This window comes from Miniopterus schreibersii (assembly GCF_964146895.1).
Source record: "Miniopterus schreibersii genome assembly, chromosome: 9".
Lineage (NCBI taxonomy): Eukaryota > Metazoa > Chordata > Mammalia > Chiroptera > Miniopteridae > Miniopterus > Miniopterus schreibersii.
The window spans coordinates 16,431,736-16,562,491 of NC_138118.1; the positions used below are offsets into that span (position 1 = coordinate 16,431,736).

The window sequence follows — 130,756 nt, forward strand, 5'->3', positions numbered from 1 at the left end:
TGGCTTCCTGGACTGTTTGCTTACAAAGGCTGTGGGTCAGAGCTCTATTGTCATATGTGGTCTCGCCATTGTCTGTATTTTCAGTCTCTTAGCATTGTATGTGATTTCACTTAAGCCCCATCACAGCCCCATGATATTGTTACTATTACCTCAGCTTTATGAATGAGAAATGGAGAGGCAGAGATGTTAGGTAACTTGTTCAAACAGCTATGAACAGGTAGAGCTGGGTCTTGAACCTAGGCCGACTGACCTCTGAGCCCTGGATTTTTCATTAATATGTTGTATTTCTGTCTTTTTCCTACAGGAAAAAGAATTGGTAGAAATTGACAAGCTGTCTAAAATTCACACAAAAAGGCAAAAGACCTAGAATAGCCAAAGCAACTTTGAAAGAAAATGCCAAAGTTGGAGGACTAACATTACTAAATTTCAAGGTTTCCTTATAAAACAATAGTAATCGAGATGGGCAGTGTGCTATTGACATCAGGATAGAAAATGGAACAGAATAGAGAGTCCAGGAATATATAGGTATAGATGTATAGATATTAAAAAAAATTGATCTTTGAAAAAGATCCAAAAACAATTAAATGAAGTAAGGATCAGTTGTTTCAATAATGAGGCCGAAACAATTGAGTATCTGTATGCAAAAAATACACTTCAATTCATAGTTCATGCCATACACAAAAATTAAGTAAAAATGGATAGAACTAAATGTAAAATCTAAAGCTAAGAAAACATAGGAGAAAATCTTTATGAACTTTGATTAGACAACAGTTTCACAGATATGACACCAAAAGCACAAGCAATAAAAAAATTGATAAATTGGGTAAATTAGGACTTCATCAAAATTTAAAACTTCTGTTCTTGACAAGATACTGTGATGGGAGGGGTGGCTGAGTGAAAAAAGGTGAAGGGAGTAAGAGGTACAAATTGGCAGTTACAAAACAGTCACTGGGATGTAAAGTACAGCATAGGGAATATAGCCAATAATACTGTAATAACTATATATGGTGTCAGGTGGGTACTAGGTTTATCAGGGGGATTACTTTGTAAGTTATATAAGTGTCTAACTGCTACCTTTTACACCTAAAACTAATCTTGAATGTCAACTGTAATTGAAAAAATTTTAATTAAAAATAAAGAAAATTAAAAAGAAAGATATTGTGAGAAGAATGAAGAGACAAGTTACAAACTGGGAGAAAATATTAGCAAAACACATCTGATAAAAGATTTGTGTCAAAAAATCTCAATAATAAAACAGACTACTCAATTTTTTAAAGATCTGAACAGATATTTCACCAAAGAAGATATATGGATGGCAAATAAGCATTTGGAAAGATGTTAAACATCATTAATCATTAAGAAAGTGAAAATGAAAATCAGAATGAGATATTGCTACTTACCAATTAGAATGTCTGATTAAATAATTGATCATACTAAGAGTTGACAAGGGTGTGGAGAGACTAGAACTCTCATACACTGTTGGTGGAAATGTCAAATGGTATAAACACTTCAGAGAACAGTTTGACAGTTTCTTAAAAAATTAAACACACTTACCATATGATCCAACCATTCCACTCCTGTGTATTTGTCTAAGAGACAAGAAAGCATATGTTTCATACAAGGACTTACATATGAATGTTCATAACAGCTTTATTTTTAATAGCCCCAAACTGGAAAACAAACCAAATGTTCATCAACAGGCGATTGGATAAACAAATTATAGTATATTCATATAATGGAATACTAACTACTCATCAACAAAAAGGAATAAACTATTTTTTGGTAATAGTTTTAGTGAGCTATAATTCCCATGCCATAATAGTCACCCACTTAAAGTGTACAAGTCAATGGTTTTGAGCATATTCACAGAGTTGTGCAAGTGTTACAACAATCAATTTGAGGACATTTCCATCACCCCACAAAGAAACCCTGCAGCAGTCACCTTCAGCTTCATTGCCTTTTCAATTTGCATTTCATTGCCTACTAGTGAAGCCAAATCTCATATATTTAGTCAGTTTGTTTTTCTTCAAGTCATTCCATGCCCCTTATAAGAGTTGCTTTTTTTTTTTTTTAAATTCTCACCCAAGGATATGTTTAGAGAAAAGAAGGGAAAGACAGAGAGAAACATGGATGTGAGAGAGAAACACCGATCTGTTGCTTTCCATACTCTCCAAACCTGAAACCTAGGTATGTGCCCTGATCAGGAATCAGACCTGAAACCCTATGGCGCATGGGAGGATGCTCCAACCCACTGAGCCACCAGGCCAGGGCTAGAAGAGTTGCTTTTAGCTCTGGCCGGTGTGGCTCAGTGGGTTGGAGCGTTGTCCTGTACATTGAAAAGTTGCGGGTTCAATTCCCAGTCGGGCACATACCCAGGTTGCAGGTTTGATCCCCAGTCCAGGCTCACACGAGAGGCAACCGATCGATGTTTCTCACTCATGTCGCTGTATTGCTCTCTTTCCCTTCCTCTCTCTCTAAAATCGATAAACATATCCTGAGATGAGAATTTTTTTAAAAAGAGTTGCTTTAAAAAGTAAGATAAGACATGGGCAACTATCTTAAGCAAATTATTAAGTTGAAAGAGGCAGAGTCATAGGAAAAAAATAACATCAGATAGCATAAATGTGTTATTTATTTATTTATTTATTTATTTATTTTTTATTATTTATTTTCGAATTCAGAAACTGTGGTGCAATAAACAGAACTGCCTGGAATTAGCCCTGGAAGCTCACTCAGGGTTACCTGGACTATGAGCCGGGTGAAACTGGGCCTTCTCCTAGTCGAAGAGCTGTACCGAGCTCAGCTCCTGCAGGGTGGGGAGGACCCCTTCTCCAGCAGGATGACTATCGCAGGGCCAAGGTCTCTAAGTGCTGGGCTAACTCCTCTGAACACCTGGTACCCCATATCCAGACCACCCAGCACCCAAGCAATCCATGTGTTCCCCACTCCAGGCTGCTCTCTTATATTTGCTCCATAACAAGGTAGAACACACATGGGGCAACGTCCCCTCAGCAGAACAGAGATGAAATCTCCCTTTAATGAAGGAATGTACTCATAATCACAGTCAAGATCCTTTGAATTAATCCAGATTCAGGAATTTCTAAAGCTGCATTTTCTGTACACTGTGCATTTTCTCTGTTATGCATACTGGTAAAATTGAAGGATTTAACTTGGGGGGGAAAAAGATTTCCCTTTCTCCTGTAAAGCCTAATCCTTAACCTATGCAGAGTGATATATTGCAATGCACCCTAAATCCTGGAAGCCAATAGGCAGTGACCCAGGAAGGTCCACCGGACACGACTGAAACACACTGAACGTCATACAGTCTATCCCTTTGTCTCAGTTCCCGTTTATTGTTGGCTTGGGTATTAGGAAGGTTCTCTGAGCAGAGAAATCCCTGGAGGATAATTAAATGTGACTATATAAACATTTCCATGAATTAACCCAAGGAGGTGTACTCAGCTCTGGCTGAATCTGGATACTAACTGCTTCCTTTGACCAAACCATAAGGCTGTGTGTCTAAAATATTTTTTAATTTCTTAATTATTTATTATTGTCATAAAATGCATGATATAAAGTTGCCCTCTTAACCATTTTTTTACGGTAACTTATGTTTAATTTTAAAGAAACTACAAAAGTGGTTTCCTATTTTTTATTTCCATCACAACTGTATGAACATTTCAGTTGCTCCCATCATAAGCATTTTTAAGTGTACAGTTCTGTAGCATTAAGAACATTCACATTGATATGTAACCCGTCTCCAGAACTTTTTCATCTTGCAAAACTGAAACTATGCCCGTTAAACAACCCCCAATTCCTCTCGGCTCCTGGCAACCAACATTCTACTTTCTGTTTTCATGAATTTGACTATCCTAGATATCTCATATAAGCAGAGCCATGCAGCATTTGTTTTTCGTGTGACTTGGCTTATTGCATTTAGCGTAATGTCCTGAAGGTTCATCCATGTTGTAGTATGTTTCAGAATTTTATATCTTTTTTTTTTCCCCCAAAGAGAGTGGAAGGGAAAGAGAGAGAAAAACATTGATATGAGAGACACACATCCATTGGTTGCCTGCTGCACGTGCCCCGACCTGGGCTGGGATCGAGCCAGCAACTGAGGTGCATGCCCTTGACCGGAATCGATCCCAGGACCCTTCAGTCCACAGGTTGACACTCTAACAACTGAGCCAAACTGGCTAGGGCTATACCTTTTTAAAATCCTTACTAGAGGATATGTTTTTATTGATTTTCAGAGAAGGAGGAAGGGAGAGAGAGAAACAGAGGCAAAAACACTGATGTTAGAGAGAAACGTTTCACTCTTGCACGAGGCCCAACTGGGGATCAAACTGATAACATAGGTATGTGCCCTGACTGGTGTATGGGACGACACTCCAACTGAGTCACTTGGCCAGGGCTGGAGTTTTATTCCTTTTCAAGGCTGAATAATATTCAATTGTGTATATATACCACATTTTGTTTATCCATTCATCTATTAATTGACATTTGGCCTGCTTTCAACTCTTGGATATTATGAAAAATGTTGCCATGAGTAGGATGTACAAATACCTTTTCAAGTTCCTGCTCTCAATTATTTTAGATATATATCCAGAAATGGAATTACTGGATCATATGGTAAAAAGCCTCCCTTCTTATATTCAAAACCCATTATTTTAATATTAAAATGAACATGACTCTGTCTTGGAGTATAAAATAAAATTTGCATGGCCAGGCCGGTATGGCTCAGCGGTTAAGCATCGACCTATGAACCAGGATGTCCCTGTTCGATTCCCATTGAGGGCACATGCCCTGGTTGGGGGCTCAGTCCCCAGCAGGGGGCGTGCAGGTATCAAATATCATTGACATTTCTCTCTCTCTCTCTCCCTTCCTCTCTCTGAAATCAATAAAGACATATTTAAAATTTTTTTGCATGAATTTTTGCGATAAAACATAACACTTCAAAATTATTTCGTGTTATCATAGACTGCATAAAACTACTCAAATAGCCCCTTTTCTCTGTCTGTAGGGCAGCTTTGGTAGAAAGTTTGAAAAGCACTATTTCAAGATAAGTGGAGTAAAAGGAAGCTTTCCCCAATATCAGAAATGTAAATTTAGTACTTGCATTAATGCTAAGTTTCCCTAAAAAAACTGAATTAAATTGTAACACAAACTTTGAAAGAACCACATACTATTTATGCACCCAATCCCTAACTAAACTCTTTTGGTTTTTCCTAAACAATACATATATCCAGTGCTGGCCCTTTCCTTCTTTCATTCATATGGGAAATGGGCTCTCCTAGATCCTTACCATTCATTCATTTACATTTGCAGAGGCACCAGAAAAAGAAATAAAAGCATCCAGAATGTAAACGAAGAGGTAAAACTATCTCTATTTGCAGATGACATGATCTTGTACACAGAAAATCCTGAAGAATACACTAAAAATACTATTAGAACCAGTAAATGAGTTCAGCAAGGTTGCAGGACACAAGGCCGATATACAAAATCAATTGTTTTTCTGTACACGTGCAATGAACAATCCAAAAATAGAATTAAGAAAACAATTCCATTTACAATTACATCTAAGGGAATAAAATACTTAGGAATATACAAGTGCAAAACTCATATTCTGAAAGCTATGAAATGTTGAAAGAAAATAGGATTTAAATAACCGGAAGAGCCCTGGCTGGTTTGGCTCAGTGGTTAGATCGTTGGCCCTTGGACTGAAGGGTCACAGGTTCGGTTCTGGCAAAGGGCAGTACCTTGGTTGCAGGCTCCATCCCTGGCCCTGGTCAGGGCACGTGTGGGAGGCAACCAGTCCATGTGTCTCTCTCACATCTTCCCCCACATCCCACAGTAGTCTTCATGGTAGAAAATGGCCACTAACAATTTCCAACTTTAAATCTCTTTTGGAGACCAGGATTGGGAAGGGCCAGATTCCAAAAAAGAGGTGGGAAAGGCAGAAAAACAATGGGAGGCAATGGAAGAAAATCTATAACCATCGCAGTTTGCCTGGGACTTTCCTAGTGTTAACACTGCAAGTCTCACATGCTGGAAAACACCTTGGGCCTGAGCAAACTAGAACTTGAGTCACCTGAGAACTGAAGGGTGGGGTGGGAAGGGAGAGGCTTTCCCTTTGGTGGGTGGTGCACAAAAGGAAGAGAAGGAGTTGGTGAGATTTTCAAGCAGGAGCATTTGGAGATGTTTGGTGCATTTTGGGTTGTCACCATGGCTGGGGTGTGAAAGTGACATTCCACAATGTTTGGGTCAGGTCAAATAAGGAAAAGTTGTCCTGCCCCAAATGCCAGTGGCTCTGCTGCTGAGAAACTCTTCTGTAACAACATGAAGGCATGGCCAATATTCTAGTTGCACATTAGAATCAGCTGGAAGCTTTAAAGTACTTAGATTGAGCTCCAAATCAACCCTAGGGCTTTTGTTTAACTGATCTAGGGAGGTACCCAGGCATTGATATTTTATAAAGTTCCTCCCCAAGTGGTTTTGTTTTATTTTTATTATTATTATTTTTAATCCTCACCTGAGGATATTTTTTCCATTGCTTTTCAGAGAGAGTGGAAGGAAGAGAGAGAGAGAGAAACATTGATGTGAGAGAGATACATCAATTGGTTGCCTCTTGCACGTGCCCCGACCAACACGTTTTCCTGGTTCTCCACCTTCCCCTCAGGCTACTTATTCCTGGCCTCTGCTTCCTCTGCCAGTCCTTTAAATAAATAACGTTTATCTGGAGGAACCTGCCTTGGTCTCTCTTCTCCCTGGCTCATCCCAACCACCCCCTTGTCTTCACCCACCACCTATATATACACTGATGACTCTCAAATCTGTATGTTCAACCCCATCCCTGGCTCCAGTCTCACACACGCCACTGGCCTTGGCTGCCCCGTGAGTGCCTCAGTACTGAACACGTCTAAGATTAAACACATCCTCTTGGCCTCTGTGCCCCTACCCACTAACATAAAAGCTGTTTCTCCTGGGTTTTATACTCAGAAGCCTGTTTTCTCTTCCCTCTCCTTGTATCCACAGCTCAAACAATCGCTATATCAAAAGTCTTCCTAAATTCACCTTAAATATTCTTATCTCTATCTGCACTACCTACGGCTCACTCTAGGCCACCATCACTCCTCACCAGGATTATTATAACAGTTTATTCCTGTTCCTGCCACCTGCCCCCCTGCCTAAGCCATTTTGTGTTGCAGCTGGAATGATGTTTCTAAGACTAAAGAGCTAAGAGGCAGGTCACTTAAAACATGTACTATGCACCCACACACAGACAATGGCTTGAGGATATAAAGGTGAGTGAGACACAATGTCATTTAAAAATTTTTTATTGATTGACTTATTTTAGAGATAAGGGAGGGAGGGGGAGAGAAAGAGAGAGAGATCAATTTGTTTGTTCCACTTATACCAGGGATCGAATCAGAAACCTTGGCATATTGGGATGATGCTCTAACCAACTGAGCTAACTGGCCAGGGCTTACTATGTGTGTGTGTTTTTATCGTTGTGTTTTTTGTTTTGTAATTATTGGTCAAATATCCATGTCGTATTTCAAAAATTCCTAATCACAGAACTTTTTAAAAACAATGGTTTTATTGAAATATAATCCACATACTATAAATCTCATCCTTCTAACCCTTTGTGGTCGTATTAAATTTGGACATGGGTGTCGTACTGGTCGGAATTAATTTCCATTGAAAGAGCAGTGATACATAACATGCAAGATTATGAAGGATAAACAAGATTTATGAACTGATACATGAATGGAGTTAAGATTCGTACGGTTCCTTGCTGTGGTGGCTGAGAGCAGACATACGACCGGAACGGTAAAAAAGCTTTGGTGGCTGAGAGTAGACAAACGACCGCAAAGGGCTAAAGCACACATTAAATGGTTTTTAGTATATTCACAAAGTTGTGCAATCATCACCACTATCTAATTCCAGAACATTTCATCTCTCCCCTCTTCCCCACTCCCCGGCAACCACTAATCTACTTTCTGTCTCTAGAGATTTGCCTATTCTGGACATTTTTGCCTGGCTGCTTTCACTTGCATAATTTTTTCAAGGTTTATTGCAGCGTGTATCAGTACTTCATTCTTTAATACTTAACATTCCATTGTATGGGCAGACCACATTTTGTTTTCCATTCACCAGTTGATGGACTTGAGGTTGTTTTCACTTTTTATATATTACAAACTGCTGCTATAGGCATTCATGTACAAGTGTTTCTATGGACTTATGTTTTCACTTCTTGCAGGTATATACCTGGGAGTGGAATTGCTGGGTCATATGGTAAATGTTTAAACTTCTGAGGAATTTCCAGACTGTTTTCTAAGGCAGTTTTACCAATTTACAATTCTACTGGCAGTGTGTGAGGGTTCCAATGTTTCCACATCCTTACCAACACTTGTCTTTCTTATTTTAGTCATTCTAGTGAGTGTGAAATGATATTTCATTATGGTTTGATTTGTATTTCCTTGATGACTAATGATGTTGAGCACATTTTCATATATATTTGTAAATGTTCTTTGGAGAAATATCTGTTCAAACCCTCTGTCTATTTAAAAAGTTGAATTTTTGTTTTTATTCTTGGATTTTAAGTGTTCTTTATATATTCTGGATACCAATATTTTATCAGATATATGACTTGAAAATATTTTCTGTTGCTCGGCTTGGCATGGCTCAGTGGTTGAGCACTGACCTAGGATCCAGGAGATCGAGGTTCGATTCCCAGTCAGGGCACATGCCCAGGGTTGTGGGCTTAATCCCCAGTTGGGGGCATGCAGGAGGCAGCCGATCAGCGACTCTCTCATTCATCGATGTTTCTCTCTCTCTCTCTCCCTCTCCCTTCCTCTCTCTGAAATCAATAAAGATATATTTTTTTAAAAATTTTCTCTCGTTTTGTGGGTTGTCATTTCACTTGCTCAAGTGTTCTTAGACACACACAAGTTTTTAGTTTTGATGAAGTCCAACTTATCTATTTTTCCTTTTATTGTTGTGCTTTTGGTGCCATACCTAAGAAAAACATTGCCTAATCCAAGGTCATGAAGATACAGTCCTGTTTTCTTCCAAGAGTTTTAGCATTTACATTTAGGTTCTAGGATTTTTTGTTTTGTTTTGTATATGGTACAAGGTAAGTCCAACATCATTCTTTTGCTTGTGGATATTCACAGAACTTTTAAACTGTATTGAATTGCTTGTCTTTCCTTGCAACTAGATTGCAGACTCTGTGAGGGCAGACAGCAAAGTGGTCCTACTAAATCTTTTTTTAATGAATAGGTGAATTAACCAAAATATCGTTTCTTTCCTTTTCTGGGATTGTGTCAACTCTGTTCAGTAACACTTTTCATTGTGATGTTGGCAGTGAAACTCCCTTGAGTGTAACAATTCAGAAACAAACTAAATCACAGTGATAGGGGCTGATCTGGAGTTAAACGCTGCCTCTCATTGAAGAACTCTGTAACCTTGGGCACTTTACCTCTGTCTTATTCATTAAAATGGGGATTTAACTGGTATAGTGTTAAAGGAATAATTATCTTGTAACTAACGTGCTTCACACATTTGTAAACGCTCATCAACTAGTAGCATTTATTATTGCAAAGGAGTAGAACAATATTGGGAAATCCTTTGACATACTACTGCCTTTTGTCCCAGATTTCTTCGTAGTACAGATTTCAAGATTTTTATTTTCTTTTGTGAATTGAGTATTGGTTTTTTTATTCCGAAAGGAAGTCATACACATAAATACCATTCGATGTGTGAATGGCCTTAAGATACATGCAAATACTCTGGAGTTCGGAGCGTCCTGAGCAATAGAAATACCCTTTTGGGTGTAAGAGCTTAGAGGAAAAGGGGTCTGAACAGGGAGTCTAGGCCTTTTGGATTTATTTCGATGCGGCACATACTTCAGGTTTGCACAGCAGTTAATTTGATTACGTGCCTGTCTCCTGCACTAGTTAGCATAGGAAACCTGTCTTAAGTCATTGGATTTCCAGTGCAGTGGGCACGACTCTGGTGGCTGAATTGGCGTGTTTTGGCCACTTGGGTCAGAAATGATTCCCTGGAGAGGGGTTGAGAAGTTGGAAGGCAGAGGAAACACCTCGGACCCACCGCCAAGAAGCGGAGAGCGGCGCAGGCGCGGGACGCAAGTCAGCCCTCGGGCTCCAGCTGGTAGCAAGGAACCGAGGGAACCGCCTGCGAGCGCTTCTTTCCGGCTCCCGGCCCAGCAGGGCCACTTCCGGGAGAGGGCGGGGAGACAAGAAGAGGCGTGAGGGGAAGGAGGCCGTTTGCCCAGCACCAGGCGGAAGTGTGCCAAAGGTATCCGTGCCGCTTCCGGTCCGGGTTAACGTGGTTTAGATACACTGCGTGGTTTGTGCGGTGCTGGGACAGACTTCTGAGGGCCGGTCAGCGGGTGAAGAGGCGAGCACCGACTTCAGGACTCAGAAGTCTGGAGTCTGACAGGAGGATCGGAAAAAAGACCAGGAACCTGAATACGATCTAACTTCTGTTTCCGAGGGGGCAACTTCCACAGGGAACCCCTCTGCCCTGGTAACGGCCAAAGAAGAGATGGCGCCAGTTGGGGAGCGGCCGTGGCCGACACAGTAAGGAAGCGCGAAGGCGGAGCAACCGGAGGAGCTTCGGAGAAGAGAGCCAGAGCCGTCACTGCCGCTAACACCGCCAACACCATGGAAGGAGGAAAGCCGACATTGCAGCTCGTGTACCAGGCAGTGCAGGCGCTTTACCACGACCCAGATCCCAGCGGAAAGGAGCGTGCTTCGTTTTGGCTTGGGGAGCTGCAGCGTTCGGTGAGGGGCCCAGAGAGGCCGTTCTGCTCCGCGGGGCAAGGGCGGGATGGGAACTAGGCTCGAGCTGGAGCCCGAACCCGGCGGTTGGCCTCGTGAGGTCCTTCTCGGGGAGGAGCTGCTCCCGCGGGGTGGGGCTGCGAAGCTACTGCTAGCTACGCGGCTTTTTGGAAACTAGTCGCTGCTGGCCGGTCGCTAACTGGCCCTTTCCCCACTCCGTAGAATCTGATTAGTAGGTCCTACACTGGACTGTGGCATCGATGTGGTCCTCTTTTAAGTTTTACTCTTGTAACTTGCTTCTTAGGCCCGCTTCTCCTTTTTGTCTTCCTTCAACCAAATCCAGCCCCAGTCTTTCTCCATCTTCCACTTCAGGATGTTTTTATCCGCCTCCCCTCGGTATCCAAGTGTTGCATCTGGCAGTTCCTTCCCAGTCGTAGCCCTACACCTCACTGTTCTTGCTGATGTTTCACTCCAGTTTGAGTTCATTATTCTCGAATCTTCTCAGGTTTCTAGATTCTTGTACACGTGAATTTTGCCTGTATTTTAGAGTGCAAGGTAATGTAAAGATAAACATCAATTCTGATTTCAAAAAAACCTTTGCAGTTTTCATTTTGCTGCATATTGGTTCTCCAATCTTGTCTTTTTGGTTCTTTATAAGATATAGGTATTGAAGCTGCCTTGATTATTCCATGTAACTGTGTGACTCTCCAGTGAGGGGTTTAATTGCAATCTTTTATGCCTATTGTATTTCTGCATTCTGTGATTCAAGTGTCTTATGTTTCCTTATATAATTTTTGTACTCATCTTTGCTGTGCTTTTGTGTGTGTATATACTTGATCTTGCTGACTTTACCATTCTTATTTTTGCATTTTATAAAAAAAAATTTGCTCCCTCCTCTTTTATTTTAATTTTTTAAAACTAGTAACTGATACTTAAAGGTGCTTTGCTCTTTTAAATCAGTCCCTAGGCTGCAAGTGCATGTTATTTAAAAATTTATAACTTTTAGTATTACACTTAAAGCAACTGGGAACCCAGGTGCTGGATAACCTCATGGGAAGATAAAGAAATTGGACTCGCTGTAGGATACACAAGAAAATCATTCACATATGGTCTTATTTAGTGTTTAGTTTTTGTGATACGGGGACTAAGTCCCTGATCATCGTGTAGTTTTCAAAGTAAATAGGAGAAATGCTACACCATGCCAAAAGTCAGCTCTTTCCTACTAAGCCTGCTTATTGTTGTGTATATTTTAAATCAGTGTTTCAGTGCTCACCACGTACCAGCAACTGTGCAAGGCATTGGTATGTGGAGATGAAACAGACAAAAATCTCTGCTTGCCACATAGGATACTTATGATAATTAAATGAGTTAATACCTATGAAGAGCTTAAAGTTATTGGAACCTAAGGCTTAAAATATATTAGTAATCATTATTTAAATTGTAGTCACTTTTATTACTTTACAATACTCTGTTACAACCTTACATTATCATCCTCATCCTCATCCTCATGACTTCATCACACAGGGTCCCAACAGTAACAATTGGCACACTTGAAATAGGATAATTTGAGGAGGGTTTTTTTTTATAAAGGTACTGTTTATGAAGATGTGGTACCTAAAGAGGTAGTTTCATAACCTGTAGCCAGATTGTTAACATCCGTAGGCTGGAAGGGATAGGAGAGAGAGAAGAGTTTGGAGTTGGCTGCCTTGAGAGGAGTGGTAGTTTTAGATTTTTTGTGTGTTTTTTTAATGAGATATTCTTTTTTTAAAAAAATATATTTTTATTGATTTCAGAGAGAGACAGGGAGAGGGAGAGATAGAAACATCAATGATGAGAGTCATTGTTTGACTGCCTCCTGCATGCCCCCTGCTGGGTATCAAGCCCGAAACCCAGGGATGTGCCCTGACCTGGAATCGAACCATGATTTCCTGGATCCTAGGTCAGTGCTCAACTGCTAAGCCACGCTGACTGGGCAGAAGAGGTAGTTTTCGATTGAAGGTACACAGCCAGCATGAGGTAACTTTGTAGGGAGGAAGCTGGAGGAGTAAATGTCTTGATCTTATTCTCCTAACCTCCCCCTGGGATTCCCTAGTGGGCAAACCTAACCAGAAGCTAGGAGACATGGGAACCTGTTGATAGAGTCTGTACAGGTCTACATATTGGGGTAGAAAACATGATAGAAAGGGTGGAAAAATGGACCAGGAAAATACCTAGCACAGCTACACATCATCATTTTTAAGCAGCTTTAGCATCTGGATTGACAGTTCAGCTAACTTTGGCCTCTTAATTCCTTTACCTCGTTTTTTCAACCACTGGTCACACACTCACACCCTGGATCTTGTCATTATTAAAAAGTCAACAGGTCCTCAGATCACTAACTCAGACATCCTGCTATGATAGTAACGCACTCTTCCGTTTTGTTGGCTGAAGAATCTTAAGTAACCTCATATAATAGTTTTCATTTTTGAAGTCTTATATAATTTTAATTTTTATCAAAATTAAAGTTTTATTCTTTTGTAACTTAAAAAATTCAAAACTAAACTGGAAAAACTTTTAAAAACAGTTTTAAACGGGAAATTTTACAAGAAAACTGCCTAGGATGAAAAAGCAGTTATGTATAGACTTTCTCCTACGAAAGATGAGAATTTAGGCTCCCTCCAGTTCCTTTCATTCAATCTCTCTAACAATAATTATATCACATTTTTTGTTAAATCAATACTCAATGTGAATTGAATGGTGTAGCATATATACCATGGTGATATTTCCCATTTTGAGCAACTTTTTTTCCCCTCATGATAAGCATTACCGTTTTATTTTTTTTCACTTTTGCTTCCTTTTCTATATGTCTGTGATAATTCATCACAAACTTCTGTAAGTGTAAATATCTTCTCAGTATGTTTAAACTAGTGATGTTTCCTATTGATGGAAAGAAACTTCTCCTGAGAGCCTTCCATCTTCTTGTTCAAATCTGGCCTGGTTGTTCTCCATGTATGTTGCATAATTATTGTCCTGGGATCGCTATTTAACACTCTCCTAGGGTATTCCCTTCACTTCTTCCTTGTGTTGGATGCACTGAGTTCTGGATCCCATGGTCTTTTCTTGGATTACGCCCCTTATTTGATGAGCAGTTGAGAAGGGAACCTTTATGCCTTCTCTTTCACTTTCTTTTGGCCTCTTTTAGCCTAAGAGAAGTGCTCTGATCTGCCTGGGGATTATAAACGAGTTTGCTGGTGGGAGAATGAGCCAGGGGATGGATCTCACCACTCAGTATTTGGCTTTAATTTAATCTCCCATTTTCAGTATGATAGTCCTGTCTGTAAGTGAGTCTATTGTCCAGGAGTCCAGAGACCCACTACTTCAGTCTCCCCAAAATAAACCTTGAGTCATCTGTGATGGTGGGAGAATAGTAGCCTGGCTGCTCAGAGTCAGGAGGAAAATCTGTGAATCTAACTACTTAAACAGATTTTTGAACCCATTCATTCCTTTGTTTTTATGGTACTTTTGATTTCCAAATAACAGCTTGTAGGTACCTCCAAAGGGTGATTTCTTTACGATTTCATTTAATTTTGCTGCTACTCTCTACCATATCCCTGGGTAATTGAAAATAAACAATATTATTCAGCCTCCTGTGTTGATGTTTTCAGACTTCCATACTTTTTTTTCTCCCCATACTTCTGCGGTACATAGTACTCCTAATTTCTGAGCCTAATTTTGGATTTTGCTTATGATTCAGTTTTCCCCTTAGTGGCATTCTCATCCCATCCTCCCTCTCTGCCCCGAGACTTATTTCAGGGTTCTCAGACCTGCTAAGACAGTTAACACTCATCCATTATCTTTCTAGTTTCAACAGCAGTTTTGTTAATATCAGTCTTGTTTCCATTCTCTGTGTTCTTGTGGGTTTCCCCCACGCCCCCTTAACCTGCCTTTAAAAAACAAAAATCTCTTTACTCTGATTTTAGTGGATTTTTGAAAGGCACCTGAGGGCAAACCAATGTGTTCAGTCAGTTCAATCGTATTAAACAGAAGTCCCTGCGTTCTTGAATTTCATCAAAACCTTATTCCATTGACCAGGCCCCTACTTTCTTTATTCAGTCTTGTCTTTATCCAGTTTTCGATTCCAGGGTCTGTCATTCTAGTCACTTTCTTAAATATACCATTAACCCTTTACCTCTGATTTGGTAAAATTTCAGCGTGGGTATTTTTTTTTTTTTTTTTAAGAAAGTGGAAAGATCCTTTTTTTAAAATATATATATATCTTTTTATTGATTTCAGAGAGAGGAAAGGAGGGAGAGAGAGAGAGAGATAGAAACATCGATGATGAGAGAGTCATTGATCGGCTGCCTAGCCCGCAACCTGGGCATATGCCCTGACCAGGAATTGAACCCCGATTGCCTGGATCCTAGGTCAATGCTCAACTGCTGAGCCACGCCCGTCCGGGCCAGTGTGGGTATTTTCTTTTTTTTTTTTAATTTATCTTTATTGTTGAAAGTATTCCAGGTGTCCCATTCCCCCCCCCCAATTGACCCTCTCCACCTCGCTCCTACCCCCTCCCCAGGCCTTTACCCTGTTATTGACTGTGTCCATGGGTTATGCATATGTGCATATAATTTCTTTGGTTAATCTGTTCCCACCCTCTACCCCCCTTCCCTCTTTCCTCTGAAATATGATCATCTGTTACATGTGTCAGTGTCTCTGGATCCATTTAGTTCCTCAGATTCTTTTGTTCTTGAGCTTCCTCTTAAAGAAGACCCTTCAACATTTCCTGTAGTGCTGGTCTGGTGGTGATGAACTCCTTTAGTTTTTTCTTATCTGTGAAGCTCTTTATCTGACCTCAGTTCTAAATAATAGCTTTGCTAGGTAGAGCAATCTTGGTTGTAGTTCCTTGTTTTTCATCACTTTGAATATTTCTTGCCACTTCCTTCTGGCCTGCAAAGTTTCTGTTAAGAAATCAGCTGACAGTCTTATGGGTGCTCCCTTGTAGGTAACTAATTGCTTTTCTCTTGCAGCTTTTAAGATTCTCTCTTTGTCTTTAGCCTTTGGCATTTTAATTATGATGTGTCTTGCTGTGAGCCTCTTTGGGTTCCTCTTGTTTGGAACCCTCTGTGCTTCCTGGACTTGTAAGTCTATTTCTTTCCCCAGTAGGGGAAATGTTCTGTAATTATTTTTCAAATAGGTTTTCAATTTCTTGCTCTCTTTCTTCCACTTCTGGTACACCAGTAATACGAATGTTGGGCCTCTTGAAGTTTTCCCATAGGCGCCTCATACTATTTTCATATTTCTGGATTCTTTTTTTTTTCTTTCTCTTCTGGTTGGGTGTTTTTTGTTTCCTCATGTTCCAAATTGCTGATTTGATTCTCCTTCCTCTACTGTTGATTCCCTGTAAATTATTCTTCATTTCAGATCGTGTAGCCTTCATTTCAAATTGGTACTTTATTATGTCATTGATTTTCTCAATTATTTTCATCATACTCTTACTAATATCCTTGAGCATCCTTATAACCATTATTCTGAACTCTGTATCTGTTAGCTTGCTTGATTCTATTTCATTTAGTTCTTCTTATAGAGATTTCTTCTGTTCTTTCCTTTGTGACATGTTTCTTTGCCTCCACATTTTGGCTGCTTCCAGGTGTTTGTTTCTATGTAGGTGGAGCTGCTATGTCTTCTGGAATTTGTAGAGTGGCTTTGTGTAGTAGGTGTCCTGTAGGGTCCAGTGGCTCAGCCTCCCCAGTTACCTGAGCTGGGCCTTCTAGGTGCTCCCTTGTGTGGGCTGTGTGCTCTGGCCTGTTGTAGTTGAGCTGTGGTTGCTGTTGGCATCACTGGGAGGAATTGACCCCCAGGCCAGTTGGCTGTGAGGAGCAGCTGCAACTACAGCCAAAGAGCTGCTGTGCTGGAGACACTCCTATGGAGCAGGATTTACTTCAGTGGGGCTTTGGTGTTCACCACGTGCACCCCTTGAGTGTGTCACTTATGCATGTGGTAGGGTTGTAATCCAGCGTGGTCGAGTCTGACCACCAGGTACACTGTCTCTGGGGCCTCCCGGGAGGTGCAGAGTCAGCCTTTGCCAGTGCCTTGCCCAGGGCCACCCAGCATGAGCTACATAGCAAACCATAATTGGCTGCTACTTGTGCTGGGCTTAGCGTTGTCCAAGAGAGGCCAAGCTATGAGCCAATGCAGGCTGCCACTAGTGCAAGGCCTGGGGCTATTTATCAAGACGTATAGGCCACACTGCTGCTTGTTTGAGAGATTTTAGGAAAGTCCTGAGCATAAGGCTCGAGAGGCCACTTGCATAGAAAAACCCCTGGAAATTGCCTGTATGAGCCTGCAGGTAGGGAGGGGCGGGGCCTCTAGGAATCCCAGGATGGGGCCAGAGGTGTGGGTCAGATGCTGGAGATTCAAATATGGCGCCCACCAAAGGAGCAGCGGCCTCCGCCAGCTCTTCTCTCTGGGAGAATGCTACCCCTCCAGCTTTTGCCCTAATTTCAGGCAGGTTAGTTCCTCCCCAAGTGTCCCAGGTTCCTTTCAATCTGCTGCTTGGCGCTGGAGCTCAGAGGGAGTATTTCTGAGTGATTCCGTGCGCGGGCCCTGCAAGGAGAAAGTCTGGGGCTCTTGCAGCCTCTGTGACAGTCCCGGTTGAGTTTTACAGCCCATAGTTGTGGGGATTTCTCTTCCCAGCCCTGAAGCCCTGGGCTGGGGGCCTGCTGTGGGGCTGGGACCCCCTCACTCCATGAAACCTCCACTGCTGGAGATAGGCCTCCCGGGTTTAAACCTCTGCGTTGGGTGTGGGCCTGCGGCCTCCTCTCTGGGATTCAGCTCAGATGTGCCTGCGTCTCTGTCCCTCCTACCGGTCTCGATGCCTTTTCAGTTCCCTAGTTGTAGGGTTTCTGTTCAGCCAGATTTCAGGAGATTCTGAGTGACGGTGGTTCTGTATTTTACTTGTAATTTTGATGTGGTTGTAGGAGGCGGCGGGTACAGCTGTTACCTACACTGCCATCTTGTTTCCTCCCATGGGTATTTTCAACTGCTTCTCCCTTTTCCTCCTATGTAATATAGGTGCGCTGCATCTCATTTTCTGAATTCTCAGGAACCTTGATGTCTTAGTTATCCTATGTCTCACTTGCATTTCAGACTTTCTGTTTCTTTACAGGGTCCCTCCCACCAGCATTCAAATAGCTGTAGTATCTCCCATAGTAATAAAATGATTTTGGGGTGGGGGCAATGTGCCACCTTTGCCAATATTGTGATCTCTTTGATTCTTTTTTACTTACCTCTGTGCTTTTACTATTATTCTTTCCCAATGCTTTCTTCAAATGAAGAAACTAACTCATCTTTTCAAAGCCTAGCCAAATTCCACTTTCTCCTTGAAGTATTAACTGATTCTTTTAAACTAAAAGTCATTTCTGCCTACACTGAACATCTAGAGGACTTTATTTAATTGCTTTTTTTTTTTTTTTTACTTTTTTGAAATTTGTTTCTTTTGTCTCCCCTAGTAGACTTTAGGATTATTTATTTATTTATTCTTAGAGAGAGAGAGAAAGGGGGAGAGGGAAAAACATTGATTTGCTTCACTTATTTATACATTCGTTGGTTGATTCTTGTATGTGTCCTGACCAGGGAGTGAACCCACAACCTGGCAGATCAGGACTGCACTCTAACCAACTGAGCTACCCAGCCAGGGCAACTAGGATCCTTTTATTTGTTTATATAATCTGATGTTCATAATTGAAGTCATAAACCATGGTTATTAAGAAAGAAACAATCAAGATGCCTGACCCACAGGTTCTCAAAAATATGGGGTGGGCAAATGTAAGTTTACAGTTCATATGGAAAAAGATACGCAGATTATAATTATAATACAGGAATAAACTCTGTTTTGCATACTTACAACTATAAACTTACTTTTGCCCACCCCATTTATTGAATGAATAGTAGCTTGTAGGCACCTCCAAAGGGTGATTTCTTTCTTTATGATTTCATTTAATTTTGCTGCTACTCTCTACCATATCCCTGGGTAATTGAAAATAAATAATATTATTCAGCCTCCTGTATTGATGTTTTCAGTCTTCCATCCTTTTTTTAAAAAAAACCAAACAACCTTTATGTCGGGTAGGGAACCTTTTTTTTGCCAAGGGCCATTTGGATATTTTTAACATTCTCTCGCCATACAAAATTATCAGCTTAAAAATTAGCTATGAAAAACACTCCTAGATTTATTGAATTTCGAGCCCTGCCTGTGGTTGCTTTGGCAGGGCCAGACCAAATAATTTTGATGGCCATAAATGGCCCGAGGGCTGGACATTCCCCACGCCTGCTTTATGAGATAAGTTTTATATTGCCTTCTTTTTATATTTTGAAAGAATTGGGTACAGAAAGGGAGAGGAACCTTTTGACTTAATAAGGCTTCCTTGAAGTAGTCATTAAGTGACATTTTTAACCAAAAGTCTGTTTTAGTGTAGTAACAAGAATAGTGTTTGAATTTTGAATTTGAAATTGGTACGGAACAGATTTTGCCTGGTTTGTTTAAAAACCATTTGAGCCCTAGCAGCTTTTGCTTAGTGGTTAGAGCGTCAGCCTACGGACTGAAGGGCCCAGGCTCGATTTAGGCCAAGGACATGTGCGGGAGACAACCAGTCATATCGATGTGTTTCTTTCACATTAACGTTTCTCTCTCTCTCTCCCCCTCTCCCTTCCGCTCTCTGAAAAGCAATGGAAAATATATCCTTTGATGAGGATCTAAAAAAAAAAAAAATTTACCACTTTGAGGAATACACATTTTGAAAAACTATAATCCTTTGTTCCCTTTACCCTGCACTTTACTAACCTTAGCGTCAACTTAGTGTAGTTCTGATGACCTGGTGACAGTAGATATGATATAAAGGTGTAATTTGGATATAGGCTAGCCCATGCTGTGAATTAGCTTCTTTTCTCTTTCACTAATATTTATATAAAACAGCCATCTTCTAAAGAATCTGTATTCATTACTCTGGACTTTTTTTCCACCAAAATTCTTATAGACTTCCTACAGCCGTGGTTTTGCGTGATAGGCAGATATCACCAATATCTTCAAAGTATTTTAAAAGAAAGGAATTACTTTGAGACAGATCTTAAAGGAAGCCTATCTAATAGTGGACTGTTCTGAACACCTAATAGTTTCCTTTGTCCACCTTCAGTAGCCAAAATTAGTAGACAATGTAGGAAGCCATGGAAGGAAGGACCATCTTTTTTTTTTTTTTGGTAAAGAATAGTTTATTGCTTTTTTTAGAGAGAAAGGAAGAGGAAGAGGGGAGAGAGAGAGATAGAGAGAGGGAGGCAGAGAGAAACATTGATGTGAGAGTGCAATATCGATAGACTGCCTTCTTGCGTGCCCCTTACCCGGATTGAGCCTGAAATTGCAGCATGTGCCCTGACCAGGAGTGAAACGGCAACTTTTTGGTGCATGGGACCATGCCCAACCAACGGAGCCACACCAGCCAGGGCAGGACCACCTTTTTATAGGCTGATGATTATGCTACTCATTTTTTCTAAGTTTGTAATTTAGATTTATGGAGGAGACTATGAGACTACTTTTACAGAGATAAATCTCTGGGTTATAGGTAACCTCAAAAGTTTAATAGTTCAGTCTGGAAACCAAAAAGGAATGATAAAAAGCATAAATCAAATGAAATCATATCATGCTTTGACAGACTAAGTATTGTCAAGTTTGGTTAATCATATCCTTGGAAATTTGCTTCTAAACATCAGGAAGGTCATGGGTCGTGGAGTATCAGCTTTAGACTTCTTTCCTAGTAATTTTCCTCTTTGGAATTTCATGATTCTTTAGCCTAGCTCTAAAACATAGGGTCTTTGATATTTTTCTAGCAGTTGCAGTCATCGATTTGATTTATTTGAAAATCTAGGATTTTTTTATGCTTATACTCCTCATCCTCCAGTCAAGTGACCCTTAAAACATAACATGTTTTTGGAAGCATAGACTTCTAGAAAATAGAAAATGTTCCAAAACAGCTTCTGTGGATCACTTAGTTTATTGAACATAGGAATACAGTTGACCCTTGAACAGAGCCAGGTGTTGGGGTGTAGTTAAATCTTCATATAACTTGATTCCCCCAAAAACTTAACTAGTAATAGCCTACTGAACAGCGATTAACATATTTTGTTTGTCATATGTCTCATATACTGTATTAAGTAAAGCAAGCTGGGGAAGAAAATGTATTAAAATTATAAAGAAAAAATAAATTTACAATATTTATTGAAAAAAATTTGTGTATAAGTGAACCTGTGCAGTTAAAACCCATGTTGTTAAAGGGTCACCTGTACTGTATGCCTTGCACTGCTGGAAAGTAGGAATATATGAGTAAATGATAAAAACCAAAGACCTTTTTCCCAAAGAGTTTACCAGTCTGGCTGTGTCATCTAATATGATAGCCATTAACCAGATGAATATGGTGGCTATTTAAATTAAAGTTAAGTTAAAATCAGGTTTGGATAGTGCAGATAAAAACATTTTATGTCTTTGTTGTATTGGAGCTTGTGAATGAGAATTTGTGGCGGTATTTCTGTTGGTATGGTAGTGTACTCTCTGGTGGCATCCATTTATATTTGGATTAGTTCATTTCTTGTCTTTCCAGGTCTTGGATAAGAGTTGATGGTTTGATCCTGGATATAAAATTATCAGAGCACTGCTACATTTAGCAGTTATAACACAGTTTTCTTACAAAGCCTTCTAGATATTTCTTAACATTTCTTCCTGTTAATTGTACTGATCTTTATTAGGGAAATGGAAAATAGATTTTATAGACTTTATTGTGGTAAAATATTTATAACAGAATTTACCATTTTAACCATTTTTAGGTATACAGTTTAGTGGCATTAAGTACATTCATATTGTTCTGCAACCATCACCCCCATCCATCTCTAGAATTTTTTTATATCCCTGAACTAAAACTCGACCTATTAAACAATAACTCTTCATTCCCTCCTCTCTTCAGCTTCTGGAAATCACCATTTTACTTTTTTGTCTCTATGAATTTGACTACTGCAGGTACCTTATATAAGTAGAATCAGTCATATAATTTTTGTCCTTTTGTATCTGGCTTATTTCACTTAGCATAATGTTTTCAAGATTCTTCCACATTGCAGCATGCGTGAGAATTCATTCTTTTTAAAAATTGTGGTAAAATATACATAACATAAACCTTATTATTTTAAACCATTTTAAGTGTATAGTTCAATGTTTTTGTTTTGTTTTTTAAATATATCTTTATTGATTTCAGAGAGAGGAAGGGAGAGGGAGAGAGAGAGAGAGAAACATCAATGATGAAAGAGTCATTGATCGGCTGCAGCCCGCAACCCGGGCATGTGCCCTGACCAGGAATCGAACCCTGATCTCCTGGATCCCAGGTCGATGCTTAACCGCTGAGCCATGCCCAGCTGGGCTGTATAGTTCAATGTCTTTAAGTACATTCACATTGTTGTGCAACTATCACCACCAACCATTTCCAGAACTTCTTTCATCTTGTAAAACTGAAACTCCGTACCCTTTATACACAGTTAACTCCCCATTTCTCCCTTTGCCTCCCCCCAGCACAGCAACTACCACCATTATGTTTTCTGTCTTTATGAATTTGACTAGGTACCTCATATAAGTGGAATCATACATTATTTGTTCTTTTGTGATTCCAGGGTTCATCCATGGTGTATCATGTGTCAGAATTTTATTCCTTTTTAAGGCTGAATAGTAATGTACGTACCACATTTTGTATATTTGTTCATCTCTCAAGGAACACTTGGGTTGCTTCCACCTTTTGATTGTTTTGAATAATACTACTATGAACACAGGTTCACAAAAATATGTTGGAGTCCTTGCTTTCAATTCTTTTGAGGATATATCCAGAAGGGGAATTGATGGATCATATGGTAATTATGGTAATTATTGCTTGTTTTTGAGGAACTGCCATTCTGTTTTCAAGATTTTATAGATTTTTTAAGCTCTGTTGAGCTTAAAAACATTTAGTTCATAGGAAGTTGAGATTGCTTAGATTACCTGTATTTCCCTAGCTTGTACCTTGGCACTGAAATATTACCAGGGAGTCTTTTAATGCTGTTTAAGTGAAGCCCAGAGAGTTTTATTTCTCAATTGAAAGTTTACAGTCCTGCTAAAGGGGATAATTTTGTAGTGTTTGGTATGCAGAACCTTTTTTTTGTTAATCCTCACCCAAGGATATTTTTTCCACTGGCTTTTAGAGAGAGTGGGAAGGGGTGGGGGGGAGAGAGAAACATTGATGTGAGAGACCCATATGGATTGGTTGCTTCCTGCACATGGCCCAACCAGGGCCAGGTATTGAACCTACAACTAAGGTATGTGCCCTTGACCAGGAATCAAACCCAAGACCTTTCCATGTGTGGGCCGGTGCTCTAACCACTGAGCAACACCAGCCAGGATCGCAGAACCTTTTAAATGTACTGATATAATTTTCTTCTGGTAGAGTTCCCAAAATAAAAATATTGTGAAACGTAATTTTTTTTCTCTTGGTAAGAAATTTTCTAACAAAGTTTACATTGTGGTTTTTACTTATTTTATTTTCAAGCCCAAAGCACAGTTCTTTTCAATTTCTTTCTGTTTATTGTTTCCTTGTTTTCTATCTCAGCCATAATGTAATACCATTTAGACAGCCCCAAAGCAGAATATATCTACCTGAACTAGATTTGAAAATATACATGTTCGTACATAAGCATTCAGAGTTTTCTAACACTTCAGTGCATTTTTTACAATACATTAAGCTAGACATTTCACATTTTTATAAGATTGAAAAACTTGGATCTTCAGCGTAGTGTTAACATATGCTCAGTAGGCCTTAATAATATTCTCATTCCTCTGGTTTATATGAATTGTTATAAAACTTGTTCAGTTAGTCAGCAATAGAGACTAGCAATGAAAGGAAATACATTTTCTATATTTTTGGCTTTCAAGAAGCCCTCACATGGGCTGCTCATTTGCTTTAAATGAAATTATTTTAAGCTTGGCATTTTCTGCTTTTAAAGCAGGACTGCCTAGTATTATTTTAAGGCCCACAGTGAAACTATTACCAAAGAATGCGTGCTTCAGTCATCCCAGCCCAAGTTGATTTTATAGACCCAAATTTATTTCTTTTTTTCTAGGGGCATTCTTGAGGTTAATATTCACATACAAAGGTGACTAAGTTTGGATGCAAACTCTTTATGCTTGTTATGAAAAAATTTTGGCAAGATAGAGTTCTCAGTACCATATTATGTGTGACTGACAGGTGCAGATTTGAGCCAAAATTCATTTGACATTGTTTGAAAACTCTTGTCCCAGAAACACTGGGATTTCATCATTGTGCAGTGCTGTCATTTGGTCTTGATTCCTTTTTTTGAGCTTAAGATAGAACAGTGTATATGGACACTGGTTTTCTAAAGTTAACTTGAAAAGTGTTTGAGTACTTCTCCTGGAATTTCAATAGCTTATGGTGTTTTAAGAATTGTTTTTAGCCAGGAATCTCTTCCTTCTCATACGGGAAATAATATCTTCCTTTTAATTTTTCAGCTATTGAGATGGCTGTGAAAATGTAAGTTGTCTGAGCTTGTCTCTATAAATGAGCTTTTTTTTTGCTTCTAGAAAAGTTATTTATGTATACACAAGGATATTCTGAGAGTCTTGAAGCTTGCTAGTGGCTTGATGATAATTTTTGTTTATACTCTGCTTTGGGAGGTGGGAGCTGTTTACTCATCACTGCGGTGGTGAAGGTATTAGCTAAGTTTCATTTCATCATGCTTTCTGAATTTCAGACCGTCTTGCAAAACAAGTTATTTTGAAAAATACAATTTTTAGGTAGTGATGGTTATCTTTTGAGCCCCATAACTTTCATTTTTCTTAACATTTCTTCAAACTATTTTCTCTCCCTGCTAAGAAAACCATGAGAGTAATTTGTGACAGATCTAGCAATTTGTAAAACTCTCATAAAAGATTAGATACAAAAACTTAAGATAGTTGACTGACTTAAAAAAATCACTTTCTCTATTTCAAGTAAATTAAGCTTATTCTTTCTTTACCTGTCTCATGAAAATGATTTTTTTTCTTGATTTGAGAAATTTTGATTTTCTAGGTCTGTACCACATTGTTACAGGGCATATGTCTAAAATGTTTTACTGATAATTTTTTAAAAAATGTTTTTAAATAATTTTTTATTTTTCAGTTGCAGTTGACATACAATATTATATTAGTTTCAGGTGAACACCCCAGTGATTAGACATTACATAACTTATTAAATGATCATCCTGATTATTTCTTGCACCCATATGATACCATACATAGTTATTAGAATATTAACCATATTCCCTATGTTGTACTTTACATCCCCGTGACTATTCTCTGACAACCAATTTGTATTTCATCTATCTCACCTCCCATCTGGCAACTGTTAAGATGTTCTCTGTATCTGTGAATCTGTTTCTGTTCTGCTTGTTTGTTTATTTTGATTTTAGATTCACTTGTTGATAGATACATATTTATTGCCATTTTATTCACATTTTTAATCTTTTTTCTCTCTCCTTCTTAAAGAAGATTCTTTAACATTTTATGTAATACTGGTTTGATGGTGATGAACTCCTTTAAGTTTTTCTTGTCTGGGAAGTTCTTTATATGTCTTTCAATTCTAAATGATAGCTTAACTGGGTAGAGTAATCGTGGTAGTAGGTCCTTGCTTTTCATCACTTTGAATATTTCTTGCCACTCTGGCGTGCAAAAGTGTCTGTTGAGAAATCAACTGATTGTCTTATGGGAGCTCCCTTGTAGGTAACTAATTGCTTTTCTCTTGATGCCTTTAAGATTCTCTCTTTGTCTTTAATATTTTGCATTTTACTTATGTGTCTTGGTGGGGGCTTTGGATTCATCTTGTTTGGAACTCTGCACTTCCTGGGCTTGTATGTCTATGTCATTCATCAGATTGGGGGAAGTTTTCTGTCATTTTTTCAAATAGGTTTTCAATTTCTTGCTGTTTCTCTTCTCCTTTCAGCACCCCCATGATGAAAATGTTGGTAAGCTTGAAGTTGTCCCAGAGGCTCCTTACGCTGTATTCTTTTTTATTTTTTGGATTCTTTTTTCTTTTTGCTCTTCTGGTTGGGTGTTTGTTGCTTCCTTATATTCCAAATTGCTGATTTGATTCTCAGTGTCCTCTACTTTACTATTGATTCCCTGTAAATTATTCTTCACTTCAATTAGTATATCCTTTATTCCCGACTGGTTATTTTTTATGGTTTTCTTTTTTCATGCTGTTGAAGTTCTCAGTTTCCTGAGCATCCTTATAACCATTGATTTGAATTCTGTATCTGGTAGTTTGGTTGCCTCCATTTCATTTAGTTCTTCTGGAGATTTCTCCTGTTTTTTCATTTGGGACCTGTTTCTTTGTGTCCTCATTTTGCCTGCTTTCCTGTGTTTGTTTCTATGTATTAGGTAGAGCTGCTATGTCTCCTGGACTTTGTAGCGTGGCCTTGTATAGTAGGTGTCCTGTAGGGCCCAGTGGCACAGCCTCCCAGTCACCTGAGCTGGGTGCTCCAGGTCCACCCCTCTGTGGGCTGTGTGCATGTCCTGTTGTAGTTGAGCCTTGATTGCTGTTGGCATCACTGGAAGGGATTAAACCCCAGGCCAGTGGGCTGTGAGGACTGGCTGCGACTACAGTGGAAGAGCTGCTGTGTAGGAGTGGCCCCTTTGGAGTAGGACTTGCTTCAGTGGGGCTTTGGTGCTCACCGAGCCCACCCCTTGTGTTTGTTGCTTAAGGAGGTTTTAGAGTTGTAATCCAGCATGGTCTGAGGCTGTCTACTGGGTGCACTGGCTCTGAGGCCTTCTGGGAAGTGCAAGGTCAGCCACTGCCTGTGCCCTCTCTGGGGCCACTGGCACAAGCTACAGAGCGATCTGCAGGTGGCTGCTACTTGTGCTGGAGGTGCCCAGGAAAGGCCAAACTCTGAACCAAGGCCAGCTGCCTCCAGTGCCAGGCCTGGGCCACTTAGCAAGAGATATGGGATATGCAGGGGCCAGGTGCTGCTGCTTTGAGAGATTTTAGGAAAGTCCTAAGCATGAAGCAAGAGAGGCCAGTTGTATTTTTTAGGAATTCTTTTCATTCTGTGCTCTAACCTAGTTCCTTCTCCCCCCTATATATTATAAATCTTTGAAAATCTTTATTTAATAAGTATATTATATACTAATTGAAATGCTTTAAAAAGTACAATAACCTGGCACTTTTATGTTACTTTTCAATTCTTATTGAAATATTTGTATTTTCAGAGCCTCATTTTCTGTTTGCCAGAGCTCTTCTGTCCTTAGTGAAGTATTTTAAGTAATTCTGCTTAATTTGAGGAGTTTTTGTGTAGGATTAACTAGCAGCCCTAATTTGCTTCTAATTCTTGGCAGCTATGAATCGTTAGGGGCTCCTATCTGGGTGTGTGCTTGCATTGTTGAGGGTCTGCTCAATGATTTCGTTTGATTCTGCAGTTTTAGAACTGTTGGTGTAGAAGTGAATCTTGGAGCAACAGTGCACCCACCATTAAACGAAAAAGGGCAGCTACTTTTAGGATTTGCTGTGAAGTATAATAAAAGACTTAGAATAAGTTAGTGAAAGGATTACTGGGCTATAAGCCTGCTTAATATTCATAACATAGTCGTGGAAATATCTTTTGAAAAAAAAATTGATATAACGGCCTGTTCTGCTACTGCTTTGTGAAATGGAAGATTGGAATTAGATACTTAAATGGAAAATGTTCTCTTGTTGCAGCCTCATTGAAATGTGCTGTTAGTGGGAGCTGCAGCTTCCTCCTGCTGACTCTGAGCCCCAGGCTTCGGTTGAGATGGTCCTTTCAGAAATGTGGAGCTTAGTCCAAGCCTGGATTTCAGTGGGTAGCACCTGGCATCTGTGGCTAGAAAGTCCTATGAAGTGTAAGTGCTTTATTCTCTCCTTGTAAAGAAACCCCTTTCCTTCCTGCCTTCTCTTCCTTCTTTCTGCAGCTTAGCAGAGGGGAAGAACAGTGAGCACTGTATATAGTGCCTGGGGTATCAGGATTTGGTTACATTTTCTTTATGATTCAGTGACCAAAACAAGATTACTTGTTGTGGGATGCCAACAATTCTTAAACCCTCCTAGAATTTAAAGTAATAAATTATGACCCCTTAATATGTAATACTGGCAGTATCATCCCATGTAATTTTTTATTGACAGTTTACTTAGTAGTTTGTGATATTCAAGTTTGCCGGGTTTCTTTAGAGGTCACTCTTATCTTTTGTTCTAATTCCAAAAGACAAATATTTGAAAAGAGAGGCACATTTGACCATTGGGTATGGTAGCATCAAGACAAATAGGGGTGCTTGAAATGAGAAGACAGCTCTTCTTTCACTTTGATTTTACTTGATACATATGCACAAGGAGCAATTGGGGATGTTTTTCTAAGACCAGTTCCTCATAGAATTGTCCTTGGAAATTCATATAGCTGCCATCTGTATTTTAATTTATTAAAAAATTAAAAAGCTAGATACTGATATAATTAACATTAGAAAATGCAAGTTTTATATTTGATTTAGTTGCCTAGAGCTAAGCGCTGTTTTCTTTTTTCCTTTTTCAGAAATACTGGTAATCTTTTAAAGTAAGCTCATTCCAGAAGAGACTCTTCCTTCACTGAACCTAAAATTTTTCTGAGATTTTTAAATCTTAAGATTTTAGCTAGGAAAATACTGGGCTGCTTCTCATTGCTAAAACAAGATGTATATTTAAAACAAAACAAAACCACGTCTTCACCTGGGCAAGGCAAGTGAAGTTCTACAAATGAGGATTCTGAATGAAAAATGTCTCATCCTCTCAAAGCCTTTTTTTTTTAATCTTAAAGAACTGATTTTCTTGTTCTCTGTTGCCTTTTCTCTCTAAACATTTTGGATTCTGTTCTTACAGCTAACTCCAACCATTAAGTATCTGAGCTACCTAGTAAAAGAATGGGCTTCACGTGTGGGAAAATAAAGATGTTACAGACTTAGGAGATGATATCTTGTCGCCTTGTTTCATATTTAATAATTTAATATATACTTTATTTTAAAAAATATATACTTTAAGTGCCTCTATGGCCAAAGAATTTGAGAGCTGCAGAGGTAATTAAGCTTTTTCTTTACTTTTGAAGAGCTTACAGTCTATTAGAAAAGATGAACAAAGGCCTAAGTAATTATAATACAAAATTCAAAATGTAAAAGGATTCCTGCCTCCAATATTTTCTCATCTCTAGCATTCAGAAGTTTGAGTATGCTATGTTAATATGTTTGTTTGTTTGTTTGTTTGTTAGTATGGGAGTATGGGGGACAGGAATGTTCTATGTCCTGTTCTCATTGGTGGGACTTTCTCAGTGATCCTGTTCTCTACTATGGCATTCATGCACTGCTCTGCATCTGGCAGGTCTTTGGCAGGATACATTTTTTTGTCCTTCCCTCTTGGTAGAAGACTTCTGTTGGCACTGGTATAGATAACTAGCAATATCATGGGCTTAAGACTGTTTTATGGGGGAAGAGTTTTTTCTCTTTTTTTTGTTTTGATTTTAGAGAGAGAAGAAGGGAAGGGGGAGAGAGAGAGAGAGAGAAACATAGATGTGAAAGAGACACATTGATTGGTTGCCCCCTGTATGTGCCCTGACTGGGGCCAGGATTGAACCTGTAACCGAGGTACGTGTTCTTGGCTGGGATCAAACCTGGGACCTGTCAGTCTGCAGGCTGATGCTCTAACCACTGAGGTAAACTGGCTAGGGCGCCTACTGATCTTTTTAAATTGCAGTCTACTTTTTTGTCCATTTAAGTAAAGTTATTTTGTAGTTTATTTGCTTTTGTTTATTGTTAACTTGAAAGCAGTGTTCTTTTCAACTTTCCACATCTTTGGTAGATGTAGAACTCCTCTCAGGTTTTTCGTTCATTTATATATATATATATATTTTTTTTTTTTTTCAATCCTCACCCAAGGATATTTTTTCCATTGCTTTTCAGAGAGAGTGGAAGGGGGAAAGAGAGAGAGAGATAGAAACATCAATGTGAGAGAGACACATTGATTGGTTGCCTCCCGCATGCACCCCAGCTGGGGCCAGGGATTGAGCCTTCATCTGAGAATCAAGACTGGGACCCTCTCATCCACACGCTGATGCTATAACCACTGAGCCAAACTGTCTAGGGCTTGTTCATATATTTTAAACTCCATAATATCTTTTATTGTTTTATATAGTCAGTGTTCATAAGAGATTTACTTACATACTTAGCCTTTCCATTACTCTTTATTTATTCCTGATATCCACATTTCCATCCAGAATTATTTTCCTTCTTCATGAAGAATATCCTTTAGTATTTTTTTTCTTTGTGGGTCTATTGTTAATGAACTCTTTCCTTCTCTTTTATTTTTTTCTTTTTGGTCTTAAAACATCTTAATTTTATTGCTTTTTCACAGGATTTTTTGTTGGGTATAAAATAACTCATTGGCAGTTATTTTCTTTCAGCACTTCGAAGATGCTTGGTTCCTATTGTTTATGTCAGCAAGTCAGCTATCAGTTTAACTGTTGTTTCTTTAAAGATAATACATCTTTTTTCCTCTGGTCTTTAAGATTTCCCTTTTTGTCTTTGGGATTTTTAGTAGTTTATTATAATGTGCCTGGGTCTGTTTTTTCTGTCTTTAGGGTTTGTAGTGCTTCTTATCTGTGACTTGGTGTCTTTTCCCAGTTTGGAGATTTCTCAGCCATTATCTTTAAATAGTCCTTCTGCCCCATTTTTTCTTCTGGTATTTCAGTTATATGTATGTTAGACTTTTTCACTATGTTCTACATCATGTCACTTGTATTATTCCCATCTTTTTTTTTTTTTTAAATCCTCACTTGAGGATATGCTTATTAATTTTTAGGGGGGGGAGATAAACATCACTGTGAGAGAGAACATCGATTGTTTGCCTTCCTTCCATATATACCCGACCTGAGATTGAACCCACAACCTAAGTATGTGCCCTAACCAGAAATTGAACCCACAGCTTTTTAGAATATGGGATGACACTCCAACCACCTGAGCTACACCTGCCAGGGCCTAGATTCTTCCCATCTTTATCTTCTATCCGTTTTTTGACTTTGTGCTTTGGTTTTGTTATTTTCTGTTGATCTGTTTTCTAGCCATTGTAGTAAAAATCTAGCAGTAATCTTTTCTTCAGTTGTCTGATTTGCTATTTAAACCTTCCATTTGGTTCTTAATTTAAGCTACTGTGTTTTCCAGTTGTAGATTTTCATTTGATTCTTTTTTATAGATTCCATTTCTTTATGGAAAGTACCCATTTGTCTTCTAATTCATTGACTATATCAATCAACTATTTATTTTTCCCCCAAATGTTCATTTTGAGAAATTTGTAACTTGAAAGAATAGTATAGTGAACACTGATACATCCTTCGCAATTTGACCTTGCCCCATTTGCTTTTTTTCTGTTTTTCTTTTTCTGTCCCTCTTTGTTCTCTGATTGTGTATTTTTTAACCTTTTGGAATAAATTTCAGGCCTAATAATGCTGTATGCCAAACTTTTTCTTTTGTTAATCCTCACCTGAGGATATTTTTTCCACTGAGTTTTAGAGAGAGTGGAAGGGAGGGAGGGGGAGAGAGAGAAAAAAAAGTAGATATGAGAGGCACATTGATTGGTTGCCTTCCGCACAAGCCTGGACCAGGGCTGGAGATCAAAACTGTAGCCCAGGTTCATGCCCTTGACTAGGAATCGAACTTGAGACCCTTCGGTGCACAGGCTGACACTCCAGCGATTGAGCCACACTGGCCAGGGCTGTGTGCCAAACATTTTGACATCTTGTAAGAACAAGGAAATTTTTCTAAAAACTAAACTAAACTAAACTAAACTAAACTAAACTAAACTAAACTAACTAACTAAACTAAACTAAACTAAACTAAACTAAACTACTAAACTAAAACTATTGGCACTCAAGAACTTTAAAATTGATATAATGGTATTATCTAAAATACAGTCCATTTCCAATTTCCTAATTGTTCCAGTTATAGATTTCTAGTTTAAAAATTTTTTATTTTCCCTGATCTCAGATTCAGTCAAGAATAATACCTTGCTTGTAGTTGTTATGTCTCTTTAGTTCCAGGGGTATTTTTTTCTTTTTATGATGGTGACATTAAAAAACAGTTTCAGGCCCATTTTTTCTTTGTTTTTAATATGTCCCACTGCTTGGATTTGTCTGGTTGTTTTCTTCTGATTGCATTCAGTTTAAACATTGTTTGGAAGAATACTATAAGAATGATAACTTATCATTTTCAGTAAATCACATCAGGAGTCACGTAAAATGTGTTTGTCCCATTATTAGTGATGTTAAGACAGCACAGTTATTTTAGTCCTCATCTAATAATTCCATTATTTAGATAGATTATTTTCTGTTGTCTGCTCCCCTCACCCCCACTCCTCCTTTTTTTGTTGTTATTGTTATCATTTAGTCTTGATTTTGTTTGATGGATACTGAGTATACTGTTTATGAAAAGTTAAAGAGAGTATAAAAGATTTATCTTTTCCTGAGATATTATTTTGCTTCACTCAGGTATTTATGATAGGACCAGATTTAATCTAAGAAGGGATTTGAACAGATTCTAAACTATGTTTTTCTCTCTATCTCTCTCCCTTTTTTGGTGATAAAATATACATAACATAAAATTTACCATTTTAAAGTGTACAATTCAGTGGCATTAAGTATATTCACATTGCTGTACCACCATCACTACAATTTTATCTCCAGAACCTTTTCTGGAACTGTGTACCCATTAAACAGGTGAAACTGTATACCCATTAAACAGTAACTCCCATTATCCCCTCTCCTCAACCTTTGGCAACCAAAATTCTAACTTTGTCTCTATGAATTTGACTACTCTAGGTACCTCATATAGTTGGGATCATACAGTATTCGTTTCTGTGTGTGTCTGGCTTATTTTACTTAGCATTAATGTCCTCAAGGTTTATTGATGTTGCAGCATTTAATGGTACTTCCTTACTTTTTAAGGCTGAATAACTATCCATTGTATGTATATACCGCATTTTGTTTATCCATTCACCTGTTAATGTGTATTTGAGTTGTTTTCAACTTTTGGTTATTGTGAATAATGCTGCTATGAATAAGGTGTGCAAATATTTTTTCAAGGTCCTGTTTTCAATTATTTTGAGTATAGACCCAGAAGTGGAGTTGCTGCATCATATGGTAATTCTATTTATAATTTTTTGAGGAAACTTCATACTGTTTTTCATAGTGGCTGTACTGTTTTACATTTCCACCAACAGTGCAAAAGGGTTCCAATGTCTCCTCATCCTCACCAGTACTTATTTTCTGGTGGTGGTTTTTTTTTTAGTGGCCATCATAATAGGCGTGACTTGATACCTCACTGTGGTTTTTGACTTATATTTCCCTGATGACTAGTGATGTTGCGTGCCTTTAGTTGGCCATTTTTGTATTATCTTTAGAGAAATGTCTTTTCAAGTCCTTTGCCCATTTTAAAAATGAGTGACTTGATTTTTTTGTTGCTGAGTTGTAGGAGTTCTTTATATATTCCGGATATTCACCCCTTATCAGATAGATGATTTGCAAATATTTTCTCCCATTCTATAGGTTGCTTTCTACTCTATTGGTTGTTTCCTTTGTCGTGTACAAGTTGTAAAGTTTGATGTAGTCCCATTTGTCTATTACTGCTTTTGTTTCCTGTGCTTTTGGTGTCTGTCATATCTATGAAATCATTATCAAATCTAATGTCATGAATTCCCCCCCACTTATGTTTTCTTTTGGGAGTTATAGTTTCAGGTCTTAAATTTAGGTCTTTAATCCATTTTGAGTTAATTTTTGTATGTGGTCCAACTTCTTTCTTCTGCATAGGGCTATGCACTTTTCCCAACACTGTGTTGAAGAGACTCTCCCCATTGTGTAGTTTTGGCACCCTTGTTGAAGATCATTTGACTATATTTGTGAGAGTTTTCTTGGTTTTGTCCCAGTGGTCTACATAGCTGTCTGTATGCCAGTACCATACTATTTTGATTACTGTGGTTTTATAATACATTTTGAATTTGGGAATGTGAAGCCTCCAAATTTGTTCTTTTTCAAGATTGTTTTGGCTATTTGGGGTTCTTTGAGATTACACAAGGATTTTCTGATTCTGCAAAAAAATGTCATTGGGGTTTTGATAAGGGTTGCATTGAATCTATAGATCACTTTAGGTAGTATTGACAACAATAGTAAGTCTTCCTTCCAGCCCTTGAACACAGGATCTTTCCATTTATTGGTGTCTTTAATTTCTTTCACCAGTGTTTCATAGTTTTCAGTGTAGGACAGTCTTTTTGCCTCCTTGCTTTATCCCTGAGTATTTTGTTCTTTTTGATACTATTATAAATGCAATTGTTTTCTTAGTTTTCTTTTCAAGTTGTTCATTGTTAGTGTATAAAAACAACTGGCTTTGGGGTATTGCTTTTGTATTTTGCAACTTCACTGAATTCATTTATTAGTTCTAACAGGTTTTGGGGGTATCTTTAGGGTTTTCTTGACATAGTATCATGTCATATGTGAGCAGACATCACTTACCTCTTCCAGTCCAATTTGGATGCCTTATATTTTTTTTCTTACTTCATTGGTCTGGGTAGATCTTCCAATACTATGTTGAATAGAAGTGGCAAAATTGGGCATCCCTGCCTTGTTCCTGATCTAACAGTTTTGAAAAGCTGTCAGTCTTTGACCATTGAGTGTGATGGGTTTTTTTTCTTTTTTTGGTTTGTTTCTTTTTGATATATTTTTATTGATTTCAGAGAGAGAGAGAGAGAGAAACGTCAATGATGAAGGTCATTGATCTGCTGCCTCCTGCATGCCCCCTACTATGAATCGAACCAGGATCTCCTGGATCATAGGTCAGTGCTCAACTGCTGAGCCATGCCGGCAGGGCGAGTATGATGTTTATTGTGGTTTTCATATAAAGTCATGCGCCACTTAACAATGGTGATATGGTCTGAGAAATTCGTTGTTAGGTGATTTTGTTGCTGTGCAAACATCATAGAGTGCACTTACACAAACCTAGATGATATAGCCTACTACACCTAGGCTGTATGGGATAGCTTATTGCTCCTAGGCTACAAATCTGTACAGCCTGTTACTATACTGAATGCTGTGTAGGCAGTTGTAACACATGATAAGTATTTGTATATCTAAACAGATCTAAACATATAAAAGGTCACTGAATTGTACACCTGAAACTAATATAATATTGTATGCCAACTATACTTTAATAAAAAAGTAATAAAAACAGATCTGACTGGTTTGGCCCAGTTGGTTGGGCATTCTCCTGTGTACTGAAAACTTGCTGGTTTGATTCCTGGTCAGGGCACATGCCTGGGTTTTTTGCTCGATCCCCTAGTAGGGGGCGTGCAGGAGGCAGCCAGTCGATGTATCTGTCTCTCTGTCCCTCTCCCTCTCTCTCTCTCTTTCTAAAAATCAATTTTAAAAAAAATCTTAAAACAAGAGAAAAAAACCATAGAAAATGTCCAGCAAAAATATGGTATAAAAGATTTAAAAAATGGTGCACCTCTATAGGGCATTTACCGTGAATGGAGCTTGCAGGACTAAAAGATGCTCTGAGTGAGTCAGTGAGTGAGTAGTGAGTGAATACAAAGGCCTAGGACAGTACTGTACCCTATTGTGGACTTTATAAATGCTAGAATAGGCTATACTAAATTTTTAGTAGTAGGCTATACAAATTTTTTAAACAAAATATTTTTGTTAATCCTCACCTGAGGATATTTTTTCCATTGCTTTTTTAGAGAGAGAGTTGAAGGGGTGGGGGAGAAAGAAAGAAACATTGATGCGAGAGAGACACATTGATTGGTTGCCTTCCAAATGTGCCCTGACTGGGGGCCGGGAGTGAACCCTCAACCCAGGTATGTGCCCTTGACTGGGAATCAAACCCGAGACCCTTCAGTGCGCAGGCCAACGCTCTAACCACTGAGCAACACTGGCCAGGGCAGGCTACACTAAATGTATGAAGCAACATGGTATTAACACAAGCACAAGAGAAAATGGTACAATTAAGAGGCATAGTAAACACAAGATGTATGAGGCTGGTCCCTGTGTAACAGCATACTATTTTACAGCAAGCATTTTATTTATAAGTTGAAATGATAGTGTGGTAAATACATAAACCAGTATCATAGTAGTTTATTATCATTATCAGGTATTATGTACTGTAACTAATTGTGCTATACTTTTATACAACTGGCAGTGCAGTAGGTTTGTTTACACTAGCATCACTAGATATTGTACTGTGTTATGACAGCTACAGCATCACTAGGCAGTAAGAATTTTTGAGCTCCATTATAATTTTATGGGACCACCATTTATATGCTGTCTGTCGTTGAAATGTCATTATGCAGTTGGTCCGTGACTGAATGGTCTTTATTATGTTGGAACAACTTTCTTCTTTTTTTAATTCATTGAGTGTCTTTATCATGAAAGAAATTTTGTCAAATGACTTTTCAGCATCAGTTGAAATGTTTATGCTTTTTTCATTCTGTTAATGTGGTGTATTATGTTGTTTGATTTTCATATGTTGAACCACCCTTGCATTTCGTGAATAAATTCCACTTAGGGAGAGATTCCAAGATGGCGGCAGATTGAGTGGAAGCTACACTGACATTCTCCCAGGACCAAACTGGAGTTACAACTAAAATATAGAAAAACCATCCTCAATAATCAACTGCAACTGAAGACTAGCTGGAGAGCACCCTCATAACCAAGGACGTAAAGTGGAGACTACATTGAGACTGGTAGGAAGTGCGGAGGCATGAGAGGGCTGGCTGGGATGCCACAGGCAGTAGCTGAAGTTCCAGAGGGTATCTCAGCTGTGAGAGGCTCCCACTGAGAATTCTGGGGCCGGAACCCCAAGCAGCGCTCCCCAGCCCAGAACACCAGAACTGAGAAAGGTGCCCACATAATATCTGGCTGTGAAAAAGAGTTGGGTTTCTGTCTGCCAGGGACAGATGGTTGGAAATGCAGGCACCTTCTTAAAGGGCCAACACACAAAGTTTCATGTGCAGCCACTCACCTTGGGCTCTGGGGGAGGGAGGGCAGAGTGGACTAGAGCTGTGTGAAGAGAATCTAGAGATGCTGGATTAGGGGATAGAGCTCAGAGGGCAGCCATCTGGATTCCTGTGCTGCCATTCCCCCATACGGCAGAGGACATCTTTCTCAGGCAGACATTTACCTTCCAAACAGCTATTACCTGGGGCAGGGGATGGAGTTGCCCCACCCTGTGGAGTTGCTACAGCCTGAGCCTCATTTAGAGACTGAATAACAATCAGCGTCTGGGTGCTTTGAGTCTTTGCCTGATTTGCTTCCAGGGCTTGGAAAAGCAGGCCTTGGTGCACATCTTGGTCCTGTCCAAATACACCCAGCCCCAGCAGAGGGAACCACAAGTATGGAGTGCGGAAAGCTTCAAACAGGGTACTTAATGCCAGTCACAAACAGCACCTGATGTTGGCCTGCACCAGAGGCTATCCAAAAAGACAGAGTCCTAGCAGATCTATCTAATACATAGAAATAAATCCAAACAGGCAGCCAAAAGGGGGAGACAAAACAAGCCCCAAATGATAGAACTAGAATTCTCCAGAACTGCTACATGAAATGGAGATAAGCAGTCTATCAGATATAGAGTTCAGAATAGTGATCATAAGGATGCTCAACAGCATGAGAAAAGAAATGGAAACTATAAAGGAAATTAAGAATTACATCGTGGAAATTTAAAAAAAAAACCAAAAACATTGGAAGGGAAAAACAATAGCAGATTAGGGGAAGCTGAGGACTGGATCAGTGAATTAGAAGACAGGTAAAAAAAAAAAATCAACAGAGAACGAAAAAGAAAACAAAAAGCAGGACAGTATAAGGGAGCTGTGGGACAACTTGAAATGTAACAATATTCACATTATAGAGTGCCAGGAGGTGTTGAAAGTAAGCAAGGGTTAGAGAACCTATTTGAAGAAATAATGGCAGAAAACTTCCCTAACCTGCTCAAGGAAAAAGTCACACAAGTTCAGGAGGCACAGAGTCCCAAGCAAGAAGAACCCAAAGAAGCCCACATCCAGACACATCATAATTAAAATGTCAAGAATTCAAGACAAAGAGAATCTCAAAGGCAGCAAGAGAAAAGCAATCTGTTACCTACAAAGGAGCTCACATAAGTCTGCCAGCTGATTTCTCCATAGAAACTACAAGCCAGAAGGGAATGGCATGAAGTATTCAAGGTAATGCAAAACAAGGATCTGAAACCAACAAGGCTATCATTCAAAATAGATGGTGAAGTAAAGAGCTTTCCAGACAAAAAAATGCTAAAGGAGTTTATCACCACCAAATCAGCATTGTAAGAAATGTTAAAGGGACTGCTGAAATAAGTTGAAATAGAATGAGAAACATAGGCATAAAGAAATACAATGGCAGTAGATCAATAATAACCTTAAATGTAACTGGATTAAATACTCCAATCAAAATACATAGGGTAGCTGAATGAAAGAGAAAACATGACCGAAATATATGCTGTCTACAGTAGACCCACCTTAGAACAAAAGGCTCACACAGGCTAAAAAACAAAACAAAAAAACTTCTGGAGAACTTTAAAGGAGAGATTGACAGCCATACAGTCATAGTAGGAGACAACACCCCCACTGACTTTTCTGGATAGATCTTCCAGACAGAAAATCAACAAGGAAACAGTGACTAAACAACACACTAGATCAGATAGATTTCACACAGAACATTTCACCCCAAAGCTGCAGAATATGCATTCTCCTCAAGTGCACATGGGACATTCTCAAAGATAAACCACACGTTAGGACACAGAAGTCTTTACAAGTTCAAGAAGATTGAAATCCTATCAAGCATCGTCTCGGACATTTATATCATAGAATTGCTATGCAGCTGTAAAAAAGAAGGATCCCTTACCCTATGAGACAGCATGGTGGGACCTGGAGAGTATTATGCTAAGCAAAGTAAGCCAGTCAGAGAAAGACACTCATATGTGGAATCTAATGAACAAAATAAACAGATGAACAAAATAGATCCAGAGACATAGAAGCTTGGAACAGACTGAGGGATCAGAGGGAAGGCAGGGGTAGATGGGTGGGTGGGGAGAGATTGACCTTAGAACTTACGTGCATAAATATGTAACTCATGGACACCGACAGTAGTGTGGTGAAGGGTGCAGGGAGGATGGCTTCAATGGGGGGAAAAGGGTGACATCTGTAATATTTCCAGCAATAAAGATAAATTTTTTTAAATTCCGCTTTGTCGTGGTGCATAATACTGAATTCGGTTTGCTGGTATTAGGTTTTTTTGTTTGTTTTTTTTTTGCATCTACAGTCATGAGGGATACTGGTCTGTAGCTCTTACGGTATCTTTGTGCTTTGGTATCACAGTAATGCTGGCCTCAAAATGAATTAGGAAGTGTTCCCACCCCTTCAATTTTTTTGAAAGAGTGAGGATTGGTGTTAAGTCTTCTTTAAATGTTTGGTAAAATTCACCAGTAAATCCATCTGGTCCTGAGCTTTAATTTGTTGGGAAGTTTTTGATTACTGATTTAATCTCTTGACTAGTTATAATAATATAGTCTATTCAAATTTTTATTTCTTCTTGATTCAGTCTTGGTATGTTTCTAAGAATTTGTACATTTCATCCAGGTTATCTAATTTCTTGGTGTGTATAGCTGTTCATAGTATTTCTTAATATCTTTTTTATTTCTATAAAATTGGTAGTAATATCCTCACTGTCATTTCATTTGTCTTTTTTCTTAGTTAATCTAGCTAAAGGTTTGTCAAGTTTGTTGATCTTTTTGAATAATCAAATATTGGATTTTCTCTATCTTTGCTCTAATCTTTATTATTTCCTTCCTTACGCTAGCTTTGGGTTTGTGTGTTCTTTTTCTAGATCCTTAAGGTATAAAGTTAGGTGTTGGTTTGAGATGTGTTTTTTTTAATGTAATTGTAAATAGCTATAAATTTCTCTCTTAGAACTGTTTCACTGCATCTGATAAGTTTTGGTATATTGTATTTTCATTTAAGATATTTTCTAATTTATTAGAAAGATATTAAGATATTTTCTAATTTATTTTTTAACCCATTGGTTGCTTTAGAATATATTTAATTTTTACATATTTTGCAGTTTTTCTTCAGTTATTTTCATTGTGATTCAAAAAGATAACTTTCTGTTATTTCAGACATTTTATATTTATTAAGACTTGTTTTATGGCCTGGCATCTGGTCTGTCCTGAGATGTTTCAGTCTTTGAGGTATAGTTCCTATTTCCTTCACTGAATCACAACTGAAAGTCTGGAGTATTACCAGGGTTCCTCTTCCTTGGTAAGTCCTGAATTCATTTTCATCTCCTCAGTCTTATGAGACTGTGCAAGGCTCTTTAACTTCTTAGCTTCTTGTCTTCCACTTTCAAATAGGCAAATGCCTTGAGAGGAAAAGTGGAGCTAAATATTGGGCAGAACTCGCTGCTCTTCTATTCGGTCTCTGGCATTTGGGGCGTCACGTTCTAGCTGTCTTGGTAGTTTTGATGTCTTCAAACAAGTTCTTTTTCATTCATCTTTTGTACTTGTTTTAGGCTGGAAAATTGTTGTAATGCCAGCTAGTATATTATAACCAAAGTTGAAACAGCCAATAAATGCTATCAGAGTGATAGCTTCAGGTTGTTTAGGGAGCAGAACTAATTACTGTGTGTTAAAAAGCTTCACTACACTTTCTATACCCTGGCTGGGTAGTTTGGTTAGAGTGTAGTCTGGATATGCCAAGGTTGTGGGTTCGATCCCCGGTCAGGACACATACAAGCATAAATAAGTGGAACAACAAATTGATGTTTCTTTGTCTCTCTCTAAAAATAATTTTAAAAAAACTTTGCTACACTTTCTCAAAAAATTAGTGTAATTTAATTTTTACAAAAAGGATCTTACAAAATCTCTACCTGTGTCTGTTTTTTAATTGTATATCTTAGAGATCTTTCCATATTAGGAATACAAATCCATCTTTATTTTTAAAGACAATTCCAAAGGATATGTTTAAAAAAATATTCAAACGTTTTAAAGGTGCTTGGAAAATAAATTATTGCATACCTACCCCCAAGTTTACCAGTTCTCCAGAAGGAAGTAGTATTTTTGTTTTGTTTTGACTTGTTTCTTCCTTTTATTTTTGAGATCTCTCCTTTTAAGGAAATAGAAATGTTTAAGTCAGAAATGTATATAACCCAGGATGATACAGTTGATATATTTTGCTAGTTTCTGCCAGTCAGATTAAAGCACAAAATAGCACTGCACAATCTATAAACTTTTTCACAAGGGTCTTGATCTGGTGGGTTGACAGATTTCACTTGGGAGAAGGACTTCATACTTCATACTTCAATTTAATAGGCAATATTGGGAGTTTTTTGTTTGCTTTGTTCTTTTGTGTTTTTAAACAGGTATAGAAAACAAATGTATAACTTGGTGAATTATTGTATACAGTGTCCTTACAGCCGCCATCAAGTCAAGAAATAGAACTTCATTGGCCACTCCAGAAGTCTTCCTTGTGCCCTGTTTGAAATAACTGCTTCCTCTCCCTAAAAGTAACCACTATCCTTCCATAGTAATCCCTTCTTTGTTTATCTTTATGGTTTTATCACCCAAGTGGGTATTCTTCCACACTGTTTTCGGTTGGTCTTGCTGTTTGTTTTTAAAATGTCGTTTGAGTGTCTTTTAATCTGCAGGTTCTTTCTGTGTAGATTATTTATCTGTTGAGGAATCTGGGCCATTTGACATGTTGAGTTTCCCTATGTTTGGATTTTGCTGATTGCATAGTTATGATGCAGTTCTACTCCCTTCTGTAATTCCTGCAAATTGCCAGCTGGATCCAGAGGCTTGATGAGACGCAGATTGATTTGAACCTATGTCATTGTATCCTGTTCTTTCATCAGGATGCACATACTATCTGATTGTCTTTGTTCTCATGATCTACTGCTGTGAAACAAATTACCTCAAAACATACTGACTCAAAACAAAAACCATTTCATTGTGTCTCATAACTTTGTAGGCCACGAATTCAAGCAGGGCTCTGAGGAAGATTATTCTGCTCCATGAGGCATCCATTTGGTGGAAGGGCTGGTCTGGAGGTTCTGAGATGGCTTTATTTACATGCTTGACATTCTGGTAGGAATGGCTGGAAGGCTGAACTTAGCTGGGCTCCTCTTGCTTTCCATGACTTTCCAGAGACTCCCTGGTCTTTTGACATTGTCTCTCCAGCAGAGTAGTCTGAGTTCTTACATGGTAAGTGTCAAAGAATTTGTGGATACAGAGTAAAACCACCACAGTAACAAATAAATATTTGGGGGAGATACTTTGATATATCATGTTTCTCTTTAAAGTTTTACCCACTAATTTTATCATTTATAGGTGAATCTTGCTAGTATCAGATTATTGCCAGTTATCACCTGTAGTGTTTAACTTTCTATTTTTCTCATTCCTTCTACATTTATTACCTAGCATAGGATATAAGCTGTCTTATATCCTATAAATAACTTCTCAACAGTTATTTATTTATTCATTTGTTATTCACATCAGTATATGATGTGAATTTGGACTCATGGATGTTTGTTTTATTTTTGAATTATAATCTAATACTGTCATAATTAATTTTGTTACTCTAGATTTTCTAGCTGTGGCCATTGGGAGCTCTTTCAGATTGACTCATGTCCTTTGGATTTCAGGCTAGTTTTAAAAATGTTTTTCTGGCCTACTTTTCTTGTAGGGATATTATTCTGTTCATTCTTTTCTCCTTCCCCTCACCCCCCATATATGGCATTTGACTTCATTTGCTTAATTTTTTATGAAATTAGTTTTTCTGAACTTTTAGAAGGCATGGTTAAGGATAGTATTTCCAAATTTAAAGAGCTTCCTTTTCTGTTGTTTTCAGGTAGTAGTTACAAATGTGGTGGCTTATTTCTAAGATTTCCTAGCTTTGTTTACCTTCTCCTTTTTCCCCTTTGTATCTATTATATTTGTCCTGTATAATTTTGATTCTCTTTATACCACTTTCTCTTCAGTTTGGAGTCCTGTCCTAGCTCTTCGGTTTCAAGAGTTTATAGAGGCTAGACTTCATCTCCATAGCTCTCATATAGGCCTCTTCCACTAACCTTTTCTACCCCCCAAAACCTCTTCCATTTTCAAATAACAGTCCTCGTATTGGCTCCCTGTGCTTTCTAGTGAATACCTATTGGGTCTTTTGTTGTTTGTGTGCACTTAGATCCATTAACTACCCTGTTGTTTCCTTCTACTTGTACTTTTATTGAAGCCGAAACTATACAAGTCTTATAGATGTCACTGGTTTGTCCCCAGCCACTCATAATTTGGGATTATTGGAGATAACTAAGCAACACCTAGTTTTGTTATTAATGTCCACAGTGCTTTGGATTTCCTGCATAATTGCTTTGTTTTTATGAGGGCATTTATGGAGATTCCAAGGCTTCATAGAACATTTTTGCTATTATTTTTTTAAATATCATTTTCAGCAAAATATATTTTGTTTGCATATTAAGAAACAGATGTGGTTGGGTTACTGGTTGGATAATGAATCACTAAAAACTATGTGGCCCAGCCGGCATGGCTCAGCAGTTGAGCATCACCCTATGATCCAGGAGATTGCAGTTCAATTCTGCAGCAGGGCACATACCCGGGTTGTAGGCTAGATCTCCAGTAGGGGACGTGCGGGAGGCAGACAATCAATGACTCTCATCATTGATGTTTCTCTCCCTCTCCCTTCTCTCTGAAATCAATAAAGACATATTTTAAAATGAAATAATAAACTATGTGGCTGGAAGATTTTTTGCAGCAGGCTGGGGTACAAATTCCCAAAAAAGTAATAAAACATTTTTTCTAGAAGGAAGTTGTTTCATGCTTATAGTCCACCAGCTTACTGATTAAAAGCTAAGTTTTATTTCAGTAAACCTGTGGTGAATTTCTAGTTTATTTTGGAAACTTGTACAGGGCATTTATTCTACCTTTTTCTCTTCCTTGACTTCCTTTGGAAAGATCTTGAATAATCACTGTGTGTTACTCGTGAAGTGCTCTATCTTCATTAAAAAATGTCTTGGTAAATCTGTGTGATCTCTCTTCACAGTTGGCTCTGTTTCTGAATTGAGATTGAAAGTTTTTTTCAGTTCATCATTGCCAGTCCATTTTAGCCTCCCATAAAGAGGCAGTTTGGTGTAGAGTTGCTTTAGAATTTATCAGTTGTTAATTAGTTGCCTATTGTGTACTAACCAATTTTATTCTCAAAGTTATCTTTCAAAATAGGATTCCTTTTGTCACTATGATTGTTAGAGACCAAATTCTGTGTTTTTGTTCTATTTATTACTTCTATAGATACATTTATTTTCTCCTATGAAAATTATTTTAATAGCATGTATAGCACTTTGCCGAATATAAATACATAGAAAATAATTGAATTATGTGAGATACTCACTTGGGGTGAGTTTTTCTGAGGTTTTATTCAGGAACTAAAGATTGAAATGTCTCCTGTTTATTGATATATTAAAATAGCTTCCAGACTCAATTCTCAGAGTGAACAAAGCTTTTATATTTTCAATGGAGAAGAGAAGAAAAATTAGGGTTGGAAAGTTACACAGTGACATTTTAGTTTTAGTAGAAACTTTTGGGACATTTTTCTTCATACTCTCCTCCCTACACAATTAATGATCTAACAGCAGGTTTAGATTTATTGATTCAGTTGATAACTCTCATGCCTTCCTAGAATAAGTCAGAAGATTTTAGGTAATATTTTTGTTGAATAGGGCCTATAAATATAAAATTTGAAGTACTGGCTGAATTAGTGAATAATTTAGCTTGTCAGGTTTTTCTTTCATTATACTTTGGTCTGAATGTTTATATGTATTGAGGTTGTATGATATTAAAGTTATTTAGAAAAGTAATCCTTAAGACATTTTGTTTGATCTGCTTTCAGGTTCATGCATGGGAGATTTCAGACCAATTGTTACAGATTCGGCAGGATGTAGAATCATGCTATTTTGCTGCACAGACCATGAAAATGAAGATTCAGACCTCATTTTATGAGCTCCCCACAGACTCTCATGCCTCTTTACGGGACTCATTACTAACTCATATCCAGAACTTGAAAGACTTGTCACCTGTCATTGTAACACAGGTAAATCCAATGCTTCTCATTAGGGAAATTCTTTCAGACCATTTGGATATCAAGTTAATTTTGATTGACATTGCTAGATCATGTGAAGTAATGGTAACAACTTTATTATACATCACTTGCTATATTCTTTTCTTTTGTTTTTTAATCTTCACCCAAGGATATTTTTTCTATTGCTTTTCAGAGGGAGTGGAAGGGAGAGAGAGAGAGAAACATCAATGTGAGAGACACATTGACTAGTTGCCTCCTAAACCTTCCCCGACCAGGGCCGGGGATCGAGCCTGGAACCGAGGTACATGCCGTTGGTCGGAACTGAACCCAGGACCCTTCAGTCCACATGCTGACGCTGTAACCACTGAGCCAAACTGGTTAGGGTGCTATATTCTTATAAGTGGATAAAAAGTGAAATTTTAAATTTTTTGTATTAATCTTAGAATTCATTTGATTTTAAACTAATAAATACTGGAACTGGGGGAGATGAGTATAGCTTTTCAGAGGCAGCCACATGTGCCACTTCCCCGCCCCCTGGTTAAAATTGCAGATGATAAAAACACTGCACCATTCTGGGCCAGAGGTCTACATAGTTGCCTTTAAAAAAAATCTTTTCTGGACTGATTGGCTAATAAAAGTGTCACGAATGAAATGATGAAGTAGAGCATTTGGCCTTTTCCCCTTAGACAGGGAAATAACCTTAGGCAGGAAAACTGGAAGCTTCAGTGAATACATACTCACATGTGTTCTCTGCCTGGCATAGAAGTGCCCTTGAAGAGGAAGGAGGCTTTTGCATAAGGCTTCAAGATGAGAAATGGAAAGAGAAGGGAAATGACAATCCATTACTTGAGGAGTGAGTCAATGGGCTGACTTTGTCAGTAGCTTTGGCCTATTGACAAAGTATAATTTATCTGTCCATGAAGTTCAGTGGTATTGCCAAATAAAAGTAAGTATTGATATGTCCTGAGGAAAATCTATAGTCTGTTCTTTCTTCTGTTTTTGTTGGTTTTTGTTTTGTTTTTTTGTTTTTTACCTTTTAAATCCCAGTAATTTGTAGCTAGCCTAGAAGAGTTTATATAATATAGATAGTTGTGGAGATGGGAGGGAGGGGGTGTCAGCCTTGTCATTGTTTGGAAGAAATTTAGCTTTTCTTTTCAATTAATACAGATGGTAACCCTGTTTCTGTTCATCTGTTCTATTCATTTAATTTCTCTTCTTATTCAGCTGGCTTTAGCAATAGCAGACCTTGCCCTACAGATGCCTTCCTGGAAGGGATGTGTACAAACATTGGTGGAAAAGTAAGTAACTTGTATTGACTGCTAGCATTTGAGATTACTATTAACTTACACAGAGAAATTTATTAGCAATAGTTAGACATTTGTACTATTTCCCCAAACCTTTACCATAGAATTTTTTATTATTAACATTTGTTAGGTTAAAAGAAAATCATTTAAAATTTAAATACTACAAAAATATGTCATATGGAACATAAAAGACCCTCATGATTTACACGCACACACATCACTTGAATTAACTGTAGCAAAGTCTTTCATTGCCTCGTGGATCACTCCCACTGATATATCAGCAATTGTATAAAAATATTTCAGAATATTTAAGATGATATTAAATTATAAGTTGTTATGAGTATATGTTCTTACTGATTGGAGTGGGTTTTATGTCTATATAAGGAACAGTATAATTTTTAGGCACAAGGAGCCTGCTACTTTGAATAAAGCGTTTCCTCATGGTCTTAGCAAGATAATCTTGATATTTGTTTGTATTCCGGCATTTGGTTAGGAGATTATTTTTGAACAAAGTGGATGTCCTTTTTACCTCCAACCATAGTGTGTCATTAAAGACTAAATGGATAGTTTACTTTTTGTTTTATTTCAAAGTAAACACTTTTTTCCCCTCCTTATTCCTATATTTCATAGTAACCATTTTTGATGATTGGCTATATAGCCCTCTACATTTTCCTTTAAGCATTTTATAATAAATAAGTGTATACATATTTTAGTATACATATGTCTATATATGTATTTGTTCACTCATATGTAACAAGTTTCATATACTTTTTTCACTTAATACATTGTGGAACATCTTTTCCTGTTGTGACATAGATAGGTATCTCATTATAATGGCTGTGTATGTTCCATTGTATAACTTGGAACCTTTTTTATCCTGTTTAATTATAAGTATTTTTCAATATTTTTGCTATTATAAAAAAGCACTGCAGTGCACATCTTTGTATGTACCTATGGGATTTTTCTGAGAAATACATTTCTGGAAGTGGAATTGTAGGGTCAAAGATTATGCAAGTTGAGATAGTGAGAATGCTGCTCTTGTTTTCATAGGTTATTCTGATTGCTATTGTTACCTTATGTGATTGTGTTTTTTCTGACTCTAAGTAACTTATGTCTCTCCTTTTCTTTTCTAGATATAGCAATGATGTAACTTCTCTGCCTTTTCTACTGGAGATCCTTACAGTGTTACCTGAAGAAGTACATAGTCGTTCCTTACGAATTGGAGCTAACCGGCGCACAGAAATTATAGAAGATTTGGCCTTCTACTCTAGTACAGTGGTATCTCTATTGGTGAGTAGGTTTGAAATACTAAGTTGCTGCCTAGGGGCAAAAAGCTATGGCAGTTATTTTGTACTTCAGTTTCATTACAGTAAAACCTTGATATAATGGACTAATTTGGGTGACGGGGTATCCGTTAAAGCCAAAAGTCCATTATATAATAAAGTAGGTTTCTGAATGCATATGTTAAAAAATTGACAAATTAGTTTACCTGGTTTTACTTATGTAGAGACATTTGTGTAATTAAAGTTAAGTATGTATGAAAAGTTTAATTTCACAGAAAAATGTTCTATATGTATTACTATAATTTTAAATTTGTACTGAATAAGTATTAAATTCGTGCACTCACCAGTCACCTTGAGTAAACAAATGCACATGGCTGGGGCATGGCTTACCGCATGTCAGAATGTTGGCATTAAAACTGCTGCAGAGCTTGGCTGGCATGGCTCAGTGCTTAAGCATCAGTCTATGAACTAGTATGTCACTGTTTGATTCATGGTCAGGACACATGCCCGGGTTGTGGGCTCTATCCCCAGCAGGGGGCATGCAGGAGGCAGCCGATCAGTGACTCTCTCTCATCATTGATGTTTCTATCTCTCTCTCCCTCTCCCTTTCTCTCTCTGAAATCAATAAAGATATATTTTTTTAAAAAAAGGAAACATCAAAACTGTAATTATTTTTGTGTTTTCTGGTAGACGTACTACTTCCTTGGGGACCAAGACCTCCTAATCAACAGAGCTCAGAGTTGCCCATTACTGTACTTTCTTTATTCTGATATGGGGTACTTGATTAGATGATGCCTTGATTCATGGGTATGGTATTCTGTGAGTCCATGAATGATAGTACTTATAGAAGCATTGTAATCATGGAAGGCACATTCATATCCGGAATATGTGTCTCTTCCTGTAAACACAAATCTCTGCTTCCTGCTGATAGAAGTCCAGTGCATTCATCAACCTAGTTTCCATGGGGAATAGTGCCATAGTAGGGACTCAGTGTTGGTCTCTGCTGTTGTTAGATTTGACACACGTTAGTAGTATTAACTAGTTAAGTGTTGGTAACTGGATATCCATGTTAATCCCATGCATAGCCCTAATCCCTGATACTTTGGCTACTTTGTGAGCCCATTGAGCAAGCACTAGGTGACTGGGGAAAGGGGCTGACATCATAGTTTATCATTTTGTCCACCTGTCATTGAAAGAATCCTTTCTAGTGGATACTCTGGTGGGTGTTCACATAGAACAGAAATACCTCCACAGTCTGCGCATTCATATTCTATTCATATACCTTGGTCTCAGACTTCCTTGTCACTGAACTTTCAATACTGTTTCTTCCAAATCCCTGATTATTCATCCAAACCATTGAAAATTGTTCATAAATAAGTATAGATTCATAGATCTAGTCATCTCTCACTCCAGACATGGTGAACATCCAAATACACTGCTTAAAGTTCTGTCTGCTAGGAGGGTTTTCTTTGAACCACTGTCCTTCACTAAGGCCCCTGTGTGGGCCTGTAATGCAGCAGCTGTCCACCTTCAGGTGGTGTGAGCATTTTGTGCAGACCCGTCTATAATCAGGTTTGAGTTTTCTTCTTCAGTTATCTGGTTGTAAGGAACACTTCAGGATGCCATAGGCATGGATTGAGGGTAATGAACCAATGCAAGAAGAGCTGGTGTCAAGGGAATCTGAGCCACTTGCTCATACAGCTTGTACCTTCCAGACCTTTCTGAACTTAGTCTCTTATATGCCATTTCCATTTGATGACAGGCTGCTGCTACTCATGCCCAACCTTATGGCTAGGTAGTTCAGACAGTACTCCCAGGCTCCATGATCACCTGATGTCCCATCATTAGATACTCAGTCTCTACCAAGGCTCAGTAGCAAGCTAGAAATTGCTTCTCAAAAGGAAAATAGTTACCTGCAGAAGAGGGCATACATAGACTTGCTCCAAAATCTTAGATATTTATACTATGATTTTCCTATTGTTGTTTCCCAGAGGTTCCATATACTCATTAAATCTATAATCTCTAGGAAGTACACTCATATGAATGAGTTTGGTTTAGTCTGGTGTTATATTCCAGCCTCTCTTGGTCTAATACCCTTAGAGTTCACTCCCACATATGTTCTTCAGATTTCCTCAGATACATATTAGCAAAGTTTTAGAATTCTCTTGTTACGTGTTATTTCCTCCTGTGCGTTCCTGTACCCCTGGGACATGTTGAGATATGACTTTAGTTATGGGTGATACGGGATGGTTGTGGTAGGTCTTGAAGAGAATGGGCATCCCCTTTCAAGATATCCATTATTAGGGGGCTTTCAAGCTGAGGAAGGCTAGTCTTCTTGGAGATGGGAAGGCAGGCTTCTTCCACTGGTAAGGGAGAGTCAGTGATCTGGGGTTTCAAGATGATCAGTTTCCTTAGGGCCAACCAGATGTCTACATTCCACGCTTCAGAATCCCATTCTTTTTCAATTGCCTAACTTTCATATGAGAAACTTGGAGCGATTGTAAATTCAGCTGTTGTTTGTAATTCACCAAGCCACAAAATTAAATTTTGTGTATGAGTTTCAGCAATGTCAGCCCTATAACTACAACAAATAAGAGCTGTCAGAGAAATTCTCTGGTTCTCAGACTGTGACTTGAGCTGAGGGTTAATGGACCTATGCTTGTTATTTTCTTTTTCTAAGTGCTCAAGTGAAGTCAAAGAATCCAGTCGACACTGCTGTCCTTAGAGCCATCATTATTGCCACAAGTGGTCAAGTGAAGCAGCCACTTGGGCTCTCAAGGCATGTACTTTATTTAGTTAGCACTTCCTCATAATTGGCACAGGTGATAAATTGATTTGTTGTGATGGAATCTGAAAAATATATCCCTGTGGTACCTAATAAGTTCTATAATTCTGTTATGTAGCTTGTCATGTTACAGAACCCAGAGGATGAAATTAGTACAAAATTGCCAAGGAAAACAAATGTTTGGCGATAATACCAGGTACCAAAGGCCTCTTAAAAACTTTTCATTCAGTTTCCCCCAAATTGTCTTTAATGGTTCTATTCCAGCCCAGCCGGGCGTTGCTCAGCGGTTGAGCATTGACCTAGGATCCAGGCGATCGGGGTTCGATTCCCGGTCAGGGCACATGCCTGGGTTGCGGGCTAGGCAGCCGATCAATGACTCTCTCATCATTGATGTTTCTATCTCTCTCTCTCCCCCTCCTTTCCTCTCTCTGAAATCAATAAAGATATGTTTTGGGGAAAAAAAGAGTGGTGTGTGTGTGTGTGTGTGGTTGCCATGAATTTATTTGAATCATTTCTTTTTTTCTTCCTTCATTTCATTTCAGTTCAGTGCAGTTCAGACTAACTAATAAATATGTAATCATTATTGCCTGATACTGCAAGCATAGGGGGAGCATGGCTACCTAGAAGTATAAGTGTCAGCACTTAGATCACTATGGGATTGTGTATCCCCCATGCCTCCCAAACTCCATGGCAGTAATGATGTATCTAACCCATTGCCTGTAAGAGTTATTTTTAAACACCTTTTTTTGGGGTTATTAAATTGTTTATTGTATTGCATTTACAAAGAAAACAGGCAGTACATCCAGTAGAAAGAATAAAAATGTACTCAGGATTTTATTTTTAACTGATAGCATATAGAAATTCTTTAGTGAGATCATGACAATTTGACAGTGTTATGGTTAAGTTCAGTAATGGTACATGGCGAACTTGGAAGATCAGATTCTACAGCTGCCTCTTTCTACAGCTTCTAATTCATCTGGATCCTTAAATGATGGGGAAAGCCCTTATTTTATAAGAAACAGTTTCAAAATGAAGTTATAGGTTTTTCTACTAAAAGTTCATGTCAGTTGTTAAAATGGGGTCTTCTATTTTGTGTTTTGGTTATTTCACCTTAATATCATCACCAGAATTCCTGTAATTCCACTGTTATGATTTAAACGCTTTCCAGAAAAAGTTACATTATACTTCACTTTGGAAAATTATACATCACACACACAGTTTGCAAAGAGAAACAGTGATGAGTTTTAGTCTAATTTTTTAATCTCTTTTATAAACTATCACATTTATAGTGCTGTCACATGCTGTGTAATGGCATATTTGCTTGAGTATTCAAGTGCTGAAGCTGAAACATCAGCTTTTCATGTGGGAATATACAGAAGTAGTATGACTAGCTTATTTTTCTATTCTATAAAATCAGCCATACATGAGTATTACTTTAAGGAGAGTTCTGTTAAGAATGCATTAATGCAGAAGTGGGATCTAAGAAACGGTTGTTTCTGAAACATATCTATCTTTGGGCAAGTGTATAACCTCTTTGTATCTCAGCTTCTCAAATGAGATAATAATAGTACATACCTATAGAGTTTTAGTGGAGATTAAATGAAGTAAAAGTGTTGAGAACAAAGTCTTCTACTTACAAAGCTTCTGTTAGCTGTTACTATTTTCATCCTTTTCATTATTACATCTGTAAGGTGATTGTAATAATGGCGTAAATATAAAGATTCACATTAATTTTTTTTTTCCTTCTTTTCAGATGACCTGTGTAGAAAAAGCAGGAACAGATGAGAAAATGCTTATGAAGGTCTTTCGCTGTTTGGGAAGTTGGTTTAACCTAGGTGTTTTGGACAGTAACTTCATGGCTAACAATAAGTTGCTAGCACTCCTTTTTGAAGTTTTGGTAAGTAATGGCTTTGTTTATGAAAGTATTTCTGCCATATAGCCACAGTAACTAACCTTTTGGGACATAACAGTGTTTTCATATTTCTGAACAGTGATTGGAAGATGTATAGCAGGAGAACAGCAGTGTCCCTGTGTTGCCATGTACCAAATTTAGGTTAGTTTTAATATTCAGAACAGAATATAGTTAGGTTTAATAGGAAAGAAGTCTTATGTGTAGATCAGTCATTTACATATTAAAATTCAAGTAACAGAAAACCATTGGTCTCAGGATAAAGTTGTATGTTTCTAATAATGTTCACGGGGTCTTGAGACACTAATAGAATATTATCTTTGTAGTTGAGATAGTTAAACATCAGAGTATGTATAGTAAAGCTTTTGAGTTTTTGAGATTAGTAGAATAAGAAGTAATGTATTTTTATGTGCTTGTGTGTTTCTTCCTTAAACTTTGAAAGCAATAGTGCCTAGTAATACATTCTTCTATCTTGGTAGATAGGAGTAAGTGAAGAGCAAGAAATATCGCAATATTTCAAGCACAAATATTGAACAGGTCTTTGCAGATGGGAGTGACTGTCTCCTTTTACTGATGGTTTTCTTCCATGAAGACATATTAGTATGGAAGCTCTGTGTTTTAATGGTTGTGAGCTGGTGCACTATCCTTTAGAAGATGGTAACATGATAATAGATTGATATCACCAAATTAAAGAAGAAAAGCACATTCTTTAAGGAGATATTTTTGGTGTTTCGTCGTTATTAGTGTATTTCTGTGGTCATGCTTGCATCAGAAGCTAAGACTCGGGATGCCAGTAATTGGTTTGCTAGTCATTGTCTTTGTTTCCATGTCTGTTGATGACCTACCTCAATAGTGGTAATTTTGATTTTCCTCTCACCAAATTGTGTGAAGAATAATTAGCATAAATAAGTATAAATCCCACGTTTGCTTAAAATTTTATAAACCTGGTAATACATGAATGGAGAACAGTCTAGAATATACTTTAAACTTAAAATGGTGACTTCTGGGAATTGAGATTGGGGTGAGGAACAAGCTATGTAGTGTGCCAGGATTATATTACCTTCTCTACTGATCCAGTTTGAGACCCCTCTGTTACTTACAAGAAGAGTTTTTCTAGAATCAGGGTCGAATATATTTTTGTTCTTACTATATTTTAGTTTGCTTTGTTTTTGGACCACAACTTTCTTACATAGCTTTTTCTCCTATAGGTCTTATTTTTAAAACTTTAAAAAAATATGCTTGATATATATATAAAAGACTAAATCTGAACATTTATATTTAACTTTTAAAACATAGTAATACAATGAATATTTTTGAATCCACCACTCAATCTAAGAATAACCTAAGAATAATTTGCGTCTGTGTGCTCTCCTACTTGGATAGTTCTCCCCATCCCCCTTGGGTATTCTAAATGTCTTTGTGTTTTATTATTTACAAAAGACTAATCTGCTTTTACTAAATTTATCCCACCTCTCAATTGTACTCTCCTAGTAGAAACCCAGAGGCCTCCCTCCTAGAACTTTCTAATCTGCTCTAATTTGTATCAATGCTCTTTAGATCGGCTCCCCAGCTGCCACCCTGGGCCTTCTCTTTACTATGCTTCTGGATTGGATTAACTGTTTTGGGGGCCTCCTCAAATGTCTTCTTCAGAAGGATATGTGGGAATTAAACATTTTCTTGCATGCCTGAGAATTTTTATTTTGCTTTCATTCTTAATTGATGGTTTAGCTGGGCATAGAGTTCAGTATTTTTTTCCTTCAAATTTTTCAAGGCCTCTTGTATACTGGCAGACATCATTGCTAATGAGAAGCTGGATAACTGTCTGATTTTTGCTCCTTTCTAAGTTACCTTCTCCTCTCCTCCCCAGAAGCTTTGAGAACCTCTTTAACCTTGAAATTCTGAAATGTCCCATTGATGTGTTGTGTATGGGTCCGTGATACTTGTTGGACCCTTTCATTTTAGATAGTACTTGAATGTCAGGAAAAGGTTGGAAAATTTTTTGAGGCTAAAATAGGGCAGAGGCCCGGCCTGGCATGGCTCGGCGGTTGAGCATCAACCTGGGATCCAGGCAATCGGGGTTCGATTCCCAGTCAGGGCACATGCCCGGGAATTGTGGGCTCGATCAGTGACTCTCTCATCATTGATGTTTCTATCTCTCTCTCTCCCTCTCCTTTCCTCTCTCTGAAATCAATAAAGATATATTTAAAAAAATAATAAAAATAAAATAAAATAGGGCAGAGAACACATGGTATTCCAGTCAGAGGTACTGGTATGGAAAAACATGGATTTTAGAAGTCATGTGATCGTGATTGAGTTACAGAAAGGCTGATTTGGTTGGCATATAGGGAAATAGAAATAGCACTGGGAAGATTGATAAATATTGTCTCATTGAAGGCCATGGCTATTAGGCTTTAGGCGTGTAAATTACATGTTCAGAAACAGGCTATAATTGTTTACATATTACTTGGATTGCAGCTTAATGATAATACTTCTCTATTCCTCCTATTTCCCAGCAACAGGATAAGACCTCATCCAACCTACATGAAGCTGCTTCAGACTGTGTGTGCTCAGCTCTCTATGCCATTGAGAATGTGGAGACTAACTTGCCATTAGCCATGCAACTGTTTCAAGGAGTCCTGACATTGGAGACTGCCTATCATATGGCTGTGGCCCGTGAAGATTTAGACAAGTGAGTATTTAAGGCAGTAGCACTGGGTTCAGACACAGTCTGGTGTTCTTTTAGTTACTTTTTATTATTTATCTATTCTTTGTGACTATAAATATACATACTGCATCCTAAAGATGCTCTGCTATTCTCATCTAAACCTGGTGTGGCAAATTGGATGCAGAAGGAAAGGTAATCATGGAAAATAGTAATTTTTTTACATTTAAAAGTGGTAAGGCTCTAAGGATTAGGGATGAACTTTGAAGTATCAAGTGTGATTTGATGGAATTTTATTCAGATGTTTAGTAATTGAGAATTTGAACTGACTTGTGAGTCATTTGCTTATATGTATAAAAGTATATGATGTAAGGAATGGTGGATGTCATAGAGATTGGAGTACAGCATAGGAAATAATCACTGCATGTCCCTTGGGCTGAGGATCTTTTTCTTTACTTGATTAACTGTTGGTGAATATGTATATAAAATACTGAGATTTCTGACTTGGTGCTCTCATTCCTCTTTCATCTACAGAGTTCTGAATTACTGCCGGATTTTCACTGAACTATGTGAAACTTTTCTTGAAAAAATTGTTTGTACTCCAGGCCAAGGCCTTGGGGACCTGCGAACTCTAGAACTGCTCCTTATCTGTGCAGGGCATCCTCAATATGAGGTACTATTTATACTTTGCTAAAGCCATTATTCTCCCAGTTTTATGTTGCATATTATTTATATTCATGGGAAATTATAGTCTTATTTTTTATTGATCTGATGTGGGGGTTGCCCCTGTATTGGATTTAAAAAAAAAAATTATACCTGGGCTTCTGCTTTGAATCCTTTTCTATTTTTTACCTGGTTAGCTGGGCTGACTGGTATATATACCTCAATGAGTCAGTTAAAAAGAAAGCCTACTACCTTTCTACTGAGCCCCCTATTTATCTCTAGTTATTCTTTAGAGCTTTACAGCTAAAAAGAGCCCCATACCAAATCTTAACAGCACCTCCACAAATCTTAACATCCAAAATATGTCTCCCAGTTATGGGTGGGAATGAGAAACGGATTAAAAGGACTTAAAGAGTCTCCTTCTCTCCAAAATTTGGTGTAAGATACCCTGCCTCTTTTAAGTTTGCTAGACTTTTTTTTAAATTTCTTCATTTATTCAAGTAGCTTTATCTTCCCTTAATAGTATAAGAAGTGACAAAGAACTCCCAAGTTGAGTATTGTTTTAAATAGCTTTATTTTGGATCCTTGATGGGAAAGGATGATATAGGGCCCCTCTCAGGGAGGGCACAATAGTCCTGTGGTTCTCAACCCCTTTTCTATTATCATATAAAAGATAATGTTTATTTGCTTGATATAACCTCATGACGATATCTAGATTTGGATGAAACTCAAAACATGTTGACCTGGCTGGGTAGCTCAGTTGGTTGGAGTGTTGTCCCAATACACCAAGGTTGCCAGTTCAATCCCCAGTCAGGGCATGTACAGGAAACAACCAATGAATGCATACATATATAAGTGGAACAACAAGTCGATGTTTCTTTCTCCCTTCCCCTCCCTCTCTTTCTCTAAAAATCAGTTTTATAAAAACCACTTAAAACATTTTTGGAAGGAAGTATAGCACTACTTAATTATCACTCCTTTAAACAGTGCTGTAAGTAAGATAAGCTGTGGATAAAGTCTGTTTTCCTTTCTCTCCCATTCAAGAAGTCAAGTGAATAAAAGTGACATGAGGTTGGTATGTTCAGGAACTTAAAGATGGTTTGTCTGGTTAGAGGTGCTCTAATCTCAAAACGTAAAATGAAATGATTACAGAATTTGAGAAAAAATACTTGAAGAGACTTTTATTTTTCTGTCTGCTTCTCTAAATTCAGAATCTAATATACTGTTGGAGAAGTTATCTCAGGGTAAATAGGGAATGTAAAGCCAGTCATCCTAAATGGAGTTTTGGACCTAACATGGGAAGATAATTTGGGAGGAGAATAATAAACCTACTAGAAAAAAGGTGATTTCTTGATTGGTTCCACTCATATTACTTAAACATATATCTTGTTTTCTACACCGTCCTAATAGTAATAAAACTCATTCCGTTCCATTTTCCCTTTCTCTCTCTTATTTAACAGGTAGTAGAAATTTCCTTTAACTTTTGGTATCGACTAGGGGAGCATTTGTACAAAACTAACGATGAAGTTATTCATGGCATCTTCAAAGCTTACATTCAGAGGCTACTTCATGCCTTGGCTCGACACTGCCAGCTGGAACCAGACCATGTAAGTTCTCTTCTCTACTTCTTTAAATCTTAATTTCCTCCTCTTTTCAGTGCTGTTTTGAAGAAGAACTTTTGAGAATAAAGCTAATGGAAACTGCAGGTTTCCTGTCACTGTAGCTTAAACGGAAGAAGTCAATACCAGTGTAATGAAGAATATTAGGTCTGTGTACAAAGAAATTAAGTCTGCTGAACCAGTAATTCTCCTGGGAATTTACCTTAAATAATTTTGCAGAAGAAAAAAGTAGCTACTTTATATACAAAGTATTATCTATAAAAATTTTTAAAAATGGTAAACCCATGTATAACAGTGTAAGAAGAGTTATATCAGTTATGATGTAACACCTTGATGTACTGTTATGCAGCAGTTAAAAATAATGACTATTGAAATTGATGGTTGTATGCTAAATGAGAAATCAGAATGTGTGGTTGGATTAAAACTAACACAAAAGTTAAATATTTATGTGAGGATGTGGAGAATAACGTGATTTCCCTCCCACATAAATAGACGTTTTTCTTTATATTATTTATATGACTTTAAAAGAAAATACAGAAGTAATTTATTTGCTTAGAAGAAAATATACTAGGAATATTAGGAAATTGGCTGTTCAAAAGCACTTCAACTTCCATTCTTTGCATAGTCTCTTCAAATTTTGCAGCATTTATTTCATCCTTTTGGTTGGTTGGTTTAATCCTTGTCCTTTAACTTAGGACCTAGAGTGAGGGTTTTTTTCTATTGCTTACAGTTAAATCTGACATGAAAACTGTCTGTTCTATTCATTTTAATTTTAACGTTGTTTGAGTCATGGTATTTTGTGTCTTTGCAGAACCTTAGTGATGATCTAGTCCAGTGGTTTTCAATGCTTTTTTAAACTGATGAATCCTATATTTAACTATGTCTTACTTAGAAGCCTGATGGTGTAAATAAAAGCAGTCCACTCTGGTTTAAATAGCTCTACTTGCTTTATTCCTTTCTTCCCTTTGCTGGTTCCTTGGCACCCTTTCCCTTGTGGGTAATTTCCTATACTTGCTGGTGTATAGTGCTTTATCATTCATTATCTCATCTGAGACAACCATTTCCTTTCTTCCTTACTCCTTCACTTTAATTTCTTCATCTTAAAGTAAGGAGGCTGAACTAAATCAGCAATTCTCAGTAGTACTAAGGGCTTTTTTCAGATTTCATGGTCCAAGATTCTTATACATGCCCTTAATCATCTCACAATTGGTAAGCCTGTGTTTACTCATAGGGGTGTGTTGGAATAATAAATATTTAAGAAGCATTGAAATGTAAATAATCTCTATTTAATGAAAAATTTCAAATATGCAGCAAAGGTAAAATGATTTTATTAGTGAATATCTGTATACTTACTACCCAAATTCTACCATTAATATTTTACTCTTATTTGTTTTATTATGTCTGTTCACCTATATGCAATTCTTTTTAAATAATTTTATTGTGCATCTAGTTATTGTGATAATGGTTGATTTTAACATTTTTTTTAACATATTTTTATTGATTTCAGAGAGAGGAAAGGAGAGGGGGAGAGAGCGATAGAAACATCAATGATGAGAGAGTCATTGATCGGCTGCCTCCTGCATATCCCCCACTGGGGATCGAGCCCAAAACTTGGGCATGTGCCCTGACCCGGAATTGAACCCCGATTGCCTGGATCCTAGGTCAATGCTCAACCACTGAGCCACACCCGCCTGGCCGGGCGATTAATGGTTGATTTTAGTAGATCTTGAACCATAAAGCTTCATAGGTTTAAGTACTAAAAAGCTAGATTTTATCTAAATGAACTTATAAACTCTTAAATGACCACCTCTTCCAGGTCACTTCCCAACTCCACCACTTCAAAATTTTCTAACAATAGAGCAAGATGTAGCTTGGAAACAAAAAAATAAAGCAGTAGAAGAAGAAGTTTCTCACAGTAAATATGGTAGAGGATAGGTTTTATTGACTTGAAATACCTAAAATTTGGGGGACACTCCATAGTAAAACATCCTTGTGACTGAGGTGATTTATCTTTTGTCCAATGAGAATGGACTACTTAAGGGCCTTTTTTTTCTTGATTTTGTAGTGGTCATGAAAGCCTTAGTGAGTTTTAAAAAAATGTTACCTGACTTGATATTTCAGGAGGGGGTTCCTGAGGAGACTGATGATTTTGGGGAGTTTCGAATGAGGGTATCAGACCTGGTGAAAGACTTGATTTTCCTGATTGGGTCTATGGAATGTTTTGCTCAGGTAAGCTCATTCAGAGATTCTTGCCAGTTTTAATGATCACTTTAATTGTATTCACTTCTGTGTCTTCTATAAATGTTCCAGTTTTTTCTTCAATCTCAATGGCTGAGTAGGACAATAGATAAACAGGTGCCTAGCACACTGCCTGGCATATAGTAGCTATGGTTATTTACTATCTTACATGCCAATTACAGTCTGTGGATGGTTCAGTTATAGTTTGCTCTATGACTTGCTAATGAGAGCTGTTCCACTTGTCTAGCTAGAGTGAAAGATTAGATAAACCATAAAGCCCCCAAGATGCTTATGGGGAATTTGGACCTACCAAGGAAAAATAGCAAGTTTGTTTGCTTTAATAATTATGTACCAACTCCTGGCAACTCTTAGTTATTTGGCATTGTCTTTGTCCACACGTATGGTTAGATTCCTGTGCAGTTTCATCCCAGAGGTGACTATACTAGAGTAGAAGAATCATAGTCCTGTGGTTTTCCTGACAATCAGTAACACTTTACCTTATAAGGTTGCTTTCATCACCATTCCCTATCACTTAACATTAGCATAATTTCAGGTGGTTTTCATGTTGCTCGATCATACTCTAAGCTCTGAAATACTGGTTTTGATGCTTTGTCAACAATACTGAAACTAACCTAATATTTTTGTAGCCCAGACATTTTGTGTATTTACCTGCATAATCTGATCTAGGAAGTGTTAATAAAACTATTTTTCTTTATATTAAGCAAAGTGTGTTTATTGACCTAACTACAAAGGGTTGAGAGTTCTTAGGAAAGAGTGAGATCCCCATTATCAACAGGCAGATGACCTGTGTTCAGATTTCAGTTCTCTCACTGGTTCCATGGCTTTGAGCAAGTTACTTATTCTTTTTTTTAATCCTCACTCGAGGACATGTTCATTGATTTGGGAGAAGGGAGGGGGGCAGAGAGAGAGAACATTGATTGGTTGCCTCCCATACACGCCCTGACCAGAGATTGAACCTGAAACCAAGCTAAAACCTTTTGTTGTACAGGTCCATGCTCCAACTGAGCCACTTGGCTGGGACAGCCAGTTACTTACTCTTCTCTAGACCTCAGTTCACAGATTTACATAAATCATCAGTGTGGTTCAAGATATGTTCTGTGGAACACCAGTCCCATGAGATAAATGATATTAAAGGCCCTGTGAAGTCCTGTAACAGAATTATTTAATTTTCTCTTACCTAGCAGTGTCTATTATTGGACTACAGAAATCTTATTTAGACTAACACCTAGTCACATTCTACAGATGGATATTCCCTGGGAAATTTCAGGACATCTCTGAATTCTTCTTGGTCTCCCCCACCACCCCTGTGTTTGGCTATGGTATTGTGATAGGTGCTTTTAAACAGCCACTTTTTAGGAATTTAATCTGTACTACTAGTTTGATGCAGACACTAGAAATGTAAAGCCAATGCATATATAGAGAATTTACATTGTATCTCAATTTTAAGTGTGTTTGTGTATTTGTCAGTTGTTACCAGGACCAGGAAAAGACCACTCATGTAATATGTTGGGTTTTTTTTCCATAATACTCATTTTGTAGGGGCAGACAGTAATCTTGGTAATACCTTTGGGGACCTAAATGGGGTTTATTTCAAATATTAAATTAGTAGTTACTTATAGATTAATAATTTGTGAGGTTGTGAAAAATGAAAATAATATTCTCCCCTGGCTCTGAGAGACAATTAATTAGATTTAGAAACAAGGGGCTGGATTTCTTTTAACAGGATTTTTTCTTTTGTTTGTTTTGGAATTCTATTCTGTTTTCCTTTTAATGGATCCATAACTCACCTCTTCTTCTCTAGTTATATTCTACTCTGAAAGAAGGCAACCCACCCTGGGAGGTGACAGAAGCGGTTCTCTTTATCATGGCTGCTATAGCAAAGAGTGTTGATCCGTGAGTGTCTAATAAGTCTTTTGCTGCGAACTCTGAATATCAAAGGAAGGAAAATTACACCATTTTTGTTATATGTTTGAAACTCTTAGAGCATCTTTTATAATTGCTGTCTAGTCTCCTGACTTCTTGTGTATTGTCCAGAAGAGAATGCCTTGCTGATTTCTGTGTTTTAACTATATTTCCTTGAGTTAAAATGATTTTGTTCTTGATGCTAAAATGCTGATTTATTTTTTTAACCGAGGTTCCTTTGTGAAAGTTGGTATAATAAAAAATATTGTTCTCCTTTTTTTGTGTCTTAGAGAGTCATTTGTGATTTTCAGAGAGGCAAGGCATAGTCACCATTTTACCTAAAAGAGTAGCAAAATCTAAAGTGCAATTATTTTTGTTACTACCATTGGAAATTTTTTAATTTATTAGAGTTTGATTTCTAATTGCTTAGCATAGAAATTCTATTTATGATTTTAACCTGAATTCCTAAAAACAGAGTTTGCTTCGTGCTGTGAGTTATAAATTGATGCTATTATCTGTCAGGTTTTCTTGTACTAAGATCAAATACCTCTACAGTCAAGTTCTCTATCCAGGGCCTTGATTGGAGAGATGGTTAAAGCATGTATTTGTAAAAAGTACAGTGCTTCTTTCTTATCTGCCTTATAGGGCCTAGTAAACTAAATTTTAGATTGTTTCTAATTCAGTAAATATTCAAGGACACAGAATAGGTTTGTTTTTCTCTCTTAAGAAGTTCTGGTCTTGAATTACATACTGTCTTATTTGCTCTTAAGCCTGTTTTTGGTGTCTTTTGGATCCTTGAGTGACAGTCTGAAGATTAAAATCACTAATATTTTAACGTATCTGTTGTTGTGAAAAAAGATAGGTTGAGTATCAGTAATTAGCTTTAGTGTCCCTGGGAAACTAAAGGCATAAATGAGATGAGTTTATTTTGTATTTTTTTATCCACATCTCAAGCCATGTGCAGGAGTGTAATTTTTTAGTTTATATAAAGGACTTAATAGACTTAGTTTATCAGCAGGGAGCGCTCTTGTTCTAATTCATTATATTATTTACATTTTAAACATCTTTTATTTTTGGATTATGTTCTACCACTTTGAGGGGCATCCTCACTCTGCTTGAATAACTTTAGCTAGCATTCTTGAGGGGTAGGAAAAAAAGAGAAGGAAAAGGAAAAAGTTAATTCATGGAGCTGTGGAAAGTATTTGGTTAACTTTAATTTTCCTTCATGTTCCAAGCCAGGATAATATTCGGGCAGCTTGTGTTCTTGTTCCTTTAGTTAGTGAATGGGCCCGCCCATACTTACCTGGTCTTAAAATGTCCAGTATTTAGCTATAAGAAATCTTTCGGAGAAGAACACCTCATAAAAAGTGGTCTATGAGAAATATTCATTCATTTACTTAGCCATTCAGCAATACTTATTGAGTGCCCACTATGTGCCAGGCACTGTTCTAGGTGCTGCAGATACAGGAATAAATAAAACGGATTCTTTAAAAGAAGACATTCATCCATATTAAATGCCTGTCTCTCCAGTTTGAAGAGCCTTATTTGGTAGCAGAATATGTTTAGACACTTCCCTGGCATTCAAAAGATTAAGGAGCAGTATGTTTCTCCTGAAACAATGATATCTTCCATTTCTTTCTTTTCCTCCTTTTTTAGGATTTAAAAAACTTTCATATCAAGTATTAAATACTTTTACCCATATGGTTATTTATTTAGAAAGAAGCCCTTTAGCAATGATTTGTGTCATTGCTGTTTGTTACTTGGCCAAAACCTAATCTCTGAAATCGGTAACTCTGAGTGCTTGCCTTCCATACTCAGGGAGAACAATCCAACGCTTGTGGAGGTCCTAGAAGGAGTTGTCCGTCTCCCAGAGACTGTACATACAGCCGTGCGGTACACCAGCATTGAGTTGGTTGGAGAGATGAGTGAAGTGGTTGATCGAAATCCCCATTTCCTTGGTATGTGTGAATTCTCCCCTCAGCCGCTGCTGCTTCTGATTTTTCTGATTTCTTCTTCCTTTCTCTTACTTTTGCTCTTGTTTTCCTACTCTCTCTTTTATTGTTAGGTGGAATGTTTCTAGACACTAAAAGTAAATATATTATGAGTTATTGCTTAGTTGATTTGCTTTATAGAAATTCACCTTTATAATCAGTTTTCTTGGAAAACATATTTTGTAAAAAATAAAACATAATGAATTCTAGAAGTGCTAAAGATCCATCTGCATGTTTTAAAGCCCTTTATAACTATAAAGAAGCAAGTATAAAAGTGTCAGTTTTAAATATGTCATTGTTCTGATTAATGTGGGCTGTTTTTACAGTGATTCACCTGTGAGTGTAATGGTAGCTCTCTGAGCTTTACATTCTTTCTTATATTTCCCTATTCTTAATACTTGGATGGCTTTATCCACCAGTGGTTTTTCAAACTGTGCTTTGTGAAGCCCTAACAACAAGTAGCAGTTGACTGCCCATGAGGAGAGATGGGAAGATGAATAAGACGAGATCAGCTTTGTTTTTATGTTTTATATATTTATATATTTTTATGTTTTATAAACATTTTTATGTTTTATATATAAATGCATTATACATATAACACATTTCATTTTTAAAAATGGTTCTTTTGCTTTAAAAGGAAAGAGAATGCCCTGGCCGGTTTGGCTCAATGGTTAGACTGTCGCCCTCGGACTGGAGGGTCCCGGGCTTGATTCTGGCCAAGGGCACGTACTTCGGTTGCAGGCTCGATCCCTGGCCCCAAAGAGGCCACGTATGGGAGGCAAGCAATCCATGTGTCTTTCTTGTATTGATGTTTCTCTCTCTCTTTCTCTCTCCTTCCATTTTCTCTGAAAAGCAATGGAAAAAATATCCTTGGTGAGAATTTAAAAAAAAAAAAAGGGAAAGGGAATGTAAGCATCTATTCTAATAAATGAGAAGTTTTCCTTGAGCTTCAAATATGTGATCTCTACTGTATGGCTTTTTCTCCTTAGACCCTGTATTGGGCTATTTGATGAAAGGCCTGTGTGAAAAGCCTCTGGCTTCTGCTGCAGCCAAAGCCATTCATAACATTTGTTCTGTCTGCCGAGACCACATGGCTCAGCATTTTAATGGACTCCTGGAGATTGCCCGTTCCCTTGATTCCTTCATGTTGTCTCCAGAAGCTGCTGTGGGCTTGCTGAAAGGTAATTACTTAAGATATTAAACAGAAATAGTCTCCTCTAAGCCACTTCTGGGAGTTCTCTTACATAGTCGTACCCCAGTTTTTCAGTAGCAATTTGCTTAGTGATGGGTAAGGTAGCTTTTCCATTTAGAGAGAAGGGTGTTGATTATGTGTACATACATTCTTAGAATATTTTAAAGCTATATGACTAATTTAAACTGCTTACAGTATGTATAGCACAGACCTAATTTTGAGTGGAGACAGCACATTCAGACTAAATAGTTCCTTTTTGAGTTGGGTGAAGAATACAAAGGGAGACCAAATAAATATTGAATAAAAAGAAAAAAGGGAGACCCACTCAGGCGGCGTGGCTCAGTTGTTGAGTGTCGACCTATGAACCAGTAGGTCATAGTTCTATTCTCAGTCAGGGCACAGGCCTGGGTTTCGGGCTTGATCCCCAGTAGGGGGGCATGCAGGAGGCAGCCAATCAGTGACTCTCATCATTGATGTTTCTATCTCTCCCTCTCCCTTCCTCCGAAATTAGTAAAAACAATTAATTAATGTAAAATGAATTTTTTTAAAAAAGGGAGACCAAATAAGCATTGCCACATCAAAGAGGTGAGGCGAATGGAAATTTAGTGTGCCTGTGTCAGTCCTACAAGTAGAAGCCAAGGGTCCTGGTCTCCTAATGTTCTTTAACCATTTCTGATCAGCTTATACTGAGTGATTGCCTATCCAGAGGCAGACAGACAGAGTGATGGTGAAGCTCAGAGTAATAGAACTAGAGACGTTTATGGCTAAGAAAAAAAGACTTAGAAGAGACTTTAAACATGATGGCTATTTTTAAATATTTGGAAGATTATGTTATAAAAGAGGGAATAGATTTATTCTCTGAGTGATCAACTGTTGACAATTTATTGGCTCTTAGAAAGAAAAATGCTTTCTAACTAAACTTTCTGAAAACAGATTGAGGTATCCTTTCAGCTGGTAGTTGAGAGGGGACGGGAGTATATCAAATAAAATATTGGGTAATATGACCTGTGCAGCATCTTTTAAGCCTGTGTAAGTGGCAAACAGTTAGCCTGGGCAAGGCTGGATGACTTTATGTGTGAACTAGCTCTGTCCTTTCTCACTTGTATGACCAGGTTGTTTACCAGCCAGTGTAACTACATTTTTTAAAGACAGATTTTCTTTTTGTAGCATGAGTTTTTGTTGTTTCCCTTTATAGGCATAGATAGTAAAGCACTAAATCAGAGTTAGATATTCTTTGTAACTACTACTGTGGTTATTGCTGCCATCTTGTCATTTTCTAGTGAAACTTAACCTTGATGCTGAAGTGATGTCTAACCTGTAATAGAATGTGGCATCCCAGTTTTCAGTGGTATCCTCTAGACAGAGAAAACTGTTTTTAGTTACAGTCTTCTCTGTAGGAATGAATTTAAAGAAACAATTATATTTAAGTTAGATTTTAACTTAAAAATCTAGTTTTAGACAAAAGTCTATACAACCATGGCTAATAGGCTGTCAGGAAAAATTACTCAGTTTTTTTACTCACATTTGAAGATTTATGGATTGATTACTGTTTTATTGAATGAAATTTTATGAGATGAGAGATAGTAAAGGGATTTGGGGCCTAGAAGGGACTTCGTCTAATACATCATCCTTTGAGTTTGGGGGAAGATGCTTCAGCAGTTGATGGGGACTGTGAAAAGAGGGAGGCCAAGTCTCCAATTTAAACTAACTACCTCCTTTTTTTTTAAACCTATCTAATTAGAGTTCCAAGTTAAGGTTTTATTTTGTGAAAAAGTAAGAAGGGACACTTTTGCAACTTTAAATTTTTAAAAAAAGGGCAAACTTAACTATTACTTTTCTGTTCAGAGCACTCATTTTATAGATAAACTGATGCCCAGAGAGAATGCTTTAACCCAGTTCATAGATTCTGTTATGGTAGAACTAGAATTAAATCTCTAATTTCAGTCCATTCTTTAAAAAAAAAAATTATGTTTGTATTTCTCCAGTATCTCTGATGATAAGAATTGCCTGTGGTACTTACCAAAAATAAAGGCTCTCCTTGACTCACTAAGTCAGAATCTCTGGGAAGTTTGAGAGCTATTGTACTATGCTCTATAAAAATAGCTTTGGTATTGGCTTTGTGGAGGAGATTTTAAGTCTTTGAAGAACTGGAAGAGGAGATATATTTAAACATCTTTAAACCAGTAGGCTGCTATAAAGCAAAAACAACAATCAATAACAAAATATTGCAATTTAAAAAACAGTGCTGATCTTTTTGAAAGAATGGGATCAGTGAGCCTTTTCTGTTAACCACATGATGTAGACCAATGAATAACCTCAATTCAACTTTTTATTTTCTCATCTGTATCTTCCATTGTCTTTCAGGGACAGCACTTGTTCTAGCCAGATTACCGCTGGATAAGATTACTGAATGTCTTAGTGAACTGTGTTCTGTTCAGGTTATGGCATTGAAAAAGGTGAGTTTGGTTAAGTGAGGGGGTATGAAACAAATTAAGATGTTTACATGTTAGAAAGAAAAAGACAAAATTATTTACATATGATTTTTTATCTACCTAGAAAAGCCAAGAGAATGAACTGAAAATTTATTAAAATTAACAAGTCTATTAAAGTAGCATACACAGAAGTATTTAAAAATCAGTAAGTTTTCACTATATCAGTAATACCATTTAGAAGATATAATGGGAAAAATATTCAATTAGCAACCAAAACCATAACCTACCAAATTTCCTTGAAGAACATATAAAGATGACAGTTCTCAAATTACACCTGTAGTGCAATAACAGAGAACACACCAATAAGATTTTTAGGAGAACATGACAAAATGATTCTAAAGTTCATCTCTAATAATATACTGTTGGAAATTTTGGGCAAGAACAATAAGGGGCAACTTGCCTAATCTCTTAAAATATAAAGCTAAACTAGAAGGTGAATATGTTATAGATTATATAATACATAGTAATGTATTATACATAGTAATGTATTATATAATCTATGTTTTAATAATATAATTTTGATAATGTCACAACCATAATAAAAGTAAATGGGAAAAAATTAAATTATGTTTTCCACTCCACAATGATTATATATTAAAATGTTAGTTAATATATAGTCTAGTCAGGATGCAGTAAGATGGAGGACAGGAATTTGACAATATGAATTAAAAGTTTACACCATATGAGTAACTTTCAAGAAATAGATTGAGACAGGTTGATGTGTAAGGGTGTATGTTGCAATGTTTCCTGTAGGTTTGTATGTGTAATGACTGGGTGTTAATGTCTGTCTCTTCAGCTGTTGTCTCAGGAGCCCAGCAATGGTATATCCTCAGATCCCACTGTGTTCTTAGATCGTCTTGCAGTAATATTTAGGTAAGAAGGGAGACTCCAGATGCCTGTCTTGGGTTAAAAGTGCAAATGAGACCCTTATGTATTAAAGTAAGCAAGTGGTTTTGTTCCTTAAACTTCCCACTATGTCCTATAATCTCCTCTGTCAGAAGACTTAAGGTCATTGCCTGAAGTCTTGGGCAAAGGCAAATTCTAAGAACTTGTTCTTGGTAGACCTTTATCAAAAGACTCTTTTTTTAATTTTTTTATTGTATGGATGGATGTGCTTTATTGAACCAGTCACCTACTGATGGACATTAAAGTTGTTTTCAACCTAATCTACAAACGACCTTTACACATATCATTATATGTGTGCAAGAGTATTTATGAAGGATAAATTCATAAAAATCACAGTTAAAGGATATCTGCATTTACAATTTTGGTGAACTTATCCAAAATGCCCCCAATAGAACTTGTACCTGTCCTGCACTCTCACCCAAGATGTCAGGGCTAATTTTAGATCAGAGAGATAAGATGTGAAAGGTGGAGACACTATGTAAAACTAGGTTGCTATCCACTCGTCTGTGGTTTCATTATCCCTATGGAATCAAAGGTCCCATGGAGGAAAAGAACCTCATTCCCTTCTGAGCCACTGAGATAAATGTACCCAAATCAGTTAGAAGCAAAATTCCCAAACTGAACGCTCAACACCCAGGAGCTCATGACATCACCCACAGAGCAGAGGCGATGAGGACCAAGGCTTCCAACTTGCAGTGACCTTGTCTGATGGCAGGCCCCATTGTGATGCATGGATTGCTGAAGTCAGGGTTCCATGCAAGAGTCCCCCAGAAAGGCCACTGTGGACAATGGCCTGCGAGGAACTAGGAGCCTCCATGGATTTTCTCAATGGGAGAGGGTTCCTGAGTCCCTGGAAAGGAAGACAGGGTTCCCTGGTGTCCTCCATCTGCGGGGCCTCGTGTGGCTTGGGGAGACTCATAGTCCGCCCTTCCCACCCAACCTTCCCCGGTCTGCTCACTCTTGAGTCCATAGGTCATGTGACATGGGCCGGGGAAGGAAGGGTTGTCAAAAGACCCTTTAAAATGTATATTGCCTGGTGGGCGTGGCTCAGCGGTTGAGTGTTGACCTAGGATCCAGGCGATCAGGGTTCGATTCCTGATTGGGGTTCGATTCCCTATCGGGACACATGCCCGGGTTGTGGGCTCGATCCCCAGTCGGGGACATGCAGGAGGCGGCTGATCAGTGATGTTTCTATCTCTCTCTCTCCTTCTCCTTTCCTCTCTGAAATCAATAAAGATATATTTTTAAAAAATAAAAAAATAAAATGTATATTAATTCTTCTGGTCTCTGGATTAGTAATTTTCAAACTTGAACATGCATCAGAGTCACTTGTAGGGCCTACCAAACACAGATTGCAAGTTTCCAGGTGATGCTGCTGCTGCTTCTCTTCCTAGAACTACATACACTTTCAGATACATTTTGTGGTGTATGGGTACAAAACAATAATGTAGTCTCTTCAGTAACCAGGTGAAATGAATCCTTCTTTGAAGTCAAGAGGAGCCTAATGATTAAAAAAGCATTTGACAATGTTCCAAGAGTGATCCTTACTGAGTTACATAATTTATAATTTGTGAGGCCCATAGGTATAACTGGAATATCAGAGTAATGGTTGCATATAAGCCTATGTGGAATAAGTTAAAATAGGCATTTTTAGCTTATTAGTTTTTGTTAACAGCTATCTATCTGAGTTGGTGCAATGCTTTCTTTGTATAATAAGGTGAGAGTCCTGTTATATGCCATTCTGAGAGCCTGTTAGCAATAACCCTTATTTCACAATAAATGAAAGAAAATCTGCAATAGGTGGAAATGCCCAGATTTAAAGAAAATTAGATTTTAATTAAATTGCTGTTGAACATTTTTATTTATTTATTTATTTTTTAAAAAATATATCTTTATTGATTTCAGAGAGAGGAAAGGAGAGGGAGAGAGAGAGAGAGAAACATCAATGATGAGAGAGTCATTGATTGAGCCCGCAACCCGGGCATGTGCCCTGACCGGGAATCGAACCCTGATCGCCTGGATCCTAGGTCGATGCTCAACCGCTGAGCCACGCCCAGCCGGGCTGTTGAACATTTTTAAATAAAAGAATTTTTTTTTCCTTTGAAGAGGTTGATAGTTAATTGTACAGTTTTTCTTTTTCCTGCTTCAAATGGATGGATTTTAGAACTAGACAGATAATTGGATTTGGCATTGTGTGTGGGCCTGTGTGTTGTGTTACCACTGGGTTCATACTAGAATCATGAGAAACATCTTTGGTAGACTAGAGTTCCTAAAGCTTTTGATTTTTAATGCTAAGAATGGAGCAGTACTTGATTTCTCATAGTGGATTCAGACAACCTGTATATATTTTTTATTAATTTGGAAGAGACTATATATTTAGGTTTATATAGGGCAGAAAGGAAAAGGATAATTCATTGTCCCACATCCACAGCCCATGTACCCAGATTTAGATTGAATTGACATGTTTAGTGGAAGTGGCTTAAAGGTGCCAATAAGCGATAGGATGATTTAAAACTATTGTGTTTGTTTTAATGCAGTAGGAGGAAAAGGTGTTGTGTTTTAAAAATAACTTTAGTTTCTGATTTTTTTATTTGGTGAGATGGTACTAAGTAAACTAAGAGGGTCAGGGCTCTGGATCCTCAGTGAAATTGCTCTTCTTTCATTAATTTGGGCCGTTGTCTTTCCGCAGACACACCAATCCCATTGTGGAAAATGGACAGACTCATCCGTGCCAAAAAGTCATACAGGAAGTAAGTGTTAACAGATGGCTGTGGTACAAGACTATCTTCCTTTTTCCTTGTAATGCTGTGGGTAACTAGAGTGAGAAGGTACTTTCTTCTAGGTTCATAGGAAGAGTTAATTTGTTGAGTTAATATGGTTTAAATACCAATGAAAAGAGAAATGGAACTATCCAAATAATTTTGATTTTAGATTTTTTAAGAAAACAGGCTGTGGGAAAATTTATTGAAAGGCCAAAGAAGTAGGGAGAGATTAATTGTATGAATCCTAGAGTTGCTGGGAGGCCTGATTAATACTAGCAACATTTTTTGACAAAGCCTATTAGCCTTTATGGCTTTAGTTTTCCTATTGATAGCATACTTCCCTTATGCTTTTTTCACTGAGGGTAATGCGAAGATCAAAAGACATGTTTTGAGAAGTGCTTTTCTGTCTACGGCCATACCATGTCTGATCTCAGAAGCTAAGCCGGGCCAGGCCAGGACGGGAGAAGTGCTTTTCAGTCTACAGGGCATGGGGCATACCAAACATTTTTAAGTGTTCAACAGTATCAAATAATGCCATTTCCTTTACTGTAGTTCTTTTGTTCAAGGTCTTCCAACTTCTTGGAACTGCCTTTAAACATTTCTTCCTCTATAACTCATACTAATTCTTTCCATCCTAAATCAGGAAGCTCAAAGTTTAGGAAAATGGATATCTTTGTCTTCTAGTAAAGTTAGACATGCTCCCCTTCCTGTTCTAAAGAGTCACTGTGCTTGTGTTAAGAAGTGGTTGTGTTTTAGTGATGGATAGGGTGTTGAATCTCTGCGCATATACTCGCATATACTGCCAGAATCAGGCCATGTGTGTTTCTATAATGAAAGCTTTTTCCAAATTATATGAAAGCCAAATCAAATGTTACCAACTTGGAAGCTTTTTTTTTTTTCAGCTCTTTCTTTCTTGTGCTTTTTCACTTTTGACTCAGATATGGCCAGTTTTATCTGAGACTCTAAATAAGCATCGGGCTGATAATCGGATTGTAGAGCGTTGTTGCAGATGCCTCCGCTTCGCTGTTCGCTGTGTAGGCAAAGGATCTGCAGCCCTGCTGCAGCCACTAGTCACACAGGTAAGTTCTCCATAAAAGGGAAAATGTGAAGTATACAGAATTTGAAATAGGAGCCTTTGGAACAAAAAACTATGGATGAAGCACTTTTGTGTTAATTAAATATGAACGAAAAAATAGTTTGAAAGAGGGGAGTAGTGCCTGTGGTAGGTATGTTGTCTTATAAGGGAAATAGCCTATAATCTAATCTGTATAGTGATAGTTTAAATAGTAATACATTCCAGTGTGAAATTAGGAAAATAAAATGACTATAATGCTCAGCTCTTGTATACCTATGCGAAGTATTTTTACATTAATTTCCTTTTTCAAAACGTGGTAAGTCAAATTTTGCTATTTCTTGGCCCAAAGGGATTTTTTTCTGTCTTGAACATAGTTCACATAAGTTTCTTATTTGTCAAGATGCAAATTTCACTCTTTTAATCACCAAGATTGATAAGTAATTAAGATGGTCGGATGAAGGTCTCAAAGATACCAAAAACTACTCTATATGAGACACGTATGATTACTGACTTAGTTCAGAGACATCTGTGACTAGTGACTTAGTTCACTAAGTAATTTGTGTTGATGTTAATCTCATAGCAAGGCCAGAACTAGATTGAGGCAAGGGAGGTGCCATGTTCACAATATTGAGGGAGGCAAGGCCAATCGCCAATCCTTGTGTTTGCAGGACTCTGAGCAAGTGCCTTCTTAAATTTTAGCACTCATGCTGTGAGGAAAACTGTTAGACTACACCCACCCAACCTGAAGTGACTCTTCTCCACCTGGACAGGGTACCAACAGTGCAGATTTTAGGGAGGCACACACTGTTAGGAGCTGACTGTGACAGTGAGTGCCATCTTAAATTCTGCACCCTGGTGCTTCACTCTTAAGAGGTAGGGTCATTGCTCTTGCAGTGTCAGTTGACACTTGCATGACCTTGCCTCCTTAAATTGCAGGTTTGATTAAAGTTTGTATAGGTACATATTTTAATAGAATTTTAATTATTAGTGGTTTTCTATACTTTAAGTACAACATATATGTTTGCATTTAGGTTGTGTCCACCTCTAGTTAAGGGTCCCCTTTGGTGCAATACATTCTAGGTCCAGTATAACTTGATTTAATGCCCCTTTTATTGCTGTTGGAGGTTATCTCATTACTTTGATGTTATTTTTTTATTTCTGCTAATTAAGTGTATGACCAACCCAATAGCAAAGGGCAGCACCTTACATAGGAAGTGTGTTCTAAAGTCAGTACATATGACAAAAAGGAAATTTATTCTTAAAAGTCCCATAAATATGAGGTAAGTAAACTGCAGCCAGTGGTCCTATAGTTTGTAAACAACGTTTTACTGAGTGATTGCCATGGTTACTCATTTAAGTATTATTTATTGGCCATTTTTGTGCTACAGTGGCAAAGTTGAGTAATCAGAAGATTGTATGGCTGACAAAGCTAAATTATTTACTATCTGGCCCTTTAAGAACATTTGCCAACCCCTGCCTTAAATCATTATTAAGTAGAGCATATGTTTTTTGAGTATACAACACAACAGATTTATAATTCTCATCTCATGCTCAGTCCATGGTATATATGCTGATAAGAGTCAGTTACTCTATCCTTCAGCCCCCCACTATAAGTTTATAGAGTTGAATTTATATAAGATCAATGCATGTGTGTTGTGATGGCATTTTAAATAGATGAATATATAGATGCCTCTTAATTTTTGGAGGATAGTAGGGTAAAAATCCTGAACAAATCATTTACTTTAAATGTGTATATTGTATTAAAATTTCTATTCTTTTGAGACTAATATCTTGATTAGAAACACTGTCTTTTACTTAGAAGATGAAATAAAGGGGTTTAAGAGCAACTCAGAATTGAAACAATGCTTTCACAGTCTCCAAGATGAGAGCATTTGGTATATTTGTGCCTGCTATGGCTCTACTAATTTAAAAAAAAAAAAAGTTATTTTTAATGCAAATAAGAGCAACCATTAGATGTTAGAAAATTTGAGTATACTGTGCTCTGGTTTTACAAATACTACACAAGCCTTGGATAAAATAGTTCTTTAATGGCTTCCAGCTCGAAGTATTATACAACTCTCTTACAACATTGTTTTGGGAAGATAAAAGTCAAAGGCTTGAAATAAGTCTAAATAGAGTACTTGAAAATTATTGAGGAATTGAGCCCTGTTTCAAAAAGAGTTGGCAACAGGCTTTCCTATGTTGTCTAAAAGAGACCAGCCTATGTCTAAATTTCTTCCTCCAGACAGCTTTCTAAGTTGGTACTTTTTGAGGGGTAAAGAGTTGAACTAATTGGTTTTTCCCTTGGCAGATGGTGAATGTGTACCATGCACATCAGCATTCCTGTTTCCTGTACCTTGGCAGTATCCTCGTGGATGAGTATGGCATGGAAGAGGGCTGTCGGCAGGGACTACTAGACATGCTCCAGGTAGGTTTTCTTTGGAGAGTATAGATGTGTTGGCCTTGGATGGTCTAAAGGCCTAGTGATGTGTTCTTTACTGTGTCTTTATTTCTGTTGCTTCCTTATGTTTCCACCCCAGGCATGTTGATTTCCTAATAAAAGGGAGATAGAAACTTCCTAGTTCTCTGCACAGGCCTGCTTGGGAGAAAAAGAATTGACTACACAAATGTAATAATCATTACTGCCTAATTTATACACTCCAGATATAGGGTTTTTTGTGGTGTGGGGAGGTGGGCAAATGGATTTAAATTCTTGCTTGGAACAGCCAGTAAACTAGTTTACTCAGCAGGGATGGTCTTAGGGTAAATAGCAGACACTGGGAAAGGCTCCTGATATATACTGCTTTTTCCCCCCTCCTAGTCATGGGGGGTGGGAATATATTAGGCAGTTAAATTATGATGCTCCTTTTCCTCCAGTTGTCTTTCCCTTTAAAATTTCATCTATTGTTTCATATATTACTGTTACAGCTTCATCTACTCTCTTAATGGACTGACCATGTCTAGGACATAAGCAGTCTTTACTCTCAGAAACTTCTAAAGCTTTGAAATGACATCTATCCACCTTCATCAACTAAAATCTGTACCATCAATCCTTTCTGAAATGTGGATGTCATGTGAAAATTGTTTATGTCGAGATAGATTTCTGTTTTCCTTTTCATGATCTTATTCTTGTCACTTTCTTTTTTTGTCTGGCTTCCCCTCTTTGTTCCTTTTGTATATATTGTGATATTAGCAAGTCTGAATGCTGTGGCATTTATATACAAGTATTTGTTTTAAAATCACTTCTGTTTTAGGCACTGTGCATCCCCACCTTTCAGCTTCTAGAACAGCAGAATGGGCTCCAGAATCACCCTGATACCGTGGATGACCTGTTCAGGCTAGCCACCAGGTCAGTTCTTCCAAACAGCAACCCTTTCTTTTATTGTTCATCCCCATCACTGCTTAGTCTTGTCACCTAACACTTGACTGTTTCCTTCTCTGTGAAATAAGGTAAGTGGAGTAGGTAGGTTAATGAATGATTCCTAACCCAAAGTTAAATTTTGAGCCAGAATATCCCCATAAGTGAGGAAGAGGAATTGGATGGGAGCATGGGAAAGTAGCTGAGTTCCTATCACAAAGGAGGAAAAACACACACAAGACAGTAAAATAGAGCTTGATAAAAACATTTGACTAGATAATCTCTAAAATCCCCTGTAGTTTCAACTTTGTATGCTGCTAAGATATCACACTTCACTTCAGCTTTTTCCTTGAGTAGCTTAGCATCCTTTAGATACAATTATATTTCAGAAAGAAAATTCTTAGGATTTTAAGGTACCTTAGAAGTTATCTGGTGCTACACTTCCTAGCTCTGCCCCTAGCCTTCTACCTCACCTAGTGCTTAAATTCCTTTTACCAGTAACACTGATGTTATTGCCAAACCTTTGAATTCCTTCTTAGTTCCTAGCTAAGGAATATTAAAACAGTTAGTAAACAAAGAAGCATTTTTAAAAAATTAAACCTTTATTAAATGTATATAATTATATTTGTAATATATATATTATCATTTAAAAATGTAAAATAGTATTGACTTGACTATTTCATCTCAGGATTGAACACTTTTTGTTAGTTTTTTGGACAAGTTAGAAAAAACTTTTTCCCCCCACTTGATATGGGTGAGTTGTCAACCTGTTTTCCCAGGCCATATTCCTTGAAAAACTAATCCCTAGAGATGTTCTTTGTATAAATGGTTACCTGGTGGAAAAAACTTGGGAAAATATTGTATGTTTTTCTTGGAGATTCTCCATGTACATTAAAGGATCTGAGAAACCTTGTGGAAAATTCACTGGAAAGTAATAAGAGTTTCCATGTATCTCCTGCTTCCCCCACCCCCATTATCTCCCTCCCCATCAGCATCCCTCACCATAGTGGTTTATTTGTTAGAATTAATTAACCTACATTGACACATTATCACCCAAAGTCTGTAGTTTACGTTAGGTTTTATTCTTGGTGGTGTACTTTCTATGGGTTTGGACAAATGTATAATGACATGTATCCACCATTATAGTATTATACAGAATAGTTTTACTACCCTAAAAATTCCCTGTGCTCCACCTGTTAATCCCTTCTTCCCCCTCAAATCCTAGCAACCACTGATCTTTTTCCTTTCTCTGTAGTTTTGCCTTTTCCCCTGGCTGCCTTTATAGCCTTTTCCTGTCATTTATACCTAGCCTGTCTTTCCATACCAGGTTTATTCAGCGTAGCCCTGTTACCTTGCTGAGGAGCCAGGTGGTCATCCCTATCTTACAGTGGGCCATTGCCTCTACTACCCTGGACCACCGGGATGCCAACTGTAGTGTCATGAGGTTTCTACGAGACCTCATCCATACAGGGGTAGCCAATGATGTAAGTATAAATGTTGTACCTTTTCTACTTTGCAGCTCATTGTCTTCTCATTTTGCTTCCTCATTTCTTTAGGGGTATCTGTCTCCTTATTTGATCTGTATTGGTTGGGCCTATACCATAGTGGACCAATCAATCACTAACCAAAATGCCAACTATTAGATTTAAGACAACTTGTACTAAGTGCTGTAAACGATTTAAAAGTCTAAAATTATATTTGCCCCCACTTGTTGTCTAGTTAAAGTGATAAACAGGTATAAAGACAACAAGAAGGCGGTAGTTGGTTGTCATATGGTTTATAAAAGTTATGATTGCTCCAAGATCAGAAGAGGAAACATTCTTTGGAAAGAAATAGGTTGGAAATATCTTTCTGGAGGAGGGGCCATAAGCTACAAGTAGAATTTGGATGGATTGGAGTGGGTAGGATATAACAGTGTATAAACCATGATCAGAGAAAGTCCGAATAGCAATAACTGTGTTAGTAGACAATTAAGGGACCTGTTTGGCTTGAGTAATAAAGTGGTTCACAAAGTTTTCAAAGGTAGATTTGGCTAGATGTGGGCTAGAATTGAAGATAAGGACAGCAATAAAGAAGTAAGTATGTGAATAAGCTAATTATTATTAAGAAGTTTGGCAGTAAACGGAGAGAGAAAAAAAGAACGAACTGAAAGGCAGTTTTAAAGTAGTTATTTTTTTCAAGATGTTAGAAATATATTTGTATTCAAAGACTGTAAGAAAGAATTTTTTTTATAGAAAAGGTTATATATGATAGAAGTCTTTGATTCTTATTTCAGTTGGTTTTTAAAAAGGAACTAAGAATACTTTGTTATTTTTCACAGAAAAAAGATTTAAAAAATTGCTGCCCTTAATCTTTAACCATTGTTTCTCTTTTGCCTTCTATTCATGAAAAATCTAAGGGTTAATCTCAGCTGAAACCCAGGCCCATTTCCTTGATACTAAACTCAATATTTTCTCCCTAATGACAAAACATTTGGTGGACCCTTTGAATACACCTGCTTTATAATATTATATACTTTCTCCCCTGGGAAAGAAAATTGCTAGACTAGCGATTTTCAAACTTTTCATCTCATGGCACACATAAACTAATTACTAAAATTCTGTAGCACACCAAAAAATATATTATTTTTTTGCTGACCTAACAAATAAAAAAAAGTATGATTTTGATTGATTCACACTGGACCACTATTGTTATGTTGGCTGTTGTCATTTTTTTTACTTCACAATCTAAGGGAAAAGAGGTCAGTGTCCCTGACTGAATAGTCAGGTATTGCATGTTTTAAAAATTCTTGTAGCACACTGGTTGAAAATGCTGTGCTAGATTAAAGGAGAAAGAGTACTTGGCCTTTGGAAAGATAAAATTAGAACTTATCCATTGCTCCTGTTTTCTTACAGCATGAAGAGGACTTTGAATTACGGAAAGAACTGATTGGACAGGTGATGAACCAGCTTGGACAGCAACTTGTAAGCCAGCTGCTCCACACATGCTGCTTTTGTCTCCCTCCCTACACCTTACCAGATGTGGCCGAAGTACTCTGGGAGATCATGCAGGTTGACAGACCGGTAAGAGTGTTTTCATAAAGGACCCATTTCTCCCAGTCCTAAACTTTGGTTCCTTGTGGTCAACTATAACTTTGAAACCAGCCCTGTTGTACTTTCATGGAACCTAATTTAGGCAGATTGCTAAGTTTAATTGTTAGATAAAGAGGCCTGTATGAGGCCATTCATCCTTCACTGGGTTCTCAAAAGCATATTTGTGTCACTGTCATAGGGTTTATATATTACCAGGAGTGAATACTAAGCATTGAATTCAGCTGTGTGTCCATCCAGTGAGAAATTTGTTCACTTGTGGGAAATGCCCATGTATCACTTGTATAGTGTTACAGGTTATTCAGGAAGTGTTAGTTCACTTTAAGCTCCTTAGATAGCACTGTATGGTTCCCTGGTAATAAATCTAGTCAGAGCATCTAGAGGCATATGGGTATGAAACTAGTCCACAATACATACTTGATATGTTTTCCTGTTGGATTTATTTGCTTCCTGTTTTAGTTCTTCGAGCAAGTTCTTTATCACCTGAACATGGAGATTTTTTTTAGGCTATCCACTAATGTCTAAGAAATTTCACTACTGGGCCACATGATCATAAATCAGGTTATATGTGCTGCATGAAAGTTTTGAGCATAGTGAAGTATAACATAACCTGTAAATTATTTTAGAATAGGATTTATAATTTTTAATATTAATATAAAAGCAGTTCCAAAAAGTACACAGTTGGACCTAGTTAAAGGGAGCTGTCTTCCAGAAGATTCAGATATATAAATATCTTACAACTTTGAAGTACATGTATATCTTAACACTGTCTCCTGCTTTATATCATTGATGGCAGTTCTTTTTTTAAATTATTTTTTATCTTTATTGATTTCAGAGAGAAGAAGGGAGAGGGAGAGAGAGAGATAGAAACATCAATGATGAGAGAGTTGTCACTGATTGGCTGCCTCCTGCACGCCCCTGACTGGGGAATCGAGCCCACCACCCAAGCATGTACCCTGTACAGGAACCGAACCACGAACTCCTAGATCCTAGGTCAGTGCTCAACTAGCTGAGCCATGCCCGCCTGGGCTCAAAGGCAGTTCTTAGCCTCAATTTCAGCAGTTTCACAAAAGAGTGTACTTTTACTGTTAGACTCTAATGTAACTGAGCCAGAAGTTCTGCCTGATCCAGTGTGTTCATCTCCAAAATTCAGTGATTAGTGTATATTGTCTTAGTGGGCATATGCTTTACTTGATCTTAGGCTCAAACAAAAAGCATTCACATGGACAACAGATGCTTAATAGATTTCTAACATTTTTTTTTTTAGTTTATACTTCAGAAACAGCCACATTAACTTAATTCTTACTTATCAAACCCCGAGGCTCCTGTGTGACTGGTTTTATCAAATAACTCTTCAGTTCTTCCATATAAGTTCAGGTGCTTCAGGAATTAATAGTACCAACAGTTACCATTGCTGGTTGTTCAAAACATATGTTCTTTTTCAATCTAATACAGTAGTATTTTTGTGTTTTCCTGAAGAAAGTACTCTGTGAGCCTGGGAACCAACAACTTGAATTCTAAAAGTCCTTGACATGAGAAATAAAATTTCTATACTTTTTCACTTTTTTACAAATATACTTGGTTCCCAAGTAACAAAAGACTTATTATATAAATTTGATTTTACAAAAACATTCTTGATTTGTAAACATGTAGTTAAATGCTAACAGAAGAAGAAAATGAGAATAGCAAGTTTGGACATGAACAGAAACCACGTAGCCACGTGCTCTTAAGAGTTTGCAGTAGACCCAGGAGTTGTCAAGCAATTTAAAGTGATTGTTTTTGCCTGGCCGGGCGTGGCTCAGTGGTTGAGCATTGACCTAGGATCCAGGAGATCGTGGTTCGATCCCAGTCAGGGCACATGCCTGGGTTGTGGGCTCGATCCCCAGTTGGGGGCATGCAGGAGGCAGCCGATCAATGACGACTCTCATCATTGATGTTTCTATCTCTCTCTCTCCCTCTCCCTTCCTCTCTCTGAAGTCAATAAAGATATATTTTTAAAAATCAAGTGATTGTTTTCTATAAACATCAACTACAACTGAGTTTCTGTAAAGGAACTCTTACATAAATTTGGGTTGTCTATACCCTATAAATAAACTGAAATTGTAACTAAGGATTTAAGTCCAAAGAACATTTACATTCTTGCATACTTTCTTAATCATAACCATTTTCAAAGTTCAACACAAATTTTTCAATGGAAGATGACATACCAGTTGTCTCTTGACTTGAGTGAACTATTAAAGCCCTTTCCTGTGTTCTCCCCTTTCTTTCTTGGATACCCACCTGTGACAAATTTATTCAGTATTTTTTACCTAATTTCTCACATTCCTTTACTGGAAGATGACAAGGCTCATTATATGCAAGCTAGTTAGTCTTTGCTTTTTAGTTTAGTTTCTTACTGTTTTTATTTTGGGGGATACTATAGTTAACTCTTGAGCAGTTTTTGGATACCAAAACTTTGTCAGTTAAGGATTCTTCCTGAATCTTTTGCTCTTGCTTGTTTTTTGTTTGAGTAGAGTGTTGTCTTCCTTGAAGGCAGCATTTGGAAAATTATGCCAAACTTTTTTGGAAAGGTTTTTTTGGTGGAGAAGGTGCCAACCAAGAAGGTGGGAGGCTTTAGTGGTGATTCAAATCCATCTTAAGAAAGTACGGAGTTCAAGCTTTTATGTCAAGTGAGGGATAAATGGGAGGGGCAAGAGGTGATTGACAACCACAGACATCTGGGCACCAGCAGGGGTCGGAAGACCAGCAGGGAGTCCAAGGAAGTTGTTAAACTTTTTTGTCCTTCGTCTGTTCACTCTAGTTGATGTAAGTCTGGTTACTAGCTTCCTGCAAATAGTTTTGAATTTCCTATACATGAGGGTTTACTGCACTTGTTTCCCATATAATCCAGTCCAGTGGTACAGATTCTAAGGGCCTCATCACATCCTCATTGATGATAACACTGTTGGTGACCGAAAAACGGCACCAGGTGTGTTAGACTGGTAGAGTCAGACCAGACCTCAGTTGAGCAACCTCGGTACTTGAGGTCTGGCTAAGAAAGAATTCTGAGCCAAGACTCAAACTATAAGAGAAAGTTTATTTAGAAAGTCATAGATGTAGAAGTGAGTTGTAGAAGAAATAGGCTCAGGATACAAGTTATAGAGGCCCTTCTTTAGGGCCCTTGGAGTTTAGGAGAGAGAAAGGTAAAGGGAAGAAGAGAGAAGGGAAAGGGACAGGCTTGCTCCTGGAAGGGAGAGAGTTCCATGCAGTACTTTTTTTTTTAACATGTTTTTATTGATTTTTTAGAGAGATAGGAACATCGATGAGAGAGAAACATCATCGAACGATCGACTGCCTCCTTTATGCCCCCTACTGGGGATCGAGCCCACAACTGGGGCATGTCCCCTGACCAGGAATTGAACTGGTGACCTCTTGTTTCCTGGGTCAACACTCAACCACTGAGCCACACCAGCTGAGCCATGCAGTACTTTTTAAGCATTTGTAGTGGAATATTTACTTTTGCTCTGGTCTGTTATCATAAATTAACCTAATGGGAAAACATATAATGTAAAAAATTTAGCTGGAAACTAACCAAAGTGTACATCCTACTTAAGAAAGACATGAAGAAAATTTAGAACTGACCCAAAGAACAATAATTTAACTGAAAATAAGAACCCAGAGGAAGTCTCTAGAATTTTGATTTTTAGCTTGAAGAGGAAGGAAGTAAGGGGTGTGAGAATAAGCAGTTTTTGTGCAAATGAAAGGTATAAAGAGACCTTTTTGGACATAAGTAAATTCTTTTAAATAGCAACAAAAGTAAACAACAAAAGAACTTTCTAACCCCAAAACAGCGAGTATCACAAAGGAACGTTTATTGACATGGCTTCTAATGAGAGAGATAAACCAAAAATCCTGAAATTTCTGAATTTATATTACATATATACTTTTTTGACATGTTTACTTATTATACTTTTTGTCCCTGCTCTTTCTGGTACCTGAGCCTTTGCTTTTGATTTTTATGCTCAGAAGGTTTCTGGCAGCTATTTAATATTTTAAATACTAGATATGTTTAATGACAGGAACAGAACAATAGCCTCATCTAGTAGAGACTTCCGTTCCAAGGAAGAGGCTCTTTCTGAAATGATGTCAGCTACCCCTTTGAAGGGAAGTCTAGGCTTGCCTTTGTATCTGATTCCAACCCCCACAGGTTTGGAAGACCTAACGATAGTATTTTCGTTAATTCTTTTACTTGATTCCAAGACTGGGAGCACTAATGCTACTAAGGAAAACCTGTAGGTTTTTGTTATTACCTATAGAGTCCTAGTTGAGTTAAACCCTGCCTCCTTTAAAAACTCTTATTCCTCTTCTTGGTACAGACTTTTTGTCGATGGTTAGAGAATTCCTTGAAAGGTTTGCCAAAGGAAACAACTGTGGGAGCTGTCACAGTGACACACAAACAACTAACAGATTTCCACAAACAAGTCACTAGGTGAGTGATGCTGGGTGTGGTTTTTGTTTTTTTTTAAAGGAATATGAACAGCTGCTGGGGTGTGTAGAAAAATATATCTTTGTTTCTTATACCATCTTAGTTACAGATCTGCCCAGGAGTATGTTTCTTGCGTGCCTTTGTATATTCACAGTTTAGTGTCCATGTAGTCTTGAATTGCACACATTGGCATTGGAAACCAGTCTTGGGGAAAATATCACCATGGAGTATATGTGTGTATCAGTTTTATTGTACATATATATTAACTGTTATAAGATCTTAATGAGTAAGTGGAAGCATTATTTCTTCTAAAAGAAAAATGTACTGAGCAGGTGTGTGAATAGTTGAAGCATTGGTTGTAAAACATAGAGTGACATAGACTGCAGTAAATTGGAAAAATTTTTGTCGTGCCTAAAGATACTAAAATTCTAATTCCATGCAGACCAAACAAAACATCTATCTGGGATGCATTAGGCCCATGAGCTACTTGCTTACAGCTCAGTTAAAATGTTAAGTGTACATAAATGTATGTTTTTTACTGTGAACATTATAATCATTTTATATAGCTACACAGTCTAATTACTGTTTTATAGCTATACAGGTATTGCTTGATTTCCTTACAGTACCTCTATTAGTAGACATTTGATTTTGTTGTTGTTGTTGTTTTCAGTGTTATAGATAATATGGAAAGTCTAGCCTTTTCCCTCTTTTGACCATTTTCATTAAAATCACTGAATCAAAGGTTATGGAACTTTTATGGTCCATGATAATAATAATGAAAGCAACTTAAAGTGGATGTTATAACTGTGTGCTACCTTGCCCTGATATTCCTTTAGAATTTTGACTAAATTTTAGGCAGTGGCTTATATTCATACAGTTGTGGAATGACTTATAGGTCCAAGAATGAGTGTTGCAACAAGGTTGATAATAGTGAAAAAAACTGGAAATATTTCAATTGCCCATCAATAGACAATGCTTATATAATTAACAGTATGACTATAGTAAGTAGGCAGTTTTTAAAAAAGGAAAAATGCATATATGACACAGAAAAATAAGTATAAGGGGAGGGGATAACAATATCATATAACCCAGCTTGCACTTAAATTTTTTTTCATTTTTAATTGTGATAAAATGCACACAGAATTGATCATCTTAGCCATTTTGAGTGTACTGTTCAGTAGTGTAAGTGCATTAACATTGTTGTGACTCTCTAGAACTTTTTCATCTTGCAGAACTGAAGCTATGCCTATTCTCTGCTCCCCCCCTGCTGCCCCTGGCAACCATCATTCTACTTTCTGTTTTGTTTTGTTTTTTAATTTGGATTATGTGGCAATTCTATTTAATTTTTTGGGAAGCCTCCATATTGTTTTCCATAATGGCCATTTTATATTCCCACCAACAGTACATAGGGTTCTGATTTCTCCATATCTATTTTTACTTTTGTTGCCTGTGCTTTTGGTATCATAAATCTTAATGTCATGAAGCTTTTCCCCTATGTTTTCTTCTAAGAGTTTTATATTTTTAGTCTTTGATCCACTTTGAGTTAGTTTTTTTTTATATGAAGGATGTTAAGGGTCCAACTTTATTTTTTTTGCATTTTTATTGAAAATCATATATGCAAGGGATTTCTTTCTGGGTTATTTATTCTATTCCATTGGACTGTGTGTCTGTCTTTATGTTAGTACCATGCCATTTTGATTACCGTGACTTAAGTCCTAAACGTGGGCAGTGTGAGAGACCTCCAGCTTTGTTCTTTTTCAAAATTATTTTGGCTATTCAGGTCCCTTGAGATTCCACATTTTCTATTTTCAGACACAAAAAGAAGTAGTTGGGATTTTTATAGAGATTGCAAATCTGTAGATCGATTTGGATAGTATTGACATTTTAACAATAATTAAGTCTTTCATACCATAAGCACAAGACACAAGATGTCTTCCCATTTATTGATGTCTTTAATTTCTTGCAGCAACATTTTGTAGTTTAAGCATTTATTCTTTTTAATGCTATTATAAATGAACTAATTTGTACTTTTTTTTTTAATGTATCTTTGATTTCAGAGAGAGGAAGGGAGAGGGAGAGAGAGAGATAGAAACATCAGTGATGAGAGAGTCATTGATCAGCTGCCTTCTGCACGCCCCCAACTGGGGATCAAGCCCGCAACCCAGGCATGTGCGCTGACCGGGAATCTAACCCCGATCGCCTGGATCCTAGGTTGATGCTCAGCTGCTAAGCCATGCCCGGCCGGGCTAACTTGTACTTTTTAAAGCTGTTTTATTTTCCATATATGTGTGTGTATATATATGTATATATGGTACCTTATGCATAGTAAGTTATTTCTGGAAAGACACAGCTAGGATCAGGAAGTGGGGGAGGAGGGAGACTTTCACTTCATAACCTCTGTACTATTTGCATTTATTTCATGACCATGTGATATACTGTTATAATTAAAACCAGACTCAGTTTTTATAAGTGAAAAAAAAATACTATAAATTTTAGGCAATGGAATTAGAGCTAATCTTTTCTGAGAATTGATTTCTTAATGTCATTTTATTCTTTTTTTTATTTTTTTATTGTTTTTTAAAGTTATCTTTATTGTTGAAAGTATTATAGATATGCTTTTTTTTCCCCTCATTGATTCACTTCACCCTGCACCCACTCTCCCCTCCAGACCTTCACCACACTATTGTTTGTGTCCATGGGTTATGCATATAAGTTCTTAGATTACTCTCTCCCACTTTCCCTCCGAGATTCGTCAGACTGTTCCATGCTTCTATGTCTCTGTATCTATTTTGTTCATCGATTTGTTTTGTTCATTAGATTCCACATATGAGTAAGATCATGTGATACTTGTCCTTTTTTGACTGGCTTATTTCGCTTAGCATAATATTCTCCTTGTTCCTCTATGCTGTCTCAAAGGGTAAGAGATCCTTCTTTTTTATAGCTGCATAGTATTCCATAGTGAAAATGTACAGATTTTTTACCCACTCATCTGCTGTTGGGCACTTAGGCTGTTTCTAAATCTTAGCTATTGTAAATTGTGCTGCTATGAACATACGGGTGCATAAATTCTTTCTGGTTGGTGTTTTGGGTTTTTCAGGATTTATTCCTAGATGTGGAGTCAGTCACTGGATCAAATGGCAGTTCCATATTTAATTTTTTGAGGAAACTCCCTACTATTTTCCTTCCATAGTGGCTGCACCAGTCTGCATTCCCACCAGCAGTGTATCTGAGAAAATGTTTGATAGGATTTCAATCTTCTTGAACTTGTAGAATTGTTTTGTGTCCTAACATGTGGTCTATCTTTGAGAATGCCCCATGTGCACTTGAGAAGAATGCATATTCTGCAGCTTTGGAGTGAAATGTTCTGTAAATGTCAGTTAAATCCACCTGATCTAGTGTGTTGTTTAGAGTCACTGTTTCCATGTTGATTTTTTTGTCTGGAAGATCTATCCAGTGAAGTCAGTGGGGTGTTAAAGTCCCCTACTGTGACTGTATTGCTGTTGTTCTCTCCCTTAAAGTCCTCCAGAAGTTTTATTTACTTATTTAGGTGCTCCTATATTGGTTGCATATATGTTTACCATGGTTATATCCTCTTGTTGGATCGATCCCTTTAGTATTACATAGTGACCTTTATTGTCTCTTGTTATTGCCTTCATTTTGAAGTCTTATTTTGTCAGATATGAGTATTGATACCCCAGCTTTTTTTTTTTTTTTTCATTTCCATTTGCATGGAAATTTTTTTCCATCTCTTCGCTCTCAGCGTGTGTAAGTCTTTTGTTCTGCGGTGGGTCTCTAGTAGACATCATATGTTTGGGTCATGTTTGCTTATCCATTCAGCTACCCTATATCTTTTGATTGGAGCATTTAATCCAGTTACATTTAAGGTTATTATGGATAGGTACTTATCTATTGCCATTTTAATTCTTTATGCCTATGTTCCTCTCTTTCTCTATTCCTACTTCTTATTACAGCAGTCCCTTTAACATTTCTTACAATGCTGTTTTGGTGGTAATAAACTCCTTTAGCTGTTTCTTTGTCTGGAAAGCTCTTTATTTCACCATCTATTTTGAATGATAGCCTTGCTGGATAGAGTAGTCTTGGTTTCAGATCCTTGCTTTTCATTACCTTGAATACTTCATGCCATTCCCTTCTGGCTTGTAGAGTTTCTGATGAGATATCAGCTGGCAGCCTTATGGGAGCTCCTTTGTAGGTAACAAGTTGCTTTTCTCTTGCTGTCTTTGAGATTCTCTCTTTGTCTTTAATTTTTGGCACTTCAATTATGCTGTGTCTGGGCGTGGGCCTCTTTGGGTCCTTTTTGCTTGGGACTCTCTGTGCCTCCTGAACTTGTGTGACTTTTTCCTTGACCAGGCTAGGGAAGTTTTCTACCATTATTTCTTCAAACAGGTTCTCCAACCCTTGCTTACTTTCTACATCATCTGGCACTCTGTGATGCGAATATTGTTACATTTCCAGGTGTCCCACAGCTCCCTTATACTGTCCTGCTTTTTAATTGTTTTTTCTTTTTGGTTCTCTGTTGAATGATTTTTTTTCTACTCTTCTCATTCACTGATCCAGTCCTCAGCTTCCCCTTATCTGTTTATTCCTTCTTGATTACCTTCATGGTTTCCATATCCTTACTCATATTGTTGAGCCTCCTAACAATCACTATTCTGAACTTTGTATCTAATAGATTGCTTATCTCCATTTCATTTATCTCCTCTTCTGTAGAATTCTGTTGTTCTTTCATTTGGGGCCTATTTTTTTGTCTTCCCATTTTGGCTGCCTGTTTGGGTTTGTTTCTATCTATTAGGTAGATCTGCTAGGACTTCCAGTCTTTTTGGATGGTCTCTGAAGCAGGCCAATGTCAGACATTGTTTGTGACTGGCCTTCAGTACCCTGATTGGAGCTGTCAGTGCTCCACAGTTTGTAGCTCCCTCTGCTGGGACTAGGTGCGTTTGGAAACGACCAAGACGTGCACCAAGGTTTGCTTTTCCAAGCCCTGGGTCCAGAAGCAGATAAGACAAAGACTCAAAGCACCCAGAGAACCACTACTGGGTGGTTGTTAGTCTCTTAATGAGCCTCAGGCTGTAGACTACAACAAAGCATAAACTCCACAGGGTGGGGCAAGAGGTATTCCAACAGGGTGGGGCAGTTGCTCTGTGTGTTCCACCCCCGGGGCAACAGTTGCCTGGATGATAAAGGCCTGCCTGAGAAAGGTGTCCTCTTGGGGGAATGACTCAGCACAGGAATCCAGATAGCTACCCTCTGAGCTGTATCCCCAAGCTTGCAACCCTGGCTTCTCCTCACACAGCTCTAGTCCACTCTGCCCTTTCTCTGCCGAAGCCCAAGGTGAGTGACTGCACACGAAATTTTGTGCGTTGGTCCTTTAAGAGGGTGCCTGCATTTCCAGCTGTCTCTCCTTGGCAGACAGAAACCTTGCTGCTTTTCACAGTCAGCTGTCATGTGGGCACCTTTCTCAGTTCTGGTGTTCTGGGCTGGGGAGCCCAACATGGGGTTTGCGCCCCAGAGTTCCCAGTAGGAGCCCCTTGTAGCTGAGATATCCCTCTGGAACTTCAGTTGCTGCCTATTGCATCCCAGCTAGCCCTCTTGCACCTCTACACTTCCTGCCAGTCTCTATGTTGTCTCCACTTTACGTCCCTATTTATAAAGGTTCTCTCCAGCTAGCCTTCAGTTGATTATTCAGGATGGTTTTTCTATATTTTATCCTCTTAATCTGCCACCATCATGGAATTTTTCTTTATTTTCAATTTTTTTTAGTGATTTTTATTTTTCAGTTACAGTTGACATACAATATTATATGAGTTTCAGGCGTATACCCTAGTGATTAGACATTATATAACTTACTAAGTGATCATCCTGATAAATCTCGTACCCATCTGACACCATACATAGTTATTAGGATATTATTGACTCTATTCCTTATGCTGTACTTTACATCAGTGACTCTTCTGTGACAACCAATTTGTACTTCTTAATCCCTTCACCTTTTTTACCTATCCTCCCAAACCCATCTGGCAGCCTTCAAAATGTTCTCTGTATCTGTGAGTCTCTGTTCTGCTTGTTTGTTTATTTTGTTTTTATATATTCAGTTGTTGATAGATGTATTTATTGCCATTTTGTGGTTCATATTTTTTATCTTTTTATCTTCTTAAAAAGACTGTTTAACATGTCATGCAATACTGGTTTGGTGGTGATTAATTCCTTTAGTTTTTTATTGTCTTGGAAGCTGTTTATATGTCCTTCCATTCTAATTGATAGCTTTGTATCACTTTGAATATTTCTTGCCACTTCCTTCTGGCCTGCAAAGTTTCTATTGAGAAATCAGCTGACAGTCTTATGGGAGCTCCCTTGTATGTAACTAACTGCTTTTCTCTTGCTGCTTTTAAGATTCTCTGTCTTTAACCTTCTGCATTTTAATTATAATATTTTTTGGTGGGGGTGTCTTTGGGTTCATCTTGCTTGGGATTATCTGCTCTTCCTGGACTAGTATGTTTCTTTCCTTCACCAGGTTAGGGAAGTTTTCTGTCATATTTTAAATAGGTTTTCGATTTCTTGCTGTTTCTCTTCTTCCAGCATCCCCCATGAGGCGAATGTTCTCACTCTTAATGTTGTCCCAGAAGGTTCCTTACAGTATCTTCATATTTTGGGATTTCTTTTTGATGTTCTGATTGGGTGTTTCTTTGCTTCCTCATATTCCAAATCGCAGATTTGATTCTCAGTTTCATCTACTTTACTGTTGATTCCCTGTAAATTGTTCTTCGTTTCAGTTAGTATATTCTTTATTTCGGACTGGTTATTTTTTATGGTTTTCTTTTTTTATGCTGTTGAAATTCTCAGTAAGTTTCTTGAGAATCCTTATAGCCATTGTTTTGAACTCTGTATCTGGTAGTTTGCTTGCCTCCATTTTATTTAGTACTTTTTTTGTAGATTTCTCTTGTTCTTTCATTTGGGACCTGTTTCTTTGTGTCCACATTTTGGCTGCTTTCCTATGTTTGTTTCTATGTATTAGGTAGAGCTGCTATGTCTCCCCGACTTGGTAGCATGGCCTTGTATAATAGGTGTCATGTAGGGCCCAGTGGCACAGCCTTCCAGTCACCTGATCTGAGCACTCCAGGTACGCCCTTATGTGGGCTTTGTGCACTGTCCTGTTGTAATTTAGCCTGGATTGCTATTGGCATCACTGGGAGGGATTGAACCCCAGGCCAATGGGCTGTGAGGACTGGCTGTGACTACAGTGGAAGAACTGTGTTGGAGAGGACCCTATGGAGCAGGACTTGCTTCAGTGGGGCTTTGGTGCTCACCGAGTCCACCCCTTGTGTGTGTTGCTCATGGAGATTTTAGGGTTATAATCTAGCATGGTCTGAAGTTGTCCACTGCATACTAGTCCAGACATACTTGTCCAGGGTGCACTGGCACAAGCTACAGAGCGATCTGCAGTTGGCTGCTCCTTGTGCTGGGCTTGGAGGTGCCCAGGAAAGGCCAAACTGTGAACCAAGGCTGGCTGCCTCTAATGCTGGGCTTGGGGCCTTTTAGCAAGAGACACAGAGGCCAGATGCTACTTGTTTTAGAGATTTTAAGAAAGTCCTAAGAATGAGGCAAGAGAGGCCATTTGTATGGAAAAGCCCCTTGAAACGGCTTGAGTGGGCCCAGAAGTTGATAGGTGCTGGGTCTCGGGGAATCACTAGGACAAAGTAAACAGTGTGAGCCAGATCGATGGAGACTCAGATGTGACTCCTGCCTACTGGCTCTGTGGGGGGAGGGCTCAGAAAAGGAACAATGGCCTCTGCCAACACTTATGTCCGACAGAAAGCTGCCCCTCCAGCTCTCACCCTGATGCCAGACAATTCTGTTCCTTCTTCTATGTCCTTGTTCCTTTCAAGCTGCACTGGAGCTCAGGTGGAATGAGTCAGTTAAGTCCATGAGCAGGCCCTTTAAGAGGAACTGCATGGGACTCCAGCAGCCCTATATCACTCAGCCATAATCCCCACTGGTTTTTACAGCCAAAAGTTATGGGGACTTCTCTTCCTGCCTCTGGAACCCTGGACTGGGTGGCCTGGTGTGTGGCTGGGACCTCTCTCTCCTCAGAGAGGACCTCTGCAACCAAGAAATCCCTCCCAATTTGAAACCGCCACGTGTGGGTATGGGACCAGCCAGTTCTGCGTTTCCACCCCCCTACCAGTCTCAGTATGTCTTCTTCTTTAAATCCTTAGTTATAGGACTTCCATTCAGCTAGACTTCAGGTGGTATTGAATGATGGTGGTTCTGTAGTTGTAGTTTTGATGTGGTTGTGGTAGGATTTGAGTACCACATTTACCTACACTGCTATCTTGATCAGAAGTTTTAATGTCATTTTTCAAAATGGTTTACTTTTTCATCTCCCAGAGTATCTCCAATAATTTTGTTAAGGTTAAAATTCAAAACCTTTGAGTCCCATTTTGTAGCTTACCAAGTGGGTTAACTTCGTGCCCCAGAAGTAACTGACTTTTGGCCATAGATCAAGTGACATGCATGACTGGAAAATAACGTGACTGCCTGCCTTCGTGACATATTTTGCCAGAAAAGGGGATTTCCCCTCTACTAAGGAGGTATATATTGACTGGGATGATCTTACAAAATTATTTTACTTCTTTTTACTATGAATCTTCCCAATTAAACTAGTATTCCACTTACAAGCTCTCAGGAGGGGGGGCAGTGTAACAGTTGGCTTCTCTGCTTTTGTTTTGATCTGTTCCAACTAATGTTGGTCAGTAGAAGGGCAGGATCATATTGACTCTGATTTCCTTAGAACAACTGGGAGACTGGGGAGAACCCACAAAGGACTGGGCTTAAAGTCAAGGATGTTGGTTTGAATCTTGCCACTTACTGGCTGTTACTTTGAATTTCAGCTTAGTCATCTGTAAAATAAGTTTAGTGATACTTATTTGATAGGGTTATTACGAGATACCAAGTGGAAATCTAGAGATCTGGCACATAGTAGGTGATCAGTGAATGTTAACTTTCTCCTTGGAAAAGAATCTGCCAGAATGTCATTATGTACTTACAAAACTAGCTGGAGCATGTTTCCTGCCAGCTCTAAGACAACCACCCACACATTCTGGAATAAGACTCCACCAAGTCCATATTCCTTCATCTTGGCTAACATATAACAGGTAGAACAATAGAGTAAGTCTGAAATAAAAGTTACGGACATTCCCTAATTTAATTAAAATCTTGGGGCAAGGAAAAGGAACCCCAATAATGCAGTGCTGTGAGCAAAAATTATCTGTGATCTTTGCCCTGTCTATGGGAAAATAAGGTGCACTACCAACCTGGCCTACTGGATCTCGTTGCTAAACAAGTTTTGCAGCTCCTCTTATAGTAGGCTGTGACATAATGGTGGCGAATGAACAGAAGAGGTAATGTTGAGGTACTAGAGAAAGGGTTTGAGATTGCTCACCTCCTCTTAGTAATTCTTTCTTTAGTATGCATTTTGCCCTTGAACCTTCTATTCCATGCATGACTCAGTCTCCCTTTTGGTTTTAAGATCTGTAACTCCTGCCTCAGCATGCTGCTTTGTTTGCCATCCTAGCAGAGAGGGTGAACTGGTTCAATGTCATTTCAGCAAGTCCAAGCCTGTTTTTCAAATGGTACTTATCAAAGTATGGTGGACAGATTGGGGTTGTAGGACTAGAAGCCAGAAAATAAAACCTAGAAAAATAGTGGCAGCTTTATGTAGATGGGTGGATGGAGAAGAGAGAGAGGACTAAGGCAGAAAACAGAAAATAGCTCTAGCTTTTAGGTTTTTAAAAATTCAGTTCTTTGGGCTTAATCACCAAGGACACTTAGGTTAAACATTTGGCTGAAACTCTTAACACCAAAGCAGTTGCTGATAGGATTGGGAGCAGAAACTGAGCTGATTTGAGACACTGTGGCCTGTCCTTCATTCAACCCTGTCTCACCATAGTTCTCTACTTGCATTTTGGAACTTTTTCTCATGTGCCACAAAAGAGGCTAAGGATAGAGTTATCATTTTTCTTCCAGATTAAACCAAGATCTCTGGTTAAAGAAGGATAGAATTTAAAACATGTAAGGCATCAGGATAGCAAAAGATTCTTGAGTCTCCAGCAAGTTTAACTATTTCCTATTGTCTTATTCCCTTACAGCACACCACACAGTGGCTTCTCTTGGGTTATGTATCTTCCTCCTTCATGACATTGGGAACATGAGTGATATGGGCACTCACCCCAGCTGCCTCCTTAAAAGTCAGTATTGATTTGGAAATAGACTGAGAAATGTTATGCCCTTATTGAAGCATGTTAAATTCACAAAGAACAAATGGCAAAATTCTGATAAAACCAGAAGACCTTCCTCACTTTCATTACATTTTTAGGATGGAGAGAGACTGAAAGAAAGTTTCTAGGATATTCTGTCGAATCAAGTCCTGGAGTCTAAATCAAGTTTCTTAATGTTTCAGACCTTATAGTAGGTGAGGAAGTCCAGATGTGGGCACTTAAGGGGATAGCTGTCATTGTTCCTTTCCTTTTGGATCACTGTTAGCAGTTTCTTCCCTGGTGTTTGACCATTATGAGAAGAAGGAGCTTTCTTCTCACATTGAATCCTCCCTGAGTTTTTCTGAACCAAAGAGAGGGCCACAGAAAGGTGAGCATATTAGGAAGCACTTCCTTTTCCACAGTTTGGACAAAGGAGGCCTTTTGAGAATATAGGGTCAGATGATATTGGGCTATTCATACCACCTTAGCATCTCAGTGCTTGCCTAAGGACCTGCTTCCTCCTCCCACAGGAGGAAACCCTGAACAGCCTGTTCAACTAGAAAATCGATGACTGATAGAATCTTAGTTGCTGAACTGGGCTTTGTAAACAAAATCTGCCTTTGGAAGAGAATGAGGAAACCAGGGTACTTAAGTTAGCTCAGGTCTAGAATGAAAATAATTGGCCTTAGGTGAATATGCTTGCTTTTTTTACTTTGGGGTTTCTGGTTTTTTTATATTTTTGTCAAGGACTTTAACCAGGTTTTGTTGTAGGCAGCCTACAATTGTGGAATACTATTCTGTTCACTACTCTGCTGTTAGTGCTTTACATTTATGAACTGATTTAATTCTCAAAACATTCTGAGGCAGATAATAGATGAAGAAACTGAGGCAGATTGGTAACTTGCCCAAGGACACAGTGGTGCCAAGGTTCAAACCTAGGCAATTTTTCTCCAAAATCCATTCTTTAAGGACCACAAAGCTTATAATTATTCTCATACACAATAGTTAATATTAACCCTTGAGTTACAGAAAAATTGGAAGCAGAGTCAGTGTTGCAGTTATTTTTCAGAGCATTATATCTTTGTCATCAGTTAGGGATCAACCTACCTTTTCTTTTCTAGTGCTGAGGAATGTAAACAAGTTTGCTGGGCCTTGAGGGACTTCACCAGGTTGTTTCGATAGCTCACACTCCTGCACTGTGCCTGTCACCCAGGTGAGTGGTATATTGTTCTCAGGCTTCCTCTGGCTGTCAGAATGCTTGGGGTGGACATAGGTATTTTTTGTTTGTTTGTTTGTTTGTTTGTTTGTTTGTTTAAATCCTCACCTGAGGATATGCTTTTATTGATTTTAGAGATAGTGTGGGGGGGGCGGGGAGAGAAACATTAATGTGAGAGAGAAACATCAATGCCGCCTCTTGCACCCACCCTGACCGGGGATTGAACCTGCAACCTGGAGATGTGCTGTGACTGGGAATCGAACCCATGACCCTTAGGTGTATGGGATGATGCTTCAACCAATTGAGCCACACTGACCAAGGCTGGACATAGATTTTAATGCCCATCATGGGACTCGTATGATAGCTAGAGTCAGGAAAAGACCTAACAGTTTAACACTTCTGAATAGCTGGGAAATGCAGGGCCCTGATTTCCTTGGCTCAAGGCAACTAGCTTCTTTCGGATGCTTTCGGATGCCATTTCACCCCCATAAGAAAGTTACTACTGAAGAGTATCTCAAAAAAATTTCCTCCCCTCTTCCCCTTACGGACACTCCTAGGACTGTCAGTATATGTGGTTAACAAACAAGTGTTTTTTAACCTGGCACTTTGAGGAAAACAGTGCCGACCTAAAGTTTACCATGCTACATGATACCACTCTCCTAAAACTGACCTTTCAGATTGAAAGAGCAAAGATCCTTATTTTTATCACTTACAGTTTAAACACTGAAATGCCAGGTTTTGATCATGGCAGGAGGTCTAGGAGAGGAGCTGCCATCTCTGTCTAGCTCCTGCTCATCAGCTTTGTCCATATGCTTTCTGTCTCCTGATACTGAAGCAAATCAAGACACTGAGCTGAGGAAAGAAAGGAAAGGACTGGGTAGTGGGAGGAGGGTACCCATTTCTTGACTGAGAGAAAAAAGGGAACTCTCCTCTAAGCCCATGCTTTGACGTCTTAAGCAGAATTTATTCTGCTAGGAGTCAGTCCTCCATGCATGTACAGCACTCTCGCTGGAGGTTTCTGTGGTTAAATGCATTCGTAGGTGCTTTAGCCGGTTTTGCTAGAGCATTGGCCCATGGACTGAAGGGTCCCAGGTTCAGTTCCATCCATGGACACATACTTCGGTTGCATGTTTGATCCCTGGCCCCGGTCGGGGTGCATGCAGGAGGCAACCAGTTGATGTATCTCTCACATTGATTTTTCCTCCCCCCCCCTTCTACTCTCTCTGAAAAGCATTAGAAGAAATATCCTCGGGTGAGGATTAAAAAAACCAAAAACAAGCATTAGTGGGTGAAGGTGCTGTTCCACATGCCTCACCACACCAGAAATCATTTCTGCACTCTGTAAGGAATAGTGATATCATTTGGGATTCTTAGGTTTTGCAGTGTCTGTAAAAGCTAGCATTGATACACACTGTATGGACGGCTGTGAATGTTCGTAGCTAACATTCATGGATCCCTTACTATGTGTCAGGTAGTGTTCTAAGTGCTTTATATTTATTGACTAAGATAATCCCCATACAGTGCCCTGGCTTATTTACTATTATTATTTCCATTTCACAAATGAGGAAATTGAAGTTGCAAGATGCTAAACAGTTTGCTTGATGTCACAGTAACTGATAGTGCCACAATTCAAATAGATATTCTGCTGCCAGAGTCCTCACTTTTAACCACTCTACTTAATACTTTTACAGTAGCATCCTTTTCAGGGAGTCCAAATCACTGTTTTTTACACTTATTTTAGCAGGCAAAGCCTTGTTTTAAAATAAAATCTTATATGAAACCCCAATATTTAATAGACTGAAATGGAGATTTTCTGGTTGGTTTGGAGTGGGCATCCTGGACCTACTGGCTTACCCCCCCACATATGGTCCCCAGTTCCCACAGCACCCTCAGGGTCAGAAAAGCACTGAAGGCAGTATTTCACTAAAACAGTAGCTCACTTGAGATCACAAGTAAAAAAAATCCAACTTCCTTTTTTTAATGAGTTCTTATGACAGGCCGGAATGAGGTGCCTGAGCAAGTATAGACACTTCTGCCTTGACTGAATAAAATGCTCACTATCTTCTGGACTACAGATATTGACTGTCTTTTCTCTCTTGTAGGAATGTCTTTTTTAATTAGAAGACAGGAAGAAAACAAAAACCAGACTGTGTCCCACAATCAGAAACCTCCATTGTGGCAGAGGGGCCTTCACCGCCACCAGGGTGTCCCACCAGACAGGGAGAGACTCCAGCCTTCCGAGGCGTCCTGAGGAGTTCCTGTTTGGGGATGTGAGGGAGATCAGCACCGTTTTTAAAAAGATGGCTGCAGCCTGTCTGGCGTGGTGGGAGGGGAGCTGGTTTCCTGGTGAACTTGTTTCTAAAAGGAAAAATAATTTTTAAGGAAATAAAAAAGGAAAACTAAACTGAAACCAGAACTAAAACATCTGCCTGGTAGCAAATGACACACACGCATACATACGCGTACCTACACACACATGCTAACACGCATGTGCATACGCAGAAAAATAAAAGTACCAACTTTCTGTGAAACAAAAAGGTTACTTAGGGAAAATGGGAATTCAAGTGAATTAATTAGCTGCAGTCGGAAGAAGAAAGGGTCGGGATCGTCTCAAGGTTGGTTATTGTTTTGCCCCCTTTCTCTCCCATCCTCCCTTCTTTCCCGCTTCCCCTTCTCTTTTACGAAAGTGAGGAGGAATTTTTCCCGTCCGCCCCAGCCATTGCTTATCGCCTTTGGAGTTGTTTGGCCAGGGAGGAATAAACAGGGAGCCTTTTCTGTTTTATATCATGGTCGCGTCCGTGATACTAGGGCCTGCTAGGGCCACATTCATGTATGTCCCAACTCTGACTACCCTATTGAATCTCAGTCCACTTCCAGTCCACGGTGGGTTATCATCAGCCATGAGGAGAAGAACCAAAATTGGGGTGAGTGGGATATAAATGTATATTCTAAGTTTTAGTTTAAGATTTTTTTATGTTTCACCCACAGACATGAGCGAACAAGAGAGGGTGGGAATATGGAAAAAAGTGTTTACAGGGCTAAACTGTATTTTACTAAAAAATGGGGAAATTATTTGACTTCATAGGGATGAGGTGGGAGTGGGAAGCCCAAAGCAGATCTTAATGTTTTAAAGGAGTTGAAGCCCTGCACAGGCATTACATATGAGGGCACTGTTCTGTCTGATGGTGTAGCCATCTCAAGAACAAAACAACAACAGAAAAAAAAAGAAAAAGAAAAGAAAATAAATTTTTAAAATTTAATTAATGTTTGTTTTTATTTTCTTTCACTGCCCCATAGTTCTGAAATGGTACAGCTGGACCACTTAAGTAAACAGTCTTAGTTGTTATCTGATAGTCTGGGTCTGGAGTTTAAAAGGCAGGCTTCTGTCCTAGGTGCCACAGACCCTTCATATTTTAGGAGAGTGGCTCATCCTGCATCTTCTATTCTAGTTCAGCCTAAAACTCTTCATGCTACATTTTATCTTTTTGTACAGCCTCAGTGGAAAAGAGAATGGGTCCCTCAGCATGTTACTCAGAAATGTGGTATAGTCTTTCCACAATGGCCACCCAAGTAGATTGATTGTTTCCTAACCTACTGAGTATTTGATCTTTAAAAAAAAAAAAAAAAAAAAAAAAGATACCTGTAGTGAAGTGTAATTGACATATAGAAAGCTGCACATGTTTAAGGTGCACAGTTGATAAGCTTTCACATAGGATACACCCATGAAGTCATTAACAGTCACAATAGTCAACCTATTCTTTGCTCCCAAAAGTTTCCTCATGCCTCTCATCTTCCCACATGCCCAAGTAGCCACTGATCTGCTTTCTGTCATTGTAGATTAGTTTGCATTTTCTTGAGTTTTTATATAAATGGGATCATACAGTGTGTTACAGTAATTGGGCTTTAAGCTATTAACCTTGACTACAGAGCTGCGTCTAATATTTGAAATCGGTGAAACTTTCCTATATAACATCGATGGGACTCACAGTTTTACTCTCTAAAGAGGCATTATTGGAAGGGGGGTAAACTTGAATGTTCTGGAAATCAGCACAATACCCCAGCCATTCCTCTCATATTCTAGGTAAACAGTAAAACTTTTGAAGCCTGGTCCAATCCTAGGTCTTTGCAACAGCCAGTTGACTTTTGTTTAAGGAATTTGGCTTTTATGACAGAAAGTTGTATCTGGGACTGGGAAAAAAAAAACACATGTGGAAGGCAACTCTCTAGCCACTCAAAAGTAGCTAGTTAATCCTAGTTAATGTAAAGAACATCACAGATACAGCTTTGAAAACCAGAACTCTCATCTTACTGGGTCAAGGCCTCACTGTGTACTGTCTCATAGATTGTTTCAGACTAGTTCTTAAAATAGCCATTACTTTTTAGCTTGGCAAAGATATCTAAATTTTAATTTAAAAAGGAACTGTTTGGGATCAGGTGCCCTAATGTAGATACTGTGTTTCTATATAACATTGACTAGTGGAAGAAGAACAAGAGTCTTGCACCTGAACTTAAGTCAAAAAGTCCCCACATGTTCCCTCATTTCCATGATTGGCTTAGCCAAGAAATTTTAGTCATGATTATGTGAAACACAGATCATCCATTGGGGCTATTCCCAGCAAGGTTATACTAAAGAAAAGTAACTTCTTTTATGTACCTGTTCTATAAAGTTCAATAACTGAGAATATAGGGTAAATAAGACATAGAGGCACTTGAACTTTTGAATGGCATCAACATCTCATGAATGCAACATACGTGTCCACCTTGTGTAGCCCTGGTTTAACTGAATCGTTCTACAAAAATGAAAGCGAGCCCAGCCAGGCATGGCTCAGCGCTTGAGCGTCGACCTAGGATCCAGGCGATCGGGGTTCGATTCCCAGTCAGGGCACATGCCCGGGTTGCGGGCTCGATCAATGACTCTCTCATCATTGATGTTTCTGTCTCTCTCTCCCTCTCCTTTCCTCTCTCCAAAATCAATAAAGATACATATATATATTTTTTAAAAAGTGAAAGCGAAAATTCAGAGAAGTTAGAAATCCAAGATTATGTAACAAGGTTTGCCTGATTTTTTGATACATTATCAGCAAATAAAGTTGCTTCCAAGAATAATCCTCTGACAAAAATTGGAAAAGCCATCAGTATCCTCTCCTATTCTGAATACTGAGAAGTTCTTTATGTTGATGAAAAGCTTTATTAGAAGCAGGAGTCGTGAATTGAAAGGGAATGTTTAGTTGGATACAGGGATGAACTTTGTCAGGGAAACTACTAGGTGCTAGAGGGATGTGTTCATCCCCGGGGCCATGAGCATCGGTATTCTGTGGGTTCCAACTTCAACACTAGCAGAGGCCACCAGCACAGTCAAAGGCCACTACTAAGCTGAACTCTAGCATAGCCAGGGAGCAGCAAAATCCAACCTGCATTGTCCTGCCTTTAACTCCTGGAATGGGTTATGTCTGTCACTTCTTTTCGGTAGTATTCAGCCGCAACTGGCTACTACAAAACAGATGTATATTAAATGACAGCCTGGTGTGCTATTTCTGTTTTTTGTTTCTATTTTATTTTTTAAGAAGTCAAAAAGTAAGTAATCCAAGGAAGATTTTCAGCAACCACGAGCTGCCTGCGGTATTGAAGTCCGTCCACAAATGGTTGCCTAGTGCAAATCTTCCTTCCAAGCTTCCATAAGTCATCTATTCTTGGTCTCCCTGCTCCACGGTTTATCAAGGGTTGCAAACTCAAAGGCCTTCCAGGACAAGGCAGTGAAAGGAGTGAAGCAGGCTCGGAAAGGACTGTTGAACTGGGGGGCATTCCCATGTAAAGTTCCAGCTGATTCTTGCCATTGGAGAGTGTAAGACAATCTTTCTAAATTTGCCAATTTTCTGAGAAGCTGGAAATCAGATCTGTGACATCTAATTTTAAAGCGTTGACAACTAATTTCAACCTAAAGAGGAAACAGCTGCACAGGCCAGTGAGGAGAAAGGTGCCTGAAAAATAAGACTTAAAGACAGAAGGAACGGTATGTTAGCACTGTAGTTGGTAAAGTTTCTTAAAGGGGTTTGGGTTAACAATTCTGAAACCTCTGTACATATGAGCAGTATGGAAAAGGGGGTAAGAGAAGTCGCTTTGTAGTGGAGAAACCTGACAAGCGTTACCAGGTGACCAAGGTCAAAATCAGCAGTGAAAAGTCAAGGTGATAGTATGTACCCTCAGTATGATGTGGTGAGGATGACACTTCACCTCTGAGGTGTTTCTTACAAAAACCATGATAAACACATCAGATAAGTCCCAAAAAAGGGACATTCTGAGACATACCCCCCAAAACAAGGAAATCCAGAGAAACGGTCGGACCGGTGGAGGCTAAAGGAACAATGACTAAATGTAATGTGATAACTTGGATGGGATCCTGGAACAGAACAAGGATATTAGATAAAAACTAAATCTGAATAAAGAATGGAATTTACTTAATAATAGTGTATTCATATTGTTTCGTTAGTTGTGATAAATATACCGTAGTAGTGTAAGGTTAACAATTGGGGAAACCGGGTGTGGGATGTATAGGAACTATTAGCAACTTTTCCATAAATCTGAGTGTAAAACTATTCTAAAATTGTTTAAGGACAAAAGTCTGGCCCTGGCCAGTTTGGCTCGGTGGTTAGAGCATCAGCCTGAGGACTAAAGTGTCCCAGGTTCGATTCTGGCCAAGGGCATGTACCTCAGTTGCAGGCTCCATCCCCGACCCCAGTTGCATGCCAGAGGCAACTAGTCGATGTATCTCTCTCACATCGATGTTCCTCTCCCCCTCTATCTTGCTCGCTCTCCCTTCCACTCTCTGAAAAGCAATGGAAAAAATATCCTCGGGTGAGGGGGAAAAAAAGTCTACACAGGCCACGTAACCGTATGTAGATGCTCAGCCTTGCTCATAAATGGAGAAGTGGCACTGAGATACTATTTCTCACTTGTCAGATTGGCAAAAATCCAAAAAGGTGATACAGTCTGTTGGCAAGACTGGGAAAACAGGCACACTGAGGTTTATCAGGATTTTGCCAATATCCAGCAAAATTATACACATTTGTGCTTTGGCCCAGAAATTCCATTTCTGGGGCCCCATCTGAAAGATACACTGGTAAAAATATGCAAAGGTGCAAGTATGTACAAGCCTACTAACTGTAGCATGATGTATAATAACTAAAGATGGAAACAAATACCCACTAATAGGAAGTCAAAACAAAAACCTGCATCCAGTTGAGCCTCTAGAATCCAGAGTCTAGGTCAAAGTACCAGTTTACAGGAAGCACGGGAGGCCAAATATAATATGCCAGCAATGCAGCAGAGATGCAGTCAGCGGCAGCTAGGCAAAGGCAAAGGACAGAACAACGCAGTTTCTTCCACAATTAAGTGGCAAGAGAAGAAAATTTCTCTAATGTCTTACATTTTAAACAAGATACTTGATTTAAAAAATTAATTTTCTCATATATTTTTGTTTTTTAGAATGTCTTTGTGTTTAAGAAATATATTCTGACTACTTACTTGAAATGTTATGTATAGGATTTGCCTCAAAATAATCTGGGTGGAGGTGTGGATGGGAGTTTAGGTGAGAAAGACTATGAATTGAGCATTGTTGAAGCTACTACATGAGGATTTCATACAATTCTCCCTACTTTCACAAATGTTTAAAATCTTCCATAACAAAAAGGTAAACAATAACAAAGTTGTTCAGGCCAGAGAATTACATCTATGAGCCAGATTCAAACAATGAGCTGCCAGTTTGCATGCATTGTCCTAATCTATTTAATAGCATATGAATATACCTGAGCATGTCATAATGGTCCTACAGGGAGTTGAAATACCAGCCCTTTTCACCATTTCTTATGGGAAAGTTTCTTTGGACACGATTTTAGATTCTGCACACACTTAAAAATGCACACCCTTGCTTTAGCCAGCTTCCTCCTGGAAAGCAGCCAGCCAGGTGAGTGTTTATGAAGGCCCAAGTGACTCATCACCCTGGAAGGCAGGCCCTCCCTGTGTCAATGGCCCCAGAGATGAGGGCAGGTGCTGGGGGAAAGGGCCAGCTGGCAACAGAAAGAGGGTCTGTTAAAACAGCATGGAAGCAAGTGGTACTGAAAAAAGTAAAGAAATAGCTGAGTCTGTTTTTAATATTTATTAATCCAAAAATACATAAAATTCCACTTTCTACCCCAGGTTCTTGGACTCTCAAGAAAGGAGGTAGCTGCCAGCCTTAAGTATCTAGTATAATACCTAAGTGCTCATATCTGTCTCAGGAAGGAGAAAGGTGAAGTGAGGCTCAAACTAGGGAACTCCCAAATCAGGCCCATGCTCTGCTGAGGCCCTGCCAGGGACCTGGCACAGAGCACTAGGCTTTTTGTCGGAGGAAATTCAGTCACTCTGGGGCAATTTCCTCTGTACAATTAGGCCCCGGCATCGGGAGAGGTCATTTCCTGCTCACTGGTGTTGATGACTGAATTCATCCAGAGCCAGCAGAGGAGAGGGATGTCCATAAGACAGAGCCCCCAAAGCAAAACTGGCTTCGGCTGCCCTCAGCTTCTACACGGAGTACCTGGAACTCCAGCCTCTCTTCCCTCCCCTTGGCCCAAATCCACTTCCAAGAAACCCAGAGATAGGACCCTGCAGCCAGGCAGGTGCCCACTGAGGCGGTCACACCTCCATGCCAGTCCACACAGCCTCCTAGGAAGGAAGCCTGTTTCAGTCACTATCTGCAGCCTCATTGCATGCCAACTGGGTGCATTGGCCAGGGCTCCTGGTCAGCAGGAGGGGCCTGGGCCACAGGCTGCAGCTGCTGCTGAGACTGCCAGATGTGATGAAGCTCCTTGAACTGTTCCACCATGTGGTCCTTGAGGTCTGGGTTTGAGATCTGTAGCCGGATACTATCAGCTGACCAGGAAAGCTCCCCTGAGAACATCTCCAGCAACAAACGAGCTGCTACAGGCACCACCTAGGAAGCAAAGAGAACAGGGACAACCCAATAGGTCTGTCAAATCCAGCTGTGCACAAGGACAACCACCAGGGGGCAGGTGGTGGGCTGCGTCCACCAGGAAGAAGGGGCACCAATTGCTACTTCGTTCCTATAGATAGCCCTGGGCCTTGATTACCTCTGGTCGCCAAGTTCCCACTGCCCAGAGAGCCCTCAGCCTCCACCGTGGGGCAAGGGCTTGTCTCAGGATTCTCCAGTATTCAAGCCAAAGCAGAGTTGGGGGCTTGAGAGACAGTTGTATACCTGTACAGTAATGAGCTTCTTCTCCCGGGGTTTGAGGTCAGGCCACTCCTCCCCAAAGCAGAAGAAGATTTCGAATGGTGGAGGGCTATTGGTCTGACCCTTCTGGAACAGGATGAGCTCTGCAGTGAGAACAAGACCCTTAGTAAGAGGCGAGAACCGTGCCCCTGGAGGAGAGGAGGCCAGGAGGAACACCATGTGGGGCACTCACCGTTGAGAAAATGCTCCAGGCTGAAGAGCTTGGTCTTGACCTCCCGCTGGATGGGGTTGGGGTGTGAGCCGTGAGCTGAGGCGCAGGGCCCTGTCCAGAACACCTTGCACTGGCACAGGCGGATGGCATACAGATCCTGGCCTTGTAGCTGGAGGATGAGCCCGCGGTCCAGGACATCCAGCAGCTGGTTCGTGTAGAAGCGCTGCTTGTCGCTGGGGATGTCCTCAGGGCTGGGGAAGCGCACTTGCTCCAGGCTCACGGGGCCAAAGAGCTCCACCTGCTCCTGGGTGGCCTCCAGCTGGCTGTAGAAGAGCCGGCAGCCATGTGGGTTGCTGATGGTGAGGGCACGGGGTGGCCGCCCCCGGTACTGGAACTTGATCTCCAGGTCGGTAACTGTGGGGCAGAGGGGCAGGACCACGCGGTCTGTGAGCCCCTCCCCTCCCCATTCTGCTGCTGAGCACTGACTTTCTGCTCAGCTGCTAGTCATCTTGTCATCTCCTCCACTCACTCCCCCCACGCAAGGAGGGATTGGCATGGGCATCTGTTCTTTTCTCCACCGTCTTCCAACCTCTTGGCAAGCCAACCCCCAGCACCGCATTACCCAGCCCAGCCCACCCGTCCTTGGGTCCTTACGAGGCAGCATGTGGGGGCTGATCAGCAGATCCGGCAAGAGTTGTTCGCCTGCGGGTGGCAGGCTAGCAGCCAGGGGCCCAGGCTGCAGGCTCGGCAGGACCTCTGGCAGGACCCCAAAGGCAGCGGGGTCGCCAGGGGCAGGGCCCAGGAGTCTGGGGTCTGGAACAGGGGGGCCTAGCACCCCAGGCGGCTGGAGAGTGGGTGGCCACTTGACATCCTCTTTGGGTAAAGAATAGGGTGCCATGGGAGGGCCAGGCTGCACTGCTTCTACAGAGGGTGGGGATGGACAGAGCTCTAATGTCACTTCTAGGAACTGCCTCCCAGGCCCACCTACCCCCAGCCCTGGCCTCCCCCCATCCCAGCTTCCCGTCATCCCCCTCCCAGGCTTCTCCTTATACTAGGCCCCCAACCATACCACTTCCCGGCCCCACCTGTGAGGCTCAGGCTTGGTAACATCCTCTGGAGCTGAAGTGAAGACACAGGCAAAAGAGGAGGGAAAAGGCCAGAGAGAGAAGGGAGGACAGGTTATTAAATTGATCTGATGCTAAAGAGATAACATGAGAACCACAAGGCAATTCCCCAGGCTTCAGCTTAGCCAAGGCCAGACCCTGCCTCCAGTCCCAGTTCTGCTGCCCCAGGCAGGCCATTGAGTCCTCAGTGCCTCAGTTTCCACATCTGCCTTCTGAACAGGTATAGTACCTACTAAGCCCCAACTGCTGTGAGGGTCAGTCAGACAACGTGTGAGCACATTTTGTACCAACAAAGCCCTGGGGGGTTTGAGGTGGTGACTTTGTTTCTATGCTCAGAATCCCAGAGAAGAAACTGAGAGTAGAGCTGCAGGAAAAGCAACAGGCTCCAGAGGAAGGGGGCTGCTGGGTCATGGAGCAGAGGAGCACAGCAGAGCGCCCCCACCAGGCCCCCCAAAGCAGGGCAGGCACACACTGGGGGGATGACAGGCTCACCTCTTCCTCTTCCTCCTCTTCCTCCTCTCCTGCACCACAAATGTAATCATCACTGGGCTGTGACTCTGCAGATGGAAGGAGAGAAGAGAAAGACGGGAAGGGAGTCCGTGGGGGAGGAGGAAGGCCACTGGGGTCCCATGTGGCAGCTCCTGCTGTGACTTCTCCCCTGCCCAGAGCTGCCCAAACAGTGAGGTGAAGGGCTGCACAGACATCAGGAACCAGTAGGGGCCTCCCTGACCCCATGGCACACAGCTCCCTGGGCCACCAAGAGCCAAGAACAAGGGCTGACTGAGGAAGACAGACTGGGGATCTGATCCATGCCAAGCCGTTCCTGGCCCCACAAATGGCCCATCCCAGGTGACTCCTGGAAGCCTTGTGTTATGACCTAGCAGCATGTGCCTGACCACAGCACCATGAAAGGCTCTGGGCCTTCGTGCATAGCCTCCTAGGCGGCCCGCACAGGGCCAGGCACGATACCTGCGGGAGTGGGGCCGTTGGAGCAGACCTCGTAGATCTTGTAGGGCTGAGGTGGCATGTCCCGGGGCCCGTCATAGATGAGGCGGAAGTCACGGCTCTTGTTAAGGGCACAGCGCAGGTTGGCCTTCCACTTGGCCGGATCAGCCTCGTCCACCCCCTCCGTGTACTTCCCCGTCTCCCTGGCCCAGGCCTGGGACAGGAAGAGAAGACAGGCGGTCATAGAGAACCTCACCCCTCACCAAAGCCTGGCCCCTCCCAGCTGGTGGGAGTTGTGGTTGTGCGAGGAGACCTTTAGTAACACACTGAGTGCCCTCTGCAGGGTGGGAGATAAGACACCAGGGCTCCAACAAGCTCAAGGAAATCAGGCGCTTTGAAAGGCATTGCATTCACTGCTCCTGGAGGGTAAGCAGGTGCAGTCTCTAAGGAGGACCACATGACATGGTGGACAAGGGCATGGGGTCTGGAGTGGGACTGGGTTTGAGTGCAAAAACTGCCACCCACCAGTTGTATGCCAGGGGCATGTCACTTGGTCTTTTTTGCTTTGGTTTCTCCATCATAGTGCCCAGCTCACAGGGTGGCCGTGAAGACTCAAGGGCCCATAAAGCTCTCTGAACTAACTGTCTGTGCTTAGGATAGGCTTTATACACTTGAATTGTTGGTATCATTATTTTAGAGAGCAATTTGGTTGATATCAGGCTTACAAATGTTTCTACCTTTAACCCAGCCATTCAAATACTGGGAATTTATCCTACAGATACACAAGTGTCCACACAAAATTCTGCACATGCAAGGTTATGCATTGCAGCACTGTTTGTAAAAGTGAAAGACCCAAAATAGCCTAAATGTCCATCAATGGGGGTCTGGGTAAATTAATTATGGAATATTGGGCAGTAAGGGGGAAAAGAGGAGGAAGCTTCCCCCCCTCCCCCCAGCCCCGCTCAGGTCTCCTTTTTTTTAATGTGTGGTTTTTTGGGTTTTTAAAATTGATTTCAGAGAGAGGAAGGGAGAGGGAGAGAGAGATAGAAACATCAATGATGAGAGAGTCATTGATCAGCTGCCTCCTGCACGCCCCCTACTGGGGATTGAGCCCCCAACCCAGGAATGTGCCCTGACCCAAACTGAACCATGACCTCCTGGTTCATGGGTCGAAGCTCAACCACTGAGCCACGCCAGCCGGGCAGGAGGAAGCTTTTGATATACTGACATGTTGTGATCTTCAGGAAATATGAGGTGCAGGAGAGTATGCATATACCTCTATCATTTTGCAAAAAGTTGGGGAAAAGATAAATACATGCACAAAAATTTTGTATATGTACAAAACTCTCTCAGAAAGGATAAACAAGAAACTGATAATACTAATTGCCTCTAGGGAGGGAGTGGGTAGTTGGGGACTGGGGTGGGAGGGAGACTTTTCGATGTAAACCATTTTACAGTTTTTTACACTATTCAAAATATGAAATGGATTTGAAAAGAACCTTGAAAAGGCCCTGGTCAGTGTGGTTCAGTTGGTTGGGCATTGTCCGGTACACCAAAAGGTCTCGAGTTCCATTCCTGGTCAGGGCACATGCCTGGGTTGAGGGCTTGATCCTGGTAGGGGGAATGCAGGAGGCAGCCGATTCAATGTTTCAATCTCACATAGATGTTTTTCTCTCTCGCTCTCCCTCTCCCTTCCACTCTCTCTAAAAATAAAAAAATAAAAATAAAAAGGTTCCCAGGCCTTCCACCCAGAGTTGCTGATACATTTGGTCAGGGGCAGAGCCTGAGATTTAAAAAAAAAAAAAAAGAATCTTGAAAAGGTAAATATCAAGTGAAAGACTAAGAAATATATATCCAAAGCTTTAAAAATAAGCACTCTCGCCCTAGCCAATTTGGCTCAGTGGTTAGAGTGTTGGCCTGGGTTCGATTCTGGCTGAGGGCACACACCTTGGTTGCAGGCTCGATCCCCAGGCCCAGTTGGGGCGTGTGTGGGAGGCAACCAATCAATGTGTGTCTCTCACATCAATGTTTCTCTCTCTCTCCCTTCCACTCCCTCTGAAAAGCAATGGAAAAAATATCCTTGGGTGAAGATTAAAAATAAGTAAAAAATAAGCACTCTCTTTGATCCAGCATTTTTTGACTCTAGGAAGTAACTCCAAAGAAAATCATTTTAGATGTGCAACGGGTAGGAGTTTAGAGGATGTACCTGGCAATGTGGTGTTCAACACTGAAACACTAAAAGCAACCTGAAGTGTCCAAAAACTGGGACTGGGTGATTAAACTGTGCTAGGCCCTCCAATGGAACCTTCGGCGGTCCCTGAGAGTGACGAGGCATATGTTGGAGAGAAAAGCTGGTCCTGATGCTGAGTGAAAAAATGCAGGTTACAAAACAGAATATATAGTGTGATTCTACATTTGCATTTCATATATGCACTTGTGCAGAAAACTGGAAATATAAGCAAAAAACAGACATAGCAGTCACCTCATGGTGTTACAATGACACTGCTGTCTGCTGTCTTAGGGTATGTGTACACAGAACAAGCACACTGCACATGTACTCATGTGGAATGAGAACGAGACAAGAACAAGGGGGAGGTAGAAGAATTACAGGAAGGTCTTCTGGGGGCCCATCAATCCCCACCTTGCTCTGGGGATCAGGTTAGAAAAGCTATACCCTGTAGTTATGCCTGTGTCCCCTTAGTCCAGGCCCAGGGTCACCTGCAGCAAGGCAGCTGGGTGAGTGGCCAGTCCTCTGGAGTGGGGGTCCTCTTCTGGGAGAGGGGGTTGCCTCAGAGGCCCAGGTGGTCCCCCATCCAAGGCTTACCTTGAAGATGGTGTTATCTCCGTCCTGGCTGGGGCCATGCCTAGTGGCATGGCGCCAGGGGATGGAGAAGAGTTTCCTTTCTCCATTGACCCATCGAAGGCCTGGATACTGGCAACTGTTGACCTGGGCTACCAGCCAGGGCTTCAGCCGCACCCGGCGGGGCGGAGGGAGGGCCCCGAGGGCAGGTTGGTTCATGGCAAAGGGGTCTGCAGGAGAAAGCCAGAGGGGGAGCATCAGCAGATATGCCACTAACCGCTCCTTTGGCGGAGGGGTGTGGGGGCACTCAGGGGCCCAGCCATGATGTTAGGACTTTCCCTTCCTCCCAGCACTGGGGGCTAGAGTCTCTCTAGTCCATCCAGTTGCTCAAAGCCAATTCCCTTTCCATCAGCTCTCTTGTCACAGGGTCCCTGCATCTGTGCTGTTTTGGGGGGAAGGAAAGAGGGGGTTACACGGTAGTGGATGTCTCACTCAAGCGCCCTTTACCAGACAGGGCATCACTTCCCCAGCTGCCAGGACGCTGGCACAGCAGAGGCACAGAACTGCCCATCTCCAAACCTGCCCTCCTTGTCTCACTCCAGGCTAGGCCCAGCCATCCCCTTGGGAGACAGCTCACAGCCAGTGAGTGACTGACACACATACAGGGACCAAAGTCTTGTCCCCTTGCTTTAGATGGAGCAAACTGTGCTGCAGACCTCCCCAGGGTGAGGCTGAAGCCAGCCTCCAGCTGATTCCACATCCTCTCTTAGCGCTTAGCGTTCTCCCTGCCCCACCCTGCTCCCTTCCCTTCCCTCCTTCCCCTCCCTCCCCTCCTCCCACGATAAACCGCCTTCTAGGAAACCTGGCTCAAGAACAAGGTAGACCTACGAATGGAGGGAGGGTTTCCACATCCAGTCCTCAGGGCTTCCTTTCTCCAGGTGCTGGTTTCCCTTAGGGATCAAGCTTCCCCCACCTGAATATCTTTTTTTTTTTTTCCCCCAAAATGTGGTGTGTTTATTTTATTTATTTTTATTTTATTTATTTTTAATAATATATCCTTATTGATTTCAGAGAGAGGAAGGGAGAGGGAGAGAGAGAGAGAGAAACATCAATGATGAGAGAGTCATTGATAGGCTGCCTCCTGAACACCCCCCCACTGGGGATTAAGCCCCCAACAGGGACTTGTGCCCTGAGATTGATGGGGAATTGAGCTGTGACCTCCTGGTTCATAGGTCAATGTTCAACCGCTGAGCCACACTGCCCAGGCCACCTGGACATCTTGAGAGAAATCCCATCAGCCTACTCAGTCTACCTCCTCCATCCCCAGGACAGGGGTCACCAGACTTAGATCTTATCTTTGTAAAGCCATCAGCTTCCTAGGCTGGCTCCTCCCCTAAAAACCATGCATTCTTTTTTTTTTTTTTAATATATCCTTACTGATTTCAGAGAGAGGAAGGGAGAGGGAGAGGGAGAGGGAGAAAGAGAAACATCAATGATGAGAGAGTCATTGATCGGCTGCCTCCTGCATGAGCCCAACTGGAGATCGAGCCCGCAACCCAGGCATGTGCCTTAACCGGGAATCGAACTGTGATCTCCTGGGCCATGCTGGGCCATGCATTCTTTCAACAATTAGTAACCACCTGGTGTTTACCAGGCCATGTGCTGCCCAGAGCTGTGGGAGCTACAGAGGTGAGGTCTGACAGCTGACCATGGGGAGCCAGTGCCACCTCTCCAGGCCAGTCTCTGCCTCCCTAGTCAAGGACAGCTGGCACATGGAACCGTGTCCCCTCCCCTCCATCTGCCAGCCCCTCTCCAGATCCAGGACCAGAAACTTTTCTTCACTGTCCTGAGCCCCCTCCTGTCCCACTCTACCCTGGCCCTTGCCCTTAACCTGGGAGCCCAGAATCAGAGGCAGAAAGGACTGAACCACTTCTGAGCCACTTATGAGACTCATCAAGTAAGGAAGAAAGGCCTGAGCAGGATGAAAAACCAGGCCACCTCCCGCCGGGGCTCTAGTTTCTGAGCACACCTGGGTAGGTGGGTGTGCATGTGTGTGTAAGAGGGCACACACTATCCCCTGGACCATGCTTCTCTCCCAGGTCCTTGGTACCTCCCTCCCCTCAGAAGACCCTCCACAAGTAAGGAGAGGGGTGGTGGTGATGAGGGTGGCACAGGGATGGGTGTGGTGAGGGGCATTCCCAGAGGCCATGTTGCCTAGAAAAAGGGTGACAAAGGGCAGACAGGTTGGGCATGCCAGCTCTCACACTCCACTCTCTGTAGCACCATGGGTGGCCCTGAACTCCGCTTGTTGAGGTGAGTGGTTTGGGGTCCTTACTCAGCCTTTCACTGCCCACCCCTCATCTTGTTTACCTTCCAGGTGGGTGCGCAGCCTCCTCAAGGCCAGGACTGTCTCCCACTTCTTCCTTCTTTCCCCCAGCCCAGAATCCTGCCATTTGCTGGACCAAGGTAGGTCTTAAGAAATACCAGCTGGTGTGGTCCTGTTGGTCGGAGCATCATCCCATGCACTAAAAAGTTGTGGGTTTGATTCCTGGTCAGGGCACATGCCTAAGTTGCAGGTTGGACCCCGGTGGGTCGGGGAAGGCAACTAACTGGTCAAAGTTTCTTTCTCACATTGATGTTCTCTCTCTCTCTCTCTCTCTCTCTCTCTCTCTCTCTCTCTCTCTCTCTCTCCCCCTCTCTCTCTCCTTCTCTCCCTCCCTCCCTTCTCCTCTCTCTAAAATCAATGGGCATGTCCTCCTGTGAGGATTTAAAGAGTTAAAAAAAAAAAGTACCAGCCATCTGACGCACACCTGAGATGCTGAAAGCATTCTCTCCTCCAGCTGGCCCCTGCACCAGCCCTGCTCTCTCCAAGATCCCCTCTGATCAAAGAGAGGGAGACCAGACCCCAGAGGAAGGCTGCCTGGGCTGTGATGTAGGCTAGGTTGGGAGGCGAGTGGTCTGACAGGGAAGAAATGGCGGAAGGAAACGGGGTACCCATGGGTGGGGATAAGAGCTATCCTTAGTATCTGAGGTAACGCTGAGCACAGAGGGATTAGGGTTTGAGTCAACGCCAGAACAGCCTTGGGTTGAAGAATTTTCTAACAACTGAAGCTATCCAACTGAGGCTGAGGCCGGGCGGCTGCCTGGGGGTACTCAAGCCCTAGTAGGCTTCCTGGCCTGCCTGCCTGGAAGGCTGACTACCCTCTGTTGTTCCAGGTCTGCTTTGGCCTTGAAGCCCTGAGCCTCAGTTTCCCCTGAAATTCCTTGGCCCGTAGTAGCTTTTTGGGCAGTAGCTGCTAAGTGCCACCTCTTGCTAAGATGTGTCCGTCTGCAGGCCTCTCCTCAGAGCAGTGCCCAGCTCCAGGCTGGGCCAGGGAGGGTGGGAGAGCTTCTAGCCCTGCCCCCAGGCCTCAGAAGATGGGTGGCTCAGTTCCCCTTTCTGTACCAGCCTCCACCCAGCACCAGGGGAAATGAAAGTGGCCAGACGGGACACCTCGGAAACCTGACTCATTGGGAGCTGAGGGAGAAAAGGATGTGGGGAGATTCTCATCTGGGTCCCTCAGACCCAACTCTCGGTCTCTTACCCCACAGCCCATCCCCCAACCCCCAAGTCTGCTGCGGTAGGTGGTTGTACATTTAGTGCGGTTCACAGCACTGGGTCACCTCCCCCCAGAGGCCTGGGTCCTAGAATAGAGGAGCCGCTGGCAGGCAATTTTAGCTACGTAGAGGTGGACAGAGGAGAGCTCTGTTGACACGGAGGGAAGGCAGTCTCCCCCCATGACCCTCACATTAGGCTGTCCTGCAGCTGTGCCAGGGGTGGTGCAGCTGGGAGAGCAGAAAGGGTAAGAAGGAAGTCGGGGTGAGTCTCACTCCTGGCCCTGCCCGGCACTGCTGTTCAATACAAAGGTTTGGAAATAATAACTCAGACCTCATGTTGGAAAGGCCTCATCAGTGTCAGCTTCCCAAGGAGGCTTCCTCCTGCTGAGGCAGACTTAGGTCTCATTCAGACCATCCTAACGCCAGGAGCTCTGAATTTCAATGTCTTTATGCTCCTTCCCTACTTTCCCTTCAGATAGAAGCAGTTGCCCAGATTTTCCAGGGAACCCCAGAAGCTCTAGGGTAGCCTTCAGAAAGTCCACCCCAGGGCTGCAGGGAGGACTTGACTTTCCATCAGAGGGCAGCTCCGCCAGGGCTCTGCCTGACTCCCTGACAGCTGCAAAGTGGGGAAAGACACAGGCCTGCATCAGCTTCCCTGGAAACGTCAAGAGGTGTGGGCTGCTCAGGACCTAAGCGAGCCCCCATAAGTGAAGCAGGTCAGCCAGGAGTCCCTCTGGGGTAAGGCTCACACCAGGGCCCTGAAGTCCCAGGAGCCAGCGACTTGAGGCGCCTGGAACACTGTGGGCACCAGGGAACCCTAGGGGAGAAAGCACCTCAGCCTCGGACAGTGGGCAGAGCAGCAAGCCCCTAGCCACATGCAAAGCCCACACCATGCTCAGGGAGAAGCGGGGAAGGGGGCGGGGGTCCCCGCACCAGTGAGACCCTAAATCCTGACCCCTCCAGGTGAGTTGACCACACCCTGAAACGGGGGGGGGGGGCGCAGCCGGTGCTGCAGGAAGAAGCCTCTCTCGGCCTCCTCCCAGGGGCACCGTGGGGGAAGGCCGAGGCGCAGGGGGAAACCCCAAAAGTCGGGCCTTTAGATAAGAAAGGGTGTTTTCCCAGTGCCACCCTAGATTTGCTGGGAGCCCCAGCGCCCTGGGCCAATAGTTCAGCGCAGGTTGGGAACTCGGCCCCCCCGCAGGACCACCAGCTTCCTCCATCGCCCCGCCAGCGCCCTTACGGCTCCGGGTCATTTTCTGGGCGCGCAGGAGCCCCTGAGGGGCGGCCCCCAGGCTCCGCCCCGGGGAGCTGGCTCAGGGTCCCTCTCGGACCGCTCCTCGGGGGTGGCGACCCGACCCCTCCCGGCCCGGCCGCGCCCGGTGGCCGCGAGCCTGGGAAAGCCCCTGCAGCCCCGCCCCGGCCGGGGGTCCCGGAAACCGCCGCGGGGGGCCGGCGCAGGTATTCGCCACATCCCCGGCCGCATCGCCGCACCCGTCTCTCTCCTCCACTGAGGCTCTGAATTACTTGGTTTTTAAGTTCCAGGGAAGAACGTAAAGTAACCAGCCCAAGAAGTTTTGCGCTCGGTGGTTCCCCTCCGGCAGGAGGGTCAGCGCCTCCTTTTCTCCGCCACGAGTCCAAAGACGGCGCCTCGACCTGACACCATCTTCCCACTCACTCTGCCCGAAGCCCTGCCACTGGCCTTAAGATCCCGGGGGGATGAACCCTTTAAATCTCCTCCTCTTACCCGAAAGAGCGAGGGGTACCCGGGAGGGAGCACAGAAAGCGGGAACCGGGGCTCCCCCTCCACGGTCCAGGCCAGACTCCCGCCCGGCGCCCGGCGGCTCCCCATCCATCCTTCGCGGGTCGGAGCAGAGACCCGCGGAGCAGGCGCCTCTGGCCGCGGTGCCGCCGCCGCGCGGGGCTCCCGGGGCGCCTGCAGGACCACGGCTGCCGGTGAGGGGCACCCTCCGCTGATCCGGACCTGGGAGGCACCGTGGAGGCCGCCGGGCTCGCGGGGCGCGCCCTGCACTAGGTGCCCACGGGGCTCGGGCGCCCAGGCAGCCGGACGCGGACCCCTCCCGCGCCCGCCCCGCTCCAGTCCCCCGTCGCCCGGCAGGTGCCCCGCGGGCGCGGAGGGGAGCGCGCGGCGCCCGCACCTACCTGTCAGCGGCGCGCCCGCGTGGCTGCGCGCGGGAGCCGGGGCCGGGCGGCGGGGCCGACTGCGCGCTCCCGGAGCCGCGCCTCCCGCCCGCCCGGCACTTCCGCATCGCCCGCCCCCGCCCCTGGGCCGCGGCCGCCGAGCCCCGGCGCGGGCAGGGCCCCGCCCCGCCCCGCGGAGCCGCCCTGGGGCCCCGCACTGACCCGGGGACCGCGGGCCGCACCTAGGAATCGGGCCGCGCCGGGCTCCCCGCCGGCTCAGAGCCCCCGGGAGACGCCGCGCGGCGCGTGGCCTGGGCCGCCGACGGGCTCCGTGGCCGCCAGGAACCGCAGCCTTCGGCAGCCCTGACCCACCCCCGGTCGCGGTGCTCAGTGGCGTCTGGGAGCTGTCCCAGCCGCGTCCTCCGAGAAGGCGCCCAAGATCCGTGCGGACACAGGCCATGGGCCCACCCACCCACGCACGCGGGTGCGGCGGGGCGACCGAGAGAGTCCCGGGCCCTCGCGCCACCCGCCCGATCCGCTTTTAAGCGTCGTCTCAGCCCCCGGCAGCCGGCACCGGGACCCCGACACTCCCTCCTAGACGTGCCTTCGGACAGGGACCCTCAGGCTGCTCTGCCCTTTCTAATTCTGAACCCCCACATCTGCCTCCCCAGCGCCCCCTTCCCGGTCCCCTTTGGGGCGTCTGGGGGTCAGCGCCGCAGTCGCCAGTCCCCTCTTTCACTCACCGCCCGGCTGACCGATCACCTGCCATCCTGAACGCTTTCGGGTCCCACAAACGGGCCTCGCTCGCCGGCCTCAGCCTTCACATGTCCTGTTCCTTCTCCGCTTCAGATTCTGCTTGGGCATCGCCCCTTCAGAAAAGCTGCCCCTCCCGGGTCGGGGTCGGAGCTCCCGAGCTCGTCCAGGCTGGTTGCGTTCGTGGGTTTAATGTCCGGTTCCACTGGAATCCGCTTTCTCAGGAACCACTCCGGTTTTCACTGTTTTCTATAGTAATTTTCAAGAAAAACATTTTTAAAAGAAGATTTTCAAGTTAGCCAACTAAATTTTAGATAGCAAATAAAATGTATAAGTTCCAGAAAGTGCTATTTGCCCTTTAAAGTTGAGTGCCCGCGTTTTTAACAAATAGGGTATTTAGTCAGTTGAATCAGAACTTTGACCGTCCCTCCCCTCTCCTTCCCTCTAGGAAAACCTGTGCTGTTGGTCTTTACCGGTGATCTCTTTCATCACTCATTATGTGTTGTTTTTCCCCTCTCTTCTGTCTCTTCCTCTCTCTCCCCCACTCCCTGTAGCCCTAATATAAAATGGAAATACAATTATATGCAAATATTTTACTATTTGTATCTGCTGAGTATTTCCCTATTTCGTATTTTTAAAATTTAATGTGTGGAAGGGGAAAAAAGTGGATAGGTAGATTGTTTTGTATTATTTTCTTTAAAAATGAAATATTTAATTGAAAGTGGACTTTCACAAAAGGGGAACCTTTTCCACTGGAGGCCAGTAATGCTTAATGGAAAATGTTATTTGTTGGACTAGAAAAAATACATGGAGCAATCATAAGAAGAGCATTCTTTTATTGTCAAATGCTCCACACACATTCTGAGGGACCATGAGACTAGGATTCTGCACCCTGCCCCCCCCACACACTGTCCCCCTTGTTCAGATGAGGTCCCCACTCTTAGAAACTCTGAACTTCATCAAGATCCATGCAGGGGCTATGTGTAGAGGAAGGGGCACGGCACTTGAGCTTCCATCCAGCTCTGTTGTGTTCAAGTTAAGTGACCTTTAGCAGGCCCTGTGAATCTCATTGTCTGTCTGTGAAGAGTCAGGATGTTACTGAGTTTACAGCTCTGGTGTGAGGCTCCAGGGATGAGGGTTATACAGGAGCTCAGTTCAGCTCAGGACCTACCTTGCCAGGACCAGGGGAACCTGAGTTAAAAAACACTCTGGGTCAGACACATGGCATAGGGAGGAAGGGGCAGGGGCAGAGAGCAGCACTCAGGCTCTTCCAAAACTGAAGGGCCCCTTGCCTCCAGATGCTGCTTTATAGTGAAGGACAAGCAAAGGGGAAGTGAGGTTCCGCCAACCCCCACGCAATCACTCCTAGTTCCCCCTCAGGGGCACATGAGGAACAGGGAAATATGGCCTCCAATTCCCTAGGAGCCTCCACAGAGATGTGTGTCCAGGTCCCTCACTCCCAATGGTGAGATGACCCCTGCCCCGACTTCCCCTGGCTGGGGCATGAGATGAACATGTGGTGAGAGGCCTGGTTCGGGTAGAAGCTAGTGTGTGTGTGTGTGGGGGGGGGGGCGGTGAGGAAGCTGTGTCATCAAAGGGAACTGAAAGAAGCCCAGTGTGAGTGTTAGGGAGAGAAGACAGAGGTCCATGGGGCAGCTGGACAAGACACCCCACCCAACTCTGGACCTTCAGTGCAGGCCTGGGCAGATGACACCCACCCTCTCAGGCCTGGCTCTCTAGATTCCCGTTCCTCAGAAACCCCCAAATTCTGGGAACTTGTTGGCTGGACACTGGACTCTGGAGTCCAGCAGGGCTGAGTCACACCATGCTCCACCACCCTGTCATTGTGTGACCTCTTGGAACCCCATTTCCCACCTGTGAAGCTAATGATAACACCACTGTCACAGATTGGCTGTGACACCTAAATTCAACACGCAACACATGCTCAGTGAGTACCTCTACATGCCAGAACAAAGTGGCAAACAAAAAGTCTATTTTGTCATCCTGGCTGGTAGCTCAGTTGGTTAGTTAGAATGTCGTTCCAATATGCCAAGGTTTTGGGTTCAATCCCTGGTCAGGGCACATACAAGAATCAACCAATGAATGCGTAAATAAGTGGAACAACAAATCGATGTTTCTCTCTCCCCTTTCCTCTCTCTCTAAAGTCAATAAAAAAAAATAAGTTCTAATTTCAAAAAAAGTCTATTTTGTCTAAACTCCCTGCCCTCCTGGAGCTTCCATTCTGTGGAGTGAGGTAGAGAGTAACTGTTCAAGTAACAAAATTGGCAGGTGCCTCATGGGTCGTTGTGTAGGCTGAGCAGACGCGTGACAGGATCTGAGGCAGGTTCATCTCTGCCATTCTGGTTCCTATAAAGTACATACTGTTTCTGACACACACAAGTGGTAGCTCTATTATTATCAATGCCCAGGACACCACAACTGGGGCTTCCTCCCCCTTTCTTACTAACTGCTGCCCCCTCAGAGCTTTCGGGGGCACAATCTGGAAGTCCCCCACTTTGCCAGTACTGTCACATGGTCTCTAGATCTCATGTCCCCACCTCCTCCAATGTGCAGCTCTTTCTCTCTCCTCTCATGGCCTGAGGCCTAGTAAGCTGTGCAGATGCCCTCATCTGCCCCAGGCCCTGACCCTCTGATCCTCTGGCCCTGTTAAGAACAAATACTCCTTCCTTTTCCTTCCTGGTCAGCACCTTTCCTCTCCCTGATCCTTTGCAACCAGGCTCCCACCCCTTTTCCATAGATTCGGCTCTGGGCCTTGGACCCACAACTCGAGCAGGCCTCGAAACTCTCAGAACTGCTCAGAAATTCCAGTCTCTTGTGTGTCTTTTTCTCATTTCAACTCCTGGATCCTGGGATTTCATGGTTGCCGGGGTTTCTCATGGTCTGTCCCTTTTACGTAACTGTGATGACTGCTCATTTTGCCATGGGATTCTGCTCCTAGCTCAGCTCAGCACCTTAGCACCCTCCCCACACCCCTCGCTGCCTCACCCCTGCCCTGCCCCGCATCAATCATCGTAGGTCCTGCTGATTCTCCCCCCACTCACATCCTCCATCTAAACATCTCCTTACCACCCTGCCCCCACCAGCTGCACTTGGCTGACTCAAACACTCCCCATATCTGCTTAGCTCAGCGTTTCACTCAAACCACTTCCCTCCCCACTACTGGGCTCTGTTATGGAAGGGGTCAGGGCCTCTGTCCTTCCTGCTTATCTGAAGGACCTGCTGTAGAACACGAGACACCTGGACAAAGAGGAAAAGAAAGGAGGAAGTCTGCCCTGGAAGCCCCAGCTTTCCCTGGACTCCTGTAGTCAGAATGGATGAGCCCCTGCTTTGTGGGGACAGAGGTCATCCTGTCCCCAGGAGACCCTGCTGTGGGCCTCAGTGTCTTCTCTTGTCCCAAACAGACCTGGTTGAAGCCCAGGGTTCATGGGTGTCACTACCAAGGGGAGGGTCCCATCCAGGTGCATGAGGCCCACCCATCATTGATGTGGGGTGTAGGGGGCCACCGGCTCTGGAGTGCTTATCAGCCAGACCTATCTTAAGCCCCTGCAGCTTAGAACCAGGGATCAGGATCCTCCTTGGGACAGGACTGTTGTCACCCTGAGTGGGGAAAGAGGGGGAATTAAATTCTGTCCAGGATGTCAGGGTCAGCCCAAGAGCACAGGGGGCTCGCCTCAGCTCACATCTGGACCTCAGAGTGGTAGAGAGATGACAGAGCCACCTTGGATGGGAGGGGACTGCAGGAGTGGCTCTGGGACTCTGGAGGAAGCTGGCCTGGAGTAGGTGAGACATGAGGTCATGGGAGGGGGCAAGGGGGCATGACAATTGTCCCATGTGGCTTCTCAACAATTCATTGTGGGAAGAGGGTGTCCTAGCTGTTCGGCTCTGACTTTCTAAGGGGCGAGCTGGGTGGGGGTCGTGGGTTGAGTGTGTGTGTGTGTATGTGCGCTGTGGAGGGAGAGGAAGGAGCTCTTGGGGTGGGCAGCCAAACAGCTGTGGAAACAGGTGTTTGGTTCTTGCCAGCCAGTCCCGCAGGGCCAATGTTACAACCCTGTGGGGGTCAGGCCTGAGAGCCCTGGCTGGGGCATCTCCCAGGCTGCTCTGCACTCCTGTAGCCTCTGATGCTGGGGGCAGAAAGTCAAGAAAGCAGAGGTCCCTGGGGGCTAAAAAACTCTGGGAGGCCCAGAGGGCAGGGCCCACTCTGCTCTCTTGGGCCCTCTCAGGGAAGAGGGTTGTCAGATCTCAACTGAGGAGAGTCTGGAGGGAGTTCTTACCAGGCCAAACAGCGTCCTGGAACCTGAAGGTTTCCCAGGTGTCCGAGCCAGGAGCCGGCTGGAACTCAGATGCTGGGCAGACTGGGCCATGCTGGTGCTGGTGGGCATGTGAGATTCAGGGGTCTCTGATGATCTTTGAGGACCAGGTCTCCCCTATTTCTCTCAGCCTATCCTCTGCTCTCCTGAGGCAGCACTTTCAAAGCCACAGAGAGGTTACATGGCCTGACAGCTTGTCCGGGAGCATCATGGGGTTGGAGGCCGGGGCAAGACAAGAAAAAGAAAGAGGTACCTACTCAGGCAGGAAAGAGTTTATGGGGCTTTCTCACTGGCCCCCAACTCACTAAGAAGACTGCTGTGCAGGAGTCACAGGAGTGCCTGAAAGGACTGGGCAAGGGGACAGTGAGCCCAGGGGTTCTGGGTCCCTCCTGGAACTCAGCTGTCTAGAGAGCAAGTGTGCTCAATCCTGTGTAATCCCTGCAGTGTGGGGTGCAGGGAAGAGAAGGTAGGGCAGGGGGCCCCCGAACAGCCCAGGCCAGCCCAGTTGTAAAGAGCCAGGAGCAGTCACTGCCAGGTGGCAACTCAAGGCCGAGGGGCCACACTGGTTAAGGTCTTGTTGGAAATGGGTGTGGTGTTCTGGAGGGGGCAGGCCACATGCTGGACTGACTGACCATGCAAATATGGCCAGATGATACTAATGAGGCCTTAAGGTATCTAGACACCGCTAAGCACTTTTCATATGCTATTGCATTTAATTGCCACAACCAGCTGCTATTAGGCGTTATTAGTATCTCCATTTACAAAGAAGCAAGCTGAGTAACTCCCTGACCTCTTGAACAAGTCAGCCAGCTTCCATCTTTGTAATCTTAGTATTATCTTTGGTGTTCCTTGGCTTATAGAGGCATCACCTGATCTCTGCCTTCAGTTTCACATGGGGCTTTCCCTGTGTCGTAGTGCTGTCCAAATTTCCTCTTTTTATAAAGACTTTAGTCATATTGGATTAGGGCCCACCCTAATGATGTCATCTTAATTCATTACATCTGCAATGACCCTATTTCCAAACGAGGTAACATTCTGAAGTAAGGGGGGTGTCCCAGTTTCTCTGGAGACGTAAACGCAGGTGGTCTAACTCCCAATACGTGGCTATACCACCGTGAGGGTCGAGAGACACTTTAATTTAATAAGACCGAGCCAATAATTCAAGTTTCAAGAAGGGAGACAGAGACAAACATGAAGCAAATCACACAGGGTTTATTTACCAGTTCCCAATGGTTCTTGGCACCAGCAGGCCACCCCGAGGATCCGCTGAAAGACACACACAAGGTCTGGGGGTGCGGCCGCGACGGCGTCGGTCACTGCAGCCCTCTGGAAGTTCTCCTAGAGAGGTGCGGGGCAGAGCAAGGCAGGGTCAGCTTTCCCGGAGCTGGGGATGAAGTCTGTGGAGGGCAGACAAGCATCCAAAGATGTGGCCGAAAAGCCCCTGCTTTTAACAGCTGGGTTGAAGGTGTGGTGCGTCTTCAGTGTGTCTTATCAGGGTCCTACAGAGCGCGGGCCTGCTTGGAAGCCAGGGCTACAAAGTGTTAATCTTATCGTGGCACGCAGGCCTCACAATTACACTCGGTCACACAAGATGAAGTTACTTATTTCAAATCTAACACACACATCAAACTTATATTTCTGACTCTAATACACACACAAATCTATTTCTATAACAGGGGGTTAGGACCTCATCATATGAATTTGGGGGGGGGAGGACACAATTCAACGCATAATACTATAACATGTAACCTACTATGCACCAAATACTAGGGTCCATTTAATTCTCATGACAATTGCACAAGGCAGGAGTATATATTACCTTCACTTTATAGATGGAGACACTAAAGTTCAGAAAGGTTAGGCAGTTCACCCAAAGCACACAGCAAACTAGTGAAATGAAGCACTGGTATTTGAACCAGACTAAGCCGTGAGTGACAAGTGATCACTTTGGAGTCAGACAGACCTGTGCTCAGGTCCTAGCTGAATAACCTTAGGTGAGGCATTCAGCCTCAGTGTCCTCATTTATAAATAGTGCGGTTCATACTGGACTGTCAACAGCACAGAACTGCTGTTCAGCAGTGAGGAAGGGGCCTAGCTCAGAGCTGGGAGCGCAGTAGAAGTGATAATAATAGAAAGAGCAGTCGCTGCTCCATAGAGCACACCCTGTCTTCTGCGGGTTCTGGGTGGCTGCCTCACTAAGACCAGCTGTCCTCTCTGAGTCCCTGGGGCAGACCGAGCCAGGGGGCACACAGATCCCTGCACGCTGGCAGCCCAGAACTCCCTGGGGCTCAAGCTGCACACCCACCCTGACACGCCCCCACTCTTTCCCTTCATTGGGAGGGTAGGGGGAGTTGCCTGCTGGTGATCTCCTTCCTTGTGCTCAGGCCCAGGGGTGTTTGTGTAGAAAAGGTGGCCCGTGTGCCCAGGGAATGAACGTGGTCCCTGAGAGAGGCTGCCCTCTCTCCAGCTGCCTCACCCTTAGGGACAGGCCCATGAGAAACTATAGGATCAAAGGGCTGGGGTGTGGGGAGGGGTTGACCACAAAGGGCAGCATTTGCCAAAACTCAGACCTACACACTAAAAAGAGTGCATTTTATTGTATGTAAATTAAAAATAAATAAAAAGTTTAAAAGTGATTCAGAAGATCCAAATTCTAAATGTCAAGAAATTTTAGGAATAACTTCGCAAATTTAGTTTGTACTTTCCTGTTTGTGTAAGCAAACCACTGATACTGTATATGTCTTAAAGAACTCTTTAAGTAAGCCTAACATAAAACTTTTAAGTAATTAGAAAAAGAAAAAACAAGAAAGATCAGGCCCTTCATGAAAAGGCAGGTACATTGCTCTTACCCTCCCTGTTTCTCCCTCCTTCTGCCTGGCGCTCCAGGGCCCCTGCCTGGTTGTCCTGCTGGCCCCTCTCCTAACTTCCTCCCAACCCTCAGGGCTGAGCATTGTCTCTGGGAGCTTGGTGATTTCTATCAGCTTCCTCGACTGCCCCAGGGACCCAGACAAAAGGCCCACCCTCAGGGTGGGCTGTTTCAGGTTAGAGGTATATGATTGGTTCCTGGCAGAACAGTGACATTAAATGGAGGCAAGTTTAGGACATTTGCAGAGGTGTGAACAGGGTTATAATAGCCACTGGGGAACTTCCAGGCATCTGGGGCCTAGCATCAGCCAAGAATCATTACCCCCCTCAGAAGGGGCCCCTCTCCAGGATGGGTGGCCATGGCAAGCTCGGGGACACTGTCTGTTTCACCCTCTCACCCTCCTATCTTTTGCCAATGCCTCACATTAGCCAAATCCACCCAGAATCCAGAGGCCAAGAAGCCCAGGTCATGCAGGCCAAGGAAGTCAGCTGCTTCGGGGCCTGGAGTCAGGCAGAAAAAAGACAGAGGATGGATGGGGAGGGGATGGCAAGAAGCCAGGGCCACTGGGAAGGGAGGGATCTCCTGGGGAAATGGGGGGCAGACCCTGGGCCCAAGGCTACCTCAACCTTCTCCCCAGGGACAGCCAAGTATCCCAGCTCCTCTTTGGGGCTGGGTGTTCCTGAATGAATGAATGAATGAATGAATGAATGATGAATTTGAAAAGGGAAGAGTGACAGAATGAATGGGAAGGGGTTGGTTCCTACTGACTCTAAGAACAAGGTGGATGGTTTTCTCCAGGATTTCCACCCTTCTAGGCCTTCCGGGACTACTTTCTAAGCACCCACTTCAGGACCCAACATGGGACCCTGAGCAAGAGAAGCAGAGGCTATGGGGCAGGTAGGATGGGGCAGGCACTGGGGAGCCTGTGCGGACCTGCAGGGCAAGAGGCCTTGTTCCTGCTTCTCCCTCTTCCTGGAAACTTATACAGGGGCTGGCCTTCCACCCTCCAGGACCCACCCTCTCCATCTGGGACACAGGCTGGGTTCACAGAGTTCAGTCAGGCGTTGGTGCTGCAGGGCAAGGGGAGGCACAGCAGGGTGGAGACTGAGGGACCTGTCACCCTGCCTAGTGTAGTGCACATCTGCAGAGCAGCTGCCATGCTCCCCAGTGCAGGCCTCCTGCTGGGAGGAGCAGAGCTTGGCCTGGGGACGGTGTTTGCTGTCCGAGTGCCCTGGGAGGTAAGGCTGATGGCAGCTGATGGAACCCGAGAGGCTTTTCTCTCAGCCCCTGGCAGGCTTAGGAGGGGCCTGGCACTGTGCTGGGCACACGTGCCCTTGTGTGTGCATTCTCTGTCCTGCATGCTTCACCCTCAGGGTTCCAGCCCGGCTGTAAACCACCCTCCTCACCCTGCACACCTCCCAGCAGGGCTGGGTTTTGATGAAAGCTGTTTCGGGTCCAAGGATGAGAGACAGAAAGGTGGGAGGCCCAAATATCATGGAGAAGAGTTCTTGAGGGGTTCAGAGTTTCTGACATCTGAGAACTAGCACTGTTGGGATGAGGGCCAGGGCAGGAGGCCAGGAGGCCTAGGACAGGTCCCCTCCTTAGAGGTGTCTCTTGGAGGTCCTCAGACATCACACTGCCATCTCTACCTTGGACCAGAACTTGATAAGCAACAAATCTAGCTATTGGGCATCAGCTGGGATGAGGGGCAGGGGCCTGGGGTAAAGGTTAAAGGGCAGAGTGCCCCTCATTACGCTTCACCCCTACCAACCAGGGGCTGAACTCTGACCCCCCAAAGCCCCCGTCTGGGCCCCAGGAAGTTTGGGTGAGTAGTGTGAGGCCCTATCCACAGTGAGTGAACTGATCCTTGGTGTGTAGGGGACTCTAGGTCTTCACCTTGTCCCATGCCCTACCTCTTCTTGCTCTCAGGTTTATTCCCGAAGATTTCCAAATGCACTCACAGTAGGATTCCAATAGGGACCCTCTGCTTTCTCAGCAGGGCCACTGGCTGAGCCAGGAAGGCACAAGCCTTCAGCATCCTTCTACTCTCAAAGCTTTCTCACCTTTGGATCCCCCCTCATTCCACCCTTCACCCCTTTGTCTGCCCTCCAGCCAGTCCCACACCAGGCCTTGAGTTTTAAGATGCTCTAGGGAAGGGGAGATGGGTGGCCACCATTCCCACTGGGCCCTGCTCCCACAGTCTGTTGGTCCTGAGGGCAGAGAACCAGCTCTGGGGGCCACATTGGGAGGTATTCAAGGTGCAGGATGGAGCAACGGGGCAGTTGCCAAGGGAGTCTGACCACAGGGCTACCAAGAAGTTGTAATAAGATATGTGTTTTCATAGACCTGGACATCTTTCCTGCCTCATAAAATCTGAAGTGATCCTGAGGCATGTGCAACCCTACAAGCTCGGCCAGAGCTGCGGCCTCTGTACCGCTGCTCACTGGGGCCACCATGTGGCCAGTTCAGTGCCTCAGTTCTCCCTGTGGCCCCCTTGTCCAAGGCCAGGTCCTTTTCTGGGGACAGCTTACCTGAATGGAACAAGAAGGCAGTATGGTAAGCTGTCCCCAGTAAACCCTAGAGCAGTCACTAATAAAATAGTAAAAAATATATCATTAATGGAATAATTTAAATGTTATACTAGAAAATATTCACTTAATGCATAAAAAGGTAGTTTAGGAGAAATAGTGGAACAAAATGACATGATATAATTAAAAAAACAAGTTAAATGACAAATGCAGATACAACTCTATCAATAATGTGAATAGATTAGATAGTCCAATCAAAAGGCAGAGATCATCATACTGGATTAAAAAACAAGATCCAACAATGTACTGTCCATAGGAGACACATTTTAGATTTAAAGATACAAATAGCCCTGGCCGGTGTAGCTTAGTTGGTTGGAGCGTCATCTCACACAGAAAGTTGCAGGTTCGATTCTGGGTCAGGGCACATACCCAGGTTCGATCCCCAGTTGGGGCACATGCAGGAGGCAACTGATCGATGTTTCTTTCCCACATCGATGCTACTCTCTCCCTTCCTCTCTCTAGGATCAATAAAAAATAAAGATACAAACAGATCTAAAGTAAAAAGACAGAAAAAGATATATCATGCAAACAGCAACTCTAAGAAAACAGGAGGGCCCTGCTGGGTGTGGCTCAGAGGTCGAGCATCAACCTAGGATACAGGAGATGGCTGTTCAATCCCCGGTCAGGGCACATACCTGGGTTGCCAGCTTGATCCCCAGCAGGAGGCATGCAGGAGGCAGCCGATCAATGACTGTCTCATCATTGATGTCTCTATCTCTTTCTCTACCTCTCCCTTCCTCTCCCTGAAATCAATGAAGACATATTTTAAAAAAACAAAAAGTTTTAAAAAAGAAAAGAAAAGAGGAAGAGTTAGATTATTATCAAACAAAAAAGATTTTAAAACAAAGGTACTAAAGATTAAGAGAGATATTTTATAATAATAAAAGGGTAATCCATAAGAAAGGTGACAATTATAAGCATATGCATTTAACAACAGAGCCATACTTCACACTGTATACAAAAATTAGCTCAAAATGGATTCTTAAAGACCTAGATGTAAGAGCTAATACTACAAAACCCTAAGAAGAAAACACAGAGATAAATCTTCCTAATGTTAAGTTAGGCAATGGTTCCTTAAATATGATACCAAAACTATAAAGAACAAAAGAAAAAAAAAGATAAATTGGGCTTTATCAAAATTTTTAACTTTTGTTCTACAAAGGACACTATCAAAAGAGTGAAAAGATGACCCACTGAATGGGAGAAAATACTGGCTAGCCATACACATGATAAATGACTTGTATCTAGAATATATAAAGAACTCTTACAACTGAATGATAAGAAGACAACTCAGAACACATAACCCATTAAAAATGAACCAAGGACTTGAATAGACATTTCTCCAGAGAAAATATATAAATGATTAGTAAGCATGTGGAAAGATGTTCAATATCATGAGTCATTAGGGAAACATAAGTCAAAACGACAAGGAGATACCACTTCCCATCCACTAGGATGGCTATGATAAAAAAGTCAGAAAGTACATGTCGTTGAGGATGTGGAGAAATTGAAACCTCATACATTGCTGGTGGGAATGTAAAACGGTGCAGCCACTTTGGAAAACAATTTGGTTTGGCAGTTCCCCAAAAGGTTAAAGATAGAGTTACCATATGACCCAGCAACTCCACTCCTGGTGATATGCCCAAGACACATTAAAGCATATACCCACACAAAAACCTGCATGTGAATGTTTATAACATCCAAAAAGTAGAAACAACCCAAATGCCCATCAATGGATGAGTGGATAAATAACCAGGATCAGAGAAGCCAAAGAAACCTCTGAGACTCAGTACCAACCACCCATCCTTGGATTTTGCAATGGGATTGAGTCAGTGGGAGGAAAGATCCCTGAGTGTGCCCATCTCCTGACACCTGCCAAACAACCCCCATGGCCATACCCTGGGATTAAAAAAAGGAAGGGACAGAGCTGGCAAAGTGGACCTGCCCTCAGGGCACTGCCATCTCTGAGAGAAAACCTGAATCCAGTAACTGATCGAAGGCTCAGTGCTGCTGGACGAGGGCCAGGAGAAGCAGTTCTCTTTGTGCAGAAAATTCATGGGTGAGGGGAGAGGAGCAGGCAGAGCTCCCCACAGTGGTTAGGAATGGGGTAGAGAGCCAGTTCCACTACTCCCCAGCTCAGTGACCTTGGGTGAGCTGCTTAAACTCTCCAAGACCCAGTTTCCTTACCTGTTAAATGGGGACCATCATAGTGCCTAATTCCTAGGGTTGTTGTCAGAATGAATTCCAATAACCCATATACTCACCTGGCCCGTGCCTGGCCCCCACCGAGCACAGTAGTCATTATCACTACCATTCGAGGGCAGGGCCTGGAGCCGGGGCTGTGCACTGTACAACTCTAGGGGTCGCCATTCACATGGCAGCCACTGTGGATCTATTACAAAACTCTCCCAGGCAATGGAAGGAAGAAAGCTGTCTTGAGAAGCTGCACTTTTCATTAATTTGCACAAATTTGACATGGTCTAAATATGCACTGTCCAGTACAGTAGCCACTAGCTGCATGTGGCTATTTCTATTAAAATAAATTAGAATTAGAATTAAAAACTCAGCCTTAGTCTGTTTGGCTCAGTGGCTAGAGCATCAGCCTATGGACCGAAGGGTCCTGGGTTCGATTCCAGCCAAGGGCACGTACCTCAGTTGCATGTTCGATCCCTGGATCCTGTCGGGGCTTGTGCAGGAGGCAACCAATCGATGTGTCTCTCTCACATCGAAGTTTTTTTTCTCTCTCTCCCTTCCACTCTCTCTGAAAAAAAAATAAAGACAAAAACTTTTAAAAAGTAAAAAATTCAGATACTCAATTGCATTAGCCATATTACAGGTGCTCGGTAGCCTCTCAGGGCTACTGCATTGGCCAGTGCAGATACAGAATATTTCTGTCATCACAGAAAGTTCTATTAGACTGTGCTGGTCTAAGTGGTAGTACTGCCTGGAACCGCCAGAGGAAGCTTTGTTGAAACTTGTGAGCAAGCTTGAGAACAGGGCCAGGAGGAATAGGAAGAAGAGAAATGGGTGGGAAGAAGAGGGAATTGCAGGCAGGAAGTCACTTAGCTCCTCCTCTCTTAGCTTCTTTAAGCCCAAATGGGATCCTCCAGGAGTCAGTCTTTGAGCAAAGAAAGTCAGAAAAGAGATTGGAGAAGCCAGGGCAGGAATAGTCACAGGGGTGATTGGCAAGCTCCCCTCCAGGCTGGAGAACCTCAAGGGTGGAGATCCCTGGCTGAGTGCCTGGAAACCTGCCTACCCCCAAGTCCTGGCTCTGTCTTGGGGTTTAGATATGCAATATGATTGCATTGGTCTCTTTATGCAAAAACAAAAACAAAAAATGCACACAAGCTTTGAAAATCCCAGCAGGTTCAGTCCAATAAGGAAGTATTTGGTTCCAATTGTGAGTATTAACTTGTGAGCAGTGATGGTCAAATGTGTGGACTGACAATGGTACTTGAACAGGCATCCTGCAGCTTGAAGCAGTGCCTGGAACATAGCGAGGTGGACCCCTGTGGGCATTTTAAGGATCGAAAAAGAAGACCCTTCCTGGAAAGGGTGAGCTACTTACTTTGACTTTGGGAGAGAGGTACCCGGGCTGTGGGATATGGTTGTGAAGTTAGATTCTCAGATCTACGTTAAACAGCACATCCCCCACCAGCTGCAGCTGCTCAGCTGCTTGGTTGGGATGGCCTTTGCCTGGGGTAAACATGATGTTTTGAGTGGGAGAACTGGGGTGTTGAGATGGAGACACTGAGAAAGGTGACTCTGGGGCAAATTGGCAGGATTGTGGGGTGGGGTGGGGATGGGGGCCAGGATCCTACACAGCCTATTCCAAAATGCCACTGCAAATGAAATCATATGGTGTACACATGCTTGTGTATGGTTGTGAGGAAGAACATACCCTTGTTACCATTGGTCCCATCAGGGTGGGAATGGGTGAGCAAGGAAAGGTTTTGGAGCGGGTGCAATGATGGGCTTCGTCTTTGTAGCACCTTATTTCATTTGTTACAACTGGCAATTTGAAAAATATCAAATGCAGTACAAAAATTTAATCATTTACTGATCCGTTCTCTCCTTCTCTTTCATAGTATTTTGTTGGAATATGTGGTAAGGGTAGCATATTGGCTAAGAACCCAGGAGAAAATAGAATTCCCCTAAAAGGGGTTTTAGCTAAAGAGAACTTAAAGAAGGGACCATTTACAGATCTGCAGGCATTGTTAAGAGAATCAACAAGGGATGTTGAGGACCAGGGTCTAACAATAGCAGGAAGCCACTGTCACCCTCTGGGCTGAGGGGATGAGGGGAGGAATAGTGTTACCATAGGAGCCCTGGTAAGCAGGAAGAGGCCAGGGAAGAAATACCCCCAGCAATCTCTTCTCCTGCCCTCCAGCCCTGCCAGTGCCTCTCATTGGTTGACCCAACAGAAAGTTAGAGGACAGGAAAGCCAGGGTGATGCTGTCTGTAGGAGGAGAATGAATGGGAGGGGGCAGAAATGGAGAACCCGCAGCACAGACAGGAAGTGGTGGAGCAGGAGCTGACCTCAGAACCCACTGACTTAAACCCTTCAGCCTTTCTGCTGCTATGTGGCACCAGGAACCACTGTACCCACACACCCCTTGGGTCCTACACATGACTCCATATGTGGGGCCATCCTGCAAAGTAAGCACTCAAGCCTGGCCTGAGTCATTTCTTCTTTCTCCAGCCAAAATATTCCTTTTCTAAAGAAAGGGCTGGATTTTGATAGGATGGCTGCATCTGGTTCCAGTAGCTCAGCAGGGAAATGTGAGCCCTTTATTCCGAGCCTGACCTTAGTGGGCACCTACTGTCCTGTGCTCATGCCCTTCCCTCTTCCAGGACCCCCATACCCCCTTCCCTTGGCCTGCTTGGGCATTCTGGCCAGGACCATGTTTCATTCACCGCTATGTTGCTGGACCTGGCTCAATGCCTAGCACAAAAGAGGCTCACAGTGATCACTCACAGTGGAACTCAAATGCCTCTCCAAATAGCACCCTTCCCTCAGGGTCCTTCCTTAAAGCAGCTCTTTCTATCTGAATTCCTTTAGGCAGGTAAAGGGGGAGGTTCAAAGGTTCTTTCTGAGTTTTTTGTTTTTTATTTTTTTTATTTTTATTTTTAATTAATTAATTAATTTTTTAAAAAGAGTTTTTTGTTTTTTAAAAATAACCATCCCAAAAGACATATGTTGGAGTGTCAAACTCTGCTTCCCCTTAAGCCCCCACCTGAATGGTTGGGGTAACAATTAGAGATCACATAGGAGAAGTAATAAGAGCTAATGTCAATGGGCCAGACACCATGCTGAGAGCTCTTCGCAGCCATTAATTTATTTAACCTTCACAAACACTCTGTGAGGTGGGTGCTATTAGAGCGACATGTCACAGCTAAGAAAATTTAACTGCTGAAAGTTAAATGACTTGCTGAGGTCAGCAGAAAGCATCTGCTCCAGGATTCGACCTGGGAGCTCTCAGTGGAGTCTGCTATTTGCCTCTCCTACGACCAGCCTCCTAAGGGCATCCTTGTAACAGGCATCATTTTCCTCAGCACAGCAGGGACAGAGCTGCCACTTCCTTGTTCCTTTTCCTCCAGCTGTTCCTGGCTTTCCCCTGCTCCTAAGGGCCTAGCTCCAGACGGGCTGAGGCCAGGTCTCAGCCCTGCCTCACAGCCTCCCCTCCCCCTCCTCCAACTGCTGGGGCCCTATAAGGGGCCCACACTCCAGGGGAGAGAAGCTATCCTCTCTTAAGGTGCATGGAGAGTGGGCTGGGGGACCTTTGTCCCTGCCTGGGCTTGAAGGAGGGGTGGCCTCTGATTTGCTGGCCTTTATGACAGAAGGGAGACTGCTTTGGCAGGATTCGCGGCTCCACCCTCAATGTCCCTTTGCCTGTGAGCGTGGGGCCCATTCCCACTTCCCTCTGCTTCCCAGC

General features: G+C 41.4%; 2 protein-coding genes across 5 annotated transcripts; one reads left to right on the forward strand and one right to left on the reverse strand.

Annotated features, from left to right (window-relative positions):
* Positions 1-10,258: 10,258 nt before the first annotated feature.
* Positions 10,259-97,488, forward strand: TNPO3 (transportin 3). 3 transcript variants are annotated; one of them, XM_081147435.1, is made up of 25 exons: positions 10,335-10,811; positions 27,587-27,747; positions 28,428-28,609; positions 44,855-45,055; positions 46,268-46,341; positions 47,481-47,637; positions 52,169-52,312; positions 54,838-55,013; positions 55,521-55,659; positions 57,110-57,256; positions 59,390-59,497; positions 61,329-61,420; positions 63,248-63,387; positions 64,410-64,601; positions 66,977-67,068; positions 67,901-67,977; positions 70,700-70,760; positions 71,711-71,851; positions 74,159-74,275; positions 75,102-75,196; positions 76,533-76,689; positions 78,100-78,267; positions 82,650-82,762; positions 94,152-94,243; positions 96,349-97,488. In XM_081147435.1, the coding sequence occupies exons 4-24, from the start codon at positions 44,933-44,935 to the stop codon at positions 94,210-94,212; spliced, it is 2,574 nt and encodes an 857-aa protein (XP_081003561.1). In that variant the 5' UTR covers positions 10,335-10,811; positions 27,587-27,747; positions 28,428-28,609; positions 44,855-44,932; the 3' UTR covers positions 94,213-94,243; positions 96,349-97,488. The 3 variants fall into 3 exon arrangements, with proteins under 3 accessions (XP_081003560.1, XP_081003559.1, XP_081003561.1); XM_081147434.1 differs by lacking the exon at positions 28,428-28,609 and having other exon boundaries at positions 10,259-10,811; XM_081147433.1 differs by lacking the exons at positions 27,587-27,747; positions 28,428-28,609 and having other exon boundaries at positions 10,259-10,811.
* Positions 97,489-102,392: 4,904 nt separating this feature from the next.
* IRF5 (interferon regulatory factor 5) lies at positions 102,393-114,576 on the reverse strand. Of its 2 annotated transcripts, none has more exons than XM_081147436.1 (9): positions 114,508-114,576; positions 108,574-108,779; positions 105,774-105,963; positions 105,297-105,361; positions 104,766-104,799; positions 104,335-104,601; positions 103,702-104,094; positions 103,494-103,612; positions 102,393-103,211 (listed from the first exon to the last, which is right to left on the reverse strand). In XM_081147436.1, the coding sequence occupies exons 2-9, from the start codon at positions 108,766-108,768 to the stop codon at positions 102,981-102,983; spliced, it is 1,494 nt and encodes a 497-aa protein (XP_081003562.1). In that variant the 5' UTR covers positions 108,769-108,779; positions 114,508-114,576; the 3' UTR covers positions 102,393-102,980. The 2 variants fall into 2 exon arrangements, with proteins under 2 accessions (XP_081003562.1, XP_081003563.1); XM_081147437.1 differs by lacking the exon at positions 114,508-114,576 and adding an exon at positions 114,307-114,380.
* Between the last annotated feature and the right edge of the window lie 16,180 nt (positions 114,577-130,756).

Excerpts from the sequence above, each read along its gene's own strand:
- IRF5 (XM_081147436.1), bottom strand. The coding sequence starts at position 108,768 with ATGAACCAACCTGCCCTCGGGGCCCTCCCTCCGCCCCGCCGGGTGCGG. Across the intron at positions 105,964-108,573 it reads GAGATAACACCATCTTCAAG|GCCTGGGCCAGGGAGACGGG; the intron begins GTAAGCCTTGGA and ends TTCCTGTCCCAG. Across the intron at positions 104,095-104,334 it reads CAGCCCCCACATGCTGCCTC|TTACCGACCTGGAGATCAAG; the intron begins GTAAGGACCCAA and ends TCTGCCCCACAG.
- TNPO3 (XM_081147433.1), top strand. The coding sequence starts at position 10,692 with ATGGAAGGAGGAAAGCCGACATTGCAGCTCGTGTACCAGGCAGTGCAG. Across the intron at positions 76,690-78,099 it reads ATACAGGGGTAGCCAATGAT|CATGAAGAGGACTTTGAATT; the intron begins GTAAGTATAAAT and ends GTTTTCTTACAG. Across the intron at positions 78,268-82,649 it reads TCATGCAGGTTGACAGACCG|ACTTTTTGTCGATGGTTAGA; the intron begins GTAAGAGTGTTT and ends TTCTTGGTACAG.